Raw genomic sequence first — 144,179 nt, 5'->3', positions numbered from 1 at the left:
CCTAGTTAAATAAAGGATAAATAAAATAAATACAAATAAATGGCCTAGGCTACAGCTAAAGGATAGGTTATGATGCAATATGGAGGTATCCAGTGCCAGTCGTCTGTTTGTGCTATCATGCCAACTCCTTGTCACTCATTGTCATGCCAAATGTTTGGTTTGACAATGAGCAATGGAGTTGGCAAAATTACAAACAGATCTGGGACCAGGCGAGCACGAACTACAACATTGTCATTGATCTCTGTTTAGTTTTTGTAATGTGACAGGTTACGGCAAGTTTCTTTGTAGTTATTGGAGATATTCATGTCTTACAATCTGCTTTGTTTTCATACAGTACTTCTGTTTCTGGATGTACTGTAGACCTAAGAATATGAACTTGTTGCATAGAAATGTGTTATGATATTTGATAAGGGCACACAATCAATATAGAAGTCTGCAATCAAAATGATTAGATTACCCTGAAATTGTAGATGTAATTGAATCCTGGATGGTGTATTTTTTATTAGTTTTAATGAGGAGATTAATAATTGACTACCAATGGTTTCATGTGCAAGAACTGTAATGGAGATGGAGGGGGTTGGGGGACTGATATAAATAGACATTTTTGCAACCAAAAATATACCTTCACAGACATGAAAGGGTCAACGATAAAGAAACTACTACTAATAATAACATTAACAACAAATTGCTACTTAGGAGCCACTCGAAGCACACCCTCTGTTGAAGCTCTTCAGTAGAATATGAATAATTATATGTGTTTACATGTATGTTTAAAGTAACAGCTGTTCAGCGTGTGAATTCAGAAAGCCTGTTTGGTTAAGGCTGAGAGAGGGGAATATGCTCTTGCCATAGGGTGTATGGCCTATACTTTATCAGGAGTGCTTGCACAGTCAGAGATGTTGGCTCAATTGATAACTTCCTACTGAGACATTTTGAATTAGTACTTGCTCTCTTATTACCCTACCACACTAGTGTTGTGAGGTCATTTGACATACACCATCCTGTCCAGGGGGTGTACTTGTACATGAAGCTGCCTCACACAGAAACAACATATTTTGTTAGGCTCCTGCTCTATGGGCCGCTCTGGCTCGAAGCTTTACTTACTTAATGTGCCCAAATCTCCCTCTCCAAGAAACCTGAACACGTTGGTCAGGTATCAGCTGCTCTGTCCATTTCTATTTTGCTTTCAAATGGACAAAAAATATTATCGATTGGAGCAGCTTGTGTTTTTTCGCTGCCTGTCTGACACTTCTGGACTTCACATGGGAGCTATGCTGCCCAAGACAAGCCCAAACAGACACACAGACACACACACGCACACACACACACACACACACACACACACACACACACACACACACACACACACACACACACACACACACACACACACACACACACACACACACACACACACACACACACACACACACACACACACACACACACACACACACACACACACACACACACACACACACACACACACACACACACACACACACACACACACACACACACACACACACACACACACAGCCCTCAGTGCCTGTCGCTTTGCTACAAATGGAGTGCTGTGCTGAATGTGCTGAAATTGCCCCGCTGTGATCTTTTGTGAACATGACAGTGGGCTTAGGGTACAATGTAATGAACAGGTGTGCCGATGAAAAGGGCCTTTGCAGAGTGTTGATAACGTAATGAAATTATGCCAAGTCTGTATGAATGAACACTTGCTGGGGAGAGAGATAACACACAGCCTGAAGCAGATGCAGAGAGCAGGCATGATGAATGGTACTGTATCTTTGACATAAAGGAGCAGAAAGCAGTAATCAAAGGACCTTGGGTCTGGTATATCAAAATGAGTGTATTTTATCTCAACCAATTCAATACATCAGTGTGGTAGAGTACCAAGCATTGGGGTCAACTCAGTTGCAACTTGCCCTGCATTTACTGTCAGAAAGAACATTCACATACTATAATCTCAAGTGAATATCCAATCCATTATTTTTGATTCTGTAGGGTAACATGTACTACAATTGTATAATGATCATGAAATTGCAGGCCTATCACATGCTGGAAAAATCTAACCAGTCAAAAGTTTAAGAACACCTACTCATTCACAGGTTTTTCTTGATTTGTACTATTTTCTACATTGTAGAATAATAGTGAGGACATCAAAACTATGAAATTACACATATGGAATCATGTAGTAACCAAAAAAGTGTTAAACAAATCAAAATAGATTTTATATTTTGAGATACTTCAAATAGCCACCCTTTGCCTTTATGACAGCTTTGCACACTCTTGGCATTCTCTCAACCAGCTTCATGATGTAGTCACCTGGAATGCATTTTGATTAACAGGTGTGCCTTGTTAAAAGTTAATTTGAGGAATTTATTTCCTTCTTAATGCGTTTTAGCCAATCAGTTGTGTTGTGACAAGGTAGGGGTGGTATACAGAAGATAGTCCTATGTGGTAAAAGACCAAATCCATATTATGACAAGAACAGCTCAAATAAACAAAGAGAAACGACAGTCCATCATTACTTTAAGACATGAAGGTCAGTCAATCCAGAAAATGTAAAGAACTTTGAAAGTTTCTTTAAGTGCAGTCACAAAAATTGCCCCCCTGTGCAAGACAAAGGGGCTGATCGTGGAGCGGGTCGGAAGGTTCAAGTTCCTTCGTTTCCATATCACCAATGAACTATCATGGTCCAAACATACCAACACAGTCGTGAAGATGGCACAACAAAACCTTTTCCCCCTCAGGAGACTGAAAAGATTTGGCATGGGTCCCCAGATCCTCAAAAGGTTACACAGCTGCACCATCGAGAGCATCCTGACAGGTTGCATCACCTACTACTATATTTTCTTAACTCTTCTTGAACTGAATTGTTGGTTAAGGGATTGTAAGTAAGCATTTCACAGTAAAGTCTACACTTGTTATATTCGGCGCATGTGACAAATAAAGTTTGATTTGATTTGATTTTGAAAAACCATCAAGCGCTATGATGAAACTGGCTCTCATCAGGACCACCACAGGAATGGAAGACCCAGAGTTACCTCTGCTGCAGAGGATAAGTTCATTTGTCCAAAAAAAATGCATCACAGAGTTCAAGTAACAGACACATCTCAACATCAACTGTGTGAATCAGGCCTTCGTAGTCTAATTGCTGTAAAGAAACCACTACCAAAGGACAACAATAATAATAAGAAACGTTCTTGGACCAAGAAACATGAGCAATGGACATTAGACCGGTGGAAAACTGTCCTTTGGTCTGGACCCCAAATTGGAGATTTTTGGTTCCAATCGCTGTGTTTTTGTGAGACACGGTGTGGGTGAACGGATGATCTCCACACGTGTATTTCCCACAATAAGAATGGAGGAGGAGGTGTTATGGTGTGGGTGTGCTTTGCTAGTGACCCTGTCTTTGATTTGTTTAGAATTCAAGGCACACAACCAGCATGGCTACCACAGCATTCTGCAGCGATACACTATCCCATCTGGTTGGGGCTTAGTGGGACTATCATTTGTTTTTCAACAGGACAATGACCCAACACACCTCCAGGCTGTGTAAGGGCTATTTTACCAAGAAGGAGAGGGATGTAGTGATGCATCAAATTACCTGGCCTCCACAATCCCCCAACCTCTACCAAATTGAGATGGTTTGGAATGAGTCAGACCGCAGAGTGAAAGAAAAGTGCTCAGCATATGTCAAATCAAATCAAGTCAAATCAAACTGTATTTGTCACATGCGCCGAAAACAACTTTATCGTGGAATGATTACTTACTAGCCCCTAACCAACAATGCAGTTTAAAAAAAAATATGGATAAGAATAAGAGATAAAAGTAACAAGTAATTAAAGAGCAGCAGTAAAATAACAATAGTGAGAGGATATACAGGGGGGTACCAATACATAGTCAATGTGCAGGGGCACTGGTTAGTTGAAGTAGTATGTACATGTAGGTACAGATAATTAAAGTGACTATGCATAGATGACAACAGAGAGTAGCAGTGGTGTAAAAGGGGGGGAGGCACTGCATATAGTCTAGGTAGCCATTTCACTAGATGTTCAAGAGTCTTATGGCTTGGGGGTAGAAGTTGTTTAGAAGCTTCTTGGACCTAGACTTGGCACCTCAGTACCGCTTGCCATGCGGTAGCAGAGAAAACAGTCTATGACTATTGTGGCTGGAGTCTCTGACAATTTTTAGGGCCTTCCTCTGACACCGCCTGGTATAGAGTTCCTGGATGGCAGGAAGCTTGGCCCTGGTGATGTACTGGGCCGTTCGCACTACCCTCTGTAGTACCTTGCGGTCGGAGGCCGAGCAGTTGCTATAAGAGTGTGCAAAACTGACATCAAGGCAAAGGGTGGCTAATTGAAGAATCTCAAAAATAAATATATTTTTAATTATTTTAACACTTTTTTGGTTACTACATGATTCCATATGTGTTATTCATAGTTTTTATGACTTCACTATTATTCTACAATGCAGAAAATAGTACAAATAAAAGCACTTGAATGAGTAGGTGTTATAAAACTTTTGGCTGGTAGTGTATATATACACAGAACAAAAATATAAACGCAACATGTAAAGTGTTGGTTTTACAAGCTGAAATAAAAGATCCCAGAAGTTCTCCATATGCACAAAAAGCTTATTTCTCTAACATTTTCTGCACACATATGTTTACATCCCCGTTAGTGAGCATTTATCCTTTGCCAAGATAATCTATCCACCTGATAGGTGTGGCATATCAAGAAGCTGATTAAACAGCATGATCATTACACAGGTATGCTGGGGACAATAAAAGGCCACACAACACACTGCCACAGATGTCTCAGGTTTCGGGGGAACGTGTAATTGGCATGCTGACTGCAGGAATGTCCACCAACCAGCTGTTGCCAGGGAATTGATGGCTTTGATTTACACAACATGCCTACCACTTTGAAGATGCAAAATATTTTTTATAGTGAAACAAACAATAAATAAGACAAGCGTGCATAACTACTCCCCCTCCCGAAGTCAATACTTTGTAGAGTCTCCTTTTGCAGCAATTACAGCTGCAAGTCTCTATATGCTTGGCACATCTAGCCACTGGGATTTTTGCCCATTCTTCAAGGCAAAACTGCTCCAGCTCCTTCAAATTGGATGTTTTCCGCTGGTGTACAGCAACCTTTAAGTCTTACCACAGATTCTCAATTTGATTGAGGTCTGTGCTTTGACTAGGCCATTCCAAGACATTTAAATGTTTCACTATTAACCACTCGAGTGTTGCTTTAGCAGTGTGCTTAGGGTCATTGTCCTGCTGGAAGATGAACCTCCGTCCCAGTCTCAAATCTCTGGAAGACTGAAACAGGTTTCCCTCAAGGATTTCCCTGTATTTAGCGCCATCCATCATTTCTTCAATTCTGACCAGTTTCCCAGTCCCTGCCGATGAAAAACATCCCCACAGCATGATGCTGCCACCACCATGCTGGTCCTCGGGGTGATGAGAGGTGTTTGGTTTGTGCCAGACATAGCGTTTTCCTTGATGGCCAAAAAGCTACATTTTAGTCTCATCTGACCAGAGTACCTTCTTCCATATGTTTGGGGAGTCTCCCACATGCCTCTTGGCAAACACCAAACATGTTTCCTTATTTTTTTCTTTAATTCATGTATTTTTTCTGGCCACTCTTCCGTAAAGCCCAGCTCTGTGGAGTGTACAGATTAAAGTGGTCCTATGGACAGATACTCCAATCTCCTCGGTGGAGATTTGTAGCTCCTTCAGGGTTATCTTTGGTCTCTTTGTTGCCGTACACTCCTCTCTGATTAATGCCCTCCTTGCCTGGTCTGTGAGTTTTGGTGGACGGCCCTCTCTTGGCAGGTTTGTTGTGGTGCCATATTCTTTCCATTTTTGAATAATGGATTTAATGGTGCTCCGTGGGATGTTCAAAGTTTCAGATTTATTGATAACCCAACCCTTATCTGTACTTCTCCACAACTTTGTCCCTGACCTGTTTTTAGAGTTCCTTGGTCTTCATGGTGCCACTTGCTTAATGGTGTTGCAAACTCTGGGGCCTTTCAGAACAGGTGCGTGTGTGTATATATACAGTGCCTTGCGAAAGTATTCGGCCCCCTTGAACTTTGCGACCTTTTGCCACATTTCAGGCTTCAAACATAAAGATATAAAACTGTATTTTTTTGTGAAGAATCAACAACAAGTGGGACACAATCATGAAGTGGAACGACATTTATTGGATATTTCAAACTTTTTTAACAAATCAAAAACTGAAAAATTGGGCGTGCAAAATTATTCAGCCCCTTTACTTTCAGTGCTGCAAACTCTCTCCAGAAGTTCAGTGAGGATCTCTGAATGATCCAATGTTGACCTAAATGACTAATGATGATAAATACAATCCACCTGTGTGTAATCAAGTCTCCGTATAAATGCACCTGCACTGTGATAGTCTCAGAGGTCCGTTAAAAGCGCAGAGAGCATCATGAAGAACAAGGAACACACCAGGCAGGTCTGAGATACTGTTGTGAAGAAGTTTAAAGCTGGATTTGGATACAAAAAGATTTCCCAAGCTTTAAACATCCCAAGGAGCACTGTGCAAGCAATAATATTGAAATGGAAGGAGTATCAGACCACTGCAAATCTACCAAGACCTGGCCGTCCCTCTAAACTTTCAGCTCATACAAGGAGAAGACTGATCAGAGATGCAGCCAAGAGGCCCATGATCACTCTGGATGAACTGCAGAGATCTACAGCTGAGGTGGGAGACTCTGTCCATAGGACAACAATCAGTCGTATATTGCACAAATCTGGCCTTTATGGAAGAGTGGCAAGAAGAAAGCCATTTCTTAAAGATATCCATAAAAAGTGTCGTTTAAAGTTTGCCACAAGCCACCTGGGAGACACACCAAACATGTGGAAGAAGGTGCTCTGGTCAGATGAAACCAAAATTGAACTTTTTGGCAACAATGCAAAACGTTATGTTTGGCGTAAACGCAACACAGCTCATCACCCTGAACACACCATCCCCACTGTCAAACATGGTGGTGGCAGCATCATGGTTTGGGCCTGCTTTTCTTCAGCAGGGACAGGGAAGATGGTTAAAATTGATGGGAAGATGGATGGAGCCAAATACAGGACCATTCTGGAAGAAAACCTGATGGAGTTTGCAAAAGACCTGAGACTGGGACGGAGATTTGTCTTCCAACAAGACAATGATCCAAAACATAAAGCAAAATCTACAATGGAATGGTTCAAAAATAAACATATCCAGGTGTTAGAATGGCCAAGTCAAAGTCCAGACCTGAATCCAATCGAGAATCTGTGGAAAGAACTGAAAACTGCTGTTCACAAATGCTCTCCATCCAACCTCACTGAGCTCGAGCTGTTTTGCAAGGAGGAATGGGAAAACATTTCAGTCTCTCGATGTGCAAAACTGATAGAGACATACCCCAAGCGACTTACAGCTGTAATCGCAGCAAAAGGTGGCGCTGAAATGTGGCAAAAGGTCGCAAAGTTCAAGGGGGCCGAATACTTTCGCAAGGCACTGTATATATATATATATATATATATATATATATATATATATATATATATATATATATATATATATATATATATATATATATATATATATATATAAAAGATCACTTGACACTTAGATTGGTGGACTTTAACTAATTATGTGACTTCTGAAGGTAATTGGTTGCAGCAGATCTTATTTAGGGGCTTCCTAGCAAAGGGGGTGAATACGTATTCACACACCACTTTTCCATTTCACTTCACCAATTTGGACTAATCCATTACATGAAATTCAAATAAAATCAATTTAAATTACAGGTTGTAATGTTACAAAATAGGAAAAACGCCAAGGGGATGAATACTTTTGCAAGAAACTGTACGTCCAACCCGGCCTCACAACCGCAGACCACGTGTAACCATGCCAGACCAGGATCTCCACATCCGGCCACATCACCTGCGGAATAACCTGAGATCAGCCACCTGTACATCTGATGAAACTGAAGATTATTTGTCTGTCTGTCACACAGCCCTTTTGTGGGGGGGAAAAATTCATTCTAATTGGCTGGGCCTATGCCCTCCCAAGCCCATCCATGGCTGCGCCCCTGTCCAGTCATGTGAAAAAGAGTACATAGATTAAGGCCTGATGAATTTATTTCAAATGATTGATTTACTTATATGAACTGTAAGTCAGTAGAATCATTGACGTTGTTGCATGTTGCTTTTATATTTTTGTTCAGTATAATTCTGTAAGCTACCCCATTCATTTCTGATAGACTGTCTGTGCTAAAAGTCTAATAAAAAGAAATGTATGAAGTACAACACCAGCGACCCGGTCAGGTGTTTAACTCAGTGGCAGTTCTAGCTTGTATGGCTCACTGGACAACCCCCCCCCCCCCTTTACCACCATTCTGCACTAACTGTAATTTTCATTCATATAGAACACAAATAAATTATCACAACATTTAAAATTATATGAATATATACACAAATAAGACTCAAATATAAAAAAGTAGTAACTAAGACAAATAGAAACAAATGAGTTGATTTGGCACTAGAGCATCAGTACATTACCCATCCCCCAACACTGTCAACCAAGAGTCAAGACTAAACCAATTCAGCTTGTGTAATGAGTACGATGGGAGACAGGGGGCTGGTTTCAAGCGCAGGGCGCAGCGGGTGTTTATTAGTAAAGGACCACAGGAGGAGGCAGATAGCTGGGTCCAAGGGCAGGCAGAAAGTCATACACAGGGACTCCAAAAAGGTAACAGTACAGGCAGGGAAAAGGCTAATAACGTAGTCCGGAAGATCAGGAAAGAGGTTTATGACAGGAAATCTGATAGGCAAAAGTACAGGCAGGGAATAGGCAAAAAGGCATCGTTAGTGAGGATGGCCAAAAACTACGATACATGGGAGGACTAATACAGAAATAAGCAGCACTCCGCCTAGAATGTGTATCAAAACAAACAATACCTCACAATGATGGCGTGCAAAGAACTGAACTAAATAGTGTGTGTAAATAACATACAGGTGTGTGAACAGGTGATCAGAATTCAGGTGATTGGGATCTGGAGAGTGTGCTTGAGAGTGTGAGCTGGAAAGTGGGCTGGAAAGTGAGCTGCGTTCAGGGGATCTGTGTGTTTGAGAGTGTGAGGTGGAAAGTGGGCTGGAAAGTGAGCTGCGTTCAGGGGATCTGTGTGTTTGAGAGTGTGAGGTGGAAAGTGGGCTGGAAAGTGAGCTGCGTTCAGGGGATCTGTGTGTTTGAGAGTGTGAGGTGGAAAGTGGGCTGGAAAGTGAGCTGCGTTCAGGGGATCTGTGTGTTTGAGAGTGTGAGGTGGAAAGTGGGCTGGAAAGTGAGCTGCGTTCAGGGGATCTGTGTGTTTGAGAGTGTGAGCTGGAAGCAGACGTTAAACCTTGATGGTGTGCAGACTGATTTTATATTTTTCTTAACGATTTCGCACAAACCAGAGAAAAATGCAACAATATGTCTGTGAAACTTTCTTTATCTTGGCCAGGTCGCAGTTTTAAATAAGAACTTGTTCTCAACCGGCCTACCTGGTTAAATAAAGGTGAAATAAAAAATAAAAAATAAAACATTTTAAATACAACTATATATTCAGTATTATGAATGAATTGTGGTTTCTTTAGTAGCATTTCGTACTGTAACTGATTTGACTAATTGCATTAGTGGACATAACAAAGTTATGTGCGCTATTTGATAGATTCCCCCGCTCCCCCTACCTCTGGCTTCCTGTGGAGAGACCTGAGATCAACCTCTCTCTGCCCCCCTCCCCATTTAGTAGTTCTGAGTGGGAGACCTTCCAAGGCAGTAGCCTGCCTAGCTCACACACTAGAATCAGGGCGCCCACTCCAACAAGGTTAATTGACCCACAGTCCCACACGGTGACATGATATCATTGATGTGACGTGCAAGTGAGCGATAGAAAGCCGATCGCGCAAATTTCACCATTCCGATTTTTTTTTGTGCGGGTGCTGCTCCCGGTAAGATGCCGCCCTGGGCGGCTGCCCATGTCACCTATACCTAAATCCGTCACTGGTTGAACTGACAGATAGCATGTCGGGGATGCAAGTCCCACTCAGGTTTCCTTGAGAGTCTGTACTTTATAACCACTGTACATATACAGCAAGGCCGATTGACTGAATGACACGTGTGAAAAACTCCCTGTGGCTCCCCCAAAACTAAGAGCTTTCTACTGCCCACTATGACATCCCTCCTCATTCCGGTGCCAAGGTGTCTGGCTGTTGAACTTCCTCACCTCCCTGACCTTGGTCAACTGACCTCTGATTGGTTGACATCTGGTGATTATCCAAACCAATTACCTGGTTTGGACCAATTCAGGCTGCTCTGACCTCAGTCTCCTCCAGCTGCACAGAGAGAGCGGATGCTCTTGTGTCTCTGTGCTGCTCCCTTTCACCTCTGGACTCCTCCATCCAAGGACTATCACCTCTGGACACATTTACTCTGGTCTCCTTTAGTGTGTTAGCGTCACTGCCTAAAATACCTGTCACAACTTCCTCCGAAGTTGGCTCCCCTGCCTGTTCAGGCGGTGCTCGGCGGTCGTCGTCACCGTCCTACTAGCCGCTACCGATCCCTTTTTCGTTTGTCTGTTGGTTTTGTCTTATTAGTTTCACCTGTGTGTATTTTGGTTTAATTAGCTTCCCTATAATTAGTAGTTTGACCCGCCCTTGTTTTGTGCGGGATTGTCTTAATGTTAAGTGTGAGCATGTTAGGTTGTGGTGTATTTTCTTTTCTTTACTTGACACCCTGTGGTTTTGGGTTGTCCAGTATAGTGTCCAGCGCCCTGTATTGTGTTGGGCTTATTATTTTGGTGTGCAAAAGTAAAGCACTTCACTCCGTTACTCTCTCTCTCTGTGTCTGATTCCTGCACCCACCTAGTCCCGCATAACAATACCACACCTCACACTTCACATCAGATGTTATCTTCATCCATCACTCCTCTCCTCCTGTTATGCTGGTGTGTGTTTAGGCTGGCAATAAACCTGTGTTCTTTACCTTTGTCTTCTACTGATCCATCTCCCTCTTACCGGGGACCTAGGGCAGTTTTTCCATCCACCTTTTTACTAGAACTTCCGGCGCCGACAGAGATGGCTGCCTCGCTTCGCGTTCCTAGGAAACTATGCAGTATTTTTTTTTTTTTTACGTGTTATTTATTACATTGGTACCCCAGGTAATCTTAGGTTTTATTACATACAGTCAGGAGGAACTACTGGATATAAGAGCAACGTCAACTCACCATCATTATGACCAGGAATACGACTTTCCCGAAGCGGATCCTGTGTTTTGCCCACCACCCAGGACAATGGATGGATCCCTGCCGGCGATCCAATACAACGACGCCGTAAAAGGGGCAGACGAAGCGGTCTTCTGGTCAGGCTCCGGAGACGGGCACATCGTGCACCGCTCCCGAGCATACTACTCGCCAATGTCCAGTCTCTTGACAACAAGGTTGATGAAATCCGAGCAAGGGTAGCATTCCAGAGAGACATCAGAGACTGTAACGTTCTTTGCTTCACGGAAACATGGCTCACTCGAGACATGCTATCGAACTCTGTACAGCCAGCTGGTGTCTTCACGCATCGCACCTACAGAAACAAACATCTTTCTGGTGAGAAGAGGGGCGGGGGGTATGCCTTATGATTAACGAGACGTGGTGTGATCATAAGAACATACAGGAACTCAAGTCATTTTGTTCATCTGACTTAGAATCCCTCACAATCAAATGTCGACCGCATTATGTACCAAGAGAATTCTCTTCAATTATAATCACAGCTGCATATATTCTCCCCCAAGCAGACACATCGATGGCCCTGAACAAACTTTATTTGACTCTATGTAAACTGGAAACTACATATCCTGAGGCTGCATTCATTGTAGCTGGGGATTTTAACAAGGCTAATCTGAAAATGAGACTCCCTAGTTTCTATCAGCATATCGATTGTGCTACCAGGGCTGGTAAAACCCTGGATCATTGTTATTCTAACTTCTGTGATGCATATAAGGCCCTCCCCCGCCCTCCTTTTGGAAAAGCTGACCACGACTCCATTTTGTTGCTTCCAGCCTATAGACAGAAACTAAAACAAGAAGCTCCCGCTCTCATATCTGTTCAACGCTGCTCCGACCAATCTGATTCCACGCTTCAAGATTGCTTCAATCACGTGGATTGGGATATGTTCCCGCATTGCGTCAAACAACAACATTGACGAATACGCTGATTCGGTGAGCGAATTCATTAGCAAGTGCATTGGCGATGTCAATCGCGCAAAACTGAAAGTGCGAACCACTGCTTTTAACCAGGGCAAGGTGACCGAATACAAAAACATGACCGAATACAAACAGTGTAACTATTCAGACTCTCCTTCACTGCAGCCGATGTGAGTAAAATATTTAAACGTGTTAACCCTCGCAAGGCTGCAGGCCCAGACGGCATCCCCAGCCGAGTCCTCGAAGCATGTGCAGACCAGCTGGCTGGTGTGTTTACGGACATATTCAATCAATCCTTATCCCAGTCTGCTGTTCCCACATGCTTCAAGAGGGCCACCATTGTTCCTGTTCTCAAGACAACTAAGGTAACTGAGCTAAATGACCACCGCCCGTAGCACTCACTTCCGTCACCATGAACTGCTTTGAGAGACTAGTCAAGGACCATGTCACCTCCACCCTACCTGACACCCTAGACCCACTCCAATTTGCTTACCGCCCCAATAGGTCCACAGACGACGCAATCGCAACCACACTGCACACTGCCCTAACCCATCTGGACAAGAGGAATACCTATGTGAGAATGCTGTTCATCAACTACAGCTCAGCATTTAACACCATAGTACCCTCCAAACTCATCATCAAGCTCGAGACCCTGGGTCTCGACCCCACCCTGTGCAACTGGGTACTGGACTTCCTGACGGGCCGCCCCCAGGTGGTGAGGGTAGGTAACAACATCTCCACCCCGCTGATCCTCAACACTGGGGCCCCACAAGGGTGTGTTCTGAGCCCTCTCCTGTACTCCCTGTTCACCCACAACTGCGTGGCCATGCACGCCTCCAACTCAATCATCAAGTTTGCAGACGACACTACAGTGGTAGGCTTGATTACCAACAACAACGAGACGGCCTACAGGGAGGAGGTGAGGGCCCTCGGAGTGTGGTGTCAGGAAAATAACCTCACACTCAACGTCAACAAAACAAAGGAGATGATCGTGGACTTCAGGAAACAGCAGAGGGAGCAACCCCCTATCCACATCAACAGGACAGTAGTGGAGAGGGTAGAAAGTTTTAAGTTCCTCGGCGTACACATCCCGGACAAACTGAATTGGTCCACCCACACAGACAGCGTGGTGAAGAAGGCGCAGCAGCACCTCTTCAACCTCAGGAGGCTGAAGAAATTCGGCTTGTCACCAAAAGCACTCACAAACTTTTACAGATGGCACAATCGAGAGCATCCTGTCGGGCTGTATCACCACCTGGTACGGCAGCTGCTCCGCCCACAACCGTAAGGCTCTCCAGAGGGTAGTGAGGTCTGCACAACACATCACCGGGGGCAAACTACCTGCCCTCCAGGACGCCTACACCACCCGATGTCACAGGAAGGCCATAAAGATCATCAAGGACAACAACTACCCGAGCCACTGCCTGTTCACCCCGCTATCATCCAGAAGGCGAGGTCAGTGCAGGTGCATCAAAGCAGGGACCGAGAGACTGAAAAACAGCTTCTGCTGCAGTCTGCTGCCATACATGTAAAAAATGTATCACTAGCCACTTTAAACAACGCCACTTAATATAATGTTTACATACCCTACATTACTCATCTCATATGTATATACTGTACTCTATACCACCTACTGCATCTTGCCATCTGTATGTAATACATGTATCACTAGCCACTTTAAACAATGCCACTTCATTTAATGTTTACATACCCTACATTACTCATCTCATATGTATATACTGCATTCGATACCATCTACTGCATCTTGCCTATGCCGTTCTGTACCATCACTCAGTCATATATCTTTATGTACGTATTCTTCATCCCTTTACACTTGTGTGTATAAGGCAGCTGTTGTTAAATTGTTAGGTTAGATTACTCTTTGGTTATTACTGCATTGTCGGAACTAGAAGCACAAGCATTTCGCTACACTCGCATTAACATCTGCTAACCATGTGTATGTGACAAATATAATTTGATTTGATTTGATCCATCTCTTACTGGGTGTCGCTATATTTCATGCATTGAAAAACTCTGGTAGAATGATAACACACTGACAATTTGAAAAGATCTTTGTCACAGTGGTGTAGGTTTTTTGGAGCGATGGTGGAAAACATTATTCACACATATTTGGCCTGTAAAAAAATAAGATTTTAAGTGGACAATATTGAGTACATTCTGTATACACGTTATAATCTATTAATAACATATTTTTCAGCTTTAGAGATTTGAATCTAACACAATCACTATATTTACTATTCCATCCCTCCTCCCAGGACAGGCTGCCCGTATGCGACCTGCTCCGGATAGGTATCAAAGCAAGTAATTGTGCTAGAAAAAGACATTGGACTACTATACAACTTTGATGAATGCTGTTATGGTAATGAATCACAATCTCATAAAGATGTAACTAGAGGTCTGAAAGGAAGCGAACTGAGGACGACAAGTTGTGGGTGCACTCCAGCAAGACGTTAAAAGCCCAGGGCTACGTCCCTTAAATAGTGCACTACATTTGACCAGAGCCCTGTGGGCCCTTGGCAAAAGTATTGCATTAGGTAGGGGATAGGGTGCCATTTGTGACGCAGCGCAGGGCCATGGATTGGATCAGAACCCATTAACCTTGGTGACCCGACCCAGTGGCGGAGCAGCTAAGTGTTGAGTGCTCTAAACAGGAAACATCTCCTTGGGAGTGTCAGGCAAGCAGGGGACTTGTTAGCATCATGTTGCGTTACATTGGATTATGTGATGTTATCCGGGGCAGTGTGTGCATGGTCTAGTCTAGTAGGATATTAATTTCAGGCCTGCTACAAGTCGGGATGACTTGCGGAATTAGCTACTATAACTCTTCATGGATTTTAAAATGAGGTTAGAATGACCCAAACCATTTGACACTGTACTAAACCAGATCTTTCCCTTAGTATCTGTATTTTTCACTCACAATTAAGAGAGAAGATTACTTTATTGTCTATGTCCACAGGAAAAGGAAACATGTCTCTCTGCATTATACCAACCCCACCGAGACACACATACATACAGCCAGCCAAGGTTGGAGCACAAGGTCAACTACAGTGCAGAATCCCTGTAGCAGCCTTCCGAAAACCAAAGCAGTGAAACGATTCTTGGACACAAACATGCTGCCATTGAAAGGAAACATATCTGATATGTGAGGAGACTTAATAGTCCAAAAGGTTACCCAATATCAAAGACACACAGGAGCAAGATAGAGAGAAAGGTTACAACCACTGCATCATGGGAATGCAGAGGAGAGACAAAGCTGCTGTGCCCTGCAAAGAAGAACAATTTCTAAGCAGGTTTGCGTTTTTCGTCATGAATCATGTTCTGGAGGAAGCTCTGCAGAGTGGTCACTATCTGCCACAGCCACAAAGTAATAAAATTAATTTTAAACCTAACACTAACCTTAACCATACTGTTAACCCTAATGCGTAACCTTAACCTTAAATTAAGAATTAGGAATTCATGAATTGTTATAATATATACAGTTTTGTAGCTGGCCTATCTAAAGGGAAATCGCTCAATTCTGCCTCCAGGACAATTTGTAACGGAATGCCTGGAGGGTGTTTAGTTATCATAACCTCTGCTAAGCACTGTTTACAGAGTACAGAGTCATCGTTAGGTGTCTGGCAGTGAGTCAGCCAAGACCCCATCCAACTTAACAAAGCCATCTGGAATGTTGCCGGAGTGTGAAACAGTGAAAGGACACCCTGCACAGGGGGATAATTGGAGAAATAAAGATCTGTCATTTGCCAGACTTTTGCCTATCAGTCCTGGGCAGATGCTATGCCAGGCTAGCTGATAAGATCAAATCAAATCAAATCAAACTGTATTTGTCACATGCGCCGAATACAACAGGTGTAGACCTTACCGTGAAATGTTTACTTACAAGCCCTTAACCAACAATGCAGTTCAAGAAAGAGTTAAGGAAATATTTACCAAATAAACTAAAGTAAAAAATTATAAAAAAGTAACACAATAAAATAACAATAACGAGGCTATATACAGGGGGTACCGGTACCAAGTCAATGTGTGAGGGTACAGGTTTGTCGAGGTAATTTGTATATGTAAGTAGGTGTAAAGTGACTATGTATAGATAATAAACAGCGAAAAGCAGCCGTGTAAAAACAAATGATGGGGTTGTGTCAATGTAAATAGTTTGGGTGGCCATTTGAATAATTGTTCAGTCTTATGGCTTGGGGGTAGAAGGTGTAAAGGTACCGTTTGCCGTGCGGTAGCAGAGAGAACAGTCTATGACTTGGGTGACTGGAGTCTTTGACAATTTTTGGAGCCTTACTCTGATACCGCCTAGTATATAGGTCCTGGATGGAAGGAAGCTTGGCCCCAGTGATGTAATGGGCCGATCGCACTACCCTCTGTAGCGCCTTACGGTCAAATGCCGAGCAGTTACCATACCAGGTGGTGATGTAACCGGTCAGGATGCTCTTGATGGTGCGGCTGTATAACTTTTTGAAGATCTAAGGACCCATGCCAAGTCTTTTCAGTCTCCTGAAGGGGAAAAGGTGTTGTCGTACCCTCTTCACGACTGTCTTGGTGTGTTTGGACCTTGATAGTTTGTTGGTGATCTGGACACCAAGGATCTTGAAACTCTTGACCCGTTCCACTACAGCCCCGTCCTCTTAAGTTAAGGATCGCACCCTTCTTTTAAATTTTCGCCTAAAATGACATTAGCAAATCAGACACAGCAGGGGTTCAAACTGTAGAACACAGTTCCTACAGTTGAATATAAAAATGGATTTTATCAAACAAAACTATGCTCCATTTCATCTCTGGGACACTCATGGCTAATCAGAGCAAGATTACTGAATGTAAGTACATTATTTACCTTCACAGGTGTATGTATCAAACCATTTTTTGCTGTTGTGTGCTCTCCTCGAACAATAGCATGGTATTTTTTTCACTGTAATAGCTTCTGTAAATTAGACACTTCAGTTAGATTAACAAGAATTTAAGTTTTCTGCCAATATAAAACATGTCTATGTCCTGGAAAGTTTGCTGTTACTTACAAATGTCATGCTAATCACATTAGCGCACGTTAGCTCAACCATCCCTGGGTAGGGACACCGGTCCCATAGAGGTTAATGGGCCCTGTTCGGCCCTCCTTTTCCCGTAGTCCATGATCAGCTCCTTTGTTTTGCTCACATTGAGGGAGAGGTGGTTGTCCTGGCATCACACTGCCAGGTCTCTGACCTCCTCCCTATAGGCTGTCTCATCGTTGTCGGTAATCAAGGTCTACCACTGTAGTGTCGTCAGCAAACTTAATGATGGTATTGGAGTCGTGCCTGGCCGTGCAGTCATGGGTGAACAGGGAGTACAGGAGGGGACTAAGCACGCACCACTGAGGGGCCCCCATGTTGAGGATCAGCGTGGCAGATGTGTTGTTACCTACCCTTACCACCTGGGAGCGGCCCATCAGGAAGTCCAGGATCCAGTTGCAGAGGGAGGTGTTTAGTCCCACTGCCCTTAGTTTAGTGATGAGCTTTGTGGGCACTATGGTGTTTAACGCTGAGCTGTAACCAATGAACAGTGTTCTCACATAGGTGTTCCTTTTGTCCAGGTGGGAAAGGGCAGTGTGGAGGGCAATTGAGATTGCGTCACCTGTGAATCTGTTGGGGCGGTATGCGAATTGGAGTGGGTCTAGTGTATCCGAGATTATGCTGTGGATGTGAGCCATGACCAGCCTTTCAAAGCACTTCATGGCTACCGATGTGAGTGCTCTGGGTCGGTAGTCATTTAGGCAGGTTACCTTAGCTCCTTTGGGCACAGGAACTATGGTGGTCTGCTTGAAACATGCTGGAATTATAGACTCGGTCAGGGAGGGTTGAAAATATCAGGTCAGGTTTGAAAATATCAGTGAAGACACTTGCCAGTTGGTCCGCGCATACTTTGAATACACGTCCTGGTAATCCATCTGGCCCGGCAGCTTTGTGAATGTTGGCCTGTTTGAAGGTCTTGCTCACATCGGCTACCAAGAGTCTTATCACACAGTCGTCTGGAACAGCTGGTGCTATCATGCATGCTTCAGTGTTGCTTGCCTCGAAGCGAGCATAAAAGGCATTTAGCTGGTCTGATAGGTTCGCGTCACTGGGCAGCTCGCATCTGGATTTCCCTTTGTAGTCCTTAATAGTTTTCAAGCCCTGCCATATCCGACATACGTCAGAGCCGGTGTAGTAAGATTAAATCTTAATCCTGTATTGACACTTTGCCGGTTCATCTGAGGGCGTAGTGGGATTTCTTATAAGCGTCCGTTTAGCTCTATGCGGAAGTTGCCTGTAATCCATGGCTTCTGGTTGGGATAAGTACGTACAGTCACTGTGGGGACGACCTCGTTGATGCACTTATTGATGAAGCTGATGACTGAGGTGGTATACTCCTCAAAGCCATCCTGACCACTTCCGTATTGAGCGAGTCACTGCTTTAGTTTTTGCTTGTAAACAGGAATCAGGAGGATAGAATTATGGTCAGATTTGCCAAATGGAGGGTGAGGGAGAGCTTTGTATGCGTCTGTGTGTAGAGTAAAGGTTGTGTAGAGTTTTTTCCCTCTGGTTGCACATGTGACATGCTGGTAGAAATGAGGTAAAACGGATTTAAGTTTCCCTGCATTAAAGTCCCCGGCCACTAGGAGCGCAACTTCTGGATAAGCATTTTCTTGTTTGCTTATGGCATTATACAGCTCGTTGAGTGCGGTCTTAGTGCCTGCATCGGTTTGTGGTGGTAAATAGACGGCTACAAATAATATAGATGAGACCTCTCTTGGTAGATAGTGTGATCTACAGCTTATCATAAGGTACTCTACCTCAGATGAGCAATATCTCGAGACTTCTTTCATATTAAACATTGCGTACCAGCTGTTATTGACAAATAGACACCAGACGTACCTTCTCTGTCCTGCCGATGCATGTAAAATTCCGCCAGCTCTATATTATCCATGTCGTTGTTCAGCCACAACTTGGTGAAACATAAGATATTACAGTTTTTAATGTCCCATTGGTAGGATAGTCTTGATCATATATCATCCATTTTGTTTTCCAATGATTGCATGTTGTCCGATAGAACGGATGGTAGTGGAGGTTTACTCACTCGCCTACGAATTCTCAGAAGGCAGCAACCTCGACCCCCTTTTTCTCCATGCAAATGACGGGGATTTGGGCCCGTTCCCAGGAAATCAGTATATCCTTCTTTTGAAAGATCCAATATGGCTGACCGTTGGCTTCAAAGCCTCTCATTGCCCAGTACATAGTATCAGCAATCCAGGGTTTATATACAGTACATCATTGGTATGCACGCACGACTGTACATTGCTTTGGATAAAAGTGTCTGCTAAATGGCATATATTACTATGACATATAGTATTATACTGTATCGTTATCTGAGACCCGGTTGCTTGACAACAATAAGGAGAATTACTGGGAGCATTTAAGTTGGTGTTTTAAGTCATTGAAACAAGCCTGTGACAAGGATAACTCAAGGATAACAGATGGTGTGAGCTAAAATTGGAGGAAAGAACTCCGTTAATGTCATGGCATCTCATTATAGAAAAATAGGTGTTCACATGCGTAGATGTTAATAGTGTGAAAATGACGGTGTGAGAAATAGCCTCAGATTGTGCGGAAGAGATTAAGGAAAGATCATGTTTCTTTCTTTACCAGTTTAGACAGTGAGTTAAAGTGTATCTGTAATGTATTGCGTTCTTCCTGCAGAACAAAAAAATATATATATTTCTATGGTTCTATCGATCACCGTCATAATGCACCCCATGCCTAGGCAGAGGATTCGGAAAATATTCCAGCTGCAAAAAGACGAAAGCAAATGTTTGGTCGAAATACTAAACAGTCAACTTTTTGATAATCTGATTAGACTTGCAAATGAGGAAGTCAAAAACATTTTTTAAGTGAATAAAAGGAAACGCACCTTCCCCCCGTTAATATTGAAAATCAATGAGGGAGGACGAGAGAGGAGTCTTCACACAGACAGAAAGCCCATTTAGTCCATCTCTCATATGAAATTATCATTGCCATTTCTTGGTCATTATCTAAAGCACAATGGCTTTGGCTCACAAAAAGTGCTGTATTAGGTCCTAATATTTCACATATTACTGCATAGAGCAGTCAAGGAATATCTTTAAAAGTATCAACATGATCCAACTGAGTTGGTCTAGATCATTTATTCAGCCCCATACAATTACGTTTATTGAAGCACATCTTGGAGGACCTCCAGGAATTCCTATTTCCAAGTAAAACAATACTGGAGGGATGAAATGTCAGGGTTTGCATATATTACCCATGTAGCCATGGGTGTAGTGTGCCACCAGCATGTGCATTGTTGAATTCGTTTGGGGATAAGATCCCATGGGAGCTGTACACTTTTAATGGAAAGCCATATCAGGAAGTCTATTTACGGCATCTCACTTTGATAACAGTAATGTAGATGTATACTACATGACCAAAAGTATATGGACACCTGCTTGTCGAACATCTCATTCCAAAATCATGGGTATTAATATGGATTTGGTCCCCCCTTTGCTGTTATAACAGCCTCCACGCTTCTGGGAAGGCTTTCCACTAGATGTTGGAACATTGCTGGGGGGACTTGCTTCCATTCGGCCACGAGCATTATTGAGGTCGGGCACTGATGTTGGACCTTTAGGCCAGGCTCTAGCACTCGGCTCTTCAGTAAGACCATTCTACTGCCAATGTTTGTCTATAGAGATTGCATGGCTGTGTTCTCGATTCTTTACACCTGTCAGCAAAGGATATGGCTGAAATAGCCAAATCAACTACTCTGAAGGGTGTCCACATACTTTTGTATATATAGGGCTTATTAACAACGGGTGAGACATTGCAATCACCCTTTAGGGTTTCGTCTGGCCTAGTGGAAGTATGAGGAGTTTGGGCTTGAAAGGGGGGGATAGCTTAAACAAAGAACGAGTCTGAATCTGAAGAGCATTTCTACTGGAGTAGGCCATCATCCATCCCTCTCAAGTTAATTGATTACTTCTGAGTGTTCATTAGGTCAGGAACAGGTTCATTAGGTCAGGAACAGGTTCATAGGTCCGGAACAGGTTCATAGGCAGGAACAGGTTCATTAGGTCAGGAACAGGTTCATTCGGTCAGGAAGAGGTTCATTAGGTCAGGAACAGGTTCATAGGTCCGGAACAGGTTCATAGGTCAGGAACAGGTTCATTAGGTCAGGAACAGGTTCATTAGGTCAGGAACAGGTTCATAGGTCAGGAACAGGTTCATAGACCTGAAACCTAGGAACAGGTTTCCTTGCGTCTAATTCGGTAACTCGGGAAAGGAGGGATATGTAGGGATAAATGTCACCTGGAGACAGCAGGTTCCTATTGGTTCTCCATGGGTCAACCATCGCAAGGATTCCACAGAACCATAAATCACTACAACTCTGTCCCGGCAATCAGCCCACAGTCTGTGCATGCATGACTTATTATGTGCTCAATGGGTCTTGGTCAAAAGTAGAGCGCTATGTAGGGGAATAGGGTGCCATTTGAGACTCAACATCATGGGTGGCAGGCTGAAAAGAGCTCATTAGAGTGATGAGATTGTTTCTATCCTCGCCAAATATTTCTGGTTAACCTGAACCGTTCATTATGATGGCCATATTTCACATTGATGTGACGTAACAGAAGAGGAACAAACTTTAAGCATAGAAATAGAATGAGTAGAACAGGCTTGGAAACACTGACCATTATGGTATAATTGACCTGAATGGGAATGCCTGTTCTATTTCTTCTAATTATATGCCTTTAGGAACTCTCCTCTGCTGAGGATTAGTCAAAGGAAGTCACATGCAGAGTAGTGGCCATAGGTGTGTCATCATTAATGCTGCCAATGCCATGTCAATGAAATAACATTGAACCAACGTGGAATAGACGTTGAATTGACATCTGTGCCCAGTGGGATGGAGATTAAATTAAAATATCCTTCACCAAAGTGGAAACAGTAGCTAATACTGCCTGACAACAACCAGCATTTGACGTAAATAAACTTGGGGTTTTCCCTATACTAATTGTCCACTGCAAACTGAGTCACACCAAAGCAAGAGTCTCTTATCAAGCTTATTCTTACTGGCTTTAGTCATTTTGAATTTGACAAGCCCTTACCCCACCTACAATCATTATGTAAGTTGTTCAAACAGCATATTATGACTTTAATTATTCTATTCCATATGGAATGATGAAACGTGGCATTTCATCTTTAAAAACCTCAGTTTCCAGAATTGATCGTAGAATAAAACAACGTAATCTGATCTGCTGTTCTCTTGTTCACTATACTCTCCCTGCTCCTGTATCCTTGTATCACCCAAATCTAAGAGTATCTAATTACATAGAAAAGAGCGTCCAATGTATGATGATTGTTTAAGAATTATCGGGGAAAAACAAAACAACAATAATGGTAACAGCATCCAGGAAGCATCCATACATAACCATGGTAAACAAAATAGCCCGTTGTCTATGACACACACACTTGATTATCTATATTATTATCTCTCAGGGACTAAACATTATCTCTATCATTATCTCTCAGGTTAGTAGTCTAGAGCTAATTCACCCAGCGCTGCTCTACAAAGATCCTAAGTGCACACCATTCATTCATTTAAAATGGCTCCCTTTGAACTCGAACTTTGTTTCGAACAGTAGGGACCTTTAATATGATTGATTTATTCATATATTTTGTGTTCATTTCTCTTCTCTCTTGTGGTGAGCTTATCACTAATAAGCCTGTGGCTCACCAGGGAGAATATTTAATTAGACTACAGGTCCACCACAGGTCTGATTTACAGTCCCCCTCTTCCTGTCAGTACCCATAAGCCACTGCACTACCAGACAGGTGAATAGATCAGTGGGAGAGAAGAACATCTACCTCAGATGCAGATAGAAAACTAATACGTAGGTTAGTGTAGTGATTGCTGTTGCTTTATATCAAATGGGTTCACATCCACAGCTTCTCAGGATGTGAAAGTAATATGAACCTATAGCCGAGTAGACTAGAAATGGTGTTTTAAATTCTTGATAGAGGGGAGCTTTGGATCTCAGTTCCGCGCTGCTACTTTGATCAGTCACCTGTCATCAGGAAAAGAGGCATGAGTACAGCACAAGGATCTAATGGGCAGCAGTACTTGTCTATATATGGAAGTCTGCATCAGGCAGATGCTACCTCGATACAAGAGTGCAGACAAGAAGAACACGACACAAAACATTGTTGTGGGAGAAAAGAAGCAGTCGGTCAAAAAGTCCCCATCTCCACTGCATTGTGTGCATAAGAATGGTTTCCTGGATATGTACTTTGTGAGGAATATGCTTTAAGATAAACTACGTTCCTACTCAGTCCAAGCCTGTAAATGAAATGGAGTCTGGGAGAGTTATGTCTGCGACAAGGTCAGACAAATATTTTTCCATTAACAGCTCTCTGAGCCCAGCAAAACACAGTGGGGGTGGAATATGATGCCGCCCTGAGATGTCTACCACGCTGCACAAAATGTAATCATCCTATTGTTGTTGGGGTACCCGTTAATGTTGTAGATAAATCTATCTAAAGACGAAATGGTTGATATGGCTGCTATTGTTCATTAGACCGTGTACAATTGACACGCTATATTGATTATATGGCGATTGGCGAGGCATCACACCTAATAGGATATTTTTTTTCCTCCCTTAATCATATCACAATTAACTTAGGGAAGGAGGGCCATGTGGGATAAATGTCACCTGGAGACAGCAGGTTCCTATTGGTACTCCATGGGTCAACCATCGCAAGGATTCCACAGAACCATAAATCACTACAACTCTGTCCCAGAAATCAGCCCACAGTCTGTGCATGCATGACTTATTATGTGCTCAATGGGTCTTGGTCAAAAGTAGAGCGCTATGTAGGGGAATAGGGTGCCATTTGAGACTCAACATCATGGGTTGCAGGCTGAAAAGAGCTCATTAGAGTGATTAGATTGTTTCTATCCTCGCCAAATATTTCTTGTTAACCTATATGAATTATAGGGCGATTGGTGAGGCATCACACCTAGTAGGATTTTTGTTTTCCCTTAATCATATCACAATGAACTTATAATACTTTTTTGTATTACAACTTTTCTGAAATATTGTATTAAAATATACAAATGAGGCAATATCTCATTAAATATGTGCATGTTTGCATATTCCGCAAATACATTTTTCTGGACACTGGAGGAAGTTTTCTTAAGACACTCCAGGACCGAACTTTTGTCGAGCAGATTGTGAATATATCATTTTTTCATATTTCTAGCAGTAAAATACTCAACACAACATTTTTTGGGTCGTATTTGCAAAAACAATATTATCTACAATCAAACTTTGACAACGTATCAACAATTCTCTCTATACAAGACTGGAGAATACAGTGGGGCAAAAAAGTATTCAGTCAGCCACCAACTGTGCAAGTTCTCCCATACTTATTTTCCACCATAATTTGCAAATAAATTCATTAAAAATCCTACAATGTGATTTTCTGGATTTTTTTTCTCATTTTGTCTGTCATAGTTGAAGTGTACCTATGATGAAAATGACAGGCCTCTCTCATCTTATTAAGTGGGAGAACTTGCACAATTGGTGACTGACTAAATACTTTTTTGCCCCACTGTATATCTATGGATAACCACTATTTTTTTGTGTAGGCAGATGCTTCTGAAGCTAAGAGAAATGTGTTGGCGTGTGGGAAGAGTTTAACTTTCGGGAAATGGCAGTTTCAATATATTTTGCCTATCAATCGCTAAACGGCTAATTAGACCCAATCACAATCTCTTCAAACTAAGTTACTACATATAGTTCAGTTTGTAACATTCTCTATGAAATGGCATTTTAAATTATGTATGATTGTTACATGAAATTTTGATGATGATAGTATGATAAACACAAGAAGAAAAAAATTACATCAAGTTTTAAACATTTTTACTTTTACTTTTTGAAAGTACTAATATTTTACATTTTTACTTTTTGTAGGTACCAAAATATCCCAAAATTGATAAGCTGGTGAAAAAAAGGTAATTTTAGGCTGTGCTTTGCCCTAAAGAAAACTCAGGTAGGTAGTGGTAAATATGAATGGAGCAGAGGGCAATTCCTACTAGTTGTTCAGAGTAGATATTAATAGAAAACATAAATCACAAAAGTTGAAAATGCTTCTATATGTATAGCAGGACAAAATCTGGGTGCACAAAGAACCACTTTATTCCATTGATTAAATTATTATATTTCTGTGGCTATGACACACTTGACCTTGAGCAGCATTAACATTGCCTTAATGATGTGACAAGTTTAGACAGTCATTGCTGTCAGTGAGCCAATCATCCACGATGCAGACATATTTCATTCAGACTTGAAAGCTGAAAACTGAGGTGTATATGGCTGACTCACCTCTCCTCACTAAAGTCACTGACTGTGCTGCTGCCGGAAGCCCTGCAGTGATGATGAGAGTGTGCCAGAGCCCTGGTCAGGACAAGAGGCACTGTCCACTGGAAACAGGGCCCAAAAGCAGTGCACTATATAGGAAATAGGGTGTCATTTGTGATGCATCCACTGCCTTTATGAAGCTGGCGAGTTTGATGATTGTCTAATGACCTTGGTTGAAGTTAGGAGCAAAAGAGAGAGCTTGTACCCAGTAAGCAAAATTAAGTTGAAAGGACGTCTTTTAGGTGTCTTTTCCAGACATTGCGAGCAAAAGAGAGAGCTTGTAACCAGTAAGCAAAATTACATTGGAAAGCCATCTTTTAGTTGTCTGTTCCAGACAGATGTCAGGTCCCAGAGTGGTGGGGGAAAAAAATCTGGGGCCCATAGTTTTTCCTGATCTAACCAGGTAAAACTCCAGACCTTATACGGTATGACATGATTAATCTGCTGTAAAAAGGTTTAATATTACTATTTTTTAAAACATGTATTTAACCTTTATTTAACTAGGCAAGTCAGTTAAGAACAAACTCTTATTTACAATGACGGTCTACCCCGACCAAACCCGGACAACGCTGGGCCAATTGTGTGCCGCCCTATGGGACTCCCAATCACGGCCGGATGTGATTCAGCCTGGATTCAAACTAGGGACTGTAGTGATGCCTCTTGCACTGAGATGCAGTGCCTTAGACCGCTACGCCACTCGGGAGCCCTAATATGGTCTATGATGGGAGAGAAGATTTTCGAATCAGGTCACATGGTTTTAAAAAAACTCCTGGAAAAACTCCTGGCCTTGGGGAGGATGAACACCCTGTTATAAGCTGCAGCAACCTTGTACTTGTTCATGTGAAATATATTTTAAAGAAGGACTATAGGGCTTTCCTGTACACAGACACAGAGAAAGCAACATGGTTGGATAATAAAACTCACAGGGCTGAGCTTGCTTTATGCAGGTTTGCATCATGCCTTATGCAACTGTAGGCCTAATAAAAAATGTACTAACAGTCTATGTCAGCTATTGTGTTTATTCATTAATTCCAGTTAATCATTTTAGGTAGCCTAGTCAGCCCACGTTTGAATATAAACCCAATTTGATCCCATTCACATTTTCTCACAAACAAATGGGCTATAATTACACAACGTTACCGACTTAATTTACCCTGGCCAGAGGGACATGGCGCATAGTAGCAAACTTTTTCACTCAGACCCCCCTTCCACCATTGGGGAACATCCCGCGTGCATGCCATGTCTATTTCTATGGGCACAAGCACTGTTAATGAAACAAACTGTTCACACCCCTCTTATTGGCAGAGAGAAAATTATGCAGGTTTAAATTAAAGCTTATTTCCTGCAATTCTACACATTTTGTCATGGGGTGCAGAGAACATTTTGCCATTTTAAAGCTTATTTAATGTGTTTTCATGTGATATTTGAGTTACTCAAACATTACAATAAAATCTATGGGCTAAAAAACCTAGCTAAAAAACATTAGTTGAAATGGGCTAGTTTATCTGGACATTTCTTGCAAGTTATAAATAGCTCTCTGAGGTATACAATGACTGAAATGACGAGGAAAACTGATGATGCACTACCCAATTTCGAAATTGCACCCTGTGCATTCTACTATTACAACTTTCAAGAGTAAGTTGAATGCCAGTTCCCAGGGCCAAAAATACTGGTGGAGAGCTTTTTGTATTGTGTCCGGCCCATACAACCAGCGAATTACCATGAATCTGATTGGTCAAGACACGCAAAGAGCCAACAACAGCACTCCGAAGTGAAGGACAGAGAAATTGTTGTTGATTTGACAAATCATGAAGCAAATCGATTTGAAAAACAGCGCTTTGTGTCAATGTATTTTATTCAACTAAACCAAAAGCGGTGTTGCGATGCCACACCTGATTGAAAAGAGCTCTGGCAAAATCTGCCTCGTCACACGTTTTCTGACGGCCCTGCGTTGATGTCAGGCGCATTTTAGGTGCTGAATGAAAGCTGTGAGAAAAGCTCAATATATTATTGAAACAATATTGTGATTGTTTGTGAGAATGCCAACAGGTGTGGTTCCCGTGGGGGAAAGATTCTATTGGGGAAAGATTCCCGTGAGGAAGATTCCCATGGAAGCCAAGAATGGGAGTGAGGTGTGTGTGTGTGTGTGTGTGTGTGTGTGTGTGTGTGTGTGTGTGTGTGTGTGTGTGTGTGTGTGTGTGTGTGTGTGTGTGTGTGTGTGTGTGTGTGTGTGTGTGTGTGTGTGTGGAGGAAGTCTGTCCATCTGATGACTGGGCATGTGCCTGAACTCAATTTTATACACTAATTGTAGTCTCACCCATTCATTTCTAATGACCGGCCATTTTTGACTGGGAACACCACAGGTGTACAAAAGTTAAATAAAACACCCCAAATTTTATGAAAATCTTCTAAATGTATTTTGTGTGTTCAGATGCCCAGTGTGGACAAAGTCATGGAACCTTATGACAATCAGATTAAATGAACTACATTTTTTCAGAGAGAGAACTTGTAAATTGGTTTATTTCGACTGGAACACAGCAGAAGGGTTAATTCAGTAGAGTAGCGTACACTGTACTTTACTTCAATTTACTGCTCTACTGTATTGTACTGTTCTGTAATGTACTCTGCTTTACTTTTCTTTAACGTACTGTGTACTGTACTGTATTGTAATGTACTGTACTCTGTTGTGCTCTACTATACTGTATTGTGGTGTACTGTGCTGTCCAAACTTGTGAAACATAAATTACCATGATTGGTTCAGATTTAGGTCCAGCCGGACCAGACCAAATCTGAACTAATTATAGACTGATCTGGACCAGGTCAAAAATGGATGTTGAAATCAAGGCCGGTCCAGACAGGACCAACAGAAGACGTTCAAAAGACGTCAGCGTCTGTAAATGCTTCGTGGGTACAGATGTCGGAGAACTCTTGTTTTGTCAGTCATATTGGATTGTTCTCTGAGGGCAGAGCACGTTTCTCCTCAGGATAATCAGATGAAAAGGTTGTTTCTAAATCACATGTACAATGAAGATAAATGGATTCTGACATCGCAGTGCACTGGTTGTAGGATTTGACCTCGGTGCAGCCTGTTCCTGTTCAGCAGTAGTCAGTTAGTGTGGGTCTGCATCCCATGGGCTCTGATCAAAAGTAGTGCACTAGGGAATAGGATGCCTTTTGGGATGCAGTTTGGGAGATTGGTTTTGACCTCTGAGTCTGTCAGGTTTGAGGTTTGTGGAATGGAGGAACAGCTTGATTGTTGTGTGTAACAATTTACTTCGAAGACTCTCCAGAGTCTCTGATTGCTCAGCTCAAATATAGACAATTAGATGAATGTATTTTTTTCTCTGCCCTTTAGGGAACCTGTTTAATGTGTGCTCTAAATGATGATTGGAATGCGAACATTGTTTTTGGCAGCCAAACTTAATCTTCTAGACTTCATTTCAGAAAATCAGAATACAATTCACAGTGGGTCTCTTTTTGTAGTATGGTGAAAGAGCCAGCCAAAGAGAAAGCATTGTTACAATACAACCTCTCTGTCCGTATTAGCAGATTCTGAGCAAGCTGTGTATGTCAGAAGTACAGTAGCGTTGCAGTGCTGCAGCTGTGCTTCTGCACATGTTTATCTGCAGGGGTTCTCTGGCTCTGGCTGTCCCCAAACCCGAAACCATTGAACTGTGCAGGATCCTGAGACTCCAAAAAACGCACCCTATTGCCTATATATACAGTAGTGAACTGCTTTTGACCAGAGCCCAAGTTTTTAAAACCTTTTGGATACATATCCACATACATATCCACATCCCCATATCTCTCCCAGAACGTATTACTTGCGTGCAGCGATTATTTCATGGTTTCACGGTCTTGTCCTAAATCCCCTAAGTCTTCCAGATGTATTGTAGCCTGACACTTGAAAACAAAAGTAATTCAGAATGATGCAGATTGGCTAGCTAACTGAATTGTCCTCATACAAAATGAAAAAAAGCTTATTATAGTACTGTAATTTAACAAATCAGGGGTGTGGGGGATTTATGTCTAAGCATAACAGAAAGATCTTTAGGCTTTATTACCCAAAGACATCTTAAATCTCCTCTGTCAGTGCTATCTCATAGAGGCCCATCCTCAGTGGAACACACACACAATACTCTATACTGTCGAATGGAACAACTATTATACAAGCATTATAACATACTCTTACACGCATTATAACATAATCTTGCAAGCATTATAACATAATCTTGCAATTTTCCACGACACAATATTGTACTTTCAGCCACAAGTTCTTCTTTCAGCCACGGGTTCTTCTTAGTGTGAATTAAGAAGAACTCGTGGCTACAGTGAGAATGTGCTAACATGCTAACAGTAACTGGCTTAGACAGCACCAGTCGCAACACCTGCTTATCAAAGGTGTTGAGGAAATGTCCACTGTAGCTCATGCTCCAAACTGACAGCAGTCCTGCGACTGCGACTCTGTCTGCTCCCGGCTCCGACATCACTGGAACCGAACATTGGCAGAAGTCCAAGTGGACTCCTGGATCCCATTTGACATTTAGTCACCTCCAAAATGATTGCCACCCTTCATAAAGACTGTATAAAATAAATAATACAAATACTGAGCTAAATTGTATGCTCCCAAAATATAGAAATGTTGATTATTGTATACTAAAACAAATTCTAAGAGAAATACATTTTATTTTACAAGTAATACTTGTATTTTATTTTTCAGAAAGGTAGGTATCAAAATGATGTTTTTACATATTTTATGTTTAAATTGGGTTTTTCAATACTTTGTGCACCCTCCTGCTGCAATGATAATGGCACTGAGCCTTTTTCTATAATGTTGTTTAAGATTGGAGAACACATTGGTGGGGACCTTAGACTATTCCTCCATACAGAATCTTTCCAGATCCTTGAAATCCTTCATCTGCACGTATGGACTGCCCTCTTCAATTAAAAACACAGGTTTTTAATTTGGTTCAAGTCCGGAGACTGAGATGGCCATTGCAAAAGTTCGATTTTGAGATTTTGATGTGTGCTTGGGGTCATTGTCTTGCTGGAAAATCCACTTGTGGTCAAGTTTCAGTCTCCTGGCAGATGCAACCAGGTTTTTGGCTAAAATGTCTTGGTAATTTATGACCTTAAAGCAGCAATCAGCAATCAGCAGGTGAAACAATAACAAAGTGTGTCTTCCCGCCACTGCTTCAGTAAAAACCGAGGGACGGAGCTGGAGAAATGTAACCACTATCAATTCAAATACATAGCTATGGATGCAAAGAGTGACCATTATTTGTGCCGAAATCCAAATGAAGGAAAAGTTATCTTGCAAATTCAGCAGGCTATGGTGTGAAATAGGCTTTCAGAAGTGCCATCTTTATTTTATTAGCAATCCAATTTTATTTGTCGATTGCTTTGTTAACAACAGGTGTTGACTGTACAGTTAAATTCTTACTTACAGGCCCTTCCCAAAAAGGCAGAGAGAAAGACAATAGAGAAATAATAGAAAGCAAAACCTGTTGGTTCCAGACCTGGTGCATTGGTACCGCTTGCCATGCGGTAGCAGAGAAAACAGTCTATGACAAGGGTGGCTGGAGTCTTTGATCATTTTTAGGGCCTTCCTCTGACACCGCCTGGTATAGAGGTCCTGGATGGCAGTGAGCTCGGCCCCAGTGATGTACTGGGCCATACGCCATACCCTCTGTAGCGCCTTGTGGTCAGATGCCAAGCAGTTGCCATACCAAAAGGTGATGTAGCCAGTCAAGATGCTCTCAATGGTGCAGATGTATAACTTTTTGTGGATCTGAGGGCCCATGCCAATTCTTTTCAGCGTCCTGAGTGGCAAGAAGCGAGGTCGTGCCCTCCTCATGACTGTGTTGGTGTGTGTGAACCAGGATAGATCCTTAGTAATGTGGACACCGAAGAACTTAACTTACTTATCGTTAATGCCATCTTTGGTGTGCTTATCTATGCACAAGCACCTTTTTTCCCACTCCTATAGATTTCTTTAAAGACATACAAAGCGTTACATTGCGTGAAGTTTAAAATGCATTCTGCCATTACTAAATGTGTAATGTGATATATTTTACCATTTTCTTTACACAAATAAACATTGATTTAGTAAAATATTTCATCACTTGTCTTCCTCAAATATAGGGGATGATGACGCAATCTTTGCAAAAGGGAAGGAACCTGATTTCATTGGTCCTCAACTCGTGGCTCTGTACTTTCATTCAAGGTAAGTGGAGTTAGCCTGCCCCGGAGCAGGTTAGTTCTGGAGGATTTGTTGCCATAGAAATGTACCTGGCTTAAAGGTGAGCCGCTTTCGTATGGTCAGTTATCCGAGTTGAACTCAGAGTTGACTGAAGATACCTCGCTAACTCCTCAAACCTGATTCGTAAGATACCCCTCAGGACCAGTGGAAACTAAACAGCTCCATGATATCAAATATCCGGCACAATATTTTACAGTAGGTATGAGGCTATTTTCAACATACGCATCCTTCTTTGGCCAAAGACCTTTATTACCATCGCATATCACCTTAGCACTTGGTTCCAGTCCACATGCCAATGCCATTTAGCAAGCTCCAGGCATTTACATGTGTTGGTTACTGTCAATAAAAGCTCTAAATAGGGAAGAGGGTGCCATTTGGGACACAGACAGTAGGCATTATGCAATGCTGGGTCCAATTGACAGCACATGGCTGCATCTCAGTGGAAGGCTCCATCAGGCTGATTATGAACACAGCCAACCTCCCTCCTATCGTTTCTACTGCCTGTATCTGGGATTGAAATGCACTGTATGCAGAATCTTGTTGTGGACCCCCCTAAAAATACTTTTCATGTGTCTGTCACAAATTTAGCATAAGTAATTTGTGTCTATTTCACAATAATTAGTGATAGTGGGTTGGATTATGGAGATCGAGTCAACAGCCGGCCAAATATAGATATTTCTGGAAGTCAGCCCCGCAATGAGGAAAAGTGGTGTGATTATGTTAGATTACTGCCAATCAGCGTGTCAATTATCAGTTAAATGGATTGATTTATGTAAATGATGCATGGTAATGTATATGCTGTCTCATTTACAAAGTGAAGAGGTGTCAGTGAGTGGTAATGGCTGTAATAATAGGAGTAACAAGTACTTAGAGATAATCGTTTCAGAAGGTGCAGTGTTCAAGTCTCTCTCTCAAACCAATTTATAAGCAGCTATTTATTTAAAAGAACCTTCTCACTCTCACTAACTATTGTTGCGTTTTATTTTTCAGGCTGAACCCTAAAACACTGCAAACAATCCATCCACAAGTCAAAAAGTACATTTCAAGGGCTCCTATCGCAAAATTATAGACAGATCTCTGAAAAGCACGTCACGTTCCAAGAAGGGACTGAATGGCAACTAGATAAAACTGTTGCATTCAGAAGAATTATGACAGTGTCTTCCAATCAAATATCTCCTGTTGCCCCGCCCACTTGTTGCCACCGCCCACATTTTCACGGGACCTCTGGTGCACAATTTTTTTATGGGCCTAATATTAAAGACGTCATTAACAGTAAAACACTATTATTACCTTTAAATTTGGCATGAACGCAACCAGTCATGATGTTTTCATCTTATTGCCAAACAAATCACTTCAAAAAGTAGGCTACCTGCACATGTTCATCCACTCCAAAATAATCCCAGCATCCAAACAGTGCACTGTGCACCAGCCATTGGATGAATAGAAAGAGACATCTGTTACAAAACACCAAAAAGTGTAATGACATTCGGCGATTGTCATTGGGTCTACACTATTGTAGCATCAATTAATTGATTGGTCTTGCTGACCAAAGGACCTTTTCGCACACGTGAAAAGGGGCTTAAATACGGGACTTTCCCGGGATGACAAGTGCAGACACATGGAGGGGGGGTGGGGGGGGTTAAACCTTGACACAGAGGCAGGGGTGTTTGTTAAATTTGGAATAAGCTTTTATTTTCATATTTACCACTACAGCAGTACAAATTGCCTTTTTAACAAAAAGGAGAATGGTTAAATTAGTCCAAAGTTGGACTTTTGTTGCATTTAAGGGGGTTCATCTCTCATTCAGGTGGGGTTAGTCCCCTGCTGACACCCCGTAATTCGCTATGCTGGATTTGACAGTTACTCTGCTTATTCAAACAATTATTATTGTGAGGACAAAATGAGACAATTGCAGAAAGGATTTGGATTTATGCTATAAAAGCCTGTTTTACAGAGACAAATTAGTCAAAATCCCAGATTTAACAACACTGAATAATCAGCTAATACAGATATTGGGTTTTGTCCTAAATGGAATTAGCCTGTGTTAAATAATCCATGGCAGTAGCAAAAAGTGTTCTTGTTATGGATCGATGACATTAACAACCTCTTAGTGGCCCACTTCCATCTGTTGTCTTCCAATTCTGTCTTCCAGTTCTCTTCCAAGAGCAAAGAACAATGTCCCCAAACAGACAATAACAGTATGACCATCACCATGTGACGTTGTGGCTCTAAATTACTCCTAGCAACTCACCCTTATGTGTGGTAAACTTAATTGGAAATGATTCATTTGATTCAATGCAATTTCATCTTTGAGGAAAGACAGTGAAGTAACTTCCATAGAGTCTTCAACTCAATAAACAAACCCTTCCCCCCTGAAAAGATGTGTTGTTTATACAGGATGCTAATATTCTCAGTTCCGGAGAACTTTGTCCAAACTTTCCCGTGGGATCATGGCACTTTTTGCCTCTTCCCTTGGAAATTCAATGATTTGACAGGCCTATGTAAAAAAGTAACACACAATAGTGTCAAGTAAAGTGAACAAAACACACAACAAAATACCAGCCAGCACAACAAAATAGTTTTAGCTGTCTTAGAAATGTGTTAGAGTATTTTAGAGCATGTTGCTGCTCATTCCAGAGATTATGAGGGTCTCTAGAAAACCCCCAGAGATTTATTAAAGGATCAAACCAAACCAGAGTATCATTCATCTGGCACAGTAACATGATTGAACTCATAATTATTTATAATTAGGTCGCAACTGTCATATTTGTTTTGAAAATCTCAAAGGGGCTTAGTGTTTGAACCCTGTGGTGTACAATTTAAAAGTGACTGGTTGTTGGTCAGGTTTCCCCATTGGTGCTCCAGTCAAGTGTGGTGACTGTTATCATGCCTTGGGTTGGGGCTAATGAGCATGAGTGGTCACAGCTTAAAACCTCTTAAGGATCCGACCCTTTTTTCCAATTTTCGCCTAAAATGACATACCCAAATCTAACTTTCTGTAGCTCAGGACCTGAAGCAAGGATATGCATATTCTTGATACCATTTAAAGGAAACACTTTGAAGTTTGTGGAAATGTGAAATTAATGTAGGAGAATATAACACATTAGATCTGGTAAATGCATCTTTGAAATGCAAGAGAAAGGCCATAATGTAGTATTCTAGCCCAGGCACAATTTAGATTTTGGCCACTAGATGGCAGCAGTGTATGAGCAAAGTTTTAGACTGATCTAATGAACCATTGCATATCTGTTCAAAATGTTGTTTCAAGACTGCCCAAAAGTGCCTAATTGGTTTATTAATACATTTTCTAGTTTTTGTTACTTACAACCTCATGCTAATCACATTAACATACTTTAGCTCAACTGCCCAGTGGGGGGGACCGATCCCGTAGAGGGTTAAATGAGTAGTTGACTTTGAAAAATATTTTGGGGGGTATTTTATCTCCTTTTTCTCCCCAATTTCGATCTTGTCTCATCGCTGCAACTCCCCAACGGGCTCGGGAGGTGAAGGTCGAGTCATGCGTCCTCTGAAAAATGACCTTCCAAACCGCGCTTCTTAACAACCTGCCCACTTAAACCGAATGTGTTGGAGAACACACCGTTCAACTGACTTCCACATTCGCAACGTTATATTCCATTTTGTTGGTCTCAAGCAATACATTTCCGTATGCGAGCATGCACATGTTTTCTTGTATCACCACAATGGGAAAGCATGCGCATGCTTTCACACAGAAAAGTACCGCTTGAGTCCAACAAATTGGAACATAATGTTGAGGATAAAGTTCTGAGTTACAAAATGTACAACATCTAAAGACCTGCATCACTACACTGAGCGCTTTGCCGTATAGCCGTAAAGGACGTATTTGGGTGTTCTTGTAGCCTTTGTTCATGTTTATCCACTGCAGAACGAGCAATAAGGAAGTAATTGCTGGTGTGGTGTTTCTCAAAACCAAGTGAAAAAAAAGGGCCTGGATGCAAAAATAGAGATTTGTTTCAAAACCACTCCTTCAAAAGTTCATGATCCATGATCCAATAATTTTTGCAATTCATTTTACATTTAAAACAAATCCCTTTAGAGAGTGAACTGCTGTGGGTTCACAGGACATTTGGTCATGATTCGTGATCCCAAAATGTTTCTGATTGTTATTTTAATTGACCCATAAGAGGATTCAGATTCAGAAAAGGACTGACTCCTTGAGCTATGACATATAATTTCAGCTAACATTACATTATTTAAAATGTATTTTACATGAAAAAATCCTTTCAAATTTCCAAAGACTGGACCCAACCACTCCAGGTTCAATCAATGGTCAATGTCATGTCATCACAACCATTCCTACTTTCCCCGTATTTATTTCTGGCAAGCATAATGGATTTTCTCTGAGTGATTATGATTCATCTGACTGGACCAGTGGGGGACTTAACCCAATAATCAACCCATGGAATAGATTTTCCTGCTCTGCAAACGCAGAGTCCCATTTTTAACATTTCAACAACATGTTCAGTAACTGTTATACAAAGCAGACTAACAGATGGTAGCCTACAGTATGTTACAGAGTTCAACAATAACCAATAACCAGGTTTAGGCAATGTATGAATGATGTTCCAACAAATGAAGGAGAAATCCACAAATGTCCGGGCCCCACATTGTGAGTTTGGCATGATATTGGTGTGATTTTTATTTTCTCTGTGAGGCCCATATCTGTTGGCTGGTAGGACAGGTCTCTGCTGAACCTCTGAGCACCATACATCTCTCAGCTGTGAACCTAATTCTGCCTTGGATGGCACTATTCATAAATCTATTGCATAAAAAAAGCTAAGTGGTAAGATGAAACAAGAATCTAGCCTACATCTTGACAAGCTGGGACAAAGCATCGAAAAGCATAATTGAGGAGCAAGCCAAACAGTAAGCCAAAATTCCCCTTTGGACTATTTTATTCATTAGAGTATATTCTGCTCTATATGTAATTCCATCAGTTTACTACAAGTGCACAAGTCACAATTTCAGGGCACCTTGAAAACATCAGAATATAATAGCTTTCCTCTAGGAATGGGAAATGCTGTGTCTTTGCCCTACACAATGAAAACTAGGGTTCCTCGAGGGTTCTTTAGGAAGGGTGATGGTTATATGTGGAACCATACTGACCCAAAGAAATCTTTGAGCCTTTAAATGGTTCTTTGCAGTTCAAAAAATGTTTTTTTCCTTTTTTAGTAATAATTCAAATGCATGGACGGGGGCTCATTTGAATATTTTGGGGCGTGGTTTGCTAACAACTCTTTTTGTGCAACCATGAGTGAGAGTGTCATTCTAGTTTATGTACTCTGTTGGGTTATACAATTATGTATATGACTATGAACAGTGATAGTGTAAATGTGAAAGACTCATGTATGGCCTCGTGTTAATTGAGAAGGATGAGTAAATCAACGGTTCTCAATTCTCTCCTCAGGGACCTTTAGCCATCCCAAAGCTAGCACACCTGGTTCAACTTGTTACTGAACACAATAGTCAAATTGGAATTAAAAAAATATCAAATGGTTTTTAAACCAGCATAAAAGAAAGACAGGAATGGTTCTACAAAGAACCTTTGATGTTAAGAATGGTTCTAAAATTAATCATAAAATAAGGAGTCTACAGTATATAGCACCAAAAAGGGATGCAACCATAACAGAACCCTTTTTTGGTGCTATGTAGAAGCTTTTGTTAATGGTCCTTTATAGAACCATTTAGAACCTTGGGAAAATGGTTCTCTATAGAACCTTCAAAAATGGTTAAAAGGATTAAATAAGGATTCTTTGGCATTATTTAGAACTCAGTGGAGGCTGCTGAGGGGAGGAAGGCTCATAATAATGGCTTGGAACCCATATGTTTGATAACATTCCACCTACTCCGTCCTCCCCAATTAAGGTGCCACCAACCTCCTGTGATAGAACCATTTGTTTTTAGGTTGTATGATGAACAAGACTATTTGATGAATTTTATTATGAGGAATCTGAAGAGCAATCACAGGTGCCCTGTTTATCTTAGGCCATAGAGGTCAGATCCATATTTATTTTTACATTGAGACGAATGTTCCACATTAATCACACTGTGTGGGTGCATTCCAAACGGCACCCTATTCCCTGGTATTTACGGTGCACTACTTTTGAGCATATGGCTTTTGTAATGCAGGACATAGGGAATAGAGTGTCATTTGGGACACAGAGTGTTTGAAATATTTAGTGATTGAACATTTGAAATAGCCCTTGCGTAATCTTATGTGGTAAAGACCTAGTCTCATTTGTCCTAGTAAAAAAGTGGCACATCTTTACCAATGACCTATTCTCACATCCTCTGAGAAGTATATCAATGTTTAACGTGAGGTAAACACTAAAACGGAGTTCCAATCTTGAAGGATATAGATAAAGATTGGAGCGGAAAACAATCCCATTTGTATTCACACCCCTTGACTTTTTCCATATTTTGTTGTGTTACAGCCTGAATTTAAAATGGATTACATTTAGATTTTGTGTCACTGGCCTACACACAATATCCCATAATGTCAATGTGGAATTATGTTTTTAGACATTTTTACAAATGAATTAAAAATGAAAAGCTGAAATGTCTCAAGTCAATAAGTATTCAACCCCTTTGTTATGGCATGCCTAAATAAGTTCAGAAGTAGAAATGTACTTAACAAGTCACAGAATGTTGCATATCAGCATGTTAAACGTGCAACCAGAGGGGGGAAAAAAAAGACAACCTTTACTTCACACACAGAAAAGCATACAAAGCTCTCCCTTTCCCTCCATTTGGAAAATCTGACCATAATTCTACCCTCCTGATTCCTGCTTACAAGCAAAAATTAAAGCAGGAAGCACCAGTGACTCGGTCATTAAAAAAATGGTCAGGTGACGCAGATGCTAAACTACAGGACTGTTTTGCTAGCACAGACTGGAATATGTTCTGGGATTCTTCCGATAGCATTGAGGAGCACACCACATCAGTCACTGGCTTCATCAATAAGTGCATCAATGACGTTGTCCCCACAGTGACTGCACCTACAGTGGGGCAAAAAAGTATTTAGTCAGACACCAATTGTGCAAGTTCTCCCACTTAAAAAGATGAGAGGCCTGTAATTCTCATCATAGGTACACTTCAACTATGACAGACAAAATGAAAAAAAAAATCCAGAAAATCACATTGTAGGATTTTTAATGAATTTATTTGCAAATTATGGTGGAAAATAAGTATTTGGTCACCTACAAACAAGCAAGATTTCTGGCTCTCACAGACCTGTAACTTATTTTTAAGAGGCTCCTCTGTCCTCCACTAGTTACCTGTATTAATGGCACCTGTTTGAACTTGTTATCAGTATAAAAGAAACCTGTCCACAACCTCAAACAGTCACACTCCAAACTCCACTATGGCCAAGACCAAAGAGCTGTCAAAGGACACCAGAAACAAAATTGTAGTCCTGCACCAGGCTGGGAAGATCTGCAATAGGTAAGCAGCTTGGTTTGAAGAAATCAACTGTGGGAGCAATTATTAGGAAATGGAAGACATACAAGACCACTGATAATCTCCCTCGATCTGGGGCTCCACGCAAGATCTCACCCCGTGGGGTCAAAATGATCACAAGAACGGTGAGCAAAAATCCCAGAAACACACGATGGGACCTAGTGAATGACCTGCAGAGAGCTGGGACCAAAGTAACAAAGCCTACCATCAGTAACACACTACGCTGCCAGGGACTCAAATCCTGCAGTGCCAGACGTGTACCCCTGCTTAAGCCAGTACATGTCCAGGCCCGTCTGAAGTTTGCTAGAGAGCATTTGGATGATCCAGAAGAAGATTGGGAGAATGTCATATGGTCAGATGAAACCAAAATATAACTTTTTGGTAAAAACTCAACTTGTCGTGTTTGGAGGACAAAGAATGCTGAGTTGCATCCAAAGAACACCATACCTACTGTGAAGCATGGGGGTGGAAACATCATGCTTTGGGGCTGTTTTTCTGCAAAGGGACCAGGACGACTGATCCGTGTAAAGGAAATAATGAATGGGGCCATGTATCATGAGATTTTGAGTGAAAACCTCCTTCCATCAGAAAGGGCATTGAAGATTAAACGTGGCTGGGTCTTTCAGCATGACAATGATCCCAAACACACCGCCTGGGCAACGAAGGAGTGGCTTCGTAAGAAGCATTTCAAGGTCCTGGAGTGGCATAGCCAGTCTCCTGATCTCAACCCCATAGAAAATCTTTGGAGGGAGTTGAAAATCCGTGTTGCCCAGCAACAGCCCCAAAACATCACTGCTCTAGAGGAGATCTGCATGGAGGAATGGGCCAAAATACCAGCAACATTGTGTGAAAACCTTTTGAAGACTTACAGAAAACGTTTGACCTCTGTCATTGCCAACAAAGGGTATATAACAAAGTATTGAGAAACTTTTGTTATTGACCAAATACTTATTTTCCACCATAATTTGCAAATAAATTCATTAAAAATCCTACAATGTGATTTTCAGGATTTTTTTTCTCATTGTCTGTCATAGTTGAAGTGTACCTATGATGAAAATTACTTTTTAAGTGGGAGAACTTGCACAATTGGTGGCTGACTAAATACTTTTTTACCCCACTGTACATATCCCAACCAGAAGCCATGGATTACAGGCAACATTCGCACTGAGCTAAAGGGTAGAGCTGCCGCTTTCAAGGAGCGGAACTCCAAGCCAGAAGCTTATAACAAATCTTGCTATGCCCTCCAAAGATCCATCAAACAGGCAAAGCATCAATACAGGACTAAGATCGAATCATACCACATTGGCTCCGACGCGCGTCGGATGTGGCAGGGCTTGCAAACTATTACAGACTACAAAGGGAAGCACAGCCAAGAGCTGCCCAGTGACACAAGCCTACCAGACGAGCTAAATTACTTCTATGCTCGCTTTGAGGCAAGTAACAGTGAAACATGCATGAGAGAACCAGCTGTTCCGGACGACTGTGTGATCGCGCTCTCCTCAGTCAAGGTGAGTAAAGACCTTTAAACAGGTCAACATTCACAAGGCCGCAGGGCCAGACGGATTACCAGGACATGTACTCTGAGCATGCACTGACCAACTGGCAAATGTCTTCACTGACATTTTCAACCTATCCCTGTCTGACTCTGTAATAACAACATGTTTCAAGCAAACCACCATAGACCCTGTGCCCAATAACACTAAGGTAGGGAGGAGATCAGAGATCTGGCCATGTGGTGCCAGGGCAACAAACTCTCCCTCAACATGATCAAGACAAAGGAGAACCGAGCGAGAGCGAGAGTGCCTGGTATGGCAACTGCTCGGCCTCTGACCGCAAGGCACTACAGAGGGTAGTGTGTACAACCCAGTACATCACTGGGGCCAAGCTTCCTGCCATCCAGGACCTCTATACCAGGCTGTGTCAGTCGAAAGGCCCTAAAAATTGTCAAAGACTCCAGCCACCCTCCAGCCACCCTTACACACAGGTGGATTGTATTTATCATCATTAGTCATTTAGGTCAACATTGGATCATTCAGAGATCCTCACTGAACTTCTGGAGAGAGTTTGCTGCACTGAAAGTAAAGGGGCTGAATAATTTTGCACGCCCAATTTTTCCGTTTTTGATTTGTTAAAAAAGTTTGAAATATCCAATAAATGCCGTTCCACTTCATGATTGTGTCCCACTTGTTGTTGATTCTTCACAAAAAAATACAGTTTTATATCTTTATGTTTGAAGCCTGAAATGTGGCAAAAGGTCGCAAAGTTCAAGGGGGCCGAATACTTTCGCAAGGCACTGTACTTGGATGTATAGTGTCAGGGTTTGTTGCTGGCATGTCATTCCTACGTTTGCTCATCTTGCCAATGAAAAATCATTAAAGTAGTTGGCAATATCAGTGTTTTTTTTAATGAATGAGCCATCTGAGTCAATGAATGACGTAGACAATTTTGCCTTTTTGCCCAAAATCTCATTTGCCAGAGAGGAAGGAAACCGCTCACGGATTTCACCATGGCCAATGGTGACTATAAAACAGTAACAGAGTTTAATAGCTGTAATAGGAGAAAACTGAGGATGGATCAACAACATCGTAGTTACTCCACAATACTAACCTAATTGACAGAGTAAAAAGAAGGAAGCCTGTAGAGAATAAAATATTCCACAACATGCATCCTGTTTGCAACAAGAAAATAAAGTAATACTGGAAATGTGGCAAAGCAATGAACTTTCTGTCCTGAAAACAAAGTGTTATGTTTGAGTCAAATCCAATATTACACATGACTGGGTACTGAGTACTACTCTCCATATTTTCCAGCATAGTGGTGGTTGCATCATGTTATGTGTATGTTTGTAATCATTTTTCAGGATAAAAAATAAATGGAATGGAGCTAAGCACAGGCAAAATCCTACAGAAAAACCTGGTTCAGTCTGCTTTCCACCAGACACCGGTAGATGAATTCACCGTTCAACAGGACAATAACCTAAACACAAGGCCAAATCTACACTGGAATTGCTTACCAAGAAGACAGTGAATGTTCCTGAGTGTCCGAATTCCAGTTTTGAATAAAACACAATCCCAACCGTGAAGTGCGGAGGTGGCAGCATCATGTTGTGGGGGTGCTTTGCTGCCGGAGGGACTGGAGCACAAAATAGATCGCATCATGAGGAAAATTATGTGGATATATTGAAACAACATCTCAAGACATCAGTCAGGAAGTTAAAGCTTGGTTGCAAATGGGTCTTCCAAATGGGCAATGACCCCAAGCATACTTCCAGAGTTGTGGCAAAATGGCTAAGGACGACAAAGTCAAGGTATTGGAGTGGCCATCACAAAGCCCTGACCTCAATCCTATAGAACATTTGTGGGCAGAACTGAAAAAAAGGTGTGAGAGCAAGGAGGCCTACAAACCTGACTCAGTTACTAGAATTAAATGTCAGGAATTGTGAAAAACTGAGTTTAAATGTACTTGGCTAAGGTGTATGTAAACTTCCGACTTCAACTGTATATATACAGTACCAGTCAAAGGTTTGGAAACACCTACTCATTCAAGGGTTTTTCTTTATTTTTACTATTTTCTGCATTGTAGAATAACAGTGAAGACATCAAAACTATGAAATAACACATATGGAATCATGTAGTAACCTAAAAAGTGTTAAAAAATCTACATGTCATCTGCTCAGTTGTGCACCGGGGCCTCTCACTCCTCTTTCTATTTTGGATCAAGACAGTTTGCGCTGCGTTCTAGTACACTGCGTTCTTCGAGATCTTTCTCGCATGGAATAGCCTTCATTTCTCAGAACAATAATAGACTGATGAGTTTCAGAAGAAAGTTCTTTGTTTCTGGCCATTTTGAGCCTGTAATCGAACCCACAAATGCTGATGCTCCAGATACTCAACTAGTCTAAAGAAGGCCAGTTTTATTGCTTTTTTAAACAGGACAACAGTTTTCAGCTGTGCTAACATAATTTCAAAGGGTTTTCTAATGATCAACTAGCCTTTTAAAATGATGAACTTGGATTAGCTAACACAACATGCCATTGGAACACAGGAGTGATGGTTGCTGATAATGGGCCTCTGTACGCCTATGTAGATATTCCATAACAAATCTGTCGTTCCCAGTGACAATAGACATTTACAACATTAACAATGTCTACACTGACCAAACACTGATATTTCTAAGTGACCCCAAACTTTTGAACGGTAGTGTACATGTACATATTTCCTCAACTAACCAGTGCCCCCACACATTGACTCTGAACTGGTACCCCCTGTATATAGTCTCACTATTGTTATTTTACTGCTGCTCTTTAACAACTTGTTACTTTTATTTCTTATTCTTAAATTGTATTTTTTAAACTGCTTTGTTGGTTAGGGGCTTGTAAGTAAGCATTTCACTGTGAGGTCTACACTCAATCAAATCAATCAAATGTATTTATAAAGCCCTTTTTACATCAGACGATGTTAAAGTGCTATACAGAATCCCAGCCCAAAACCCCAAACAACAAGCAATGCAGATGTAGAAGCACGGTGGATGGGAAAAACTCCCTAGGAAGGCAGTAACCTAGAGAGAAACCAGGCTCTGAGAGCTGGTCATTCCTCTTCTGGCTGTGCCGGATAGAGATTATAACAATACATGGCCAAGATGTTCAAACGTTCATAGCACAGCAGGGTCAAATAATAATAATAAATCACAGTGGTTGTAGAGGGTGCAACAGGTCAGCACCTCAGGAGTAAATGTCAGTTGACTTTTCATAGCCGATCATTCAGAGTTAGAGACAGCAGGTATGGTAGAGAGAGAGAGTTGAAAACAGCAGGTCCGGGACAAGGTAGCACGTCCGGTGAACAGGTCAGTGTTCCATAGCCGCAGGCAGAACAGTTGAAACTGGAGCAACAGCACAACCAGGTGGACTGGGGACAGCAAGGAGTCATCAGGCCAGGTAGTCGTGAGGCATGGTCCTAGGGCTCAGGTCCTCCAAGAGAAGACAAAGAAAAAGAGAATTAGTGGGAGCCTACTTACATTCACACAGGACACTGGATAAGACAGGATAAATACTCCAGATATAACAGAATGACCCTAACCCCCTGACACAAACTATTGCAGCATAATTACTGGAGGCTGAGACAGGAGGGGTCGGGAGACACTGTGGCCCCATCCAACTATAGGGCCAACCAGGACAGGGGCAACCAGGCAGGATATAAACCCACCCACTTTGCCAAAGCACAGCCCCCACACCACTAGAGAGATATCTTCAACCACCAACTTACCACCCTGAGACAAGCCGAGTATAGCCCACAAAGATTTCCCCCACGGCACGAACTCAAGGGGGGCACCAACCCGGACAGGAAGATCATGTCAGACTCAACCCACTCAAGTGACGCAACCCTCCTAGGGACGGCATGGAAGAGCACCAGTAAGCCAGTGACTCAGCCCCTGTAATAGGGTTAGAGGCAGAGAATCCCAGTGGAAAGTGGGGAACCGGCCAGTCAGAGACAGCAAGGGCGGTTCGTCGCTCCAGTGCCTTTCCGTTCACCTTCACACCCCTGGGCCAGACTACACTCAATCATAGGACCTATTGAAGAGATGAGTCTTCAATAAAGACTTAAAGGTTGAGACCGAGTCTGTGTCTCTGACATGGATAGGCAGACCGTCCCATAATAATGGAGCTCTATAGGAGAAAGCCCTGCCTCCAGCTGTTTGCTTAGAAATTCCAGGGACAATTAGGAGGCCTGCGTCTTGTGACCGTAGCATACGTGTAGGTATGCACGGCAGGACCAAACCGGAAAGATAGCATTACATTGGTTTGCTCCTATCTTTGTAGGTTAGCATTAAAACCTTAAAATCAGCCTTAGTCTTAACAGAAAGCCAGTGTAGAGAGGCTAGCACTGGAGTAATATGATACAGTTTTACACCTGTTGTATTTGGCGCATGTGACTAATACAATTTGATTTGAATTTACATTTGGTTGCGATGTCAATTAAAGTCAATTCAATGCAAAATCGCCAAAAAATGTCAATGTCATTGGATTTAGGTTAAAAGTTGGGTGAAAAAAAAAACGAAATTCCATTACGTTGAAGACTTTTTGCAAATCCAACAGTCATCACATTGAACAGTCATCACATAGAAACAACGTTGACCAGTTTTTGCCCAGTAGGTTGTAAGGCTGAAATTGTCTTCAGTTCGGGGCTTGGGGACAGATAAGACACCCAAGGCAAGAAGAAAAACTGACATGAGTTGTTATTATTGCGCTCGCCCTGGAAGACAGAGTGACAGTTTGGGTGTTCCTCAGACCCACAGGTGACGAAGCAGAACAAGTCTTAAGACACAAGTGCTAAGGGAATGTGGAGTGAAACATGTTTCAGTACCACAGGCAATATAATGGAAAGGTCTCTCAAGAGTTTAAAAAAAAGTATCCGCGCAACATACCAGTATAGATGGAGATATAAGATAGTTGTTACTATGATTATGTCTACATCCCAAATGGCACCCTATTTCCTATACAGTGCACTACTTTTGACCAGGGGCCATAGGTGTGCCATTTGGGATAGTACTAAGTTGCTTTTCTTTAGTTGCTTTTCTTACCTAAGGTCAAGCAAGTTTTCATCCTGCCTGTTTTCCATACTGTTTGTGAACTAGTGTGCACCATGCGTTTGCATATGTATTCCCTTAGCATTTCGGTCTTCAGACTTGTTCTGCTTCGTCACCTACGGGTCTGAGGAGCACCCAAACTGTTACTCCATCTTCCAGGGGGAGGGCAATAATAATCTTGACAGTTTTTATATATTTTTGTTGTTGTTGTTGGTTTTGTTTGGTTCTGGCTAATACTACGAGACACCTAGCATATTTATGAAGTTGGCTTTAGCTAGCCCAGATTGGGAACCTATCTCCCAACCTCAAATTAGCTATCAAGTTAGAGAAGGTGGCTTGTCTAACTACAGATGTAGGATCTTAATTTGAGCCAGTGTGCTACAGCAGGGAAATAATCCTGCAGCAACGGGAAATGTGGATTATTATGTAGATTATAATAAGGGTTGATACATTTTTCATTAGTGAAAATCAAGTGTGATATTTTTAAATGGAAATTACAAACTTTAGAAGCCTTTTTAAACCTTGAATACTCCACAAGTTTTATTTTCCTGCAACAACAGGATAATCAAATTAAGATACAGCATCTGCATATTATCTGGCAAGGTTGGTAGCCTTTGGAAAAGCAAGCAATAACTAAATGTACTGAATAAGACTCACATTCCTTTCAATCTTTTACCCAGATGTATTTATAGCATTTTTTGTTGTTGAGATAAGCATATTTAGTTTTGAAAATAAAATAAATCACCAGTCAGGAGGATACAGACAGCTGAAGAGGCATGCTTAGATATGCAGAAAATTAGACATATTTTTGAATTAAGAATAATGATTATGTCTCTAGATTGCAGGAAAAAGCTGATTCAGGTGTTTGAAAAATGCTAAATTACCCAATTTACGATCGGGGGCCCTTGCCCCCCTGAACCAGCCCCCAGCCATCCTCACATACTTTGTGCCCCCTCCGGTTTTTGGAGTGCATGATGCCCCTGATTGAGCCAACAGGCTCCGAGACAGCCTCTAGCATCCGGCCACCAGCCTGTTCAACAGATAACCGTAGCCGTCTTCCTGCACAGACCTGCACCTTGTAGAGGCTATTTCCACTGACTCTCCACACATATATCCCTCACACACAAGCACACACACAGTCAACGCTGCTACTCCATTCAATGCTCCTGTACCCCCACACATAGATTATTATGTAATTATGCTTTTTATAACAATAAAAAATAAAATAAAAATTAAACTTTAGTTTATTTAGTAAATATTTTATTTAGTAAATATTTTCTTAACTCTATTTCTTTAACTGCATTGTTGGTTAAGGGCTTGTAAGTATGCATCTCACGGTGCATTCGGTGCATGTGACAAATAACATTTGATTTGATGCTCTATTTATATACTGTTTATACAACTACACAACCAAGATACTATCCACTTTATACTTATAAATACAGTCATAGTTGAAATTTCACTCATCATTTATACTGTATATATCTTATTGTGTACAGTTTAATTACTATGCATACTACCGTCTTACTTTAGATTTTTTATTTGACTTTTGATTATTTATTGATATTGTACTGTACTGTTGAGGGAGCTCACAAATAAGCATTTTACTACACCTATTATACCTGCTTGTTAACTGTGTTCGTGATTAATAAAACTGGATTTGATTCGAATTTTACATTCCAAAAATCTTTGATGGATAGCTGATCTACGCTTTCCAATGATATATGATTAAAGTCAAGGGTAGGCTACACTTGAGCAATAACTTGTTGTATACTGACATTTTTTTGTTGTCATAGGGTTAAATTCATATGGAAAAGTGAATGGGATGGAGGGATGAAAGGAAGAGTGATAAACACACAGAAAGCTGTCATTGCTGCAATGCTATCCCACATTTTCCAACTCTAGGGACATAGACCTTAGATCACTATTAGACATAGTTAACCCAAGTAAACCCAACCGATCCCACTGGCTCATAGACTATTAAAATATTCCAAATCAGACTGCGTAGACTAGCAAAAACCCACGCTGGATTTAAAAAAAAATCTAAATTGAGGATGTTTTGCTTTCATTTGTGGAATTTTCAAACACAATAGGTAGGTCTACCAAAAGTGCAAAAATAAATAGCCTATGAAATACATTGTCCATAGGGTAAATTAGAGTGGCGTATAAAGGGACACAGTATACGGGAGTTTCTCTTTGAGGCATATTGGGCCATAGAGTTCTCGATTCAGGATGCGTTGGGATACCCATCTACTGTTTACTTTGATTGCGTAACGCACTACACGTCACAGAGATCATATTCAATTCGGTATATTCAATTGAATTCTAATTCCTCATTCTATGCTAACATCAAACTTCCGTCATAATAGCGTTGCGCGCACCTGCTACTTATGTGGCCCACAACCACCTGTAACGGTCAGATAGAAACCTTCAGTGTACCGGACAGAGCAGTAACGTTGCTTCAACCCCACGTTTTCCATTGGTAAAAGATCGCGCAATCACCATAACAGCACTGGATCGAAGCGGACGCGTATCTTTCATATCCGAGTGATCATGACGATGTCGGACTGAAGAACTTAACATGTTTACCACTTCAGCAGAATACCTGGGCCTCCGTGTGCCCCAGCTCCTGCAAACATCAGATGAGTTCGGCTCAGATCGTGTCATCGGGCTCAACCTTTTCCTGATTCTCCTCTTGCTCCTGTTCTGGGCTATCCATCTGCGTAAAAACGATGTAAGTGCGCGCAGCCAGTAGACTTTACTTCTTTGTGTAATGGTGTTTGACACGGGACTATCAGCCAGGCTGTCACAAACTTCCCACAAACTGTTCCATGCCCACAAATATGAGAACTATAGTTGCAGTTACGCTGTCCTTTTAGCACTGCGGAGTGACTACCACTATACGACCACAGCTCTCCATATAAATGCAGGCACTACAACTAGAATGTATATTTCAAAATCCTTATCTTATACACCCATGTATTTTTCTCATCACAGGATGATATCTTCGGGGAGATTGACCCGTAAGTTTCATCCTTCATAATTCATTGTGTATTCAAAGGGATCTTTCATGTGGGTAAAAAAGAATCCTGAAAATGAATAGCTCTGAACTCAATTTAAACCCAGTCTTTCTCTTGCAGAGAGCTGGTCACTAAGTTCATAGAGGGAGTGCAGCTCAACTACAGCTACCTCAAACAACTGGAGGAACTTCTGGACATGAAGAAGTCAGAGATAGAGGACCTCACCTCTGAGATGGACCTGGACTGCTGCTCTGAATCCAAGTCATGCTCTGACTCATGCTGCTCAAGATCATCTTCTAGATCACATTCTAGATCTTCTGTATCCTCTAGAGCTAGTGATGGCAGCACATGCCAAACCTGTAAGAAACGGCCTCCAACTGACAGGTTTAAATACCCGAAAAGCTGTAGGCCAGTTGGTCAAGATAGTCCCTGCCCTCCAGTTAATCCTAGCCCAGTGGGTAGTCCTAGCTCAAAGGCCACTCCCTGCCTCCAGCTACCAGGAGGTGGGGATGATGAGGACAGTTACCATGGCTCCACTCTCTCCTCCCGTAGCTCCTCCTGCAGCTCCTCTAGGTACGTGTCTCCTTCTGACTCCCCTCTGCCCCTTGAATACCAGCCCAGCCCTCATCAGCCTGCTGCTACTGGTTGGAGGCGAAACTGGACTTTGATGGAGACCAAAGCGGACTCTGTGACTAGTCCTGTGGCAGCTCCTTCTACTGTCACGTTCCCTGACTGCAAAGACAGAGCTGTTGACCTCACAGACCATACAAACTGGTCCAAGACCACTCCAGACCATTCCAAGACCACTCCAGACCACTCCAAGACTCCGACAGTGAGACAGATTCTGACGGTGAGACAGCTGTTTGAGGTAGTGCCGAGGAAAGCAGACCCACCCCTCCTGCACCGCTGGCACCGCAGACGCCTGGAACTCAACGTGACGCAGAAGGTTTGTAGAAATGTACTGTTAATCTGCATCCCCAATGGGACCCTATTTCCTACACAGTGTACAAATAGGGTGCCATTTGAGACACAACCACTACTGTTAAAATGTCTGGGTGATGAGTTGTTGGTTAGGTGTTCGTCTAAATGTACAAGTCTATGAAAAGTAACATATACTCGGAAGACAATAAAACTAATCGAATCCAAACTATAATCTAAAGGTGGCCCGCAATCGCTGGAGGATTGCTGTGCTGATGATCTCAATCGTTAGGTGGCTGCTCGCCGAGAGGCTGAAGGGAGGAGGCACCACGAGCTCAACCTCCCCCCCAACGTCCACCACTACCACCCACTCCAACACCTCAACCACCTCTCAGGCTAAGAAAGGATCCGAGATCATTAGGAAAACTGTCAGCATTCCAGCCTTCTTCCCACAGGGTGTAAACCCTCCACCTCACTCCCAGGCTCCATGCCAGTTTCTAGGGGCGGAGGGTAAACTCATTATGATGTACGGTCAGGGTGCCAGGATCCCCTTAATTTCCCAGGAGGTCCGGGAGAAGCTGGAGTCCCACGTCCGCCGCAAGCAGAGCCAGCGCCTCTGGGGTTTCCCCAAGCTGGTCACCAGGTATGTGGGCGACCTCACGCCCCTGCAGCCCCCCACCTCCTGCAGCGAAGGCAACTGGAAAATCATGGGCAACGTGACTGACCGCCGGGCAGTGTTCTCTGGACGAGTGCACCTCAACACAGAGTTCAGGTTGAAGAACAAGACTACCAAGCCAGCGGGGGAGCAGAAGGCTACTGCTGTAGCCATAGCTGCAGCAAAGGACATCTCACCAGCCACCAGAACTGTGGAAAAGACTACCACCATCAGCACCATGCTCCAGCCAGCCGACACTCATGCTACTAAACCACCCCAGACCAGAGCCACTCTGAACCAGCCCTCCCCTGCGATAACCTTGACCCCGGAGAGACAATGGCTGGAGAAGAAGATGAGGAGTAAGTGTATGGAGGTAAAGCTCAAACACTTCCCGGGCATTGTTGCCCAGTCATACCACTCTGCCCTTGCCTGGACAACTAGCCAGCCAACCAGGAAGCCCACCCAGGTGGCGAAAGCCTCCACTGTTGTTCCGAAATGCCCCGCCCCACTCAGACAGAGGGATACGGTATCATTCATGGACCAGGGGGAGCTGAGGCACCTGGCGGACAACCTGATCATGAAACACATGGAGCACCTTCAGAAACAGGGAGTGACAACCCCTTCAACCCACACCCAGGGAGTGACAACCGCCTCGGCCCTCTCGCAAAGCTCTCACAGCCTGGCCCTAGAGACCTCGACTGGCACCACCGTCTCACATCCCTACCCTGCCCTCATTAAACAGCTGGTGCTAGTGAATGGTTTGGAACAAGGTGCCAGGGAGAGAAAGACACTGCAGGCTCCACAGCAGTACAATGTGAAGCCTGGCTCAGCCACAGTCAAGGTGGGAAGATGCTGCAGCATCATGTGAATCTGCAGCAGCATCATCCAGCACTGAGGTCCAGAGGGCTCCTGCTGCCTCCTTTGATTAGGCCTCCTCTCATTTCCTGCATATTTTAGCTAAAGATATATCCAGAAATGAATAGAATGTATTCTTTCTACCAAATACAGAGTTTTGCATTTCACATGATTTGACTTTGTTCTATTTTTTATTTAACTAGGCAAGTCAGTTTTAAGAACAAATTCTTATTTACAATGATGGCCTACCCCGGATGACACTGGGCAAATTGTGCGCTGCCCTATGGGACTCCCAATCACGGGTGGATGTGATACAGCCTGGATTCAAACCAGGGACTGTAGTGAGGACTCTTGAACTGAGATGTAGTGCCTTACACCGCTGCGCCACTCGGGATACTCTATGAGTAGAGTATGTGTCTGTTCCTCTTGAATATTAATTTGGGCTTATTCATTTCGGTTTGTTTTAAATACAACATGCATAGTTTAAAATACACAAAGCCTAAACTGAGTCTTAGATGGCCACATAGACACAAACAAACACAGCTGACTAGAGATGAAATAGCAGGGATATTGATGCTATAATGCACTTTACAGTAACAAACTGACACGTTGAGCTATTTTGGTCTGAGGTGGCGCCTCTAGGTCTACTGCCTCTTTCCATTTCCATCGCAGAGCCGTTAGCCCAATCAGCTCTTTTCCCAGTCACCTGTTTGTCCAGTGAGCCTATTGGAACGACAGGTGCAGGTCTATCTTTATGGATGTAAACAGATCAGTTAATTCCCCTGTGTTATGTTTCAGTCTATGCTTGCGGATTCCTCCTAATGTCAGAACAAAGCGACACTACCTTGGAGACAGTGAGAGCAGACAGACAGAGCTATACCCCCCCCACCACATACAAGTATTTATATTTCGTGCACCTGGTATTGTTCCATAACAAAGAGAAGGATACGTGCTAAATTATACCTGACCACTTTAGCTGGAGTGTTACTATAAACAGCTAGGATTGACCAGTCAAAAGTAGTGCACTGTGTAGGGAATAGGGTGCAATTCAGGATGGGCCCCGAGTCTCCAAATCAAGGAGTAGGACCGTGTTACTCAGCCTCCAACAAAGACAACAGAGCAGATTTAGAAGACAGTGCCTTGATGAGGCTGATGCAGGAACAGTGCTATGGCTCTCTCCCTGGAGTCCTGTCACACGCTCCAGCAGACTGGGAATGAGAGGACAGTAGGAGGGGGAAGGGGGGGCAGAGGGTGTTTGTCTCACTAACTGTGTGCTGCATCATCTTTTGACAGCTAACATTTACATCCCCACTGTGTTCTTGCTATTAATATATTTATGCTAATGAGACTCCCAAAACCCAGGTGTCAGCGATGGTAAAAAGGTCAAAATAAATAGAGAAAGGAGCACAACCTGCAATTCTGAGCCACCTGTGCCATGCATGGAAACTCATCTGTGTCCCAAATGGCACCCTATTCCCTACATAGTGCAAAACGATTGACAAGAGCCCTGGGCTCTTGGTCAAAAGTAGTGCACTACATAGGGAATAGGGTGCCACTTGGGGGCGCAGACTTATTCATCATATGCCAGGCTATTCCAGAAGAGCGTTCTTCTCAGATACGCATTTCAACAGATGTGACACATACCATGCTTCAATGTATTATGCAGTGCCCCCTAATCTGATTTTGATGAGAAAGCCAATAATGATGCGCTTAGTAAACAGCCCTGCACACAGTTTCTAGCAGACAGCTGTGGCTGAGAAGGAAACAGAGTTGGTCGCTGTGGGTGAAATATAGTGTTGGACTGGGACCCAGAGATACCTTTGAAAATGCTGAGCCTAATGTACAGGAAGGAGATCACACATCTCTCTAGAGCCCGTATACAGAACTGATGTACCATACAGTTGGCACAATAGTCACTTGTGATACAATGGAGTTATTCGGCACAAAAATACATCTCAACGTACAATGGTTGTGTAAAACTGTTATATCGCAAAAATATCAGCTGTATCAAAACCATTGTGTCAAATCGTCAGTTGTACATTCTGAGTGTCTATGGGGTCTCTGAGTAGAATACTATGTAGATATCCTCCTGGTGGCAAAATGATAGACGCAACGTTGCCAGGATGGATACTGATGTTCCTCTCTTTTCCGAAGTGAATGAGATATATAATATTGATACCCCCTGCCCTGCACTCAGGGGTACAGCTCTGTGGTCAGAATGATAACATCATGAGCACATCATCAGTACAGGGGAAACGGTCTCGAATAAAGTTGCTTTCATTCTCCTGTGAATGACACCATTCTCTGTGATCCTGCAAACGACATTGAACAGAGAGTCCTTGGGGAAACAAAAGCAAGGAGACTTCTTGATAATTGGTTACCTTGGTGAGGTTTTTCATGGCTCAGCCACATCTCTCATGTCAGTGGCTCTTTTCATAAGTGTACTGGCTGTGGCCAAGGTAGAGAGTCACATAGCATCAAACCAAATGACACTTTAACATCAAATGACCTCTCAGGAGTGTCACTATGATTCACTACTCTGCTCGGAGGTGACCACAGCAGACCGTGGGGAGGTACTTCAGCTGGCTCCTGGCCCTCAGAACCAAGGCACATGCTATGGTGCATTGGACGAAAACGTGTAGGAATCCTAAATCCCTCAGAAACCGCTCATTAATCAACACAGTTGTAGTTCGTCTTAATGCCGTTAGAATGGGAAGTAATAATTCCACTAAGGGCAGCCAGCTAGGCATGACCCATCTCTCTTCTGCTACCTGTGGCTTAAGTCTCACACAAGGCTGCCTATTAAAGCCACCGCACAATTATAAATGACATTTTCAGTTTGTGACATTTAATATCTCACACAATGGAACACACCAAATTAAAAAGTCATTGCCCTTGATGAATATTCAACGTTATGATGTTTTTGCTATGTGTAAATGCCCCCCATTCGCTAGGGTGGCTAGGTTCTCATTACAAGGTGTCAGCACAGTGGCTTGAATATACCGGATAATTATCTTCTCTCGAGTTTTTGGATGCATTTCAAATGATCAGTCGCACCCGACCCTTTGTCCTTGCGCGCCTACAGTATATCTATTCAACAAACAAATGACTTCTGCCTTTCTGCTCCTCTGCTCTTTGTCGCGCTGGATGGACAATGTTATGCAGAACAGATCATGATAATGTATGTAAAACACCCCACTGGGACCACGGCATAAATTATGATATTTATAAAAAGAGGGTCACTTTCAAAGTGCGCTTTCTCAGGAGTTTATTGAGAACCACCTGTTCTGATGTTCTCTGGCATCATTCGCACCTGAGGGGATGGAAAAGGGGGGGAAAAAACAATTGAGGCACGTTTATATCATCAACCCCCTTGAGGGGTTTACTCCAGCGTCCGCCCTAAAAGGCAGGTCTGTTGCAGCATCACCTTTCCAGCTGCCTGGAGATTTAATTAGCAGCAATACCAAGAGCAGCACGTCACTGCTGCGCTCATCTCTCTTTTCATCTCCCAGGCTTCAGATAGTGACATAATTGACAATGCTGTATACGTCCAAAATGGCACCCCGTTCACTCTATGGTGCACTACTTTTAACCAGGGCCAACAGGGAAATTAGGTTTATATTTGGAACTCAGACCCTGTGACCAAACACAACAAAGAATCTCATTAAGCATGCAGAGAGCAGAGGGCATCAGAGGGAGACTAGAACTGTAAGTGGGAGTCAAACAGTCTGGCTGGCAATGGGACAGTCAGTGGCAAAGCTAGAGGCACTTCTGAGGGAACTGTACGGTAGGGGTACAGATTGTGGTAACTAAGTATGTGGCCTGGATCCAAACTAAATTGTAAGAAAGGCCATTCTATGAAGGCTTTCTCCTGGTTCTATAGCAGGAGGCAGTTTGATGCACCAGTACAACCCCAGGACAGGACGCTAGTCTGCCAAAAGGGGCTTATCAAAACAATCCATTTCCTTAATGCCGAGTGCCAAGCAGAGGCATCGGTGCGGTTTAAAATAATATTTGGTATGACTTGAAACTGAATTGCTCCAGTTGAAAAATGTGGTTTGGATCCAGGCTAGTAACTGTGGTCATTTCATATATCACTTCCTCCTAATCTACAATTATGTAATGCACTATAATACATGTTCAGATTCAGGTATACAGTGTGGATAACATCTAGTGAAAATCTTCACCTGGAGTTTCTTTTGATAGCCTAAACAACAGAATACAAGCTTCATTAACCTGCTGCGTTTGTTTTTATCTGTTATGTTCTCAGTCTAGATCATGGAAATAGAATTTCGCTCAGAATGCATTCTAGCTCGGTCTTCAGGATGAAAACCACTATCTGATTGCTGTATACTGCTGGTGCATTAACCCATCTATAATCATGACACAGCTAGATCCAGATAGGATTCATGTATGGAAACATCACTAATAATTGCCTTGCCTTCATTTACCTCTACTGTAGTCTCAGGAAAATGACTGGTAAATGGCCTGTGAAATACTCGGTTTACTGTACACACACATATGCTGTATTAGTATTTAGCGAGATATCAAATACCGGATTTAAAATTACACACTAAATCTATTAGCGCGTTGCTTAGCTTTATGAACAAGCGCGACGCCTAGTGACATCATCCTGCATTAAAATTGGATTTAGATGTCTGTGCTGGACACATTTCGTCATTCCACACCGCATCTTTTCATACGGCATCCGCAATCGCAAAAACGGATCCCAAAGCCAACCACTGTTCCGCAAATGTTATTTTAAGCGTATGTGACGCAGCTCATTTTCTAGCCATGGTCCCAGGAATTGTGCGCCCTATAAGCAATATTAAAATGCGCAACAATAACTTACATAGGTTAAATGACCAGATTCTCACGTGGCCCATGATATTAGACCATGGGTATTACTGGGCTATATTAGCCAATATGCTAGATGTAGTTTGAAGAGAGCAGAGTTGGGGAGACACGCACTTCCTTTTGAGCTATTTTTATAGCCTACCTTTTTAGAGGTGGGAAGATTTTAAGACGGAGAAATATAGGTGATCAATATGTATTTATAGGAAACGTGGTAAACTACAGCCTAATCATATTTGGGAAGAACATTTCCTTGAAAATAACTGTCCCGTTCTAGCCTCTGCAATTGAGACCGCACCTGATCTCGCACGTATGGCTACGGAATTTGAAGCAATAATGATGGAAGCGGACACTTGCACTTTCTCTTGAGCTAAATAGTACATATAGGATATAGCCTACCTTTTAGGAGGACGATTTGCAGGCAGACAAATGGGTAATCAATAGTTAATTAAAAGACGCAATAATCGCTCGTAGCTGGCGCTCGCGTTTTCAATGTTGATTGCACTTGGCTCAAGTTGGTTGAGCGCCCTCCACTTTTTTTTCCATTATCAATATATATTTAGACTGTAGTCAACTATAGTGTAATCCAGTGGATGCTGCTGTGGGGATGAGGGTTCATAATAATGTCTGGAACTGAGCTAATGGAATGGCATCAAACACATGGAAACCATATGTTTGGGGTATTTGATACCATTCCACTGATTCTGCTCTAGTCATTACCACGAGCCTGTTCTCCCCAATTAAAGTGTCACCAACCTCCTGTTGTGTAATAATTTTAAAAAGTTACATTCCTTGAAAATAGAACAGCCACAGTCATTCTCTGCCCACGCATAGGCAGCCCACTATGTCAATGTAATACAATAGGTAGAAATAATCTACGGGACAATACAAATGTTTTAATTCCAAAGTAGTCCGACTGCACGTGCTCACCCAGAAGCATCAGAAATGCGGACAGCACCCCAATGATCTCTGTTGGGACCCAACTGAAAGCCAAACAGAGGCCATGACCATGACTACACTTGGCAGACTGAAAAGGTTTTTAATTATTTACAAATGAAAATACACCATTACATCTCCAACATCAATCTCCCTATTTAGGTCATTTACAAATGGACAAAAAGATAGACAATGAATAAAAAGGTTATTCAAGGTAGCCAATTCAAGACCCAATTCAAGGTCATTTGTATTTACAAATGGAGTAGAGATGAGATATGGCAGTAATACCCATCATCCAGGGTTGTGTACATTAGGCTCGTGTTTGACAACGTTTTGTTACGAAACACAAAACCAAATGTTTCTTAGTGGACAAGTTCACACAGCATCTCCTTGTTCCACTCCGTTTCGGACCACTTTCATTTTATACCTACTGAACAGCACCCAGGAGTATCAAGGTTCTCTGGGAGTTCTATCTTCGTGCCGACCGGCTTTCTAACAGCTGGATGACCAGCCGGGTCTTCATCGACGGCAGCTTGTTGCTGTAGTTCTGTTGGAGCACGGTGCTCAGTCTATTGCGCAGGCTCCGCAGGCAGGGCAGGGAGTTGCAGTCAGGCACATTCAGCAGAGTGTGGAAGAACTCTGTCCACAGATCACTGTGGGGATTTCTGGAGAAGAGAGAGAGAGTGAGAGAGAGAGAGAGAGAGAGAGAGAGAGAGAGAGAGAGAGAGAGAGAGAGAGAGAGAGAGAGAGGGAAGGAGAAAGTAGTGTGAATTTGAACTATGCTGGAAATATTTTAGGTCAAAAAGGGGGAGATATTTTCAAAACACAAAACAAAAATATTCAAGCGATTACTCAGAGCAACAAAAAGTAGTGAAACCATAAAATCCATTAGCACTCCTACTCAAGGGTTACCTCCTAAATACTGCATTTGTCTTCCACACACCACCCTCCTGTGTTACTTGCATGTATGTTCCAAAAATCATGCAGTACACCGTTCCCGCTATTCCAAAGTAGTCGGTCTAAAACACAAAGAAACTTAGTTAATATTCTCAGCAGGTCGTATCGGACATCCACCCATATCACTACAGGACACGCACTTGCCACCGACAGACACACTTTACCTGGTAGTTCCATGGTCTCCCACTCCTCATCTCTGTACACTGGAAGCCTGAGGTCATACACTTGGCAGTGAACGAAGTGCCCTCTGGGAACAGAGTCATGTCAATGCTCTGACCCAGGTCAATCAGGGCAAGGCCATGATACAGGTTATCTGGGTCAAAAGACTTGTTCTCCAGGAACCTAAAACACAACAGACAATTAGCACAGTGAAGAGCCACTGGTAAGCCCTGGTAGAGTACTGCATCCACACATTACTAGAAATGACTACAGGGAAAACAAAAACACATCCGAGAGACATAAGCACCAGTAAGAAGCCATCCCTACCTATCTCCCAGCAGGAAGTTGTCTGGTTTGATGTCAGCGTGAACGATGTGGATGCTGTGCAGCTGTTCCACCATGTGCAGCATGCAGACAGTGAAGTAAATCACCAGAGGCTGGGGCATCACCTTGTCAGTCAGGTTTTTGTACAGGTTCACAGCGTTCTGGAGGGGAATAAACATCTAACTCCATTTAGTGCTCCAGTGTAGCATCTTTGGGTGCATCCCAATCTCCTTTCTCCTTTAGTGTAAACTTGTTCATTACTTCCCACATATCTAAAAGCATTGGATAGGTAGAGACATGGGCTACAAGGAGTTTCCATCATATTTTTAATACCAGTCATTTCCTTTCAAATCAGTGAAGGGAAGTGGACACAGATGTAGCCCGGATGTTCAATTGATTGATAAAATATGGTGGGTGATGAAGAGGGGTTACTACCCACCAATAGGGTGCCACAGTTGTGGAGCTCGCCCAATAGCACGCTGCCGTTCTGAAAGAAGTGGGCAGAGTGGATGTTGGTGAAGAGGTGACGCACGCTCGGCTGCAGTCGGGCATTCAGCTGAGTGTTGATGTAAAACTCCCACGGATTGGCTGGTTTCTGCACCTACATGTACAGATCAAGATACACACAAGAATGGACAATCAAGCATTCAATAGGAGTGCATGAATTGTGGGGATACGGTCACTATAAAGCAGTCATGTTATCAGGCTTTACTAATGGCAGCACCAAAACAGTCACCAATCAATTCATGAAAGGTCAGGAGAGTTACCAAGTTTAAATTAATATTCCTACCTTTAAAATCATCTTCTCTGAGGTTGTCAGGTCAGTTGCCTGGTAGACCGTTGCAAAGGCACCCTGTCCGAGGACGTAGTCAACCCGTAAGGAGCCTTCACCTATGTATGACCGTTAAAGTGATTTTTAGATGTACATTTTTTTTTTTAAGAAATAGGGTGATAAAAATAAAAAAAAGTCACAGCCAGTAAACACACAAAGACTTTCTTACCCATCTTGATGGTCATCTTGGGTGCGATGCTGGGGACTTTGCACTGCCAGGTGATGAAGTTTGGCTGGGAGGTGAGTGGTATGGGCAGTTTGGAGAGCAGGGAAGAGATCAGCTCATCATCCCAGGGGTCGGAGAACAGCTCTGACCCTTGGTCTGGGCTCATAGGAATATCCATGCCGTACCTCACCTCTGGAGCTGGACTCACAGGAATATCCATTCTGAACCTTGATGACGGATGGACTGGACTCATGGTAACATCCGAGCCACACTTTGATGGTTCGGGACTCATAGGGATGTCCATGGTCTTCAGAGGGAAGCCATCGGTTCTCTGACCCTGACAGGGACTCATGAAGGCATCCAAGTCGAGTTCAACCCCAACCTCTGGGCTTTTTACCACTAACCAGTCTGGCTTGGGTGCACACTCCGGGCTCATTGGGATATCGAAAGCAGGTGTTGGGGCTTTCTCTGGACTAGTTGAAACATCAAAGTTGGATTTGAAGGCATCAATCTGGCTCTTTGAAAGGGATACCTCTTCCGCAGGTGCACGCTGTGAGAGAGGACAGGCTGGCTTTAAAGACTGCTCTGGGCTCACATAGACATCCCAGTCTGGTTTAGAGGCCTTGGGAGGAGGGCTTTTGGCCCCTGCCCCCTCAGTATGAGCCAGGGGGGCAGTCTGGTCTCTGAAGGACAGTGCGGCCGGGGCATGATGCTGCACCTCAGTCATGGAGCAGGTAGCCAGGCTTCGCTGGGCCAGGGCTAGCCCTTCCCCCACGATAGTGCCCTGCTCAGCAAAGCCCTGCACCCTCATAGAGCACTCAGCGCCAGTCTCAGATATCCCATCAGGTGGGCTCTGCTCTATGATAGGGCTGAGGGAGGGGAAACAAACTCATTATCTCCACCATGGAGGCGTTTGACCCAAACACTTTAATTACACTTCAAAAACATTGACCAACGAGCATTCGAGTGAAAACGTACAGTATACTGCAATTACTGGTAGTCTACAATATCCAGTTACCAGTAAGTACCTGAGTTTAGTGGGCTGTCGCAGGAAAGGGCCCTCTTCTGGACCACTAAAGCCTCTGGGGTGATCATTTTCTAGAGGGAGGAGAAAAATAAAATAAAAAGTCAGCCAAAAAAGGTCAAGTACTTGCTTTAGACCACATTGTTGTTCTGAACAACAGACACCGTTTACCAGGTGAGGGCATTTGATTTCTGAACTGCTTATGGTTGCATCCCAAATGGCACCCTATTCCCTATGTAGTGCATTAATTTTGACCAGAGCCCTATGGTGGCAATTGGGATGCATGCATCCTATGCATGAGCTCAGATAGAGGGCTACCTTGGTCCTGCTCAAAGTTCCAGGAGGAAGGAGCTTTGTTTTGGAAGGGCGTTGAGACCAGGTGGGCCGACAGGGAAAAGTCTCTGGTGCTGTTGGGGCAGGTGGCCAGGGAGTTGTAGCGTGCTCCCCACATAGTGCTTTCATCTGGTATCAATTCCAAAGGAGATTCCTGAGCAAACACGCATACACACGAAACGATAAAGGTTTGCATTGTGTACAGAACTTAATAACATAACTCAACCATATTCTTTCGTTGAGTCCTTGCTAAATGGAAATGAGTATGTCACCATGTAATTTTGCACTTACATCTTGTTTCTCTCTTTTAGACACAGAGATTTCTGCTAGGGCCCTTGGTGGCTTAGCCTTGTTCACCATAGTAGCACTAAATGGAGCAGAAAAAGCACCATAAAGCAGTGTTCATAAATTTACTTTGAGAATTAAAGGAGATACCAAAGAAAATGGGATGCAGGAGAAGAACCGCATGCTTCACCTGCAGTTCTCCTTGTTTTCATTCTCATCCTGAAAAATTGCAAAAGGCACTGCATTGGGGGGCTTGCTGAACAAAGAGGCGCCTCCTTTAAATAACATTTTTTTTTTAGAGGGGAGAAAAAAAGAAATTTAACCACAATGTAAAATCAAAAAGGACAACCTGCCTTATGCATTTCTATTTTATTGTTTTACTGTAAAGTGTTTTGCAATTGTAAATACACTTTTGATTTAACCTATAGACAAACAAAAAGTTGAGAAGTTACAATCGAAGGGGGAATTGAATTACCCATTCTCTGGTAGGCAGCATCAAAGCTCTTCTCAGCCTGAAGCATTGACATGCTGGGGAACTGTTCCTCCTGCATGAGGGTTGGAGCCTGGAACATGTCCATGATCGCATCTGGATGGGAAGGCAAAGAGAGGTGAGATACTAAAAGGACCATATAATTAGGAATTAGAATTCTAGAATGGACATGAACCTTCTTATGGATGGGATGACAAAAGGTCATCCATTTTGGTCAGGGAATTGGTAAACCATGGTTTGCCAGTGCTGTGATAAGATGGTGTAAAATAATGAATTTGAATCATTTATCATCTGCACTGCATGTTTGTTAGCTACTGTAGCTAGCCAGCTAGTTTTACAGGAATAATTCCATAAATTTTTCTAATTAACTGCCAATATGCCAACATTCCGTTCAAACAATATAGTCAATCCACAGCCATTATCCATATACTGGCTGAAATCAGTTGATGATAGGACTTAGACATGTTGTAAATGCAACGACTACTGATATTCTATCATACAATAGCACTCACAGCTTTCCAAGAAAACTAAATCTGAATATTTATGGTCCGTTTCCATATGTTTTAAAGGCTATTTATACAGAAAATGTGTATAAAACCTGTATAAACTATGTATAATTATATGACAATATTTTAGGTTGACAATTCCATTACACAATTTCGATATATAGTGCATTCGGAGAGTATTCAGACTCCTTGAAATTTTCCACATTTTGTGACGTTACAGCCGCATTCTAAAATGTATTAAAAATAGTTATTTCCCCCCTCATCAAGCTACACTACATCAATCCCATAATGACAAAGCAAAAACAGGTTTTTAGAATTGTAATAACATACTGAAATATCACATTTCCATAAGTAATCAGACCCTTTACAGAGTACTTTGTAAAAGCACCTTTGGCAGCGATTACAGCCTCGAGCCTTCTTGGGTACGACGCAACAAGCTTGGCACACCTTCATATGGAGAGATTCTCCCATTCTTCTCTGCAAATCCTGTCACGCTCTGTCAGGTTGGATGGGGAGCGTCGCTGCGAAGCTATTTTCAGATCTCTCCAGACTTCATGTTGGTAGGTGAACCTTCACCCCAGCCTGAACGCTCTGGAGCAGGTTTTCATCAAGAATCTCATCGCAGTGCTAGCTGACACTCTCCCGAGTGGCACAGTGGTCTAAGGCACTGCATCGCAGTGCTAGCTGTGCCACTAGAGATTCTGGGTTAGAGTCCAGGCTCTGTTGCAGCCGGCCGCGACCGGAAGACCCATGGGGCAGTGCACAATTGGCCCAGCATCGTCCTGGTTAGGTGAGGGTTTGGCCGGCAGGGATATCCTTGTCTCATCGCGCACTAGCGACTCCTGTGGCGAGCCGGGCACAGTGCACGCTGACACGGTCACCAAGTGTACGGTGTTTCCTCCGACACATTGGTGCGGCTGGCTTCCAGGTTGGATGGGCATTGTGTCAAGAAGCAGTGCGGCTAGGTTGGGTTTCGGAGGACGCATGGCTCTCGACCTTCGCCTCTCCCGAGTCCGTACGGGAGTTGCAGCGATGAGACAAGACTGTAACTACTACCAATTGGATACCACGAAATTGGGGAGAAAAAAGGGAGAAAAAAGGGGAGAAAAATATATATTTTTTAAAGAATCTCTGCACTTTGCTCCGTTCATCTTTCCCTACATCCTCAGTTATGTCCCAGTCCCTGCTGCTGAAAACCATCCCCACAGCATGTTGCTGCCACCACCATGCTTCACCGTAGGGATGGTGCCAGGTTTCCTCCAGACATGATGCTTTGCATTCAGGCCAAAGTTTCATCAGACCAGAACATCTTGTCTCTCATGGTCAGAGTCCTTTAGGTGCCTTTTGGCATACTCCAAGCAGGCTGTCAATGCCTTTTATGGAGGAGTGGCTTCTGTCTGGCCCCTCTACCATAAAGGCCTGATTGGTGGATTGCTGCAGAGATGGGAGAACATTCCAGAAGAACAACCATCTCCACAGAGGACGTCTGGAGCTCTTTCAGAGTACCCATCGGGTTCTTAGTCACCTCACAGATCAACGCCCTTTTCTCCCAATTGCTCAGTTTTGCCGGGCGACCAGCTCTAGGAAGAGTATTGGTGGTGCCAAACTTCTTTCATTTTAGAATAATGGAGGCCACTGTGTTCTAGGGGACCTTCAATGCTGCAGAATGTTTTTGGTACCCTTCCCCAGATCTGTGCCTCGACAATCCTGTCTTGGAGCTCTACAGACCATTCCTTTGACCTCATTGCTTGGTTTTTCCTCTGACGTGCAAAGTCAACTGTGAGACCTTATATAGACAGGTGTGTGCCTTTCCAAATCACGTCCAATCAATTAAATTTACCACAGGTGGACTCCAACCAAGTTGTAGAAACATCAAGGATGATCAATGGAAACAGGATGCACCTGAGCTCAATTTCAAGTCTCATAACAAAGGGTCTGAGTACTTATGTAAATAAGGTACTTCTGTTTTTAAATTGTAATACATTTGCTAAAATTTCTAAAAACCTCATTATGGGATATTGTGCGTAGATTGATGAGAGGAAGAAATTATTTAATCAATTTTAGAGTAAGGCTGTAACGTAACAAAATGTGGTAAAAGGCAAGAGGTCTAAATACTTTCCAAACGCACTGTATCACATGCCTTACTTTTATTTTCCTGCATAAGTAAAATCAGGATCATCACTGTACTGCCATTCATTCCTCCCTGACCAATATGGCTGCCATTTTCACCCCATTCTGGAACTTTTATTCAGGTTCATGACATAGCCCCTCTAGTAATTTAATAGGATCTCTATGCTAAATCTCCATTGGTTGTACTGCCTTTATCATACACATGTATGGTAATACATTTGAATATCTCCACCAAAAAAGGGATTGAGTGTAGCAGACAGCACAATGGAAGTGATTGATTTGAGCACCAATTTTAAAATCCTGCCTTTGAATTTAAATCACCAATATCTGAACACAACACACTATGACTGATTGACCAATACATGTATGAAGAAATGCCTTCATTTCAGTAAATGAAAAAAGAATTGAGTACCCAACTCACCAAGTGCCTCCCGTGTGTTGACTGTTGGGGATGGGAGAACCCTGGACGGGGTGGCTTGCACCAGTCCCAAAGAGGTGTTAGGAGTGATATGGGACAGGTTCCCAGTCCCTCCCTGTGACACTGACAGAGAGAGTGAGGTTAAACGTTTTAATTCACATATGAAAACTAATGAGGAGAATAAAGGGCTAAGATTATGATATTTTACTTACCATCTAATTTCACCTCTGACTCAGTAGCTTCACTGACAGACACCTCACTGAAAAAACAAAGGGAAACGATTAGCTTAGATGACAAAAGGCTAAATAATTAAAAACAAATTCATTACCTACATCTCTGAGGTGTCTCGCCCTGACAGAGCTAAATAGGCTAGAAACACAATGAAATTTGGGTTGTGAATAATGACACATCTGAAACCAGGACTAATCTAGAGACATGTTGCCTCATTATCACTTACTGGGAATCTCTGCCATTGTGCTGCTGGAAGCTGCTGCTGAGGTAGTTCACTGAGCCACCGAGTTGGGACTGAACATCCTGGAGAGGATCTCCCCCGTGCTGCAAATCAGATTCATAGGCTGCTGGCTGCTGTGGGGCCGATCCAAATGACAATCCAATAGGCTTAGGGTTTTGTCCTGCTTGGGGTTGAACCAGAGAGGCCTGTAGAGAATATGCCTGTGGAGCAACTGCAGATGATTTAGGTGCTTCTGTACATTGACGCAAGTCACCCATTGGTGCTTTTGGCAGGTGAAAGGAGCAGCTATGGGAGGTGTTTTCCTCTTCGACCTGTCCAGATGGGGGAGAGGACATCTGTGAGAGCAGGGTGTCTGTGATGGGAACCCTGAGACGGACGCGCTGAGAGTGGGCCTCAGGTTCCCTCACCGTGCCTTTTCTGGGGTCCTGTCCACTATTCAGTCTCAAGCCTGGAGTGGGTTTGATTCCGAGGTTGTTTGAGAGTGGAGGGTGCCTAAAGGACTGTTGTAGAAACCCAGGATTCAGTCCTGCTGCAGGTGTGCAGGATGCCTGAAAACATAAGTGCATGCCACATTTTAAAAAAGGGTCCCACAAATTCTATAGGAACCACAACAATAGAAACAACTGCAGTTAAGGAGCCATGTGGATTCCTTTTACCTGCACTGGTGGAGCAATGGCTGAGCTTCCCTGGACTGTAGAGCTCACACCGAGGTTACTCTCCAGCTCCTCCAGCAGTTGGTTCATCCTTATCACTTCCTCCTCCTGCTCTCTAGCCAACCTCTGACGTTCCACTGGTAATAAAACACAAACATTGGTCAAAACTGACAGTTGGCAGTGTGGTAGTGAGGCACACACTCAGCTGTTGGTGCATTTGATTTAGATAAAGCGTGTCTGTAAAGGATGTCATGTGGCCAGTTCATATTGATGTCTGACTACACTATAAAATACAGCCTTGCATTTCTACTCTGTTAGAGGAGTGGGCTGCAACAGCGCTGCGTTAGAAAGTCATATGATCCTACCAAACTCTCTCTGCTTCTCCACTTGCTTGCATCTCACAAAGTATCGTCTGGCTCGGACCTCCTCGAAGCAAAGTTCAGACCCTTCGCAGATGAGGTCTTCAGTATGGTACATCGACACTGTTTGCAAGTTTACAGCCAGTCCTTGATTGGGTTTATTTACCACCACATTTTCAGACCGGGAGATTCTGCGGGAGGGTCGTTTCATTAGAGGGAATACAATGAACTTTTCTATAATAAAAAAATATTATATATATATATATTACACAACCTAGAACATTTTGTTATTACATTATAAATACTTACATGCGAACTGTTCTGTCTGCAGGGAATTGGGACAGACCTTCGGGGTCCTGTGGCAGAAACATTTATATTTCTCTGTTGATCACTTTCTATGAACAAACATGAGAAATGATTCTGATCACATCTGAAATGTGGTAACTCACCTTGTACTGTGGGCCAGGCTCTCTGTGGGATTGCAGCTGATTTACCAAGTGAGAAGTCTGAAGAGGATTCCGTACATCTTCTGTTTTCATAAACAAATTCAGGTTAGATTGTGGATACGTTAGTCAAAGAACCAGTCCACAAGGAAGAAAACAGTCTCACCTGATGCCCCTGTCCCACCTCTAGAAGAGCTGGTTTGGAACCTCCTGTGAATACATTTAGATGTATCAACAATAAACAAAACATGGAAAGGTTCAAACTTAATCAGTTTCAGTCAATAGAGTCCTTAATTTTGACATGTAATTCAAATGCAATAATTTGCATTCTAACTAAGTGTTGGAGGTTACCTGTATTGCTGAAGGACAGTGTCAGCTGGCTCAGCTTGGTTCTCCATGGCTCTCTGGTACACGGCGTCAGCCTGTTGAAGCAGGCCCTGCTGCTCAAACTGTTGAGCCCACGCCACATAAAGGACTGCAGCTCTGGTGCCAATACCCTTACTGTATATGTGACTGTACAGTTTGATGGGCTCATCATAATAACTTGCACATTTGATGCAGTAGTTTACGTATCGGATGTCATTGGAGTAGCGCTCCTCTTGGAGAAATCTTTGTACTAGACGATCTAGCACAAGAGACATCCCCTTGGCGTCTTCAGCAGGTAATCTCTTCTCTAGATATTCAATAAATCTGAAATAATGTAAAAGTATGGTAAAGCTAGTTTACACACCAATAAATATTCACACACACAAAAAAAGTTGTTGCTCCCAAACCAGGTGAGATTTGCATTCAAAAATATCCCATCAATGGCAGATGCATAACCCTTAATTGTTTACTTTTGTTGGTGGCCCCCTCTATGAAGATAATAATGGAATAAAACGCATGCACAAGTTACAGTACCTGTCCCATGGATCTAGGGGGTCGTCTCCAGTATAGTTGCGCAAACTTTCCTCAAAGCACCTGTAAAACAAATTAATTTGATTTAAAAACTTAACAGCAGTTTGAACCCCTTTCTCTTATGCTTAACTGTAGCTAGCTAACTTCTAGCATGGATGACAATATGTTTATGTCAATCAAAACAAAGTAACGTTATTACTGCAAGTTGTATCAGCAAAGAAACTCTAGTATCAAATATTGTATTATTCACCAAGTAGGAAAATAGGAAATAGTTACGTAACATTAGTTGGCTAGCTACTGTTAGTTAGCTAGCTGTTAGTTAGCTAGCAAGGAATCAGGATTAACGTTAGCTGGGTGGGGGGAAATAAAAGCAGTTAGCTAGCTATCCAACTTACTGTAAATGTGAACCGACATTCATGGTGTGGACTGAACAGCAGACTGGCGGTTCCCACTCCAAATTCCAACAACACAAATATGAGCAATTACGCGCAAATCTAAGATTAATTCAGTAACTAAATACCAAGTATTGCATTCACGTCGCCAGCAAAGACACTGGTGGCTTATTCTATCTGTGTCGTTAGCATGGCTGGTGTCACAGAGTACTGTGAAACTGCTTTTGCCATTGAGCTATAATAAGAACGGACTGGTAGGGTATTTCAAATTCCGCGCCTAGCTGATACGTCAAAAAACAGCATCATAAATGAATGCATCCAATCAGCGCCTTTGGGGCGAGTAAACGCAATTTTATTGGCTGGGTGAAAAAAAAGCTATTCACCTAGGTGATACTTTCGCTAATGCCTGAATCTGCAATTTTGAATCGTTTGATGAATTCGACTATAAATATGTTACAAAACGTGCAAATGAAAAAGTGCTGTATCTTAATACTGGATAACTTATTTGTATTGCTTTTAATCTTTTTAAATGAATTTCTTATTAACACTTTGTTCTAGCTAGCTATTTGTGTAGGTAGCTATCAAGTAAATGCAATGTTTACTTGATAGCTTGATAACAAAAATATGCTTTTTGGTCTTAATTTAAAGTCAGAGATATGGTTAGCATTGTGGTCAGTGTTGGTGAGTAGTGAACTACATGTAGTTCCACTACTAATTTAAATCCACTTCAATCAGTGTAGATGAATGGGAGGAAGCGGGTTAAAGAAGGATTTTTAATCCTTGAGACAATTGAGACATGGATTGTGTATGTGTGCCATTCAGAGGGTGAATGGGAAAGACTAAATATATATGAACAGGTAATGGTAGTAGGTGCCAGTGTAACGGATGTGAAACGGCTAGCTTAGTTAGCGGTGGTGCGCGTTAAATAGTGTGGCTTCGTAAGAAGCATTTCAAGGTCCTGGAGTGGCCTAGCCAGTCTCCAGATCTCAACCCCATAGAAAATCTTTGGAGGGAGTTGGAAGTCCGTGTTGCCCAGCAACAGTCCCCAAACATCACTGCTCTAGAGGAGATCTGCATGGAGGTATGGGCCAAAATACCAGCAACAGTGTGTGAAAACCTTGTGAAGACTTACAGAAAACATTTGACCTCTGTCATTGCCAACAAAGGGTATATAACAAAGTATAGAGATAAACTTTTGACCGAGAGACTGAAAAACAGCTTCTATCTCAAGGCCATCAGACTGTTAAACAGCCACCACTAACATTGAGTGGCTACTGCCAACACACTGTCAATGACACTGACTCTACTCCAGCCACTTTAATCATGGGAATTGATGGGAAATGATGTAAATATATCACTAGCCACTTTAAACAATGCTACCTTATATAATGTTACTTACCCTACATTATTCATCTCATATGCATACGTAGATACTGTACTCTATATCATCGACTGCATCCTTATGTAATACATGTATCACTAGCCACTTTAACTACGCCACTTGGTTTACATACTCATCTCATATGTATATACTGTACTCGATATCATCTACTGTATCTTGCCTATGCTGCTCTGTACCATCACTCATTCATATATCCTTATGTACATATTCTTTATCCCCTTACACTGTGTATAAGACAGTAGTTTTTTTGGAATTGTTAGTTAGATTACTTGTTCGTTATTACTGCATTGTCGGAACTAGAAGCACAAGCATTTCGCTACACTCGCATTAACATCTGCTAACCATGTGTATGTGACAAATAAAATTTGATTTGATTTGATTTGTTATTGACCAAATACTTATTTTCCGTCATAATTTGCAAATAAACAAATAAAAAATCCTACAATGTGATTTTCTGGATTTTTTTCCCTAATTTTGTCTGTCATAGTTGAAGTGTACCTATGATGAAAATTACAGGCCTCTCTCATCTTTTCAAGTGGGAGAACTTGCACAATTGGTGGCTGACTAAATACTTTTTGCCCCACTGTACCAGTTAATGAGCTGAACAGTACAGACCAAATTGTATAGGAGGATGCACCTGAACGTGCTTCCAGAACTGCACTGGCTGAGTCGGAAGCCTCGAGCACCATAAGCCAACCAGTCAAGCAGAAGACAGTCCCCATCAAGGATCAGGATCTCTTTATCTGAGACAGAGTCTGAAAGCGATTCAGATATTAAATTGGATGCATTGTTGGCCTCGTCTGACTCATCATCTAAAATGTCTGATTTATTTGACTCTTTGTCTGACTTAATCTGAATCCAATTCATCTGACCGTGAGACGGAGGCATAAACCTGAATGAGATTAAATTAGCTCTAAGGATCAGTACTAGCACTGCATAATGTAATATGAAATGATGGTTGTGTTGTCCAGAATAATTTACATTTCTTTACGAAATTATGTGAAGCCTTGAAAAATAATGCTTTTGAAATGGTTATTTGTCTGGCTGTTCTGAAGATTACATAACTCCACCTACAGTGCCTTCAGAAAGTATTCACACCCCTTGATTTATCCCATATTTTGTTGTGTTACAAAGTGGGATTAACATGGATTTAATTGTCATTTTTGTTAACGATCTACACAAAATACTCTGTCAAAGTGGAAGAAAAATTCCACTTTTATACAGTATATTGATTAGATAAGTATTCAGCCCCTGAGTCAATACATGTTACTATCACCTTTGGCAGTGATTACAGCTATGTGCCTTTCTGGGTATAACATGCCGGAAATACATTTAGAAATCCATGTTATTTAATTATTGTGCGAGTGTCTGCAATGCCAAGGGATAAAATAGAACTCCTTTCTATTTCTGACGCAGATTTTGGGCTGAAAATCCTGCCTCTCCCATCTCCTCATTGGTTTATAGAAGCAGGTACCCGCTTGCCATCTCATTGGTTATACCCACGTGGGTGATTGAAAGACGAACTTTGTTGCCGTGGTAATACTAATGAAAGTATAGCTGGATCACCATATCAGTTCAAAGATGAAAAAGCCTGGAAGGAGGAGAGAAGACTAGAAACGATTCGGTTGGCCGTTTTATGTGTGGATTAATTGTCGGAGTAGAGGTCCTTGTGCATTTCAGGTAAAATAACAACTCAATGTTTATATCCCAGGACAAATTAGCTAGCAACAGCAAGCTAGCTAAATTGCCATACATGTTTAATGGTTTTCGACCTGTCCCCAAATTAATGTAATTGGTTCAGAGTTTGTTTTGATATTTTAACCTGCGTGTCGTGATCGCGTTTGGTGTAGGGGGACAAAATACATTTATGCACGATAAGCGCGTGCGCAGCAGGTTTAGGTTCGGTGTAAGAGCATTCCAAACCTGGATTGTACAACATTTGGCCATTATTCTTTAATCAAGCTCGGTCAAATTGGTTGTTGATCATTGCTAGACAAACATTTTCAGGTCTTGCCTAGATTTAAGTCAAAACTAACTTGGTAAGCAACTCCAGTTTAGATTTGGCCTTCTGTTTTAGGTAATTGTCCAGTTGAAAGGTGAATTCATCTCCCAGTGTCTGGTGGAAAGCAGACTGTACTAGGTTAACCTTTAGGATTTTGCCTGTGGTGGGGTTACACCTACATTTATTTAGGCTTGCCATATCAAACAGGGGTTGAATATTGATTTCAGACATTCCAGCTTTTCATTTAAGCAATATGTCAAAACAAATTCCACGTTAACATTTTGGGGTATTGTGTATAGGTCAGTGACAAAAAAATCTAAATTTAATCAATTCAAAATTCAGTCTGTAAAACAAAACGTGGAAAAAGTCCAGGTGTGAATACTTTCTAAATACACTTTTATTTGGGTCCATATGCCCTGATACCTTTTCTTGTGATAATAACTAATTCATGGGACATGAAGAGTGATGAAGATAGCTATGATGCCTTAAATATTTAACACCTTTGTCTCCGTTTGTTCTAGAAAAATAAAGTTACTATGCCATTGCTTCTGTTCTGTGCCAAAAGGTGCATGCTCCCACCCAAGCGAAAATACACCAAGCCCGTGGTTAGCAGTTGCTGAAACCCCATAATGTAGAAGCACTCTGAGAGCACGTCATTAGTTACCACAGCTAAAGTCATAAACCCCGCCCATTTATACAAAATTAATTTAGTCAAACCTGACTAAATCTAACCATATGCCTAACCTAAATTTGAAATTAAGATAAAAAAACATTAGTCCGTTTGACTTTGTGGCTGAGGTAAACTAGTGACAACACACTCGCATTTTACAGTCAAGTAGCCGCCATTTTTCATTATCCGGACAGGAGCCTGACCTAACCTTATGCCGGGAATCGTAGTTAAAAAAATAAAAAATTTAACACCCTGAAATCAGACAAAATCAGCAACGTGCACCTTGGTGAACTATCGAATGGTAAGTATTTACATGGTGTTAACTGGTGAATTCACGCGGATAGGAGACTTTTGTTCTGACTGTATTTTTAAAACAATGTGGAAAGTGGTTAGCTAGCAAAGTAACGTTAAACGTTACTCCTAAGAGTCCTACTCGACATTTTGAAAATGAATTACAGGGTTGGCTAGTTATTTTGCGCCTGGAGACCAGGCCGGCGCCAATTGAGTAGATCCACTAGCGTTGCGGAAGCGGTGAGATATTGCAGACGTGAAACGCATGACAAAGGTTAACTAACGTTTACTAGCTAACGTTAACTTGTTATTCGCTTTAGCTAGTAACCGGTTACGTAGAACTATGGCTAGCATTGGCTACGCGGCGTGGATGTCTCGCATGGGTTGGTTAACGGGATTGCAAACACTGAAGTCTTAACATAGTTAGCTAAGTCGTTAACATTTAACTGACATTCAAGCATTTCTTGACAACTATTTAACTAGCGTTAATTGTTTCCATGTACGTTACAGTAACGTTTTCTAACGTAGTTAAGCTGCACTGGCTGGCTTGTTTAACAATGCATTGGAAGCTAATTAAGTAGCAGACCGTAAGAGCTTCGCCAGAAAAAAATATCGTTGTGCACAAAAGCACGTGTAACGTTAACTACAGTAAGTAACTAGCTGGTTCTACTCGAATTGGTAGTCCAACAACTCAAACCAAATGTTAGTTAGCTAACTGAATGTAGTTAATGGTAAACCAATGACTCCCAATTCAGTTAAGTATCAATATGTTCAGTATAATGCCTGGTGTCCTGACAAATTGTTCAGGCCCTATAGTAGCTAGCTAAAACGAGACCATCGACGTAACATAACTGATGGCTTTTATCATAACGTTAGCTATTTGTCTTCATTGTAGTAGTTTCGTGATTAGCATGAGCATAGGCGGGTTGATTTGTCACCTGTGCACTAAACTTACCAGGACAATGAATTAAATGCTTATTTGTATGCAATGTGGCCTGAACCTAACGTTGAATTACATTGAATTCTATGTTGGACAGAAATGAGCTTTTGAATCAGTTTCGAATGTTGAATAAAATTCTATTTTAACATACTTTACCGGTTGGTATTTTTGCCATTAGGAATGTATAATTACATCAACTTTTCAGAGCGCTGGTAGTGCATTCAGATTCTAGAGGCTAAAGAAACGCACACCTATTTAGGCGAGTTGCTGGCTAGGGGAGTGGAACACTTTTTAAAAATTAAGGAGAGCCTCACAATCTAGGAGCTCAGATGCAAAAATATTTATGGCTAACGTTTCGACAGACAAGCTGTCTTCATCAGGGTATAGTGACAACACTGCGGGATGACTCATATAGTGTCAAAAGACACACAGGTCTGTAATAATGGCCGGGTGTGGCCTGATATCATTGGTTAATTTACATATTAAAATAGCATACAAAAAACATAAATGGATAGTGTACGATCATAGATACAATTTGGCTACATAAGCCTACAAACATTTACAATAGCATAATCACAAGAATGGCTTCCGATAAAAGTCTAAGTTGAGACCGAAGGGAGCAAGGGTCTTTAAATTAAAGATTCAAGCAGCCTTTCGTTTTAACAATAAATTGTCGAGGTCACCCCCTTTCCTAGGGAGGGTGACATGTTCGATGCCAATATAAAGTAGAGACGAAATCGAGTGGTTTTCTTCCAAAAAAAGTGGGCCGCATTCTGGGTAAGTCAAGCTTTTGCGCCTAGTGGTGCTACGATGCTCCAAGATACGTACTTTTAATTTGCACTTTGTTTTAACCACAATTTTTTACTACAAGGACAAGTTATAAGATAAATAACTGCCTTAGTGGAGCACGCGATAACACCTTTGGTTGGGATCTGTTTCCCTGTTTGGGGGTGTTTGAAGGATCTACATTTATAAGTGCCATTACATTGAGCACAGCCATTACACTTGTAGTTTCCATCCAGTAAGGGAGCAAATACACGTTGTGCAGGGATATCTTGGGGTGGTAAATCAGAGTTTACCTGTTGATCTCTGAGGTTTCTGCCCTGCGAGAATATAGGGACAGAAACCACATTACTGATACTATCATCGGATCTTAGAATGTGCCAATGTTTGAACGATTCCCTCAATTTGTTCAGATCACTTTGAATTAGAGGTTGACCGATTCATCAGAATGGCTGATTTTATTTAGGGTCGATTTCAAGTTTTCATAACAATCGGAAATCGGTTTTGTTAGACACCGATTTGGCCGATGTGTTTTTTTTTTTTTCACCTTTTATTTAATCTTATTTAACTAGGCAAGTCAGTTAAGAACACATTCTTATTTTCAATGATGGCCTAGGAACGGTGTGTTAACTGTCTTGTTCAGGGGCAGAACGACAGATTTTTACCTTGTCAGCTCGGGGATTCGATCTTGCAACCTTACAGTTAACAGTGCAGCGCACTAACCACCTGCCTCTCATTGCACTCCACGAGGAGCCTGCCTGTTACGCGGAAGCAGTAAGCCAAGTTAAGTTGCTAGCTAGCATTAAACTTATCTTAAAACAATAAAAAAAAGGTCATGTTTTGAATTTTCTCAGTGGCATTATTCATCTGACCATTTTTGTACCCCCTCCCCTTGAAATTTCTTTGCGTCTCAGCCATATTAATGTCTAAATCTGATTGTTTTTTTTACAAATTATATTGATTCGACAGAATTGGCTGTAGGGCAAACTGTTTTTCAAGGGAAGTAAGTGGGTGACAACTATCAGCCCTCAACAAACTTACGATCGGTAGGTTTCCTGTAAAGATCAGTGTATAGAACATTATCTTCACACAAGATCAGAAGATCGAGAAAACTAATTTGACATGTATCAGATTGCATAGTACATTTTAGATGCTCAGAACAGGAGTTAAGAAAAGCATGGAACGCCTGGAGCTGTTTTGCATCACCACTCCACAGAACAAAAATATCATCAATATACCGTTTCCAAATACTGATGTTAGGCAAGAAAACATTTTTGAGAGGATTGAAAATAGACCGTTTCGCCATGTAACCCACATACAAATTAGCGTAGTTAGGAGCCATGGGGGATCCCATAGCAGTACCATTTGTCTGAAATGAAGAAATCATTAATCTGAAAGCTTGCGCACAATATAAAAGATATATGCAGGAGATGCATGCATACTTGTCGAGCTCGTTTACATGGTTCTGTGCATGCTTCAGAGATCTGAACACTACCAGCACTTTACAGAGTTGATGTAATTGTACATTCCTGTGAATATATTGTCTCACATTGCTGCCGCCAAAAGGATCAACTGCACAGACAAACTGTAAAGTACGTTAAAATATAATTTTATTAAACACTCTGGCTTGTAGAGGGAGGAAACTTTCCCGAGTCAAACACAAATTTCTGTCCGACATAATATTCAATGCAATTCAACTTCGGATTTCCAGGCAAGCAATGATGTTATGCCTGAAAGTTATGTTTTGCTTATTTGAATTGGCTAAGTGCAGTAGGTGCTTAACTGTTATTGGAACAGTCATTCAAATAATTTTACTCATCATTGCATTAAACAGATGGCGACCGATCAGACGACTGATCATGTAAATGGGAATAGTACAGAGGAACCAATAGATATAACTGAAGTGGACACAACTACAGCTGAAGTTATCCATTCAGACAATTTCCAGACTTTATTAGATGCTGGTTTACCACAGAAAGTTGCAGAAAAACTAGATGCAATTTACATAGCAGGTAAGTGCATGTTAAGCATAACATAACTGTTTTTTGTTGTCATGTTCTTCCTTTTTAGTTTGTATTTCTATTAGAAACTTGTATTTATTTACCTTAGCAACTTTGTGTGATATATTTACAAACTAAGCTATCCCCACCATAACAAAGAACTGTGAATTTGATTCCATTGTGTTTGGGTAGAGTTAGCCATAGCAAAGCTCGTTAACACTAATTCTGCTAATAGGTTATGCATGTATAAACTACACATTGACACATCCAGCCCAAAGCGGGAGCTTTAAAATATGCTTTGTAGTTGCCAACCAACGTTCCGCAGCATGTCTTTATTTAAGGATGGGGGTGTTGTGTTGTCTTGATATGGTCTCCGGGGGGAGCAAAAGAAAAGCGTAGTGGGGATTTTCAGATGTCTGAATTGACTTGTGCATGTACAGCTGACCTGGTTCATGCAGTAGGATGAATGCTTTGGGTGTGGGTGCTGTTAGCAAGATACTTTTCCCCTCCTTTGATTAGCTTGTTCGTGTGCATTTCCTTGGTTTCTGTAAGCATAAATCATTATTCTTCATATTTTATAATGTACAACTAGCCTGTCTGGTTACTATTTCTGGCAATGTTGATAATTTTGGGGGGTTTTGGTTGTCCACATGATGATCTCTATACTCAAATACTGGAGCAACTCAACATTGCTGTGATGGTTTACCGCTAAGATCTGATTGGACATAATCCCATGAGTTCTTTGTGATTTCATTTGCAAACAGTGGTTATATTTGAAATGTCGCCCTTCTACAGGCTTGGTATCGCACAGTGACCTAGATGAAAGGGCTATTGAAGCATTGAAAGAATTTAACGAAGAAGGTGCTCTACAAGTCCTGCTTGAATTTAAGGAAAGTGATCTGTCGCACGTGCAAGTAAGTGGCCACTGCGTTACACTTAGTTGAGGATGATTTAATGATACGCGGGGAGTACTAAAAGCTTCAACTTTCCTTTTCAGAACAAAAGTGCCTTCCTCTGTGGAGTAATGAAGACTTATAGACAGAGGGAGAAGCAAGGAACCAAAGTTTCAGATTCCACGAAAGGACCAGTTGAGGCGAAAATAAAAGTATGTCAACACCAGGAATGAAGTTTACTCTTTGTAGAGATGAAGGCATAACTCTTTTCCAATATCTTGGCTTAGCCAATTGTAAGAGTCTTGCTCATTTGTTGGCCGACTTGATCTTGACTTAGCTCGTCTGAGTATTATACCAATGTTACATAAGTCTGTCAGTTTAGGCTACGCGGTCACATTTTTTGCATAGCTGATTTATTGTGGTTGTGTGAAAATCAAGCGGTGTCTGTGTGTGGTTACAGCAACATTCAATATTTTTTATTTTGATAATGACAGGCTCTGCTTGATAGAACCATCTATACACTTGATGTGACAACGGGTCAGCGGAAGTATGGAGGGCCCCCCCCAGAGTCTGTGTATTCAGGTGCTCAACCCACTATTGGAACAGAGGTAAGGTCTTTATCTTTCAGCGAACAAACAATTTAGAATAAGACATTCAAATGTCGACAAATCTCTGTTTGGCCTTATGATGACGTTTGTAATTCTGGAGTGACTCTTGTTGCACTGAGAGCTTACCGCTAAGATCTGACTGGGCCAAATGTTTAAAAATTCCCATAAATATTTTACATTTCCAGAACTGACCACTTTCTTAGCTGCTCACAAATGTTTTTTCATGACTTGTTTCATGACCTCCCTTTGCAGATATTTGTTGGGAAAATTCCTCGAGACTTGTTTGAGGATGAGCTGGTGCCACTCTTTGAGAAGGCGGGACCTATCTGGGATCTACGTCTAATGATGGACCCCCTGAGTGGCTTGAACAGGGGCTACGCCTTTGTCACCTTATGCACTAAAGAGGCTGCCTCGGAGGCTGTAAACCTGGTCAGTGTCTCCCCATGCTTCCAGTTATGGTCTGTCTCTTCAGCCTAATCAGTCAGTTTGGAAGTATGAACTTTGGCATAGTCTGTGCCATGGCTGTTTCATATTTATCCTTGTCACACTGGTTGATGAGTTCCTCTTTCCCCAGTGTAATAATCATGAAATACGCCCCGGCAAACACATTGGAGTGTGTATATCTGTTGCCAATAACCGGCTGTTCGTCGGCTCCATCCCCAAGAGTAAAACGAAAGAACAGATTGTGGAGGAGTTTGCTAAAGTCACAGGTAAGAAAGATCTTTGTTGATGGGTGAGATGGGTACTTTTCATTTGATTTTGTCAACGACATGTCTTGTAGTTGTAACTAAATACATGATCACATTTTGCTCAAACCTCGCTTAACTTTTTCTATTTCTAACAGAGGGTCTTAATGATGTCATACTGTACCATCAGCCAGATGACAAAAAGAAGAACAGAGGTTTTTGCTTTTTGGAATACGAGGACCATAAAACTGCTGCTCAGGCCAGACGCAGGCTAATGAGTGGCAAGGTGAAAGTGTGGGGGAACGTGGTTACTGTGGAATGGGCAGACCCCATCGAGAACCCAGATCCAGAGGTTATGGCCAAGGTAAGTGATCTGCTGACTACAATGTGTTATGTCCCAAAGGGCACCCTATTCCCTATATAGTGCACTGCTTTTGACCAGGGCCCATTGGACCTGCTCAACAGTAGTGCACTATATACAGTGCCTTCAGAAAGTATTCATACTCCTCGACTTATTCCACATTTTGTTACAGCCTGAATTCAAAATGGATTAAATAGATTTCTCACCCATCTGCACACAATACCCCATAATGACAAAGTGAAAACACATTTTTAGAAATGTTAGCAAATTTATTGAAAATGAAAGCCGTTATAACATTTACATATGTAGTCGCACCCATGTAAGAAACACATGTTAGAATCACCTTTGGCACAGATTTACAACAGAGTTTTTCTGGGTAAGTCTCTTAAGAGCTTTGCACACATGGATTGTACAATATTTGCACATTATTATTTTTAATATTCTTCGAGCTCTGTCAAGTTGGTTGATCATTGCTGGACAGCCATTTTCAAGTCTTGTCATAGATTTTCAAACTGGTTTTACGTCAACTGTAAGCAACACTGGAGATTTTCATTTGATAAATTTCCAACCTGAAGTCTCGCTTTATAGGCTTGCAGTTGATGCTTGATCAACCTTTGATGTCTTTAATTTAACAAAATACAACCACTAGTCTTTAAGTGGGTGCAGATCACACTGATGCCTGTGTGTAACCCATGTAGTTGAAGATCTTAACACGTTACTCATTGTGCATTTCAACCCACAGGTGAAAGTTTTGTTTGTCCGAAACCTTGCGAACAGTGTTACGGAAGAAATACTTGAAAAATCCTTCGGCCAGTTTGGTAAACTGGAGCGAGTGAAAAAGCTGAAAGATTACGCCTTCGTTCATTTTGATGAGAGGGACGCTGCAGTCGAGGTACTTTATATTGAGTATATAATGAGAAAACATTGGTAAGTAAATTACATTGTGTACAGTGTAATTGTATGATGACTGTAGTTTGCCATCATCTCCACAGGCGTTGGCTCAAATGAATGGCAAAGTTCTGGAAGGAGAGCACATTGACATAGTTTTTGCAAAGCCCCCTGATCAGAAGAGGAAGGAACGCAAAGCTCAGAGACAAGCAGCCAGAACAAACATGTAAGACATGGCTTTACAAAATATATTTTTTTGCGCTCCACTTTTCAAGGCCCAATTTTTTTAAATTGGTGCATGACTGATTCTAAAGCCTTGTTTACACTGCAGGCCCTAATGTTCAAATCCGTTTTGGAGTACTGACTGTCAAAATGGCATGGTACAAGTGACCAAATCAGATTTGTGGGTGTTCAGATGGCAGTTATTTGCTGACATGGCTATGCCAGTTGTCATAGTAATGATAGGTGTGTGTGCAGTGATGTAGGCTGATTTGGCTGTGCTTCCTATCAATCAGAAGTTGTGTAGCAAGCTAAGGTAACAACAATGCCTGCCATGGATGTTTCCCAGTTGCTTTGAAAGTTCAAATAGTGTCATAGTGTAATAACACTTAAAGCCTTTTAAAATGAGTTCTTTTTGGCTAGCCACAGCAGGCAACTATCTAGCTAGGTAGCTGTTTGTCTTTCTAGCACATTCACTCATTTGTTTGTAAACAATTAACAAGCTAGTTACCGACAGTTTGATCTTGTCAAACTGTCAACAGAGCAGCTAACAAGCAACAATATATGCCTAATAACAGTAAAAAAACAAAAAAAACATATTTTACCATTCAGAAAAGTTGCATGGCCAGGAATCAGATTTGTATCTGATTTCAAACCACCTACGAAGGTGGTTTCAAATAAAAGTTTATTTGTCACGTGCGCCGAATACAACGGATGTAGACCTTACAGTGAAATACTTACAGGCTCTAACCAACAGTGCAAAAAAGGTATTAGGTGAACAATAGTTAAGTAAAGAAATAAAAACAACAGTAAAATAACAGTAGCGAGGCTACATACAGGCACCGGTTAGTGGGGCGGATTGAGGTAGTATGTAGATATGATTAAAGTGACTATGCATATATGATAAATAGAGAGTAGCGTAAAAGAGGGGTTGGCGTGGCAGGACACCATGCAGATAGCCCGGTTAGCCAATGTACGGGGGGCACTGGTTGGTCTGGCCAATTGAGGTAGTATATACATGAAGGTTTGAATTATCTGATTTCATGTGATTTTTGGCTGTTCAGACTGCAGGAAAAGTAACCGATTCTAATTGAGTCACTTTAAGCTGCCAGTGTGAACAAGGCTTTAGTGATCAAATCAGAACAATGAGTCCATGTGTGTTCAGTGCCTTGAACATTTTTGCCAGGTTCTGCTTGTTTCTCCCATAGGTATGATGATGATTATTATTACAACTACGGCCCCCCTCAGTTGCCCCCTCCCACAAGAGGCGGCCGGGGTAGGGGAGGTTATTCTTACCCACCCGACTATTATGGCTACGATGATTACGACGATTATTATGGTTATGATTATCCCAACTACCGCGGGGGATACGACTATGACTACGACTACTACGGCTATGATGACTTTCAGGCTCCCGCTAGAGGAAGAGGTGGCAGAGGTGCAAGGGGGGCATCCCCAGCCAGAGGTAGGCCAGGCGCTCCCAGGGGAAGAGGTGGCTTTTCCCCGCGTGGTGGTCCAGGATCAAGCAGAGGAGGTGTGCAACAGAGAGGCCGCGGCGGGGTACGTGGTGTGAGGGGTGACCACAGTGGAAATGTAGGAGGAAAGCGCAAAGCTGATGGGTACAATCAGCCAGATTCCAAGCGGTGCCAAACCAATAATCAGAACTGGGGCTCTCAACCCATTGCTCAGCAACCGCTCCAAGGTGGTGATCATTCTGGTAACTATGGTTACAAATCTGACAACCAGGAGTTTTATCAGGATTATTTTGGGCAACAGTGGAAGTAGAACATTAGGGCTTTAATTCCAAATCCTTTTTTAGACTTGATCTGATTGGCCCTAAATCCATATGGTTGCCTCACTTTTTTTCCAATTTGTTGACATCTGGCAAGATTTCTTGTATATATTTTAATAATCTGCTTGTACTTGAACAGTAGTCACACTTCCAACTGTTTTTGACTAACTGGTTTTTATTTTTTCAAAGTTGATTAATGCGATTTCCATAATCAGGTTTAAAGATTTAAAAATGTGCAATCATGTGATCCAGCTATTTTATTTGGCTGTAGTTTTATGTATGTTTTAGTGATTCCATGTTTTAAGTAGCTAACAGCAACTAAACTTATGTCTCCTAAACATGTACCTACTTAAAACAAATGAAACCACAATTTGTATGTTATAGAAGATAATGCTAGGAAATGGCGTGTCTTGTAAAAAAGAAGAAAAAAAAGACTAGTCCTATTTATTGGGCTTTACATTTTGGCTTGTATTTTTTTTGCTATTTGTCTGCTTTTAATAAACATACATGCAGAAGTGTACAAAACCTCAAATTGTGTTTCAAATTCATGTTTCGGAAAATTCTCTCTTCAAATTGCCTTCAAATTTAAGGCTCCTTGCGGAAGAAAATAACTAAAGGTTTGCCTATGTTTGCCACATGCAGCAACTTCACTTTTGCATGCCCTAAAAAATGTTATCACTTATTTCAGTAGTCAGCATATTCCACAATTCAAGTGATACGTATGTGTAGAGACATACTCCATTTGAGTTGTTTTTTAATTCGAGACCGTATCTCGAACATTCTCAATTTAGATTTCACAATTTCGTAGCCCAAATTAAATGGATTCCCGTTTTAAAGAAATGTCATGAAAAGTGGAGTCTTTCTCCGATGGCCAGTTCAAATGTATCCCTTTGGCTATTAAGGAATTAGTCTTTGAAGATGTTCTTGTCCCCGAAGGCTCTATATAGTCATTGGTAGCCTTAACACGGATCTTACGTGTTTCTCAATCAAATTAAGCAACAATGGGAATAATTGGCATGCATCAACTGTCTGTACGTAGTGCTTGTAGTTTGGACATAACCACCAATCTTTCCATATCCCAACCACTTGAATCTGGTTACCTTTTAAAATAACACAGCAAGGCCACTGTTCTGCTCTACCTTTTCCTGACGGCATAGCCTTGTTGCATGTGAAGTTGAAGGGTGTAGAGGTCTTGGTGAATGTCTAGAAACCCCTTTGCTTTTTCCTTACTCAAGTTAATTTGCTTGTTTTTAATGTGCATTGGACTGTGTTCTGTAGTTACTTGTGGGTAGCTAGCTGGATGTTATGTGGTCATCTGTTGTGATCTATCTTCTAATTGCGTCCTTTTGTTACCTGACTAGCAGGGAAAAGTGGTCGAGGCCGGTCCTGACCTGTCACTATGAAGACTGACCTGCTATGTGGGCTTATACTGGAAGCTGCCAATTGAAGTGATGGTAAGGTCAACTCAATGGTCCAATGATATTCCAACTTTACAGGAGCATATCTGCCAGATTAGAAGATAATCAAAAGGGCAAACTCAAGGCACTTGTTGCTTGGACTTTTTAGACCGTTGCTGCAAATAGAGTTTTCACACCTCTGAAAACCTCTCAAAGCTAACGATCCAGATCATATTCTGCGCATGTTATTTTATGCACACTTTGTAGCTGCTGCTCACACTCCCCTCCTGTTTTTCTTTTTACTCACCCTCTTCTGGACCATGCTGATGTAGCCTATGACTTTCTCATATTTCTGAACAGCTGAAATAACCCCAAAGTGATTTGATCTAATGTTCCCCCAAAATATATTAAGGCTATTACAACCATTGTCTGTTGTAACAGATATTGCAGTTGCACAAGCAGGAAGCAGTCCTTACACATTCATTCCATTGGAGAAAAAAACAGTCAGGTTTTTGTGTGAAGTAGGCTAATGCTTTATAGTCATATCGTAGCCACTAGCCAGAGTTCCTGGGGGGGAGAACACTACTACTTTGACTGCCTGTCTGCCTCCTGCTTAGCCAATGCTTGTGATGAGAAAATAACATTAAATCGCTAATTAGACTGCGTCTCTGTGTCTTGCTTGTGTTTCATATGCTGCCTAAATTGCTGCATAGAACTAGAACTCCCCACTTGAGTTTTGCTTTGGGGCAAAAGATTATCTGCGTTTCAACCACACCCAGACCCTACTAACTACTATTTTGCTTTTCAATGACAATTCAAGTACCGCACGAGTAGGTGTCCTAGCTGTTTCAACTCTGGACAGGTGAGCATGTATTTTAACCCGTTAACCAGTGTCTGACAATGGCCGAGTGTTTTGCATCGCCCGGCGCGATTATTCCTTGTGTCGTTTTGTCAACTACTGCTTAGACTGCCTACTATTTGTCATAATCTTCATAGTATGCTGCCATATCGATGATTGCTGGAAAAAATAACTAGCCAATGTTTGCGATGAGAAAATAACATTAAATCACTATTTTGACTGCCTGTGTGTTTTGCTCGTGTTTGATATTCTTGCCTAAGTAGCTGCATGTTAACTCAGCAGCTAAAAAGAACATGGACTCGCTAGACTGCTTATGTTTGCAACAGACAACTGTTCCAACCGACACAGTTTGTACAAAGCATGACGGCTGCATGTAACACCCCTCCTGAAAATAATTACATTAAGTCATGCTTGAGGCATGGAAAGCATAGTTTGAACATGTTGGCCATGTCTTAAGCATAGACAAAAAAAAACATATATGTATATAGTGTAGGCTACAACATTAAGTGGAAGCAGCAGTGGAACACTGAGCAGACACTACTGTGGGCAGCAAGTTATGTAAAAAAAAAAAATACTGCACATGTGCAGAAAGCTCATTATCCACGGCAAGTGTGGTTCCAGAAAATCCAAAACCACAGCCATGCCATTGTTATTATAAGCTTGCCACCTCCCCCATGTCTCCAAAGAATATGCCATTTTAAAATTACTATTGAAGATGTTGAGTTCCCAGTGGAATGTTCATCCCGAAATGTAGTTATGCCTTTTGCACTTTGTCTAAGTTTGAAGTGGCTCAGAGGAGCTTGACACCAATGTATATTTTGATGCATAATGCAGCTTTACGATGGAATAGACCTATTTAATTATGTTTTGATTTTGATTGGTTTTAATATGTTTAGGAGGGTTTTTAGGTTTAACCAACTGGCATAATGGTCAGGCATTCCAGGAAAGTGGTTATTTTCAGAACTTGTCTTTAAAGGGTCGGTTAAATTACCTCAGTACAGAGGATAAAACTGCCCTGTCTACTGTAAGTATGGAAACGTAATTGATGAAAGCAGGGCTTGTTCCATGTAGTTTGTTTATTATAGATGCTGCATGCTGTTATTCTAACACTGCCAACAGTCAAGCTGAGCATGTTAAATAATCTCATATAATGAGAGAATGAAGGAACAAACCTTGCTTTCATATGGTTTGAACTGCATTGGCTATGTGCTTATTCATATAATGTAGTTACAGGTTGTATAATAGTTTAGGAAAATGGTACTTGTAAAAGCTTGAAGGAAAGACATGCTTTTTTCAGAAGCATTGCAGTGTCCCTTTTTCTTTCTGGGATAGGATAGTAAGTATTTTGTATATGATCCATTCCTTTTGGTTGCCGCTGAGTTTTCAGGCAACCCATTTGGAAGGTTGCATACACATTTAAGTTTGAGAGACATCAGTCTACTTTGTGTACATACATTTGCCTAATCATGATGTACAACATGAATGTCGATCCGACATCTATGAGCTGCCTTTTCGTCACATGTGACAAGTGTCTTGAATCTGCATCATGTTGAGCATGTAATTTAGTATCGGAGTTAGCTGGATATGACTTGGTATATCCAGTTCAAATGGGATACTGCAGCTTAAATAAAATAAAAATATGTATTTCCTGGATCGCATAAAGGAGACCACTTAATCAGGTTTTGTACACAGTTGACTCTGAAAAGCTGTTACCAGTTTAAACAGTTGTTGGTGGCTAACAATTGTTTTTGCATTCTTGCAAATAAATTGTTTTATACTGTAAAGTGAGGCGCGTGTAACTTATTTTTAAAATAAAGTTCTTGATTTTCATCACTGTCTTACAATATAAAAATATATTTGATCAATTTATGACTATTCGTCCAACATGGTTGTATACATTTAAATGTAGATGTTATGGAATAACGCAAACTATTCAACATTCTGCTTTGTGCACCACACCTTGGTATGGAATTTACGGCAATGGTATGAATTTAATTTCACTAAAGTTCGTGTTACTTTTCAAACATACTATTTCGTTTAGGAAATTAAATAGTTTATGATTATGAATAACAAGCAATTACCAGTTGAGACTACAGTACTAAAGATTTTCCAGTAGCTTCGCCTATCCCTCCCGCTCTGGTCTACTGGCACTTCCTGTGGTGAGGATTAGAACCGGAAGTGACGACCATCGGATTAAGGGAACTCGATCCGTCAAGGAAATCACAATACTTTCTGAAATGGGAAATAAAAGTGCTAAACATAATTAAAAGGAAGATCTATCGTTGAAGAAATTAGAAAACAATGTGAAACCTGAACAAAATTATGACATGGTTCGCTGTTTGAAGTACTAATTGATGGGATTAAATTGTGTATTAGTAAGTAGCTAAAGTCGCGAGCCTTCCTTGTTAACTTTAGCATACGCATCCAACGTTATATAACGTTAGAGCTAGCTAGTACATTTTTAGCTGGTGTTATTGATCACTTGTTTAGGGTGTCCATCTAGCTTTTTAATGTTTACTTCAACAGACCCCATTGTAAAATGGAACGTATTCGAGTTTATTTGGAGAATCTGAAGCAAGGACTGCAAATTGATGTCCTGAGGGAAGTTGGACGTCAATATCCTGTCTTTTGCTTTCTTCTGGTTTTCATGCTTTCATCAACTATACTTCTTAATAGGTAGGTTTTGTGGACATACAATGGATATTTGTTCATGTGGGATGTTAAATGTCATTTGAAGTACCTGTAGTTAAAGTTCTCTTGCTCATTCTGGAGTGTCAGGAAAAGTTAGTTCAGCACACTGTCTAAACTCATAATTTCATAATTTATTTTTTAGTTCCGGTATTAATAACCAGACGTCTAGCTATTATGTGTCTGACCAGGTTTTTCTTCCAGGTATCTCCACATTCTGATGGTGTTTTGGTCCTTCCTGGCTGGAGTGATTACATTCTATTGCTCCCTCGGCACAGAATCCCTCCTGCCCAACATCCTCTTCACCATGAAGCCCAAGAACAAAGTAAGTTGAATGTTAAATACACAAATACCAGTAGTTGGGGGCAATGCAGTGTCACTCCAGTGGTGAAGTGACTCAGTTGCTTAACTTTTCTAATGGGTCAGTTCCCATTTGTCAGCAGGATATCCAAAAGTACGTTTTGTAGCTTTAGGATCTCCCTCTATTTCTACAGCAGCAGGAGCAACAGGAGCTGTTTCCATTGGGACACAGCTGTGCAGTGTGTGGGAAAGTAAAGTGCAAACGTCACAGGTATGTCAGCACACTAGTGATGTTGAGGTTGACTCATAACCTGCAGTCCCTGCATGTTAAGGGTCATTAAATATTGTGTAAGTAAAGGGTGGGTCGCGGCCAGGTTTTAAAAAAGAAAAAGAAAACATAATTTCTAATGTATAATTATTGTACAATTCATCTCTATCGGCTACATTGAGGTTTGCCTACATTGATGTTTTTCTTGATTTATTTTTATTTGGTGTTCGGCCCAAAAGCCAAATACACTCCAAATGCTTTTGGGAACTTGGGCAGAAAAGTTAATGTTGATCCACTGAGGCAAAGAGGACTTTGTCACAGTTTAATTCAATAATGAAAGCTGCGAAATGGAGAGTTGAAAATAAAGAGAAGGGTGCGTCAGAACAATAGCCTAATGTTTTGGACAGTCACAAGACCGGGTCATCAAATATGGCACATGAAAGGAACTGTACTGTTCAGATGGGTTGCAAATACATACACAACACTGTTTAAACTAAAGAACAACTGCAAACCCACCTAGCAATCTCCATCAAAGTTGGAATCATGTAGTAACCCAAAAAGTGTTAAAACAAATTAAAATATATTTGAGATTCTTCAAAGTAGCCACCCTTTGCCTTGATGACAGCTTTGCACACTCTTGGTATTCTCTCAACCAGCTTCACCTGTAATGATTTTCAAACCGTCTTGAAGGAGTTCCCACATATGCTGAGTAATTCTTGGCTGCTTTTCCTTCACTCTGCGGTCCAACTCATCCCAAACCTTCTCAATTGGGTTTAGGTCGGGTGATTGTGGAGGCCAGGTCATCTGATGCAACACTCCATCCCTCTCCTTCTTGGTCAAATAGCCCGTATAAAGCCTGGAGGTGTGTTGGGTCATTGTCCTGTTGAAAAACAAATTATAGTCCCACTAAGCGCAAACCAGATGGGATGGCGTATTGCTGCAGAATGCTTTTACCATGCTGGTTAAGTGTGACTTGAATTCTAAATAAATCAGTGTCTCTACTAAAGCACCCTGACACCATTACACCTCCTCCATGCTTCACGGTGGGAACCACACATCTGGAGATCATCCATTCACCTACTCTGTCTCACAAAGACACGGTGGTTGGAACCAAAAATCTCTCATGTGGACTCATCAGACCAAAGGACAGATTTCCACCGGTCTAATGTCCATTACTCGTGTTTCTTGGCGAGCTTTAGTAGTGGTTTCTTTGCAGCAATTTGACCATGAAGGCCTGATTCACACAGTCTCCTCTGATTAGTTGATGTGTCTGTTACTTGAACTCTGTAGCATTTATTTGGGCTGGTAACTCCACCTCTGCAGCAGAGGAAACTCTGGGACTTCCTTTCCTGTGGCGGTCCTTATGAGAGCCAGTTTCATCATAGCGCTTGATGATTTTTGCGACTGCACTTGAACATTTCCGCATTGACTGAAGTTCATGTCTTAAACTAATGATGGACTGTCGTTTTTCATTGCTTATTTGAGCTTTTCTTGACATAATTTGGACTTAGCCCTCTTTGGTAAAAGACTATCTTCTGTATACCACCCCATACCTTGTCACAACACAACTGATTGGTTCAAATGCATTAAGAAGAAAATCAATTCCACAAATTTAATTTTAAGAAGACACACCTGTTAATTGAAATGTATTCAAGGTGACTACCTCATGAAGCTGGCTGAGAGAATGCCAAGAATGTGCATAGCTGTCAAGGCAAAGGGTGTCTATTTGAAGGATCTCATATATATTTTGGTTACTACATGATTCCATATCTTATTTCATAGTTTGATGTATTCACTATTATTCTACAATGTAGAAAATAGTAAAAATAAAAACCTACTCATTCAAGGGTTTTCTTAAACTTTTGACGGGTAGTGTATATTGTCGATTCCCATCGGTCTGCCACTTGCCTCTTTCTTTCTTGTTTGCCAACAGTACTTGATCGCTAACTTCTATGGTGGCCCCTTGATCTTTCTGTTATAAAATCTGTTTTTCGGTTCTGTTCTTTTGCAACATGTTCCAGTGCGATCACCATAGCATCCTTCAGATCCTTGAAGAGCGACACCACATACTCGTCGTAACTGGTAACAGCTGGATTGTTCAGTGTTTCTGAAAAGCACATTTACTGGCAGACGAGGGATCCTTCCATACATCAGGTAGAAGGGGGCTTACCCTGTTTTCTCATGGGTGGTGCAATTGTACATGAACGCCAATGTTTGCAGGTGCCTCGGCCTGTCTTGCTTGGTGCTAGAGCTTGGATCATGCTGCCAAGTGTCCGATTTGAAACATTCCACGCTGCCATTCCCCATCAGGTGATACGGTGTTGTGTGTGACTTCCTCACGCCAGAGACTCTCTGTAACTCGCTGATCAACTGTCTCTCGAAACTTGCTCCTCGGTCACTATGAATTCTCTCAGGAAATCCATACACACAGAAGTATCGATCCCACAGGATTCTTGCCACCTGCTTAGCTGATTGGTCTCTGCAGGGAAAGGCTTGAGCCATTCTTGTAAAGTGATCTGTTGTCACTAGTATGTCAATGAACTTGTTGTTTGATCATTCAGCAGACCAGAAATTGATACAAACCAGTTGTAGCGGCCCCGTCAAGGTGATACTTTCCAGTGGAGCCCTGCCCTCGGGCTCAACTGTCTTGCTGACGATGCAACAGTGGCAACCACGGACATAATCCCTAACATCTCTGTCAAGGTGCAGCCAGAATAATCTCTGTCTAGCTAAGGCAATTGAACTGACCCTGATGACCTGCATGATCATGAACACCCTTCAGGACTTTTGCTTTGAGAGACTCAGGAACTACGTACTGGAACCACTTTGTCTTTGATATCTGATCTTGTGAGACTCTGTGCAGTATGTCATTACTGACAACAAGCTTCTCCCAGCTCTTCAAGTGTCTGATGGCTGTAACTGTTTCTCTTGCTCTTTCCCTTTTTGAAGGCCTGCGTTGTCTCTCCACATAGAATAGCACACGAGAAATGGTCCTCTTGTTGAGTTGCTCATCACAAAGCTCCTTCTCAGAGTAGGCAGGTAAGGTGTCTTGACCAGGAGATATCAGTTGAGGTAAATGATGCACGTGTTCTAGCTCCTGTTTCCTAGTTGTCATGTGACTGGAGTATGGCTGATGTATTCGCTGCCAAGGACTGAGAACACATGTAAACAGACTTGGAAGTTCTGTGAGCTTATACATTTGGGGCTACCTTTTGAGATCGCTTGAACTCCTGAAGGCATCTTGGACTGAAGTGTTTGACACTGCCTGAATGTCACTAAGGAGTTTTTCCATTGGGCTCACAAAGCAGTCTGTTGCCAATAGCTTTGATAAAGGGCACTCGACTTGGAGCATTAGCAACCATATTCTGAGGACCTGGCACGTCCTTGATGTCAAAATCATAACTGGCTAACTTGGCCACTCTGCGTTGCTTGCAACAGTCCAGCCTCAGCTTGGTCATAATGTCAGTAAATGGATTGTTGTCAGTCCAAACAGTGAAGACATGACCTTTCAACCAGTGACTGAACTTGTCACAGATCGACTACTTCATTGCCAGGAACTCCAACCCAGACCCATGTAATGGGTCTGGCACAAGTTTCTCCGTCTTGCAACTGACAGGACAGCACCAATGCCGCATCTGTCGATAACATGAACAGGCGGGAGAGGTCAGGATGTGCCAACACCACCGTGTCTACCAGAGAGGTCTTACATTTTTTGAAGGCCTTCTCATGTTCAGGTGTCCAGTCTGCGACGCTCAACTTTCGACGCTGAGTGCTTTACTTTCTGACGACCCTAGGGTTTTCTCTTTGATCCAGTCTACGAGAAGAGGTTTGGCTATTGCGAAGAAACCAGGCACAAAGTGTTGGTAGTAGTTTACCATGCCAAGGAATGACCTTACCCATTTCTGTGAAGGAGTCACCATAAAATTCCATCAGATCACTAATGCTTATCTTAGGGATGCTGTCAACTTTATTAGGATCTGTATACACACCATTTTCATACATTATATGACCAAGGAACTTGACAGACTTCCAGAGAAAATGGGGCCAACTTCATGTTACCATCTCCAAGGGTTCCAAGGCCGTCTTCTCGTCTGGGCCAAAGACCAACAGATCATCCAAATAACACAGCAAATACATGAAGTTTTGATCTCCGAAGATACTGTCCATCATGCGCATGAAGCTTCCAGGGATGTCACAGAGACCCTGACGTAGACGGTTATATTCAAAGAGCCCCATAGGTGTTGTGAAGGCTGAATACTTCCTGTCATCTTCGTGCAGTGGCATGTTATAGAACCCAGAGGTGAGATCCAGTGTGCTGAAGAGCGTTGCCGCTGAATGCAGCCAAGCAGTCCATCTAGTGCGGGAGAGGATGTGCATCTTTCAGGGTCCTCTTGTTCAACCAGCGGAGGTCTGTACAGATACAAAGCTCTCAATTTTTCTTCTAGATTAGCACCAGGGGAGATGCTTACTTGCTTGTCCATTTTCCAAATGAGATCCCCCCCCCCCCCCCCCCCCTTCTCACTCAAGACCTGGCGCATCTTCTGGTATTGACTTGGAGGCACTCTTTGGAACGGAGGCCGGAACTGTCTAATGTCAGTCATGCGGATTCTGTGAATAAATCCTTCATCTTCTCTACAATCAAGATGGTGACGTGAAAAGATATCCTCATAGCACACTACTAGGTCAGCCCGCTGACTCTTGCACTTCTCATTCACATCACAGGGGCTGAGGTCCAAAGCACTCAACTCCAGCAATCTTAGCTTCTCTTCCGTGGAATGTGTCTCTTAGATCGGCCTCAGACGTGGCTTGAGGACAGCTGACCTGGTGGACTACACTGTTCTGGTTCGGTGTCTTGTATGTCCTCCATTGCTACACATGGGAAGATGTCTGCAAGCTTTACATTGTACTTCAGCCACACTGGATGTCCAGATGTGTTGATCAGCTTCAGTGGGACCCATCTGTCTCCCCACACAGGCATAACAATCCTTGCCAACATGATCCCCCCCCCCCCATAGTGCTGAGCGAGACGTAGTAGGTTCTGTCATCATTGAGCTGCCAGGAGACGCAACACTAGTTTTTGTTTATCTTTCCCCGAACCAGATACTAGCGACCACGGTCAAGGCAAATGGCTGAGTTACATCTCACTCTTCCTATCTCGTTAGAGATGTTGTCGCCTCTCCAGTGGTTGATTCCAGCTAACATGGTGAGAAACTGCTCAGATTCCGTGTCATCTGTGATGCAGGGACCCGAGACTGCTTTCCAATAATTGTCACATTGTTTTGATACACGGAGGATGTGCTTGATCACTTTGGTTTCCAGTATTAGTTCATCATGTTGACCTTCTACTCCCGAGGATGGAACAACCATCTTGCATCCATAGACTTCAATGTTTATGTTGAATGCAGATGTTGGCCTCTCAAGGTGTCCTCCACCGCCAACAAGTATGACATCTGAGTTAAACTGGCTTTTCACACCAACTACCCCAGCATCTATTAACTTCAGCTCAGCCATTCCACTCATTGTACACGCCATTGACCCACTGTCAAGCTTAGTGCCGAGAGTCACTTTGTTACCAACAGGTGTGTAAAACAGGCTGTTGCTTCTTCCTACTATATGTGTGTTCTGGTACACAACATATCCAGTCATGTCATTAGTCTTTGGATGACATGTGTAGAGCTTCGGCATTGGGAGTATCTTTACCTGTACTGCCTCCCTCAAAACACAGACTGGCTAGTTTTCCTCAGCTGGACTGGACTGTGACAAAAGCCTGGGGCATGCATCTCTCGTGTGACCAGGATTGAAACGGAGGAAACACATACGCTCTCCCATGCAATGAGACTTGAGTGCCTAGTATCATTACAGACCCTGCAGGCCTGGTCACTGGTACGATGATGAGACCTTGGGTTGTGTGCAGGTGGGTTGTGTTCACGGGAACCACTGTTTTGTCGCTGCACTTTCTCCATCATTAGTTCCAACATGTCCATCTCATCTGGCTGCTGCGCATTGAACCAAGGCAGGAGTTATGGAAGTATTGCAGGAGGATGGGGTAGATTAGATCCAGGTTCTGTTTGACGTCCAACGGCTCTTCACAACATTCCTGGCTTTTCCCATTAACCTGCTCATGATCTCTGCTGCTTGAACAGGCACCTCACATCTTTGCTTTTTCAAATAGTGTCTCATATCAACCCACTCCTGAACTGTGTACCCGCACTCCTAACACGATCAGCTAATGACTGATGTATCCCCACTCCCCGACCATGAATCCCACTGGACATTGCATTGCTACCTGTATGTTTGCCAAACCAAACACCCCTCCCCTTGGCAATAGTAGGAGTAATAAAATAGTAAACTATTTCACTATCAGTTGAAGATTTGTGATCCCTGACACCGCCCTTAGATGAAACAAATTATATGTCAAAGAAAAAGTTAAAGAAAAATTGACAAACTGGAAAATCACAACACTGAAATGACAAAACAGCAGCCCTATGGCATGAAACCAAACATCTGACCAGAAGAGCACACTTGATCTTCACTTCCCCCGGTGATCTGCGTCAGGCTGATCATGAGGATCATCCGGGTCACGGCACCAGTGTAACGGCTCTTGTATGGGTCATTGACAAAGGGCACAGTGCTGTTCTCTTTCACGGTTTATTCTCCATAAAATTTGAACTCTTTGGATCTGCAAATACATTCACAACACTGTGTAAACTTCAGAACAACTGCAAACCCACCAAGTAAAGTTGAACAACTCTGGCTGGATGCTGCGTGATCATACGCACATATACAGTACCAGTCAAAAGTTTTAGAACACCTACTCATTCCAGGGTTTTTCTTTATTTGTATTATTTTCTACATTATAGAATAATAGTGAAGACATCAAAACTATAAAATTACACATGGAATCATGTAGTAACCAAAAAAGTGTGTTTTATATTTGAGATTCATCAAAGTAGCCACCCTTTGACTTGATGACAGCTTTGCAAACTTGGCATACTCTTGGCATTCTCTCACCTGGAATGCATTTCAATTAAAAGTTGTGCCTTGTTAAAAGTTAATTTGTAGAATTTGTTCAATGCAGTTGAGCCAATCAGTTGTGTTGTGACAACTGTTGTGGTATACAGAAGATAGCCCTATTTGGTAAAAGACCAAGTCCATGTTATGGCCAGAACAGCTAAAATAAGCAAAGAGAAACAACAGTCCATCATTAGTTTAAGACATGAAGGTCAGTCAATGCGGGAACATTTCAAGAACTTCAATTGCAGTTGTAAAAACCAAGCGCTAATGATGAATCTGGCTCTCATGAAGACCGCCACAGGAAAGGAAGACCCAGAGTTACCTCTGCTGCAGAGGATAAGTTCATTATAGTTGCCAGCCTTAGAAATTGCAGCCCAAATAAATGCTTCACAAGAGTTCAAGTAACAGACGCATCTCAAAATCAACTGTTCAGAGGAGCCTGCGTGAATCAGGCCTTCAAGGTCGAAATGCTGCAAAGAAACCACTACTAAAGACCCCAATAAGAAGATGCTTGCTAGGGCCAAGAAACAAGAGTAATGGACATTTGACTGGTGGAAATCTGTCCTTTTGGTCTGAGTCCAAATTTTAAGATTTATAGTTCTAACCGCCCTGTCTTTGCGAGACGCGGAGTAGGTGAACGGATGATCTCCGCATATGTGGTTCCCACAATGAAGCATGGAGGGTGTGGTGTGGGGGTGCTTTGCTGGTGACATTGTTGGTGATTTATTTAGAATTCAAGGCACACTTAACTAGCGTGGCTACTACAGCATTCTGCAGCGATACGTCAGTCCCACTAAGCCCAAACCAGATGGGATATCATTTGTTTTTCAACAGGACAATGACCCAACACACCTCCAGGCTGTGTAAGGGCTATTTGACCAAGACGGAGAGTGATGGAGTGCTGCATCAGATGACCTGGCCTCCACAATCCCCCGACCTCAACCCAATTGGGATGGTTTGGGATGAGTTGGACCACAGAGTGAAGGAAAAGCAGCCAATAAGTGCTCAGCATATGTGGGAACTCCTTCAAGACTGTTGGAAAAGCATTCCCTGTGAAGCTGGTTGAGAGAATGCCAAGGGTGTGCAAAGCTGTCATCCAGGCAAAGGATAGCTACTTTGAAGAATCTCAGATATAAAATATATTTTGATTTGTTTTAACACTTGTTTGGTTACTACATGATTCTGTATGTGTTATTTCATAGTTTTGATATTTTCACTATTTTTCTATAAGGTAAAAAATAAAAACCCTTGAATGAGTAGGTGTGTCTTAACTTTTGACTTGTACTGTAAACCTATCTAAATTGGTTGAAAAAAAAAAAAAAAAGATAATCCCACACACTTTTCACTTTATCACATAGTCTGGCAGTTGCAGATGGGTTATTAGCAATTGTGTGCAGGTGGGTTGAGCAAACGCCTGACACGAGCATCACTACAGCTCACCACTCACGTTTACATTGTGAATGCTTAAGAATAAATCTTGTGTTGAGTAATGAACAGCAGTGGCATTGATGAGTAACATGCCAAGGAGGATTTTTGCCCCATTGGTTAGAGGTGCATCTGGAGTTAATCTGCCATCTAGTGGACACAAGATTACGGTTACATTAACACTATGCGATTGTGAATTGTCAGATTAATATAGCATAATAGTTTGAATATAACCTTTACATGCTTTGCAAGAAGAACGATTTCATAAATAATCCTGTGTATATGGACACATCTGAAATTCTCATCTGAAGTTCTACCACTATGACCATGTTATTTTTGGGACGCGTTTCACATTGAGTTCGGACATATAAAGTTTGTGAAAACTACTACGCATACATTGTTGTTCCGAACTCACTTCACTCACGCTAGAGGAAGTTTGTGTTACCACATGCGCAGATCAAATACACTGCTGGAACGCCGATTTCTAAGGTGTTTACATGTCCTAATAATTTGAAAGATTGCTCAGAAAATCAGGTGGTTTAATTGTCGTATGCTTATTTTGATTTTGTCTGTACGCCGATGTTAAGATGAGCAGAGTAAGGCGTTTACTAGACTTGCGTCATCTGCCTACTGCCATAATCAGTTTATTGAATTATTACTTTGCATGTAAACTTACTCTGAGTATGTGTTGCACAGGACCGACTGACACATTCACACATCACTATGCAAATTATTGTGATAAATATGACTGAATTGTGATTTGAAATGTAAAAATTAAAATTAAACTTGAAATATGGTGTCCTTCACAGACCAACATTACTCCTAGAAAACTATCAGCCATGGTTGGACTTGAAAGTCTACTCAAAAGTGGATGCTTCTATGTCAGAGGTACAGTAATGGGTCATTTCAAAGATATCATTTTGAAAATCACAAATGAAATGAATAATTATTGATATTTGGCCCTTAGTTGCTCGAGTTGGTTCTGGAGAATTTTGTATATCCCTGGTACAGGTGAGTAGTTTCTACCACAGTTTTGAACAATTTGACTTGGGTTTTCTGTCTGGATTTTGTAATGCGTATTTCATTATGCTTTTTATTACTTTACTTTATAGGGACATCACCGATGATGAGGCATGCGTAGATGAACTGAGAATGACTTTTCGTTTCTTTGCATCTGTGTTAGTTCGACGCGCTCAGAAGGTGATATATAGTTATGTCTATTCATCTCTTTCACCCACATTCTGTTCTCCGAATAGTAACCTTTGTCAAGACACCTTAGCATATATTAGAATTTTGTATGTCATTTGAATCCACATATTGCTAATGGTTAATACCGTGTTAATGTGGTGTGGCTATTTTTCAGACTCTACGCTAACTGTGTAATTGTTTCACACAGGTTGATGTCCCCTCACTTATTTCTGGCAAAATGATGAAAGCTGCCATGAAGCACGTTGAAATCATTGCAAAGGCCAAACAAAAAGGTTTACAATTTGTTTTGTGGATTTGCACATTTTCATTCTCACAGTAGTATTCTGCACTGCAAGATGTTGGTCAATAAAGAAAACAAAATGTGTACTGGCTGTGCAAGGGTTAATACTCTGTGTGTTCTAGTGAAGAACACTGAAGGTTTGCAGCAGGCTGCTCTGGATGAGTATGGCCCTGACCTGCATGTTGCCCTGCGCAGTCGCAGAGATGAGCTGCTTTATCTCAGGAAGGTGACAGAGATGCTCTTTTCCTATCTCATGCCACCCAAAGCTACTGACTGCAGGTAGGCCCACCCAACCAGGCAGTCCATGCACCTCTGTCAGTCACAATCGTATATTTTTTATTATTCTTATCACTATGTTGTTATCAAAATTATTGACATTTAACTCTTTAACATTTTTTCTGTCAGATCTTCCTCATGGAAAAACTGAACACTACTGTTAAAAACATTTGAAATCATGCACTTTATCTGAATCCTATGTCTTCCTGATTGTCAGATCTTTAGCTCTGCTGATGCGAGAGGTCATGGTAGGGTCTGTGTTCCTCCCCACCTTGGACTTCATGGCTGATCCTGTAAGTAGAATGTTGTGTGCTTAGTGATATAGGATATGAATACGAACGGATATAAATGAGCAGAACATGTACTTCTGGAATGGTAGCAATTTAACTGAGCAGTGGTTGACATTCCATCTTATTGATGCATTCCTCCTGTTGCTTTTCAGGATACTGTGAACCACATGGTTCTAATATTTGTTGATGACTCTCCAGTAAGTAAATTGGGCGTTTTACCAAACCTCATGTGGAAGCATCATGCTGTAATGCATTCGTTATTTATTCCTCAAATTGTTTGCCCAGCCTGAGCTGGCCATGGATCCACCATCTGCCCTGGTTCCATTCCTGCAGAAATACGCTGACCCTCGTACCAAGAAGACATCTGTAAGTACTTAGTCCCTTCAGCATTTGGAACATAAAGCCCTTGTTAGTTATGTATCCATTCCACTAACAATTAATAGCTGTACTACTGTACCCTCCTAGTTCTAACAAGCACAATTAGAAAGGTAGTCAGTGAACTAAAATAGAAGACACGACAAAATAATAAAAATGAAGGCAATAGTTAAAGTATTGGTTTAGAGTTTTGCATGGACAAGCACAGTTTCTGAACTCTGTGGCTGTCATCCCGCCTGTGGTTTCCCAGGTGCTGAAGCTGGAGCTGAAGGAGATCCGGGAGCAACAGGACCTGCTCTTCCGCTTCATGAACTTCCTGAAGCAGGAGGGGGCTGTGCAGGTTCTTCAGTTCTGCCTCACTGTGGGTAAGGACAGCACTACTTTCAGAGATCCTCATACAAGGCTTTAAAAGGCCTTTTGTTTGCCTCCTACCACATTCTCACCCCTTAAAATATTTTTTGAATTGAGTTGTTTGTTATGACAGAAATACATTTGTATTGCCATCTTTCCTGCATGCTACTCCCATATTGAGAGGCATGTATATTGAAGACCATAAGTCCATGACACAGAGTAACCATAGTCAGTGATGTCTATAGAGTTACAACACTGAACCCCACTTCTCTTTCTTTATTAATGTGCTTGCTGAAGGCAAGACACTATTTCTTATTCGACTTCTTCAGGCCCACTCTAGAGCTTAAAATATGTTAGCTATTAACACAAAACCAGATTGCCCCAGTTTAGATTGTTTGAGAAAATATTTTTGATAGCATTTCTACTTTTTTTTTATTACTGCAATATTTAAATGAGCTCCCATAGACTAAAATGGTCATTTTTAAAATAATAATCTAGACCTATCAACCATTTTACTGTTTAAGCTATCAACTCCAAACCAACATTGAGATGTTCAGACTGACCCTACTTAGATTGCTTGTCAAAAACCTTTGAACTATAACTGTTTTAAATGTGTATAAATAATCATGAGTTTGAATGAGACCCATAGGAATACAGAGGTAGCAATTCAAAATGCGCCCGTCTGTATGTGTAGCACATCTATCTGATGATGTCTGGTCAAAAATAGTTTGATATTGTTGCCACCTAGGGTTGTTGCAATGACTGTATTGCCGCCACACCAGCGGTCAAAAGGCAGTCAAATTCCACGTGACCGTTTAGTCATGGTAATTAGGCTTCTCCAAGTTCTAATGCTGCTGATGATCATTAGTAGCCTACCAAACTTGCTAACTGCCTGGTACTCAGCACTCTATTGTCCCTCTAATCACTCTAACATCAATGCAAATGTGTTTGAAAATCTAATCAAACACTTCATGAGAGCCAATGAGCTCCTGTTACACAACATTTCTATAGGCTATGCAATTGCATGAGAAAACAGAGTGATGGCCTCTTTTAAAAAGAGGATACCATCTTTCTATAGGCTAGGCCTACTATATTTATTTCTCAACTTTCCTAATATTAAGCACATTGTTTATCTTTACAACAGGAGTATAGCCTACCTGGCTGGCATTTTAAAATGAACCATGGGAAAAGCGCCCTCCATTCGCTACTGAAGTTCATAGTTGACATGTATTTTTTACCACTGCCCCTGTTTCGAGACAGGTGCATGATAATGGGCCATTCTAAATCAAAACACATTTTACACATATATTATTTATTACACGTAAAGACAAGATTAAGTCAAAAATAGTCTGATGGGTGGCAATATTAATCTATATATTATCACTTCTATTGCATACCAGAACTGTCCCAGACTATGTTTGGAATATTTATTTCTCGCACAGAATAGAATATGTTGACTTTTGTACTATGGGGGATAGTAGATTGATAGTGCTTTTGCTGTTCGTTAGGCCTATTCATCTTGTTGGCTGACAAAAAGTACATGTGGACAGTTCTTCCAATATTTTTTTTAATTATTATTTTTTTAACCTTTATTTAACTAGGCAAGTCAGTTAAGAACAAATTCTTATTTTCAATGACGGCCTAGGAACGGTGGGTTAACTGCCTGTTCAGGGGCAGAATGACAGATTTATACCTTGTCAGCTAGGGGATTCGAACTTGCAACCTTTCGGTTACTAGTCCAACGCTCTAACCACTAGGCTACCCTGCCGTCCCAATATGCACTTCGAAATTGGATAAGGACGTGCGCAGTTGCGTCCCGGATGTGTCGGTCTTCACTTGTAGCCTGTGAGAGAGACCCAATCACGTGATGGAGAGCCATGTGAGTGAGCGGTGCTTAGGAGCGTACAGCACTCAGGGTGAAGGGTACAATGTAGCACAATGGCCACTGGCCGCAAAAGGCATGTATTTTTTAGGGGGCAATACGGACACAAAGGGGATGCCGGCGTGAAATTCGAGGCATTATCAAGTGCTTGTCTAATTGTGAGAGAACGAGAGACAAATGAAGTGTGCAGCTTGCGCAAAAAAAACAAAGCAGAGCTCATGCCTTTCAAGCAACTTTTTTCAAATCATTAGTTGCATCATGCAGCCTTACAATGTATTAAAAATCAAAACATATAGCCCAACGTTTGTAGAACAACTTAAGTTACATTAATAACTCATTAATAATAGCCACATGTGCGCACACCCTCAAATCGTTTTGAAAAAAAATATTGGGATTTTGTTTAGCTTTGTTCAATTTTATTCTTCATACAATAAAATAATGCCATGGAATTCTAAGTAAGTCTTGTTTACTAAATGAACTAGTGTAGTCCACAGCCATTTGGCATAGCCAGTTCAGGACCAAACATAAGGACAACTCAAGAGTATGCTATTCTGTTCTTCTGAAATAGATTAGATGTTCTTCATATAATGCTTCTTTTGACCTATATTACATAGCCTTATAAAGTCTAATAAATCCATGTGTGAAAGCCAGGAGATGCTAAATGTGAGCCCAACAGTTATTTGCTTGACAATTATAGGCTGACTAAATTTTGTGACAGCTCTGTTGCTGCCCGTATCATTTGTCCTCCCTTGATAAACAATTATACAATAATGGGCGCAATCAGCTTTGAGCTAAACTGAGTGAGCTCAGCTGTGAATAGACCTATCAAGGGAAGCCAGTTTGGATTTGGCTTCACACCAAGCACATCAAGCCAAACTTAATTGACAGAAAACAACTTGAATTGTTGCATCTCGTTGTGTTGTCCTCCGGTGGCTAGCTAGCTGAAATTGGCCCTTTCCTAAATTAGCCATGGACGGAGGTAGGAATTTCAACTTGTGGCTTTACTTCCTTCTCTGTACTGGCCAGTGATTATAACGGTGATTCTGATCTAACCATAAATTCATACATTGTGCCTCAGGCCTGAGAGGATGGAAGTTCAATATGTAGCTAGATGTAGTAGGCTAATGTTAACTAGCAGGCTAATTGTTGCCCATGAAGTCAGACTAGCCAGCCAGCATTTTAGCCAGGTAGCCGAGGACAACAAAAACTAAGTGTGTACTGTATGAAAATCATAGACCGTTTCGGCAACATGAAAGAGAGGAGGATGGCATTGGCGTTTTTCTACACGTAGGGTGAGTCGACATGTTTTTTTACTTACTTACACGCGCGCACACATCAGTACCATGGACAGCCACATCTAGCTTATGTTGATTGGACTAAATAGTTTTTGAAATCTTTTAGTTGTCACTATATTAGACTAAGCATAGGTGATTTGATGATGTTGAAATGGTGCTGGAATAGTGGAGGCAGCTCCCGGTTTGTTTGCGACTTGTGTTAACCATACGGTGTTCTAAATCAATAGTTGTTTAGTAGTCTGAAAATGTCGGAAACATTAACTTGCTTAACCATGGTTATGTGACTGTTACATGCAATATGTTTTGTGGACTTCACCGGACATATGTCTGGTGAAGTCCATATGTCCACTCTCTGGTTTTGTGTTGAAACAAAGGTGTGGTTGAATTTATGCTGCCACTGTTCCTTATTGTCCCGACCTTTAAGCCTATATATCAGGGTCGCAAGGCATATGAACTAACAGGGTATAGAACAAACAACGCAAGTATCACAACACGTAGGTTGTAATATGGCTTTTTTTCCCCCCCTGGCTTGGCTTCCCCAGTGATTTTTACCCACGCACCTCTACTGTGAATTTGGAAGTTTTATAAAACATTGATCAATCAAGTAACACTGTAACAGCATTCATCTACTTCTCCTCCATGTCATTCCAGAGGAGTTCAATGATAAGATCCTGTGTCCGGAGCTGAGTGACTCTGAGCTGCAGCGCCTGCATGGAGAGGTGCAGCACCTCTATGAGACCTACTGCCTGGAAGAAAGCATCGACAAGATCAGCTTTGACCCCTTCATCATCGAGGAAATACGAAACAGTAAGCTCTGCTAGATTCTCAGTACACAATCATTGTTCAACATAGTGTGACGTACGCAGCCTTTTTTGTTCAGATATGTGCTATTTTCTCAAAGTCCACAAACCCTGAAAATATTTATGACTTGCTCTTTTTAATATATTTTATTTATTTTACTGTACTCTGTCATAATTGGCACTAGTTGCACAGGGGCCGTACGAGGGTGTGGTGAAGCTGCAGACCATGCACTGCCTGTTTGAGGCCTATGAGCATGTGCTGTCCCTGCTGGAGAGCGTCTTCACCCCCATGTTCTGCCACAGCGATGAGGTGAGCCCAAGTACAGCACCTACACTACTATACTATCGTCTGTGTTCTAAATTGCACATAGGGCAAACATACTATGACAGAGTCAAAAGATATACAAAAGCAAGTTGACAAATGGATAACATTTTCCCACATTTATAGCTCTCTTTGTCTCTGCAGTATTTCAGACACCTTCTGAGGGGGGTGGAGTCTCCAAAAATGGACTCCAGAATGAACAGGTTTGTGCTCCTAATGGCAATGACTACATTGGAAAGATGTCTAATATTACTCTAAGCTTAAGTGGTTTAGTGTAGTTCGTTTTATAGGTTTTTTGGTGTTGTCATAATATAGCCCACAAATGTTCCCTTTAAATCTAAATAGAGACTTAATTGGAGAGCTTTAATATTCTTCCAAACAGAAGTGTTAAGACTAGATTCATTATGTCATTCATGTAATAGACAGAATGCCTCCAAGTCTAAATCAAGTTCACATCAACACTACATTAGGGTGGTGTATTATTTTTGGCCCCAGTAACAGACCTGTTGACGCCCACCACATCCCCACAAAGGGCACTGAGGCAAATTTGTACTATTTGTGGGCTGCTCCTGTTTATCCTGGCAGCCTGTGATTCATTGTGCCTATTATTCCAGGAATAGTCTGAGTTTGGATGATATGAGGTGAGTATGTGTTTTGAATGATGCAGGCCAAGCTAATGTCCCTCGGCTGGCTCCCGTTGATTTAGCTGCTTGCAAGATATGCTATTTAATATGCCCAGAATGAAGTGAATGGAACCAAAATTTGCCTGAGAACAAAAGCATTGTGGGGCAATAAGCACTTGTCTTCAGTAGGCTTTTGCAATCTAGTGTTTGTATGTGTTTTTGCATTAACTTACCTTTATCGTGTTGAATTGCGCTAACTGAACAAGATTTGGGGTTATTTGCCTATGTTACATTTTGGATAGATGTATTGGTCTTTATTTTAGTTGCACCTTTTGAATATACAAAGTAGAGGTCGACCGATTTATGATTTTTCAACGCCGATATGATACCGATTATTGGAGGACCAAAAAAAAGCCGCTACCGATTAATCGGCCGATAAAAAAAAATTACAATAATAATAATTACTTTTTTACTTAAAATATATAATTATGTATTTGTAATAATGACAATTACAACAATACTGAATGAACACTTATTTTAACTTAACATAATACATCAATAAAATAAATTTAGCCTCAAATAAATAATGAAACATGTTACATTCGGTTTAAATAATGCAAAAACAAAGTGTTGGAGAAGAAAGTAAAAGTGCAATATGTGCCATGTAAGAAAGCTAACGTTTAAGTTCCTTGCTCAGAACATGAGAACATATGAAAGCTGGTGGTTCCTTTTAACATGAGTCTTCAATATTCCCAGGTAAGATGTTTTAGGTTGTAGTTATTAAAGGAATTATAGGACTATTTCTCTATACCATTTGTATTTCATTAACCTTTGACTATTGGATGTTCTTATAGGCACTTTAGTATTGCCAGTGTAGCAGTATAGCTTCCGTCCCTCTCCTCGCTCCTCCCTGGGCTCGAACCAGGAACACAACGACAACAGCCACCCTCGAAGCAGCGTTACCCATGCAGAGCAAGGGGAACAACCACTTCAAGTCTCAGAGCGAGTGACATTTGAAACGCTATTAGCGCGCACCCCGCTAACTAGCTAGCCATTTCACATCAGTTACACCAGCCTAATCTCAGGAGTTGATAGGCTTGAAGTCATAAACAGCGCAATGCTTGACGCACAACGAAGAGCTGCTGGCAAAACGCACGAAAGTGCTGTTTGAATGAATGCTTACGAGCCTGCTGCTTCCTACCACCGCTCAGTCAGACTGCTCTATCAAATCAGACTTAATTATAACATAATAACACACAGAAATACGAGCCTTAGGACATTAATATGGTCGAATCCAGAAACGATCATCTCGAAAACAAGACGTTTATTCTTTCAGTGAAATACGGAACAGTCCCGTATTTTATCTAAGGGGTGGCATCCATAAGTCTAAATATTCCTGTTACATTGCACAACCTTCAATGTTATGTCATAATTACGTAAAATTCTGGCAAATTAGGCGGCCCAAACTGTTGCATATACACTGACTCTGCATGCAATGAACGCAAGAGAAGTGACACAATTTCACCTGGTTAATATTGCCTGCTAACCTGGATTTCTTTTGGCTAAATATGCAGGTTTAAAAATATATACTTCTGTGTAATTGATTTTAAGAAAGGCATTGATGTTCATGGTTAGGTACACATTGGAGCAACAATGCGCACCGCATCAATTATATGCAACGCAGGACACGCTAGATAAACTAGTAATATCATCAACCATGTGTAGTTAACTTGTGATTATGATTGATAAGTTTAATGCTAGCTAGCTTCTTACTGCATTCGTGTAACAGGCAGTCTCCTCGTGGAGTGCAATGAGAGGTAGGTGGTTAGAGCGTTGGACTAGTTAACTGTAAGGTTGCAAGATTGAATCCCCCAAGTTGACACGGTGAAAATCTGTCGTTCTGCCCCTGAACGAGGCAGTTAACCTACCGTTCCTAGACCGTCATTGAAAATAAGAATGTGTTCTTAACTGACTTGCCTAGTTAAATAAAGATTAAATAAACGTGTAAAATCGGCAAAATCTTTGTCCGAAAATACCGATTTCCGATTGTTATGAAAACTTGAAATTGGCCCTAATTAATCGACCATTCCGATTAATCGCTCGACCTCTAATACAAAGATGCGAGTGCTTGAATGGAGGATGCTTTGTGTGTGGCTAGCTTTGAACCTTAGTCTGTAAGCATATACTCCTGTAATACACAACTTCAAAGTACCTCTCATCTGTTTTCGTCTGTCCGTTAGTTGAATGTGCAGCGTTTCATAATGTGTTCTCTCGTTGTGTGTTGTTCGGATTTGGAAATCAGCATGGCATTTTGACATGAGGCAAGGCTGCATTAACATCAGACGTTTGCATAAGTGGCCTCAACTGTTGGCAGGAACACATGCAGTCGCTCACAGCTCCCTTTCCGACTCTATGTTTTTGTTTGTGCCTGTGAAGGAATATCTCAAAACGAGGGGAGTCCTTCGGGATAAGCAGGATCGGCAGCAAAATCAAAGGTGTCTTCAAAAGCACTACCATGGAGGGGACTATGTTGCCGTACGCCATGGTCAACGCTGAAGATGAAGCGGTGAGAGCTTCCCCTCCAAATGGCACTCTATTCCTGATATAGTGCAATAATTTAAAACGGACACCCAAAGAGAAACCGATATCACTTCCTCATCCTCCACTATCTGTATATGAATAGGTGGTTTTCATGTTTATCACCAAAGGGTTTATTTTTTTGGCTTAGTACAATTTAAAGGGATGTTCTGCTATTGGTGCATATATATTTGTACTTTTATGTAAATTATTTGATTCTAAAAGAATATAACTTATAAGTGCCTCATGAGCTTAGTTCAACTGTCGTCCCATACCTCCCATGTGTTGCAGATTGAGGAGGCCACAGTGGTGGTGGAGGATAACACCCCAGTGGAGGCTTGCAGTACTCCAGGAGTCCTGAGGAACCTGTCAGCCTGGAGCATCACCATCCCCTACGTTGATGAGCTCAATAGGGAGAGAGTCCCTGTGTTCTGTATCGAAGTGGAACGCAACGACAGGAAGGAAGGTGAGGGCACGACCAGAGGTGTTTATGAGTTAGTCCCAAATGGCACCCTATTACCAACATAATGCACTACTTTTGATCAGAGAGTCCTGGTCAAAAGTAGGGAACTATGTAGTAGGGCTGGGGGATATGGCCTAAAGATAGTTATGAGTGATTCAAGATATATTGGGGTTGGGTGGTGTACTGGTATGAATGTGAATACTGGTATGATGTTGTGCCATGATGTGGATTTTGCCATATCATGGTAAATTAATAAATGTATGAATTAAGGCGTTTTTGTTTTGTTCAAAATTTCAGTCGAGTGATACAGCTTAGTGGGCTAGTTCAAATAGTTTTATCTTTTACATAGCTTCTTTTTCTTTTTTTTTTGCAAAGAAAAAAAGTAGGAGCATTGACGTTACACGCAATCTGCCTGTCAATCAAAGTCAACAAAAGAAACATGCAAGCAAACATTTAGTGAAGTAAACTCATTTCGTTAGCAAAAGTGTCCGAAACACAAGCGCAAAAGTGTAAGCAAGAATTGAGGATGACTGAAGACTAGGAAAATAACACTCATGAGGTTGATTTGCAGGACGACTGGAACTGGTTTGGCTTTCAGATATCGGACCTCAACCCCAACAAATAGTATTGTGTAAGTTGTGTAGACTCATTGTGCTTGCCAAAGGTGGAAACACCAGCAATCTTTTTCACCATCTGAAATGTGCGCGAATTTGAAGAATCTACCAGAATGCGTGCAACAAACCCCCGGAGCAGCAGAACAAGTCTCAAGACATCTTCAAGCCAGACCCGCACTCAGCTGTCACTCAACGCACCAATCATTAGTGGTAATCCGTATGACAAGAAGTGGAATGAAATAACGAATGCAATTACCTATCACATAGCAAAAGACATGGAAACAAATCAAACTGTGGAGAAAAACTGTTTCAGAAAGTTGATTTGAACTCTATACCCAAGATACGAGATCCTGAGCCGTAAATACTTCAGCAAAACATGTCTACCAGAACTCTAGAACACCCTGCACCCTCCTGGCAAGACAGTGAGGTCTTTGAATCCATCACGGTAGCACCTCCAGGATTTCACTGTATTTTTTAAATGTTTCATTTATTTAACTAGGTAAGTCAGTTAAGACCAAATTCTTATTTTACAATGACGGCCTACCCGGCCAAACCCCCCCCCTTAACTCTGACAACGCTGGGCCAATTTTGTGCCGCCATGGGACTCCCGATCCCGCACGGGATCGAACCAAGGTCTGTAGTGACGCCTCTAGCCCTGAGATGCAGTGCCTTAGACCACTGTGCCACTCGGGAGCAAATGCCGTCAGGAGAGACATACGTGAGTGTGTCGAATCTGAAACCGGTCCTCCATTTGTTCAAGACAGAGGTTCTGAAATCAATTGATGGCGATGTAACCGGTGTTTTGCGGAAAAAAGACTGTACTACTTGTATTTGGCAGGAACAAGTAAAACAAAACAACAAAAAAAGTTTACATTTTCTTTACATCCTGAGTGCATTAAATATTTATTTTATTTAACTCATACCTTTTTATGTTTCATGTTTGCACAGGTTTACCACAGAAGTAAAAAAAAATTTATATATATATATATACAAAAATGTGCAATGCCCCCTTTCTGTTTTTATAAGGTTCAAAAGCAATATTTTGTCATTAACTTTGAAGGGCTTATGAAATGTTTTTTGTTTCCAGTATACCGTTATCGTCCGGACAGTGGAAAATATTGTGATATGAATTTTTGTTCATATCGTCCACCCCTACGATAAATATCTTGATTATTTTTTTACATTTAAATAAGCTTTGTTGCACAATTAAAGGTCAAATACACTGCATTTCAAACAGTCAGCAATAATCGAATTAATTCAGGGCGTATAAAATTATACCTAGGCTAAAATATAAGCCTTCTACCATAAGCTTTCTATTTGCTTGCTAATAAGGTAGAACAGTTGAACTATTATGAATACACCCTCCTGTCCATCTCAACTGTTTGAACAGCATAGCCTGTTTCATTGTTGAAATCAAGTGGCTTACCTGGATAAGAAGGTGCTTATTTCTCAGAATGACAATGAGTTGCCAATTCCTTATCTAAATGAATATTTTTATTCTCATTGCACATTTATAAAAAACAAAAACGGACAAGACAGCTAGTATGTAAGTCTGGCTAAAATGCTGCTAGCAGTAGCGCGTCAAACTGAGCATGAATTTTCCACGGCCATGTTTATTGATACTCCCGTTTTAGTAGGGTCTGCTCTGTTATGAAGGTTGGGAGTTGAGACATATAAAAAGTATCGTTCTCCTCTATTACAGAAAAATAATGTCTTAATTATTTCGGTGTCCATATGACCGATTCTGTTCACCCAAACCTCAAATGCAAATAGCAAGTTTAGACTGCTTGTTGTCAGAGAGCAAGAAGTTATCGTTTGTCATTGTTGCGAGTGGCATGGGGAGGGACTTAGTGTCTGTGGGAGAAGGTGCACAGAAGGAGCGAAAGAGATGAGACCAAAAATACATCAACGCTCATAAAAACAGGGAAAAATGTACTTTTGATTGTTGCGATACAAGCATTTGGAACATCGCGCTAAAACAAATTCAATGATTTCTATATATCGGCCTACCTACTATGTAGGGAATAAAGTGCCATTTGGGAAGCAGCCATACATTTGATGAATTATGACAGTGGGGATTGGGAAATATAAAACTGCAATATTGATGTTGGTTTTCAATTCTGTTGATTCTTGAGCGGTTTTCTCAGTGGGGCAAGAAACGGAGAACTGGTCCATCTTCAGAAGATACATGGAATTCTACGTTCTAGAAAATAAACTCACAGAGTTCCATGGTAAGATGTCATTTATACTTTCTCACACATTTTAACAGAGGAAGTATACCCTTTTGGCTTTATTTCAGTCCTGTGGCTGGTGGATTCAGACAGAACCTTTGTTTCCTTTTTTGACACTGTAAATGTCACTAGTAAATTGACCTTGTTCACTTTTGCACAGGCTCATTTGCAGATGCACAGCTTCCCTCCAAAAGAATTATTGGACCAAAGAACTATGAGTTCTTGTCATCCAAAAGGGAAGAATTTGAGGAATATTTGCAGGTAATGATTCATAGGCCTGTTCCTCTGCATAGTGTGAAGTAACTGTAGTGCATTCAAGGCTTAAGAAAACAACAAACAATCAAATTACTCTAATATATCGTCATCTCTCGCTTTTGGTGAGTCCTGTGCGTGTGTGCATATGCATAGTTGTATTGTGTGTGTGTGTGTGTGCGCATCTATGCGTGTATCCGTGCCTGCATCCATGCCTTTATGTGCGTGTGTTGGGAACAGAGACTGATGCAGCACCCAGAGCTAAGTAACAGTCAGTTGTTGGCAGACTTCCTATCGCCTCACAGCATGGAGTCTCAGTTCATGGATAAGCTGTTGCCTGATGTCAACCTCGGTATGGAGCATTTTCTAACATATTCATACATTATAACACGAGGAGGGCTAAAGATGCCCTGGAGAAGTACATGTTCTGTGTCCCAAATGCCACCCTATCCTCTATAGTGCACTACTTTTGACCATGCGTTCATACAGAATTTATAGGACTAAAAATGCCATGGTAAAATACATGAAGTTCATCATTGATTAGCTATGTAGCGCCATGTGGATCTGTGTTGATTGATTTTATTCCTTCTCAGGTAAAATATTCAGGTCTGTCCCTGGAAAAATTATTAAAGAGGTAAGAGGCATTTTTCCAATGTGCTTTTAATAGTAGAATATCTCTTGGGGTTCTGGCCAATACCAATATATCAATGTCATAGTTTATCTCTGAGACTCAATTTAACTGGAAAGGGAAGTAGATATGATCAGACAATATTCCGGCTCATTCGACTGATATTATTCACAATGTTCTGTCTTTGTTTTCTTCTGCATCTCTGCCTGCCAGAAAGGACAGAACCTGGAGCCCTTCATCCAGTCCTTCTTCAACTCCTGTGAATCTCCCAAAGCCAAACCTAGCAGACCAGAGATGACCATGCTCAGCCCTACTGCTGAGAAGAACAAGAAGGTGAGGCTAGGGTTGCACAATTCCCCAAAGTAACCTAAAAAAAAGCCTAGAATAGGGTCACATTTTCCCCAAATTCCCTAGTTTTACCTTTACACTTACTATGCAAAGCTCCCCATTTGCCCTGGGACCACGTACACACTTCACAGTGAACACTGATTGTATACATCCCTCCCATCAATCTCAGATATATCTAGGCATGTGTCCTGCTTCAGTGGACAACCTTGACCAATGTTCCCTCTAAGTCTTGTTTTGAGAACAAAGCGAGCTCTGTATGTAGCCACGTGCCCATTTGTTCATATCCTTTGCTAGTTAGGGAGTTATTAGCCTAGATCATTTGTAGTCAGCAATGGGGGAGTGATTGCTTCCTACAAGAGCATCTTTGAAAAGTGAGTAGGGTAAAGAGCTTTTTCTTGTCTTAAAGGGGCAGTGTTGTATTTCGAGACAGGCTAAGTAGCCAATAGGCAGAGGGTAGCATAATATTTCTGATTCTCTATAATTATGGGAACAAGAATACATTTTATTTTGTAAAGTGGTTTAAATTTCAGTCACCTTCCTTGTTTAAAGGACAACTGCATAAACCGGTTTATGTCAAGCCCTACAGGTTTTTTTTCCCAAGAGGCTCCTGGAATGTGGGCCTACATTGAACACCAAACATTGCCTGCTACTGTAGGCTGAATGATAGAACAGCTATTCCTGTGTTAAAATGTTATGGGATGCATTTTCTGTTGTTTTTGATGGTAGGCCCTTCTGGTAGGCCTACATTATGATAGCCACAGTAGCCTACTTGACCTCTGTCTGAAACTAACTTAAAGTGGGTACAGCCTCAGTGTTCACAGTAAACGACCGCTGGAAGTTGCACTGCATTTTCACAACGTAGAAGCTTGCGCTCAGCAGACCTGAAACTTGTTCAGTGACACAAAACATTAGAAGGAGGATTGGCCTTGACCCCAACTAATAAATTAAAACCATTCCTCGTAACTCTCAGGTGTTTTTACAAATGACCCCACGATGAATGCTGGAACCAAATATTTGACTATCTTCTGTTTAAAAAATAATAAAAAGTGTTTTTGTCAGTGTCAATTACTCCTTAGCCCTGCTCTTTGACAGGATGTGCTCATTTCAGTCACAATGATAAATATTTGCATGTTCCTTCCACTAACCGTAATGAGAGAATGTTCCGGTCATTCCAGAGTTTAGCACTTTTGAAAAAACATATTCCATGGAAATGTTGCATGTGTAATCTCAGATTTAAACGATTAAGTAAGTGTGGCAGACTGTGTTAACTGTGTGGTTTGACTCACTCTGAACTTCCTTGAAAGGCTGAGTTGTGTGTTTTGTAGTCCATTTGTCATCAATATAAAAGATTTCTATCTCCCTAGCTATTCACTGACCTGTACAAAAACAACGCTAACCTGCCCGAGGGCCTGGAGAAGAAACACAACCGGAACTGCTTTATGGAGGTGATCTCAGTGGAAGGGATGTATGACTACATGATGTTCATGGGTAAGTGACCAGGCACCAGGGAAGAAGTAGTCCCCTGTGACTGAACCATGATTTGAAATATGGTAGTCACACAAATAACACAAACATCTTGAGCATAATACGGCTGTCATTAGAAGTTAATCTAGTGAAAGAATATGGAGGGTTTTAGTATTGCCAGTGATGGCCACTACAGTATGTGTGTGTGTATGTAGTAGGTAGGCCTGTGACTGTAATTGAATAACCTAGTAACTGATGGTAATGAATGAAGTCCAACATGAAAGTAAAACAAGGACCAAGTAGGCGCATATATTTATTTTGACTCCATTAGCGATGTCAATACGAAAATATGACACTCCAACCTGGCATTTCTTAATTTGTTGATTCATATTTATAAGTAACCTGAAATAATAATAATGAAATGGCATGATGATAATAACAAAGTGTAATGGCTTTTTAAAATAGCTTTTGTTAAGAACCATATTCATGCAAGTGTACAAACAGAATTGTGACCGTCACCAGTGCTAGTTGTAGGAAGGTCAGGACTGTCAGACCCACACCTATTACCCAGCCATGATTCTTCTCATTGTGTTTGGTGCTGTGTTGCCAGACTGTGTTTGTGACAACTGCTCATGTAACAAAATACATTTGATGAAATGATTGTTTGACCCGACAGGTCGAGTGGTGTTCCACATGCCAGACTGGTTGCACCACATCCTGTCAGGGGGACGGATCTTGTTCAAGAACACGCTGGAGGCCTACATGGATAACTACATCCAGCACAAACTGGACGTGATCCTGCAGGAGCACCACGTCGTCTCTCTCGTCACCATGCTCAGAGGTACGGTGAATTGCTTCAGTAATGTTTCCCCCTTTATAAACCTTTGACTGATTTTCTTCCCCGACCCCTCCTATTTCCTTCCTAAAAGGCTCCATCAAAGGGTTTTAGGGCAATACACACAATCACTGTAGATGTTGCTGTTCCACTTCAGTGCTTAGCCAATCTCACTGTTGTTGTTGTGAATTACTGTCCATTAAGTTCTGGAATTGCCTTGCCTTGATCTACTTCTCCCAGACTCATGATGATGTTTTCTGCCCTATCTTAGATGCTGTGTTCTGTGAGACCAGTGAGGAACTCACTATAGGAGACAAGCAGAGAAGAGCCAAGAAGGCATTCGAAGAGATGATGAATTATTTGCCAGGTTAGACCCAAGCTTTTAGCCTGGTCATGGCATGACAAACATGATATGACAAGGAGTTGGTATGATAGCAGAAACAGACTGGCACTCGCCGACGGTGAGTTGGGATATGCAAAAAAACATTTCCAAATCACACATGCGTGAAATAAGAAAATATAAGCACCCACCAAATTGTTATCATACAAACAGACTGGAACTGGCTACATGTTCTCTAGTATTCTTTTGCTGTATTCGTGTGCTGCACAGATCCAGTATGCACTCTCTAGATATCTAGCTCTCAGCATGATGGATTCATGTCTTAATCACAGTTCATTAGCCACCAAGCAAGTTACATTGTATTAACAAATGACATCCAGACACAGAATAGTTTTCACCAAGCCCAGATATTTTCAATTTCATCATATCAATAAGTCCCATTGCCTGTGCATATGGGCCCTGGTCAAAAGTAATGCACTATAAAGGGAATTGGATGCCATTTTGGGACACAACCTGTGCCTGGTGAACACTCCCTGATTTATCGGTTTCATTCTAATCTCTAGAAGCCTGGTCCTACTTTTGAAAGCATGTCCTGGCAGAAACACTGCATGTTGAACAAGTGCAATGACATCATCCATGGAAATTAGTCATAATTTGATGGAATCACCTGCCAAAGGTATAGTTTGTTTTTATGGATTAAGCGGGCCTCCGTTGTACTGTATTGATGTCTTTGTCTTTTCACCTCATAGACTTTGTGGAAAAGTGCATCGGACAGGAGGCCAAATACGAGGGCATCAGGCTTCTCTTTGACGGTTTTCAGCAACCACTTCTTAACAAGCAGGTAAAGCCAAACAACGAGACAATTTTCTCTGCAGCCAAGGTTTCATGGTGCATTATCCGTTTTCTCTCTTGTTTCTGTCCTCTGCCCCTCAGATGACTTACGTTCTGATGGATATTGCTGTCGAAGAACTGTTTCCAGAGCTTGGCAAGGTAAATTCCTAAAAATCGGATACACAGGCCAAACATGTCTTTTCCAAACTATTTAGACGTTTAAGACACGCTTATTTATAAAGTAGGAAGGTACCAGGATGTAGTTTGTGTACCTTCCTGCGGATACCGTGATAATGTTGTCTATTCAGCAGGGACAGAGAGAGCCATCGGCCGATAGTAGCCAGTGGATGTAGATAACAGCACGCTTCTCTTCCCTGGAGCGAAAGTGCAAATGTCTCTGGGATTATATCAACATTCCACTGTACAATAATAAAATATATTTATTGATTTTACTGGGTGGTCAAATGTCATATTTTATCTGGCTTAAATAATTCCTTGCTGGCTGCTGCACCGAGGTCCTTTCTTGATGTGTCAATGTAAGAGGCCTTCCCCGACCGTAACTATGGTTTAATTTGTGTGCTGTAAAAATAAAGATGCAGGCTGAAGCAATGAGCTGAGACCATGTTTAAAGTCAGCTTCTCAGTTTTCTAAATTGAGGTTGTGTCCTGCATATGACCTAATACGATTTCCATCTGCCCCACTGGTGCCAGCGGTGGGTGGAGATGAATGTCTGGCCCCTGTAAAGAATAAAGCCTTTGGGAGGTTGAGAGAGAATGTTCCTTTTCCTCAATACTCCTGTGGCCTTAACCAGTTCTGATCAATGGTGAGAGCAGCAAAGCCACATCACTGAGGGATTTCATTGTTTCCTTTTTGAAATGCTGCATTGTACTTTTTTGTTGTTGTTGCATGAGAGCTAGTTCAAGATCAGCTTTTAAAATCACATATCTGCTAGACAAACATTGACATCTGTCTAAATGTACTACTACCAAGCTTATTTCAATATCACAACTAACCCAAATATAACATTTCACAGGCTATTTACAAATTACAACTGAGAAACTGAATTTATGACCTCTGGTTCTCAATGTATTTCTTTAGCAGGGATCTGAAACAAGCTAACCAACTTTAGGAAAGTCCTAATCAGATTTTATACCATCCTATTAAAAAAAAAAAAAACAGTATAGCATTCATGACCATAGTAAAGAATTCTATAAATATTTACAAAAGGTTGACCAAGTCATTTATCTCCTTTCTAGTCCCAAAGAGCTTAAACAGAGCTCGTTGTTTGTATATCTTCTCCCATAAACTAATGCTGGTTAAGCAAGCATACTCTGCACACATTAAAACAGCCAGTGGTAATCTGTTTCCATCTCTGTTGAAGTTTGCTTATGTTGGTACTGTATGTGGTACTATTATATAAACAGAATTTGAGCAAGAGCTTGACAGCAGTTACTGTACATGAGACTTGACAAAGCAAAACCTGTCTAGAGAAGTCCAGTGTGTCATTTACAGTGCATATCAAGCTGCAGTATTTATATAGAAATATCTAAGCGCCTTGTTAATGGATATTTCACCAATGTCCTTAATTTGTACTCTCTAGACTAACTAGAGTTGAGCTCTTCCCTTGGATGCTGAGAACACGTCCAATGGCAAGCTAGCGTTGCAGGCAGGGATCTCATAGGCTCCTAGACAGAGCCATCACCAGCCCTATGAGGATTAACAAAGTTGTGTGTCCAGATCCTCCTGAATTTGAGTTGGAAATCTTGATACGTCCTTCTACAGCTGGGTGCACCTTCTTCCTCTCAGTAATGTAGCTGGCCACGACCGAAATGTCCATGTCACCTGTAAGATAAACTATTTTCAACCTCCATGAACCAGTTAACCAATACCTTATCTGGTAAATAATAGTTGTGCAACAGAAAATGCTCAACGGGTTCCTGTTCATAAAATAAAAGTTATGAGTCTGCAGAAAGGAGCTCATCCCTAGAGATATATTATCAGCGTCCCAAAAGGCACCCTGGCCTATTCCTTATTTAGTGGACTAAAGGGTTGGGGTCAATTACATTGCAGACAATTCAGGAAGTACACTGAAATTCCAACTTCAATTCTCTTGATGCTTTGAGGAAAATGTAGAATTTTGTTTACTTTCTGAATTGACCCCAATCCTGGTTCACTATACAGGGAATTGGTCGTCTCCAATGGCACCCTTAGTGTTGTAATCTATTCAATTGTGAGCTCACCACTGTCATGTTTCAGCTTCTCCTCTTTGATCATGGAGAATCCATCTCCTCCTTCCACCAAGTAGGAGGGCAGGACCACCTTGTATAGTCTGCTGTTGTCCAGTGGCTCATAGACGGGCACCCGGCAGTTCGTACAGAGCACACTGATACTCCTGGCACGCTCCCCTGGGGGACTTGACATATCATACTCTACATGGAATCCTATTGAGATTATAGGAGTGAAATAAAGTCAGTCCAAAACACTTGTCCTCATTCCTCTCCATGTAGTTTGACTAAGAGGGAAAAGCAAAACGATAGTAAATTCAATGTAGGTGCACAGGTTCTTGGGGATAGATAGCTGGAGACAAGTGCCTGATGTCAACTGGTTTAGGTTATATTATGACCCTCTCTACCAATAAATGAAATGGAGACTGATACCTGATACTTGAAGGAATTCCCCTGTGTTCCCTCCATATCTCCTGACAGAGTGCTCAAAAGCTTTCCTCAGAGTGGAGCCCTTCAGCTGCACCAGATCATAGGTGCCTCCAAACGGCAACACAGCAATCAGGTCTTCCATCGTGATGGAACCTAACAAAATACATTTCAATCAGTTTCCACATTGAGGGAGAAAAACCCAGAAATGGCAAACACAAGGCTGGTTTCCCGGACACAGATTAAGCCTAGTCCTGGACAACAAAACAAGCTCAATGGAGAATCTCGATTGAATTTTCTGCTGTTGTCCAGGAAACAGCCCCATAAAAGGCACACACCATTTCGGCTGCGTTCATCTATGGATGACCGTATTGATCCCCCTTGGACGATGCAGGAGCTGACATGGTTCCACTGAAGCTCATCGGCATATTTAATGTTGTGGTGTACCTACAGCAAAATAACAGGATTTCATCAGTAGGCTACAGACTGACCGAAAGGTACCAGGTTTGGGTAGCTGTCCTGGGTACTACTAACTCACCATAGCGTCGCAGATTAGGTTTCCCAGGTTGCACTCTCTGAACCTGCACTCTTCAAACGTTCCATTGAGATACACCAGGGTCTCCCCCACATACTGCGAGGAGTAATTTGCCAGGGCCTTTTTCCACTCGTTTACTTCAGCAAGAATACTGGGGTCTGACAAGAGGAAATCATATGCAGTTACTGGGTTATTTCGGTGCCTTTTGAGAAGTGTAACTTGGTTTCACCTCTAACATTCGGTCATAATACATTTTAAAACCATCTCGAGGTTAAATAAAATTACTGTTGATAAAGAAACTTGTGACACGGGGAATGGAAGTTTGTGTGCAACGGAGTGTCAATTGAACGCAAGCTTCACAAAACACAGATTTAAAACATTTCTAGCCTATGGGTACCAATCTAGCAATGGGGTGGGGGGGGAACTATACAAACAATTCGGCCCAAAACTAGACCTCTTCTGGGGGGCTGGAACTGATTGAGTCGGCCCAGAATCGGGTGTTGGACTTGGCCCGGAATCAAAATTAATGACTGCCCAGAATCGGCCCATCTACTGGAAATTCAGTCAACTTTGCCGGCATTTTACCAGGATTGCCCCAGAAGCGTCCCGATGCAAATTTAAATGTATACAAAATTACCCAAATTTAGTCATTTAAATTACTATTATGCATACAAATTATACCCATCCACACAGAAAAAAAAAGTATGTCGGAGGAAACACCATACACCTGGTGACCATGTCAGCGTGCATGCGCCTGGCCCGCCACAGGAGTCGCTACAGCACAAGGACATCCCGACCGGCCAAACCCTCCCCTAACTCGGACGACGCCGGGCCAATTGTGGGTTGCCTCATGGGTCTCCTGGTTGTGGCTGGCACGAGAATCGAACTAGCATCTGTGGCAAGCAGTTTGCACTGCGATGCAGTGTCTTAGACCGCTCCCCCACTCGGGAGGCTACAGCCACAAAGTTAATGCGTATCAATTGCCTTGCACAAAGCATCAAAATACTACTTAAAACAGGACTCTTAAAGAAATTAATTGTATTTTTTGATCAAACATTGAGAATGTATTTTTCTATTGAAATGTTATTTATATAAAGCAGCCCGTGTAATCAATCTGCCAGAGAGTAGGCCCGAGCACCAAGTAATACATTTGGGCCAGATAACTCACTGGAATCGTCCGAGTTCAAATCCCTGCATCCTAACCATAAGCAATACTGCCGAAGGCGGCCCAGACTCAGGCCACATGACGTCAGCAGAGTCTGACTCAGCTGGAATCGGCCCAGATCCACTGTGCTAACTGGGTAACTAGGTTGACATGTTATGCTTGGCCCGCTCAGTTTTCCACAAGAAAATGGCAACAAAAAAAGAGTAGAACTTGCTCGCCTGCTTTTACTCTGTGATTTGACTATTAGATGTTCAATGGAATAGTTTCACCTTTTTAAAATGAGAGTTCAGTTCACCTTAAAATAAGGGTCAGATGTAAATGAACACATGAAATAGTCATCTTCAGAAGTGACTGTCACAGAAAATAAATAACTAGGGCTTTACAATGGTGGTGAAACTTGGACAGTGGATTAAAATCTTCCTAGAAGTGACAGGTTTGACGGATGCTGAATTTTGGCACTTTAACAAGCCTTTATTCACATTAAAAAGTATTTATTGAATTCTCCATGTGACTATATTAAAGTGCACTTCATTTAACAGAACAGGCTTTTAAAATTCAATATCAAAAGGTATTTTATTAGGATCCCCATTAGCTGTGGCAAAAAGCAGCAGCTACTCTTCCTGGGGTCCTCACAAAACATAATACAGAACTACTTTTTTTTTAAAGGCACATGTAGCCTACATATCAATGCATACACAAACTATCTAGGTCAAATAGGGGAGAGGCATTGGGCCACAAAGTGTTACTTTATTTATTTGTTGTTTTTAAACAGGTTTGCTGTTTATTTGAGCAATATGAGATGGAAGGAAGTTCCATGCAATAATACTGTACGTTTTCTTGAATTTGTTCTGGATTTGGGGACTAAGAAAAGACCCCTTGTGGCATGTCTGGTGGGATAAGTGTGCGTCAGAGTTGTGTGTAAATTGACTAGGCAAACAATTTGGGAATTTCCTGGATATAGCCACTATATTGTGATCAATGCATCCAATGGGTACGGATACAGCTTTAGAACAAAGTTCTACAGTATTAGTAAAAATGTGATCGATACATGTGGATGATCTTGTTCCTGTAGTGGTTGATTAATAACCTGAAACAGATTAGGCACTGGTTACAGTAAGAAGCTTCCTCTTGAGCGGACAGCTTGATGAAAACCAGTCAATATTCAGGTCCCCAAGAAAGTAGACCTCTCGGTTGACATACACTATCAAGCATTTCACATATTATTTAGATACTGACTGTTAGCTTATAGCAACACCCCAAAAGAAAAGGCTTTAGATGAAGAGGCAAGTGAACCTGCAACCACAACACTTCAATAACACTTGACAAAAGATCTTCTCTAAGCATTACAGGGATATGGCTCTGAATATATACAGCAACTCCTCCCCCATAAGCATTTCTGTCTCTTCTATAAAACGTTAAATCCTTGTATTGCTACTGATGCATCAAATTAATTACCTAAGCGATGGCTAATACATGACTTATCTGATACCAAGTTATTGATTTCATGAACCTTATATGGCTACATATTGATATGGGCTATTTTCAGCCTTTTCCTGGGTAGCTTATCAGAGAGACATAATATTAAAGGGCACTAAAGGCACTAAATTTGTGGAACAACCCTACTATATAAAGTTGAATACTTTTATATATTAATAAAAATTATACTCAGTGGTACTGAAACTGACGTAGTCTTCACGTTAAAATTCGAATAAATAGCAGATTGGTAACAGTGAACTCATGCTTAAGCGAAACACATTCTCATTGAATTAGTAAATATGAAATAAAAGCTTGAAGTAGAAGGTCAATGGTATGTGTCCACAGTAATGTTCAGTAGTGTTCTCCACCAGACATTCAAATGTTTACAAAACATAGGACAGTATCACCATGCTACACAGAGTCAAGAAAACCAAACATGCTATTTTCACACTTCACAAGTGATAAGGTAAAGAGTAGCACTGCTGATGCAAACGGATGTCATTTCACTGTGTAGGTCCGAAATGGCACCCCATTTCCTATACTACTTTTGATAAGGGCCAATAGGGCTCTCTTCAAAAGTAGTGCACTATATACTATAGAGAATAGGGTGCCATTTAAGACACACTTATTGGCAACTTCCTCATTTTACTCAGTAGTACTGTACTCACCCTCTGGTACAGAGCTGTCCAGCAGGATGGGGTTGCCTGTGGACTGGACCACATTGCCAGCCTCATCAAATGTCACCTTGAGGTAACCCAGATATTTCCCAAAAGCAAAGGCCTGCACCACAGGGACGTCCCGCCCATCCTCTGATTTCACCATGACTGGGTAAGGACCTGCCGGAACCTCAGAGGAAGGTTTCTCTCCTATCAAAACATTGAATGTAAACAATGGAATTAAATGAATGTTTTTCCATATCAAGCATCAGTTGCATTGTAATCATGCTTAAGAAAACAGCAACGAACAGCAATTAAACAACGCCTAAATAACTATGAATGCATTAAGATATAAACTGGGTTTCAATTAGCTGCTGTATAACAGAATGAATCTAGGCCATCGACTTCTTGGATTCTTATGTTCTTACTTTCCCACCACATCAGCCTGAACTACACTGACTTTCCAGGCAGAATTACTGAACAAAGGGCTTACTGTTTGTGGTTTAGTGAACTGTTCTAAAGTGTAGGCCTCACATCAAAGGGAATCCTTATAGCCATCACAGAGTCCTCGCTCTTTAAAAAAAGAAAAAGCAGCATAGCATAGGATAGGTACTGAACTTGCAAGCATGGGAACCAGCCAGTGCACTGATTCTAACCAATATGAAGCATGGCTGCTGTTGTGGAAAAAGCTCAGCACGGCACAAGCTAACTGTGGCTACATCCCAAATGGCACCCTAATCTCTTTGTAGGGAGTGCCATTTGGGACGCACACAAAAACAAAAGGCCAGGATCGGCATCAGGTAAGACAGGTGGCAGATACTCATTGTTCCAGCTTTTTGATATTGCACTAATTAAGGGATGTGGATCCCTCAAATCACAGACCAAGAGCTGCTGAGGCATAAAGTAATATACTGCCTGTGTGGTAAAAACAGCATGGTGTGGTTGTTGTTTGAGTTATTAGTAAGCCTTCTTCCTTCAGGACTGAAGGCAGAATTTATGTGCTTGTTGTTTTGGAGTTTCTATGGTGCTGTGGTTAGAGTGAGACCACTGATGCTTCCAATTATATTTCCAGTCTGTTTTTCATTACATGATGTCATGGTTGGATCGCTTGTAAGGAAGGAAAACTGAAGACAGCCAGGGACACATGCATGTTCAGTTCGGGAATCAACTGTAGGTTCCACAATTCCTTACAAAAACTTATGACAGTTAAAAATGTTCGGATGAAATACAATCATAGTAGAGATTGTAACCTCGTCCCCAAGCTCAGAGAGAGCCCTGGTTGGCAGAAGAAATTACTATGATTGTAAATATTAAACAAAAGTAGTCTGTGGTAAACACTGCATACCGTACCTGTGTACAGAAATGTGTTGCTGTGTCCTCCAATGACCACATCCACGCCCTTCACCCTTCTGGCTATTTCTTTGTCCGTAACGAAACCAGAGTGACCGAGGGCGATGATCTTGTTGACCCCCAGGGTGATGAGTTTGTCGACCTGGGGCTGAAGGGCATCAATCTCATCCTCAAACACTAAGTTAGGTCCTGCAACAGAATGAGGAACAAAAATTAATTTTATATCAGGGAAATTATTTAAATGTTTCCCAAACTCAGTCCTTATGACCCCAAGTGGTGCACATTTAGTTTTTTGCCCTAACACTACACAGCTGATTCAAATGATCAAAGCTTGGCGATTAGTTCATTATTTGAATCAGCTGTGTAGTGCGATGGCAAAAAACAAAACGTGCACCCCTTGCGGTCCAGACGACCGAGTTTGAGAAACCCTGATCTAGAGGAAGGCATTATTAAAATCATAGTGTAAATATTGGAAGCAAACATGAAGCAACCTGGACAGAGCAATCAATATGGATTATTGTGACGAGAGTAGGACAGGAGCGAATGCATGAATATGAAGCTGAATAGAGGGAGAATAAAAGGATTGAGGAGAGAAGGAAGGAAGATACATTAAGAGGGGGGGGGAGGGTGAGGAGAAGCTAAAACTTCAATCAAAACCTTAATCAAGTCAAAACATAATTGTACCGGTTTGTGACAGGGCAGGTGTTTCCCTTGAAGTGTATCCAACCACGCCCACTTTCTGAGAGCCAACATCAAATATCTTATATGGGAAATAAAGCCCGCTGATGTGTGGGGCAAGTGTGTCATCTGCTTTGATGTTAGCACTGAGGACGGTGCACTTCACCTCCTGGAGAAACGGCTTGATAAGTCCCTCCACGTTATTGTCAAACTCATGATTCCCCAGAGCCTATAAAGTTACAAACAAAGGCAAAGGTCAACCACAATATTTCCCGATTAACAACAATGTTCAATCAACCATACTGTTCTGGTGTTATTGTGCTGCCAAGTCTATTTTAGATGAGTTTATCTAATGTTTTTCTTCATCTAATTGCTACGTAAGTCCATGTCCACTAACAACTGATGGAAAGAAAAAATATATATTATTTGTTTTATACATAACTAATTAGCATCCTCCTGGGGTAGACTTCCTGACCATATTATGAATATGGCTTCAATTTTTCCTAGACAATGTCACACTGAGAATTGAAGACCTTTGTCTGGACTTGTCTTGTCCACCACATTGACACCTTGCTCCAGGCTACTTGTCCCTTGTACGTCACAGATTAATACACTGCGGAGTACCCTATCCCTAAAGACCCTACGGAAAATATATCTCTACACACCAGGATGCATCCCAAATGGCACCCTGTTCTTATTCTCTTTATAGTGTACTACTTTTAACAAAAAGGCCCCTGGTAAAACGTAGTGCACTGTATAGGGTAGGGTACTCATCTCTTACCCTATGAAGGTCCGGAGCCTGCTGGTTTTCTGTTCTACCTGATAATTAAATCTAATCAAACTGTCACATGCGCCGAATACAACAAGTGTAGACCTTACCGTGAAATGCTTACTTACAAGCCCTTAATCAACAGTGCAGTTCAAGAAGAGTTAAGAAAATATTTACCAAATAAACTAAAGTAAAAAATAAAATAAGTAAGAATAAAACAACAATAACGAGGCTATATATAGGGGGTACTGTAACCAAGTCAGTGTGCAGGGTTACAGGTTAGTTGATGTAATTTGTACATTTAGGTAGTAAACTTTGAGTAGCAGCAGTGTACAAAACAAATGGGGGGGGGGGGGGGGGGTCAATGTAAATAGTCTGGTGGCCATTTGATTAATTGTTCAGCAGTCTTATGGCTTGGGGTTAGAAGCTGTTAAGGAGCCTTTTGGTCCTAGACTTGGCGCTCCGGTACCACTTGACGTGCGGTATCAGAGAAAACAGTCTATGACGTGGGTGACTAGAGTCTCTGATCATTTTATGGGCTTTCCTCTGACACCGCCTATTATATAGGTCCTGGGTGGCAGGAAGCTTGGCCCCAGTGAAGCTGTTAAGGAACCTTTTGGTCCTAGACTTGGCGCTCTGGTACCACTTGACGTGCGGTATCAGAGAAAACAGTCTATGACGTGGGTGACTAGAGTCTGATCATTTTATGGGCTTTCCTCCGACACCGCCTATTATATAGGTCCTGGGTGGCAGGAAGCTTGGCCCCAGTGATGTACTGGGCCGTACGCACTACCCTCTGTAGCGCTTCACGGTCAGATGCCGAACAGTTGTCATTCCAGGCGGTGATGCAACCGGTCAGGATGCTCTCGATGGTGCAGCTGTAGAACTTTTTGAGGATCTGGGTACCATGTCAAGTCTTTTCAGTCTCCTGAGGTGGAAAAGGTTTTGACGACGCACTTGTTGATTCCCGGGACCACCCATGCGTAAAATTTATGCAAAACAGTCCTGTCGTGTAGCATCCACATCATTTGACCACTTCCGTATTGAGTGAGTCACTGGTACTTCCTGCCTTAGTTTCTGCTTGTAAACAGGAATCAGGATAGAATCATGGTCAGATTTTCCAAATGGAGGGCGGGGGAGAGCTTTGTATGCATCTCTGTGTGTGGAGTAAAGGTGGTCTAGAGTTTTTTTTTCTTTTTCCCTCTGGTTGCACATGTGACATGCTGGTAAAACTGATTTAAGTTTGCCTGCATTAGTCGAAGCCACACCCATCCCACCCGCGTTAGAAGTTCAAAATGAGAATGTGTAGGCCAGGGCTCTCCAACCCTGTTCCTGGAAAACTAACGTTCTATAGGGCTGTGGTCCAAACACTTAAGACACACCCACTTACCCTCGCCTTATTGCCCTTGGGGGAATCTCCATCGCCATCTTGGAGGGTGGTCCAAATGATTAGCCAAGCAAGGGAAGTTTGCAAAGTAAGCCCCTCAGTCCTCGTTTTCAGTCGGCTTTGCGAGTGTACAATTATGTTCACTCCGGGCCTGAAACGCCCCATAATTCAATCGGCGACAATGGTACCTCCGCTAAGAAAAGTCTGCGAAAACTTAAACATCAATGGAGAAGTCAACATGCAAGTGTAAGTAAAAACGAATGCCAATAAGTTAGAAATGTTGCTACTATGTAAAAAGTTTGTTTTTGTTTGGTTATCTATTGGAAAGTGTAGAAATAAAACATTTTCCTTCAGAAGTTCCAGCTGGGCAGGCTAATGTCAGTTAGCTAATTTATTTGCTAGTTATACGTATATTAATAATTATATATTTAATATAAGTAGACATGCACTCATAATTGACTGTAGCGCAAGTTACCAGTGGCTGAAAACGCAATCAGAGGGATGAACGAGTGGTGAATTTCCGCCCAAGGGTTGTTCATTTAAAAATAAATCCTTCCTTCCTACCTCGCCCCTTGCGAGCAGTGTATACTTGCGAGCAGTGTAAACGTCACACTTAATTTAAAAATATTTATAAACTGGGTGGTTCGAGCGCTGAATGCTGATTGGCTGACAGCTGTGGTATAACAGACCACATACCACGGGTATGACAACATGCATTTTTACTGCTCTAATTACATCAGTAACCCGTTTATAATAGCAATAAGGCACCTCAGGGGTTTGTGGCATATGGCTACGGGCTGTATCCAGGCACTGTTGTGTTTGAGAACAGCCCTTAGCCATGGTATATTGGCCATATACCACATATTGGCCATATATTGCTTAAATATACACTGCTCAAAAAAATTAAGGGAACACTTAAACAACACAATGTAACTCCAAGTCAATCACACTTCTGTGAAATCAAACTGTCCACTTAGGAAGCAACACTGATTGACAAATTTCACATGCTGTTGTGCAAATGGAGTAGACAACAGGTGGAAATTATAGGCAATTAGCAAGACACCCCCAATAAAGGAGTGGTTCTGCAGGTGGGGGCCACAGACCACTTCTCAGTTCCTATGCTTCCTGGCTGATGTTTTGGTCACTTTTGAATGCTGGCGGTGCTTTCACTCTAGTGGTAGCATGAGACGGAGTCTACAACCCACACAAGCGGCTCAGGTAGTGCAGCTCATCCAGGATGGCACATCAATGCGAGCTGTGGCAAGAAGGTTTGCTGTGTCTGTCAGCGTAGTGTCCAGAGCATGGAGGCGCTGCCAGGAGACAGGCCAGTACATCAGATGTGGAGGAGGCCATAGGAGGGCAACAACCCAGCAGCAGGACCGCTACCTCTGCCTTTGTGCAAGGAGGAGCAGGAGGAGCACTGCTATAGCCCTGCAAAATGACCTCCAGCAGGCCACAAATGTGCATGTGTCTGCTCAAACGGTCAGAAACAGACTCCATGAGGGTGGTATGAGGGCCTGACATCCACAGGTGGGGGTTGTGCTTACAGCCAGAGAACACCAAGATTGGCAAATTCGCCACTGGCGCCCTGTGCTCTTCACAGATGAAAGCAGGTTCACACTGAGCACATGTGACAGACGTGACAGTCTGGATACGCCGTGGAGAATGTTCTGCTGCCTGCAACATCCTCCAGCATGACCGGTTTGGCGGTGGGTCAGTCATGGTGTGGGGTGGCTTTTCTTTGAGGGGCCGCACAGCCCTCCATGTGCTCGCCAGAGGTAGCCTGACTGCCATTAGGTACCGAGATGAGATCCTCAGACCCCTTGTGAGACCATATGCTGGTGCGGTTGGCCCTGGGTTCCTCCTAATGCAAGACAATGCTAGACCTCATGTGGCTGGAGCGTGTCAGCAGTTCCTGCAAGAGGAAGGCATTGATGCTATGGACTGGCCCACCTGTTCCCCAGACCTGAATCCAATTGAGCACATCTGGGACATCATGTCTTGCTCCATCCACCAACGCCACGTTGCACCACAGACTATGCAGGAGTTGGCGGATGCTTTAGTCCAGGTCTGGGAGGAGATCCCTCAGGAGACCATCTGCCACCTCATCAGGAGCATGCCCAGGCGTTGTAGGGAGGTCATACAGGCACGTGGAGGCCACACACACTACTGAGCCTCATTTTGACTTGTTTTAAGGACATTACATCAAAGTTGGATCAGCCTGTAGTGTGGTTTTCCACATTAATTTTGTGTGACTCCAAATCCAGACCTCCATGGGTTGATAAATTTGATTTCCATTGATAATTTATGTGTGATTTTGTCAGCACATTCAACTATGTAAAGAAAAAAGTATTTAATAAGAATATTTCATTCATTCAGATCTAGGATGTGTTATTTTAGTGTTCCCTTTATTATTTTTTAGCAGTGTATCATAAGAATGTAGTACTGGTAATGTTGAGAACCCTGACTGACATAGGAATGTGGAGCCAAACAGGACCAGAACATCTTGTGCTTTCTCAGTTAGGCAGGAGACAGCTTCCTGCTGTAGATGAACAACCCAGAACTGTGTGTTTGCCTCAAAGTATCTTGCTTCAATCAGTTTATTCCAGTTCAGAATAAAAATGATTTGTATTTTGACAGCAACGGTTCCAACCTAGACTTGTTTCCAACAATTTCTACAGTAAGATGTACAGTAGGCTTGATCATTTTTCATCTTCAGTTGTACTGTTACTTAGCTAGCTACTGATAGCTCAACCCTAACTCGCTTTGCCTAACGTTAGCTATTAGCTGTGTACAAGTCCAGGGGACTGTTTGAAAGAGAAACTCGCATATACTACTGAGACAGTACTCTCTTATTTCTGCTTATCATCACCTTTTTATAAAATGACAACAATGCCTTGCTAGCTTACCTACTTTCCACTGTCGAAACACTGTTTCCTGACGCATTCTGCCCTGTTCTGAAATAATTCCCTAGGTATACCGCCATGCTGTGGGTATTTAGTCAGGACGTGTCGTAATAGGATTTTTTTCGTTTTCATTGACTCATTAAGTTACTAAGCACTTCCCAAAAACAAATCACATTGAGGGATCTCCTCGTTAATTCTCAAAGTTTGTATGAAAGAGAAACTCATCGGTGTATTGCCTTTTCGTGACGATTGAGATCAGTCAGAACTTGTTGCTAGCATGAGTCCATTTGGGGAGTGGCAATGACAAGTCAGTGGCTGACAGCGCATCTGCTGTTAAACGACAGCTCTGCAGCTTGTCACCGAGTGAACGTTAAGAACACTCAAGAAAAGAAAGATCTGGTAAACTGCGAAGCACACCGGCAGCTGCCATACTGAGCAGAGACCGCACTGAACAGAGACCGCAGTTGCGCTTGGCCAAATCAATTCACTAACTAATTATACATGTACTATGACACGTCGCGACCCATACTTTAAGAAAGGCTGTGTTAGAGACTTTTCCAATCATTGTTGAGATCTGATATCCTGCAAAGTGCAAGACGAGAGGTAGGCCAGACAATATCAACCAATCACATTTCTCAAATCCTTTCGGGGTAAATTCCAGCTACGCATGGAGAGGACAGTTCGGCCTAACAATAATACTTACAAAACGCGTGCTTGTGACGAAAAGCTACCTAAGTAAGTAACTGAAAGATGGTATATAAGGTAATTTCTTCAAATTTCTGAGGGTAGCTAATTAGTTGATCAATAATTTCCGCTACTTCACTCAATCCCGTTTTAAAAAGGATAATTTCCTAACACCAACCAGAAAATGTTCCCTTGGCCACTTTTTCCCAGATTTTCATAAAACAGCCACACATAGGGTCAAGATTCTGCGTCACTAAGTTTTGCCCGAGGCAAATGAGTAGGCTAGTCTTGGTGCGCTTCAATTCGCTCGTTCAATACAGCTGAGCAGGGGTTGCGTCGCACCGCCACTTCTCACAATTGTGGTCCTTTAGTAAAGTTTGATCAAAGCTGAATCAATGTCTTGGAAGATCATAATGATTCATTAGTATTCAACATATCGGATACAAACTTAACAGCATAGTATAACGTTACTGTTACACCAAAAACACCACCTCAGTTGTTATGAGATTTTAGGATGGTTAGCTAGATAGCTGAATAGTAAATATATATATATATATATATATATATATATATATATATATATATATAATAACAATGTGCTTTTATTTAAACAAAATACTGGAAGGTTAAAACCATCTGCTCTAATTTGCTCACAAATTCTAAATGCAGATATTCCCATGAAACTGGCATGCAGATGCAGTTTGGACGTTTCACCGTTAAACGTGAAGAATTATCATTCACGATTGACAGTGATGATGGCCTATTTTGAAATAGTGATACAGTGTCCGGAGAATGTCGTGCCAAATCATTCTGTTGTCCCGCATATGGGTATTTTAAATATGGTCACCCAGAGAGCATCCTCCATTATGAAATGATACAGTCGCCCACATTAATATTCTACTGGAATGACGTGAACTGCTTACCATCGCATCGTAGCCAAGTTTATTCATAAAATAGGCAGCCTCGGCTCCCTTATATACATTAAACCAAACGGTTCCCTGAAATTGGTCGCCTGCGTCCAGCAGCATCACGTTCTTCTCCCGGCTCCGGATCTCCTGTATTTTCGTAAACCTCCTTGCCACACCGGCAAAACACGGAGGCTTGGTGCATTTGCCGTAACTGTTGCTCGTCTCCTCAACCCTTGCGTGGACGTCGTTGGTGTGAAGCAGGGTGAGTTCCCACGCTTCCACAGTAGAAACATGACTACAGATGCAGAGGTAGAGTAGAAGACCCTTCATAGACTCACTCACTGCCATCTTGTCGTTGACAGCGCACTGTATTAGAACACAGAAGTTCACCCGTACATTGACTGCACCAGAAGGCGTGGACACAAGAAGGGGTGTTCTTCTCCAATCGTAGCATATCATTTACATAGCTTGGGTTGGTTTATGTGTTTACAGTGTGCAGTAACTTGACAAGGAAGGCCCACACGTAATTCAATATTACTTTCAACCTAATAAAAGGTGTACAGCCATGCACAAACACAGCAAAGTGATACAGCCCACTCAACCATGCATTGAACAGGTACAACTCTTGGTGATGACGTTTCCCATTTGATGATGTCAAGGCCAATGCCAATAATAACCATGAACACATGAATAGTAATCATACTATATTGCAGGTAAGTACAATAACATATTCAATGTAATTATTTATATAGTGTCCACACTAACACTTCTCCCCCTTAATTTCAATCCCCCTGTGAGAAAAGAACATATGATTAACAAGTAAATCCCATCATTGTTTTCTTTACAACATTTTAGAACGTCTGCTAGTGTTACTGTAAATGTAAACAAACAAAAATTGACAGTCCTTATTTATTTTCCACTAACACCACAAGCCTCTTCGTCTCAACTACAGAGTTAGTCTTGCAGAAGGCTCGTGACTACGCTGTGATCTGCGCTGTACTCCTGGTGTGCAACAACACACGGGTAAGCCGTGTCTCAGTGGAGCTGGGTCTGAGGCCACAGGAGCTGGTTGGGTGTTTGTTAGAGGAAGTCCATTACCCTCTGCAAGAACCACTGAATGCCCCTGTTCCTCATGAACTGTTTCCTGTGGGGTTTCCACTTGTATACTACCACCCGTAGCTGTTCCGTCTGAAAACATGGCATTTTCTTTGTCATAGCGCAGGTGAATGTGATCCCGGTGTCTGCGCATGAATCGACCATCAGTCAGTTCAGTTTGACCACAAAGGAGACTGGGCCACTCTGACTCAGAATGGTACTTGGCAACCAACGTTGGCTGCTTGTGAAGTTGTGGATGTAGACCGTGTCATTGTGTTTTAACTGTCTCTCCCTCACGAGGTGGTCATGTCTTTCTTTTTGTTTCTCCTGCTTCCATTCCACTCGTGCTTTGATGTCCGGACATAGTACATCCACGTGAGCTTTTGGCTTTCTGCCCATCAATATCTCAGCTGGAGCCTGTCCTGTTGTTGTTTGTGGTATGATGCTGTACTGGAACGGAGAGAGCTTAGTTGTAATGGTTCCCCCAGTCATCTTTTTGAGCCCCTCTTTCAGTGTCTGCACAGCCTGCTCCTCTAAGCTGCTTGAGGCCGGATGAAACGGCGCACTCGGACATGGCGACTCCTGTTTTTCCGCATGAATTCTTGGAACAAATCACAGGTAAAGGTGGCGTTGTCGGACACGAGAGTCAAGCAGACCATAGGTTACAAACGCGTGCCGAAGCTTTCCGATGGTTGCGGTCGCTGTGATGTTGCTCATGATGTGAGCCTCCAGCCACTTGGAGTGCACGTCCACCATGACAAGGAACATGTGGCCCACAAAAGGGCCTGCAAAGTCTATTTTCAGCCTGGACCATGGGCGATCAGGCCACTCACACAGATGTACTGGCGCCATCTAAAGGGTTGATCTGGCACTCAGAACATGATTTTACTATGTTTTCTATTTCCTAATCCATGTTAGGCCACCATATGTAAGATCTTGCTAAACCTTTCATCCGGGAGGCACCCGGGTGAGCCTCATGGACCTCATCCATGACTTGTGAACGGCCAGGGGGTGGAACAACCACTCTGTACCCCCAGTGTATGCAGTCATCCTGCACACTCAGCTCAGTTTTGCACTTGGCATAAGGTCTCAGTCCATCATCCTATATTAGAGGAGGCCAGCCTTGCATAAGGAATCTTTGCACTTGGGCCAGGATAGGATCCCGGTCTGTCCATTGTTTGATCTGTTTGGAATTTACAGGTGAGTTTGACAATCTCTCCATTAGGAAAATTGTCTCGGGCGGCACCACAGTTGTGGCGGGCATCTCTGGTAGCGGGTGTCTGAACGCATCTTGCTTGCAGTGGTGTAAAGTACTTAAGTAAAAATACTTTAAAGTATAACTTAAGTAGTTTTTTGGGGTATTGTTAGAGGAATTTCTTTCCTATATGTTCAATTAAAACACTCTGTCCGTTTCTAAGAATTTGTAACATACTTATTTGCATAAAATGGACAGAGACCCATCTCATAATTAGTCAGTAATGTTTATTTTCGAGAGCTCTACCCATAATAACATGAACATTAGTTTATATACCTCATATTTCGTCATAAATGTCTCTCCTCCTCTCAGATACAATGGCAGTATAGTTCACAAGCCTTCCCACATTGTCTGCCACCTGTTAAACAATCTACTACTAGCCCAAGGCCTCTCCCCTCCCTGGTTAGAGACAGAATGTCCTGTAAGGAACACCGCATTCCAGCCGGTCTGACAATAGCTCCATTAGTTTCTAACAAGGAACAGAAAGTCCTTGTTCTAATTCTTGACGAAAACTACACACATTACATTCAGTATTATGATTATATAAAGATTCATACATCCATACAGTAACATAGTAGTATTCTGTTAAGTTATAGTTCTAATTTAAATGTATACATAATTTAGTCATTATTCATAAAAATCCCTTAACAGGTATCTGTACTTTACTATTTATATTTTTGACTACTTTTACTTCACTACATTCCTAAAGAAAACATTGTACTTTTTACTCCATACATTTTCCTTGAAAACCAAAAGTACTCGTTATATTTAAATGCTTAGCAGGACAGGAAAATTGTAAAATTCATTCCTACTGCCTCTGGCCTGGTGGACTCACTAAACACAAATGCATATTTTGTAAATAGTGTTGGAGTGTGCCCCTGGCTATCCATACATAAAAAAGAAAATGGTGCTGTCTGGTTTGCTTAATATAAGGAATTTACTTTTGATACTTACAGTGGGGCAAAAAAGTATTTAGTCAGCCACCAATTGTGCAAGTTCTCCCACTTAAAAAGATGAGAGGCCTGTAATTTTCATCATAGTTACACTTCAACTATGACAGACAAAATGAGAAAAAAAATCCAGAAAATCACATTGTAGGATTTTTAATGAATTAATTTGCAAATTATGTTGGAAAATAAGTATTTGGTCATTAACAAAAGCTTATCTCAATACTTTGTTATATACCCTTTGTTGGTAATGACAGAGGTCAAACGTTTTCTGTAAGTCTTCACAAGGTTTTCACACACTGTTGCTGGTATTTTGGCCCATTCCTCCATTCCTCCATCTCCTCTAGAGCAGTGATGTTTTGGGGCTGTTGCTGGGCAACACGGACTTTCAACTCCCTTCAAAGATTTTCTATGGGGTTGAGTACTGGAGACTGGCTAGGCCACTCCAGAACCTTGAAATGCTTCTTACGAAGCCACTCCTTCATTGCCCGGGCAGTGTGTTTGGGATCATTGTCATGCTGAAAGACCCAGCCACGTTTCATCTTCAATGCCCTTGCTGATGGAAGGAGGTTTTCACTCAAAATCTCACGATACATGGCCCCATTCTTTCCTTTACACGGATCAGTCGTCCTGGTCCCTTTGCAGAAAAACAGCCCCAAAGCATGATGTTTCCACCCCCATGCTTCACAGTAGGTATGGTGTTCTTTGGATGCAACTCAGCATTCTTTGTCCTCCAAACACGACGAGTTGAGTTTTTACCAAAAAGTTATATTTCGGTTTCATCTGACCATATGACATTCTCCCAATCTTCTTCTGGATCATCCAAATTCTCTCTAGCAAACTTCAGACGGGCCTGGACATGTACTGGCTTAAGCAGGGGGACACGTCTGGCACTGCAGGATTTGAGTCCCTGGCGGCGTAGTGTGTTACTGATGGTAGGCTTTGTTACTTTGGTCCCAGCTCTCTGCAGGTCATTCACTAGGTCCCCCCGTGTGGCTCTGGGATTTTTGCTCACCGTTCTTGTGGTCATTTTGACCCCACGGGGTGAGAACTTGTGTGGAGCCCCAGATCGAGGGAGATTATTAGTGGTCTTGTATGTCTTCCATTTCCTAATAATTGCTCCCACAGTTGATTTCTTCAAACCAAGCTGCTTACCTATTGCAGATTCAGTCTTCCCAGCCTGGTGCAGGTCTACAATTTTGTTTCTGGTGTCCTTTGACAGCTCTTTGGTCTTGGCCATAGTGGAGTTTGGAGTGTGACTGTTTGAGGTTGTGGACAGGTGTCTTTTATACTGATAACAAGTTCAAACAGGTGCAATTAATACAGGTAACGGGTGGAGGAAATAGGAGCCTCTTAAAGATGTTGTTACAGGTCTGTGAGAGCCAGAAATCTTGCTTGTTTGTAGGTGACCAAATACTTATTTTCCACCATAATTTGCTAATAAATTCATTAAAAATCCTATGTGATTTTCTGGATTTTTTTTCTTTCTCAATTTTTCTGTCATAGTTGAAGTGTACCTATGATGAAAATTACAGGCCTCATCTTTTTAAGTGGGAGAATATGCACAATTGGTGGCTGACTAAATACGTTTTTGCCCCACTGTAAGTATATTTTAGCAATTACATTTACTTCTGATACTTAAGTACATTTAAAACCAAATACTTTCACTTTTACTTGTAACTTTCTATTAAGCTATCTATACTTTTACTCAAGATGACAATTGAGTACTTTTTCCATCACTGCTTGATCATAATGACCTTTGGGTAGGTGTTTGTGGGTGATGTAGTGTTGAGACCCCTCATATAGTGTTGAGACCCCTCATCTCTCAACACTATAGCACCCCAAATGGAGGTTCGCCCTGGGCCAAGCTGGATGACTTCCTGTCAGTACTGTGCTTGATTCTTTTGAAAACACTTTTGTGGATCTTTGAATAGGCTCGTTCATATTCCTCCATTAACCCATATATTCCCCTTTAACCCATATAGGCAGGTAAGGCAGGTAAGCACCACATTCGAAATTCAAAGATGAATGAGTTTAAAAGACTCGCACAAAATACTGTCAGGAATCATCCAGCTTGGCCCAGAGTTAGCCTCCACGGGGGTTACTTTAGTTTCAGGTCCTGCTTAGCCTAAATGCAGATGCTATTACCCACTTTCTCCTGCTCTACTTAAATGAATTGTCATCCTTCAAGAAGTGTACAGTGCCTTCGGAAAGTATTCAGACCCCTTGACTTCTTTTCTCTCACATTTTGTTACATTACAGCCTTATTCTAAAATGGATTCTCATCAATCTACACACAATTCCCCATAATGACAAATCAAAAACAAGTTTTTAGAAATGTTTGCTTAAAAAAAACAGAAATATCACATTTACGTTAGGATTCAGGCCCTTTACTCAGTACTTTGTTGAAGCATCTTTGGCAGCGATTACAGCATCAATTCTTATTGGGTATGATGCTACAAGCTTGGCACAGACGTGAAGCTTGGCATTCAGGCTAAAGAGTTCAATCTTGGTTTCATCAGACCAGAGAATCTTATTTCTCATGGTCTGAGCGTCTTTATGTTTGGCGAAGTGGGCTGTCACGTGCCTTTCATTGAGGAGTGGCTTCTGGCCACTCTACCATAAAGGCCTGATTGGTGGAGTGCTGCAGAGATGGTTGTCCTTCTGGAAGGTTCCTGTCTCGGAGCTCTATGGAAAATTCCTTCGACCTCATGGCTTGGCTTTTGCTCTGAAATACACTGTCAACTGTGGGACCTCATATAGACAGGTGTGCCTTTTCATCCAGTGCCTTTTATATAGACTATCCTGCACCATTTTCAGAAAGTTGTCCTCAAAATAACCACAGGACAACCACGCTCTCACCAGGCTCTAAGAAACATAATGTGCTACCTGAGAGACAGAGATGATTATACTTCATAAAGATCGAGAACATTTCTCCCTATTACTGAATTTAGTCACCACCCACTGAATGATAGCAAAGTACACTGAGAGGAATTTGTCAATCCACTCTCTCCCTCCCCTAACCCATCTGTATCTGTGTGGGCTGCTACTGGTATCCTCATTTCGAATGATAGATGACTGTTTGGAACATGTTGTACAGGGAGAATAAGAGAGCTTTCACTTTGTTTTATTTATTTACATCTCCCAATAAATGTTTCTGTTTCACACAAACACAAAATACGCTGTGCCATGTCTGCTGTGTTAAAATGTTCTGACTATTTTGACATCCATTTTGAACCAAAAGATAGTTTGACAATAATTTGAAGGAAAAGGGAGGTTTTCCCCTGACTTACACTAAGCTCACAGAGTATTCAGACCATTTGGACTTTTTCCACATTTTGTTACGTTACAGCCTTATTCTAAAATGTGTTACATTGTTTTCCCCCCTCAATCTACACACAATACTCTCCATAATGACAAAGCAAAAACATTTTTATTTATTTTATTTTTGCAAATGTATAACATTTTTACAACTGAAATATCACATTTACGTAAATATTCTGACCATTTACTCTGAAGCAACTTTGGCAGCGATTACATCCGTGAGTCTTGCGTATGACGCTACAAGCTTGGTACACCTGTATTTGGAGTTTCTCTCATTCTTCGCTGCAGAACCTTTCAAGCTCTTTCATCCTCTCAAGCTTGTTCATCTTTCCCTCGATCCTGACTAGTCTCCCAGTCCCTGCCACTGAAAATCATCCCCACAGCATGCTTCCTCCAGATGTGATGCTTGGCATTCAGGCCAAAGAGTTCAATATTGCTTTTATGAGACCAGAGAATGTTTCTCATGGTCTGAGATTCCTCTAGCTGCCTTTTTGACAAACTCCAAGTGGCCTGTCGTGTGCCTTTTACTGAGGAATGCCTTCCCTCTGGCCACTCTACCATAAAGGCCAGATTGGTGGAGTGCTGCAGAGATGTTGTCCTTCTGGAAGGCTCGCCAATCTCCACAGAGCTCTGGAGCTCTGTCAGAATGACCATAGTGTTCTTGTTCACCTCCCTGACCAAGGCCCTTCTCCCCAGCTTGCTTAGTTTGGCCAGGAGGCCAGCTCTAGGAAGTGTCTTAATGGTTCCAAACTTCTTGCATTGAAGAATGATGCCACTGTGTTCTTGGGGACCTTCAAAGCTGCAGAATATTTTGGTACCCTTCCCCAGATCTGTGCCTCGACACAATCCTGTGTCGGAGCTCTATGGACAATCCCTTTGACCTCATAGCTTGGTTTTTGCTCCGACATGCACTGTCAACTGTGGTGTCTTATATAGACAGGTGTGTGCACCTTTCCAAATCATGTCCAATCAATTTAATTTATCACAGGTGGACTCCAATCAAGTTGTAGAAAAATTTCATGGATAATCAATGGAAACAGGATGCACCTGAGCTCAATTTCAAGTCTCATAGCAATGGGTCTGAATACTTATGTAAATGTGTTTCTGTTTAATTTTAATACATTTGCAAAAATTTCCGAAAGCCTGTTTCGCTTCGTCATTATAGGGTATTATGTGTAGAGTAGATTGAGGAAAAAGTTAATTTAATCAATTGTAGAACAAGGCTGTAATGTAACAAAATGTGGAAAAGGGGAAGGGGTCTGAATACTTTCCGAATGCACTGTATATTCTGCCGTAAGCCTGTTCCACAGCGTAAGAGATAAAGACTACACTTATGAAACCATTTCACTCTCATGTCTGCTGGCAGTGTGTACACTATACAGGGGCCAGAACGCCCAGTAATGGGCTAGAGGCGATAACAGCATGGCTGTCTACAGAATGCTTGCACAGTATATGTCTGTGACCATTTGGGACATACAGTAGCCTGAGTATTTGTAGCGTCACATTAAAAGCTCTATGTAAGTGGGTGTCGTCATCCATTCTTTTCTAGGTACCGTACAAGTTTTCTAGAACAACTGAGAACAGCAAGACATTTAGTAGTTTCCGTGGAAAGGCTCATTTTTGCAAGGAAGATTTGTCCTCAGGGCCCGATGTGGTAGACATTTATGACCAGTTTCCTTGACAAGTTCAATGGAGATTCTCCATTGGACATTCTTAATAGACTAGAACTAAGCCCTATCTCTGTCTGAGGATCTGACCCCTAGGGTCCATTTAAAGTGTGTGGTTATGAAATGCTGAACAAATTAAACATTGTACTCAAAGTCATGTAATATGAAGGATAATTTCCCATGAATTAACTGTCAATTCACATTATTGCTCCCATAACAATCCTGTGTTTAAATATTATTTGTATCATTCCACAAAGTCCACTGAATTCCCATGAACTCTGAGCAGTGATACATGTATTTGACCTCTTCCTTGGTTGTTCATTACACATTTACTAAGCCTTTATTTGGTATGTTTTTAATGTTTTAAAAATTGGAGTGAAAAGTTCTCATTAGTTAGACATTCTGCAGGGACACCTTAGATGCACAAGGTGGCAGTACACATTAAATAATGGCGATATGTAGCCATACCCAGAGAGGAGGTAGGCAAGCTGCATGCATGTGGCAGTATTTTGTAGTAATATAATACTCAGTTCTAGTAATACGTGTGTTGTATCAGCACCTCTCCAACCATAAGACATGGTAACAGTTGAAATAATAGGAACTACTACTTCACTGATTATTTGAAATAAAAGCCACGCCTGAGGTTGGATGAAAAATGAAATGGATGAAACTTTTCGCAGAACGTCTGAGAGCTTCTCAAGAGAAGTCCTCGGTTTTTAAATGACAGCTGCTCACAACATGAATGCGGATCTCTGTGTTTATGTGGGCTGGAACTGGGGAAATCACACTGACAATCTCTCTCACCTTCCCACTTCACGTTCAACACCCAATGACAAACGTCCGCAACATACTGTAGACCTGCAGGAGTGAGTTTCATTTTAGGCTGAAAGAGAGAGTGGAGGCACTACATGTGGAGAGGGAGGCCTTCCATTAGAAGCAACTCTTCTATTTCATGTCTGATGGCCATTGGCCAACCTTCTCATACACCAGGCTTAATATGATGATACCTATGATGATAGTGTTGGTGATAAGGGTCTGAAGGATCCAATCCGACAGATATGTCTGGTCATGGCCTTTTGTGCAAGGACCCTGTAGCCACTCATGACTGGGCTTATCAGTCAAGAGCTGGCTTCTCATCCTCGCATGCCCGTTGCATGTCCTCAGTCACGGATGAGACCCATGTAGTTGACATGGGGTACATCTCAAATGACACCCTATTCCCTATATAGAGTACTACTTTTGACCAGGACCCATAGGGCTCTTTTTAGAAGAAGAGCACTATATAGGGAATAGGATGTAAATTGGAACGCAGCCCATGGACCTATTGACATGAAGAGGCTCAATCATAGATGCTCTCTGAATAACACCTTGTTTTGAATAGGTGAGGAAGTGGACCTGCTCGAAATGAATGGGGATTGATGAGGCCAAAGGATGAGGAGCTCTGGGTGGGAAATTACATTTTCCCTGGGCTCCTAGGGAACTGTGGGTCGAAATAGAGTGATAAAATTACCTACTGTGCCAGTACTGCGTGTTCTTGTCCTCCATCCAGACCTAAAAGTAAAGGGGGTTGGAGGAATTGATAGAATGATGAGGTTCTGAGACTGTCAGAAATGATAGCTGGAGGGGACCGAGGTGTGAGATTGAGACAGGAGGAGTTGAAAAGGAACATGATGCCGTCAAAGGGAAAACACAAATCTATTATTATACAATTTGTTCTGAGGGGCACATTCATAATTCCAAAAGAGAAGTCATTTGTGTTGCCTTCCCCCCCATAAAGACTGAGAATTCTTTGCAAACCTTTGGCACAATAGCTTTATCAAAATATTATATTTACCTCTCAATTAAGTGTAAACATGCCAGATGGCAACCCTTTCTATATTGATTTTCTTCTCGAGATGGATTGAAATGGAGGGAATTTAGTGCCTATTCTTCAAGAAAGCGTTTGAAAATATGTTTTCAACATGCCAACTGTGACTTCATGACACTTCATTACAGCTTTCCATTGGACAAACTTAAGTTTTGTTTGATTCCTTGTGAGTTAATGAACACAAACAAGTAGGTAGCCTTGTTTTTTTTGCAGTGTGGAGAAGTTATTTGATAACTGTTCCTGTTTTAATTTGAAATGGTCACAACCGTATGGGTGGTGTAATTGTATACAGTATTAGCAAATCCATAAGCGTTGCATGATTTTGGACCTCTCAAATCATTACTGAGTTGAGACTTTTAGTGTTTGACTGAAGGTTGAGAAAGTAAGCAGTGACTTTGGCATCATCACAGCAACAGAACATAGGGCTGGTGGTGTGGGAAACCAGCCCTCTTGCCTTGCCCGATCCTCCTGCCTAGTGTATAGCCACAAGCACCTTGTGGGTAGCAGCATGGATCAGTGAGACTCTGGTACACAGATCCAAGCTTGTACATAATGTTATGAAAACCATCCCACTGGGCACAGATGTCAGTTCAACGTCTAAGTTTTGATTTACATTTGTGTGGTCAACTAATATGAATTTAACGTGAAATCAACATAATTTCACCATGTCATTGGATTTAGGTTAAGACGAAATGCCCTTACGTTGATGAATTTTTGGTAATCCAATTCGTTTCCCACGTTGGTTCAACGTCATCACAAAGATCTTTTGGGTTGAAATTATGTGGAAATCACACTGCCCAGTGGGATATGTTTCTTTGAGGTTGGTGAGAGCATGGTTGTCCTGTGGTTATTTTGCATACAACCATCCCACAACTTTCTGGGAATGGTGCAGGATAGTTGCTTGGCTTTGGTACATTCTCAGCACATTTAAGGAACTTGCCAAAAAATAAATATTTTCTTGGTATTTCATTTACTTTAACAGAATGTTTTCCTAAACTCAAAAAGGATTACATTTCATTTACATTTATTTTGGTAATGTTCTAGGAACCTTCTCCAACTGTTTGACATTGCAAATGTTCTCAAATAGTTCAGAGATAACTAATAGATCACTGTGTGTGTTTTATTTTTTTACATATAACTTCAAAATATATGTTTAATAATTTATTTCCCTGAGCCTCATTGGGCCACTGAAATGCTCAGTCTGATAGTGTGGGCATATGAAACAAAATTCAATATGAAATTAGTTATTTACATAGACAGTCTGATTGGCTGATCGTAAACAAGGTTATAATGATGGCATGTAAGTATCTTTTCAAGTTATTGTTTTACAGCTGAAGCTCTGGGGGGGGGGGGGGGGGGGGTACAGTATACAGTGCATTCGGAAAGTATTCAGACCCCTCGACTTTTTCAAAATTTTGTTACACCCTTATTCTAAAATGGATTAAATCATTTTTTTCTTCATCAATCTACACACAATGCCCCATAATGACAAAGCAAAAACTTTTTTTTTTAAAGTTTTTGCTAACTTATTACAAAGAAAAAGTATTCAGACCCCTAGTACTTTGTTGAAGCACCTTTGGCAGCGATTAGAGCCTCGAGTCTTCTTGGGTATGACGCTAGCTGTATTTGGGGAGTTTCTCCCATTCTTCTCTGCAGATCCTCTCAATCTCTGTCAGGTTGTCCTCCTGGAAGATTCTCCCATCTCCACAGAGGAACTCTGGAGCTCTGTCAGAGTGACCATCGGGTTCTTAGTCACCTCCCTGACCATCTCCCCCGATGGCTCAGTTTGGCCGGGCAGCCAGCTCTAGGAAGAGTCTTGGTGGTTCCGAACTTCTTCCATTTAAGAATGATGGAGGACATTCAATGCTGGCAAAAAATGTTGGTACCCTTCCCCAGATCTGTGCCTCGACACAATCCTGTCTCGGAGCTCTATGGACAATTCCTTCGACCTCATGGCTTGGTTTTTTCTCTGACATGCACTGTCAACTGTGGGACCTTATATAGACAGGTGTATGTATGCCTTTTCCAAGTTTTGTCCAATCAATTGAATTTACCACAGGTGGACTCCAATCAAGTTGTAGAAACATATCAAGGATGATCAATGGAAACAGCATGCACCTGAGCTCATGGCAAAGAGTCTGAATACTTATATATAAATGTTGCTTTATCATTATGGGGTATTGTGTGTAGATTGAGTGATTTTTATTTGATCAATTTTAGAATAAGGCTGTGTAACGTAACAACATGTGGAAAAGGGTGAAGGGGTCTGAATACTTTCCGAATGCACTGTATGTATAGCCAAGCCAACTGCGATGGTAACATGGCATGACAACTATCAAACATAAGGAGTTAGGAAGACATAATAAACAGATCAGGCTATAGCATTTCTACAACCTGCACCACCAGCTTGGTATGTACAGCAGCCACCACCAGGATCAGCCTAGGAGGGTTAGGGGGAACCAGTTCAGCTGCTTCTCTGCCAGCCTGACCTCAGGGTTTCACCCTGAAAGTAATGGGCAGGTGGAGAGTTAACCAGGATGTGGGTAGGTTTCTGCGGTCTTATTGCCAGGACCGTCAGGGGGAGTGGGCGGCTTTCATCCCCAGGGCAGAGATGGCCCAAAACTCCCTCCGCCACTCCACTAACCTGTCTCTGTTTCAGTGTGTACTAGGTTATCAGCCGGTCCTGGCACCGTGGCATCAGAGCCAGATTGAGGCACCTGCAGTGGATGAATGGTTTCGGCGCTCGGAGGAGACCTGGGACACTGCCCATGTGCGCCTGCAACGGGCCATCAGGCGACAGAAGGCGAGCACCGACCGCCTCCTCAGTGAGGCTCCGGTGTATGCACCGGGAGACCGGGTCTGGCTCTCGAACCGAAACCTGCCCCTTCGCCTGCCCTGCCGGAAGCTGGGTCTGCGGTTTAAAGTCCTGAGGATATTGAACGAGGTATGTTATAGGTTACAGCTTCCCCCTGATTATCGTATTAACCCCTCGTTCCATGTGTCTCTCCTCAGGCCGGTGGTTGTGGTTTACTCAGTTTTGTGTCCTGCGCACTTGACAGTATGAACATAACCAGATTCAACAACTGAGACAAACTGTACAAGTTCCACAGACATGTGTCTAACAGAAATTGAATAATGTGTCCCTGAACAAAGGGGGGGTCCAAATAAAGTACCAGTCAGTAGCTAGTGTGGCCACCAGCTGCATTAACTACTGCAGTGCATCTCCTCATGGACTGCACCAGATTTGCCAGTTCTTGCTGTGAGATCTATCCCGCTCCACAGTACAGGTAACGCTCATTCCTTCGACAATAAACGCAAATCCGACCATCACCCCTGGTGAGACAAAACCGCAACTCGTCAGTGAAGAGCACTTTTTCACAGTCCTGTCTTGTCCAGCGACGGTGGGTTTGTTCCCATAGGCAACGTTGTTGCCGATGATGTCTGGTGAGGACTTGCCTTACAACAGGCCTACTGTACAAGCCCTCAGTCCAGCCTCTCTCAGCCTATTGTGGACAGTCTGAGCACTGATGGAGGAATTGTGCATTCCTGGTGTAACTTGGGCAGTTGTTGTTGCCATCCAGTACCTGTCCCGCAGGTGTGATGTTCCGATGTACCGATCCTGTGCAGGTGTAACACATGGTCTGCCACTGCGAGGACGATCAGCTGTCCGTCCTGTATCCCTGTAGTGCTGTCTTAGGCGTCTCACAGTACGGACATTGCAATTTATTGCCCTGGCCATATCTGCAGTCTTCATGCCTAAGGCACGTTCACACAGATGAGCAGGGACCCTGGGCATCTTTCTTTTGGTGTTTTTCAGAGTAAGTAGAAAGGCCTCTTTTAGTGTCCTAAGTTTTCATAACTGTGACCTTAATTGCCTACCGTCTGTAAGCTGTTAGTGTCTTAACGACCGTTCCACAGGTGCATGTTCATGAATTGTTTATGGTTCATTGAACATGCATGGAATACAGTGTTTAAACCCCTTTACAATGAAGATCTGTGAAGTTATTTGGATTTTTACGAATTATCTTTGAAGACAGGGTCCTGAAAAAAGGCAGTTTTCTTTTTTTGCTGAGTTTAGCATGGTAGCAACACAGCATGGTAGCAACACAACATGGCAGCAGCACAAAACATGGTACAAACATTATTGGACACAGGCAACAGAAGGTAGAGACAATACATCACGCGAATCAGCCACAACTGTCAGTAAAGGTGTCCATGATTGAGTCTTTGAAGGAAGAGCTGGAGATAAATTAGCTAGCTAAAATCCGGTCCTGCCCCTCAATTTTAGCTAGCTAGCTAAAGTTTACTCCATCTAAAGTCAATCTGGCGACATCACAGTGATGACAAAAGGTTTTCCTACTAATGATTTGCCTCCTTTAGAAATGTCATTGTTTTGTCATCCTTTAGAAAAGTCACTATAATGCACATTAGATAAAATCTTCATCACCATATGGCGGCTCAGAGAGTGCCATTGAGTAGCCAGGAGAACATTCATTCTGTTATTGGTCCTCAAGAGAACGGTCAAAGCAATTTTGTGACAAAGCATGCAACCCATGAATAGCATGTCCTTCGCTTATAACAGAAAAATAACTATCTAGACATTTACTTCATGAATGGTTGCTACTGATGCTGCCGATTTTAAGATCCATGTGATACTTGGAGGTGCTGGGAAATTCACATGTACCTAGCCTGATTTACAATGTAGTCCGATTCAAAGTGTGCTGTACAGGAGGTTCGACTGAACTTCTCTGACAGTTGATTATGAAAAATCATTCCCAGCCAAATCAGATAAACTGATTGTTCGAATGGAATACAGTGCAAAGGCAGCCATATTGAACAATCTCTCTTGCTTTTAGGCTGGACCTGCACCGAAACAGAGGGAATATGTAAATAGACAATGAATGTTAAATTGGTCTATTATAATCAGATTGCCGGGTGGGCCA

At 41.9% G+C, this 144,179-nt stretch overlaps 4 protein-coding genes across 16 annotated transcripts; 2 read left to right on the top strand and 2 right to left on the bottom strand.

The window, feature by feature from the left end:
- Positions 1-57,393: 57,393 nt before the first annotated feature.
- On the bottom strand, positions 57,394-68,384 carry LOC109866563 (mitotic checkpoint serine/threonine-protein kinase BUB1). The gene is made up of 23 exons (XM_020455287.2): positions 68,148-68,384; positions 67,756-67,815; positions 67,207-67,545; positions 67,022-67,065; positions 66,862-66,941; positions 66,722-66,768; positions 66,419-66,603; positions 66,057-66,190; positions 65,386-65,948; positions 65,141-65,187; positions 64,932-65,051; positions 61,860-61,970; positions 61,575-61,659; positions 61,391-61,466; positions 61,085-61,253; positions 60,771-60,840; positions 59,746-60,611; positions 59,535-59,635; positions 59,184-59,345; positions 58,748-58,905; positions 58,426-58,603; positions 58,217-58,323; positions 57,394-57,969 (listed from the first exon to the last, which is right to left on the bottom strand). Exons 1-23 carry the CDS (start codon positions 68,168-68,170, stop codon positions 57,774-57,776), a joined length of 3,921 nt encoding a protein of 1,306 aa, XP_020310876.1. The 5' UTR covers positions 68,171-68,384; the 3' UTR covers positions 57,394-57,773.
- A 2,648-nt stretch (positions 68,385-71,032) lies between these two features.
- Positions 71,033-86,573, top strand: LOC109866638 (heterogeneous nuclear ribonucleoprotein Q-like). 11 transcript variants are annotated; one of them, XR_004204713.1, is made up of 13 exons: positions 72,762-72,783; positions 76,067-76,244; positions 77,028-77,146; positions 77,230-77,337; positions 77,620-77,733; positions 77,986-78,162; positions 78,308-78,443; positions 78,578-78,783; positions 79,523-79,672; positions 79,773-79,894; positions 81,096-81,447; positions 83,044-83,133; positions 86,462-86,573. XR_004204713.1 is itself a non-coding variant. In XM_031800817.1 (12 exons), exons 1-12 carry the CDS (start codon positions 72,517-72,519, stop codon positions 83,080-83,082), a joined length of 1,707 nt encoding a protein of 568 aa, XP_031656677.1. In that variant the 5' UTR covers positions 72,248-72,516; the 3' UTR covers positions 83,083-85,719. The 11 variants fall into 11 exon arrangements, 9 of the variants coding, with proteins under 9 accessions (XP_020311000.1, XP_020310996.1, XP_031656677.1 ...); XR_002251712.2 differs by having other exon boundaries at positions 83,041-83,133; XM_031800817.1 differs by lacking the exons at positions 72,762-72,783; positions 86,462-86,573 and adding an exon at positions 72,248-72,519 and having other exon boundaries at positions 83,041-85,719.
- On the top strand, positions 86,095-114,368 carry snx14 (sorting nexin 14). 2 transcript variants are annotated; one of them, XM_020455404.2, is made up of 30 exons: positions 86,095-86,310; positions 86,462-86,611; positions 86,828-86,948; positions 87,118-87,194; positions 96,440-96,518; positions 96,598-96,641; positions 96,743-96,830; positions 97,027-97,111; positions 97,242-97,398; positions 97,613-97,688; positions 97,838-97,882; positions 97,971-98,051; positions 98,311-98,425; positions 102,240-102,395; positions 102,574-102,698; positions 102,855-102,913; positions 103,325-103,351; positions 105,770-105,899; positions 106,202-106,376; positions 109,135-109,218; positions 109,379-109,479; positions 109,711-109,822; positions 110,064-110,104; positions 110,312-110,431; positions 111,811-111,934; positions 112,587-112,751; positions 113,017-113,112; positions 113,835-113,926; positions 114,019-114,075; positions 114,225-114,368. In XM_020455404.2, the coding sequence occupies exons 2-30, from the start codon at positions 86,475-86,477 to the stop codon at positions 114,267-114,269; spliced, it is 2,814 nt and encodes a 937-aa protein (XP_020310993.1). In that variant the 5' UTR covers positions 86,095-86,310; positions 86,462-86,474; the 3' UTR covers positions 114,270-114,368. The 2 variants fall into 2 exon arrangements, with proteins under 2 accessions (XP_020310993.1, XP_020310994.1); XM_020455405.2 differs by lacking the exon at positions 103,325-103,351.
- nt5e (5'-nucleotidase, ecto (CD73)) lies at positions 112,211-129,491 on the bottom strand. Of its 2 annotated transcripts, none has more exons than XM_020455414.2 (9): positions 129,097-129,491; positions 122,434-122,656; positions 121,750-121,938; positions 120,412-120,609; positions 117,106-117,260; positions 116,906-117,014; positions 116,574-116,723; positions 116,157-116,357; positions 112,211-115,758 (listed from the first exon to the last, which is right to left on the bottom strand). In XM_020455414.2, the coding sequence occupies exons 1-9, from the start codon at positions 129,427-129,429 to the stop codon at positions 115,592-115,594; spliced, it is 1,725 nt and encodes a 574-aa protein (XP_020311003.1). In that variant the 5' UTR covers positions 129,430-129,491; the 3' UTR covers positions 112,211-115,591. The 2 variants fall into 2 exon arrangements, with proteins under 2 accessions (XP_020311003.1, XP_020311005.1); XM_020455416.2 differs by lacking the exon at positions 129,097-129,491 and adding an exon at positions 124,587-125,223.
- Positions 129,492-144,179: the final 14,688 nt, after the last annotated feature.

The sequence above is a fragment of the Oncorhynchus kisutch genome, linkage group LG21 (genome assembly GCF_002021735.2).
Source record: "Oncorhynchus kisutch isolate 150728-3 linkage group LG21, Okis_V2, whole genome shotgun sequence".
NCBI classification, from domain to species: domain Eukaryota; kingdom Metazoa; phylum Chordata; class Actinopteri; order Salmoniformes; family Salmonidae; genus Oncorhynchus; species Oncorhynchus kisutch.
The sequence above is the reverse complement of the archived record's forward strand: the minus strand, read 5'-3'. Positions and strand labels throughout refer to the sequence as shown.

Coding starts and splice junctions, on each gene's coding strand:
- LOC109866638 (XM_020455406.2), top strand. Junction 77,338..77,619: donor CAGTTGAGGCGAAAATAAAA/GTATGTCAACAC, acceptor TGATAATGACAG/GCTCTGCTTGATAGAACCAT. Junction 79,895..81,095: donor CAAGCAGCCAGAACAAACAT/GTAAGACATGGC, acceptor TTTCTCCCATAG/GTATGATGATGATTATTATT.
- nt5e (XM_020455414.2), bottom strand. CDS start 129,429: ATGGCAGTGAGTGAGTCTATGAAGGGTCTTCTACTCTACCTCTGCATC. Junction 117,015..117,105: donor ACCTAATCTGCGACGCTATG/GTGAGTTAGTAG, acceptor ATTTTGCTGTAG/GTACACCACAACATTAAATA. Junction 116,358..116,573: donor GGAATTCCTTCAAGTATCAG/GTATCAGTCTCC, acceptor TAATCTCAATAG/GATTCCATGTAGAGTATGAT.
- LOC109866563 (XM_020455287.2), bottom strand. CDS start 68,170: ATGAATGTCGGTTCACATTTACA. Junction 61,971..64,931: donor CAACACACGGGAGGCACTTG/GTGAGTTGGGTA, acceptor CTTCCCATCCAG/ATGCGATCATGGACATGTTC. Junction 59,346..59,534: donor CAGAGAAGATGATTTTAAAG/GTAGGAATATTA, acceptor CTGTACATGTAG/GTGCAGAAACCAGCCAATCC.
- snx14 (XM_020455404.2), top strand. CDS start 86,475: ATGGAACGTATTCGAGTTTATTTGGAGAATCTGAAGCAAGGACTGCAA. Junction 97,689..97,837: donor TGGACTTCATGGCTGATCCT/GTAAGTAGAATG, acceptor GTTGCTTTTCAG/GATACTGTGAACCACATGGT. Junction 111,935..112,586: donor TGACTACATGATGTTCATGG/GTAAGTGACCAG, acceptor TTGACCCGACAG/GTCGAGTGGTGTTCCACATG.